This window comes from Tympanuchus pallidicinctus, unplaced genomic scaffold (assembly GCF_026119805.1).
Source record: "Tympanuchus pallidicinctus isolate F22 unplaced genomic scaffold, pur_lepc_1.0 scaffold12, whole genome shotgun sequence".
NCBI classification, from domain to species: domain Eukaryota; kingdom Metazoa; phylum Chordata; class Aves; order Galliformes; family Phasianidae; genus Tympanuchus; species Tympanuchus pallidicinctus.
The window spans coordinates 2,224,580-2,354,707 of NW_026294637.1; the positions used below are offsets into that span (position 1 = coordinate 2,224,580).

The 130,128-nt window shown below is 42.7% G+C and overlaps 5 protein-coding genes and 1 long non-coding RNA gene across 11 annotated transcripts; 4 read left to right on the forward strand and 2 right to left on the reverse strand.

Annotated features, from left to right (window-relative positions):
- The first annotated feature begins 749 nt into the window (after positions 1-749).
- Positions 750-55,253, forward strand: DENND4A (DENN domain containing 4A). Of its 4 annotated transcripts, XM_052672464.1 has the most exons (33): positions 750-1,413; positions 2,241-2,413; positions 21,655-21,984; positions 22,602-22,851; positions 23,835-23,904; positions 24,656-24,825; positions 25,447-25,688; positions 27,206-27,272; positions 29,983-30,041; positions 30,638-30,782; positions 31,373-31,548; positions 32,801-32,898; positions 34,423-34,641; positions 34,865-35,010; positions 38,004-38,137; positions 38,996-39,131; positions 39,862-40,068; positions 40,172-40,300; positions 40,552-40,696; positions 41,419-41,538; positions 42,070-42,210; positions 43,151-44,235; positions 44,967-45,177; positions 46,171-46,265; positions 47,112-47,287; positions 47,394-47,540; positions 47,881-48,091; positions 48,319-48,573; positions 49,104-49,221; positions 49,400-49,426; positions 49,918-50,080; positions 51,229-51,293; positions 51,509-55,253. In XM_052672464.1, exons 3-33 carry the CDS (start codon positions 21,677-21,679, stop codon positions 51,643-51,645), a joined length of 5,652 nt encoding a protein of 1,883 aa, XP_052528424.1. In that variant the 5' UTR covers positions 750-1,413; positions 2,241-2,413; positions 21,655-21,676; the 3' UTR covers positions 51,646-55,253. The 4 variants fall into 4 exon arrangements, with proteins under 4 accessions (XP_052528424.1, XP_052528423.1, XP_052528426.1 ...); XM_052672463.1 differs by lacking the exons at positions 750-1,413; positions 2,241-2,413 and adding an exon at positions 9,207-9,449; XM_052672466.1 differs by lacking the exons at positions 750-1,413; positions 2,241-2,413 and adding an exon at positions 9,880-9,906.
- A 1,208-nt stretch (positions 55,254-56,461) lies between these two features.
- SLC24A1 (solute carrier family 24 member 1) lies at positions 56,462-70,931 on the reverse strand. The gene is given in 9 exon segments (XM_052672481.1): positions 56,462-56,732; positions 57,458-57,624; positions 58,470-58,559; positions 58,918-59,118; positions 59,715-59,815; positions 61,364-61,456; positions 67,101-67,209; positions 68,217-68,276; positions 70,011-70,931. Coding segments are annotated over 9 exon segments (1,992 nt in total). The 3' UTR covers positions 56,462-56,482.
- Positions 66,128-73,305, forward strand: LOC128075590 (uncharacterized). Its single transcript, XR_008203909.1, has 4 exons — positions 66,128-66,291; positions 66,830-66,875; positions 67,740-67,899; positions 72,467-73,305. It is a non-coding gene; the product is annotated as an uncharacterized LOC128075590 (long non-coding RNA).
- Positions 73,306-74,589: 1,284 nt separating this feature from the next.
- Positions 74,590-85,411, forward strand: INTS14 (integrator complex subunit 14). Of its 2 annotated transcripts, none has more exons than XM_052672477.1 (12): positions 74,590-74,714; positions 75,101-75,367; positions 76,749-76,856; positions 78,700-78,855; positions 79,977-80,095; positions 80,199-80,341; positions 80,749-80,841; positions 82,464-82,608; positions 82,835-82,968; positions 83,066-83,184; positions 83,536-83,601; positions 84,598-85,411. In XM_052672477.1, the coding sequence occupies exons 2-12, from the start codon at positions 75,146-75,148 to the stop codon at positions 84,847-84,849; spliced, it is 1,557 nt and encodes a 518-aa protein (XP_052528437.1). In that variant the 5' UTR covers positions 74,590-74,714; positions 75,101-75,145; the 3' UTR covers positions 84,850-85,411. The 2 variants fall into 2 exon arrangements, with proteins under 2 accessions (XP_052528437.1, XP_052528438.1); XM_052672478.1 differs by lacking the exon at positions 74,590-74,714 and adding an exon at positions 74,778-74,967.
- A 175-nt stretch (positions 85,412-85,586) lies between these two features.
- On the reverse strand, positions 85,587-95,144 carry HACD3 (3-hydroxyacyl-CoA dehydratase 3). Its single transcript, XM_052672479.1, has 11 exons — positions 95,004-95,144; positions 94,830-94,872; positions 94,080-94,153; positions 92,655-92,819; positions 91,787-91,838; positions 91,308-91,418; positions 90,778-90,905; positions 90,175-90,287; positions 89,513-89,619; positions 88,424-88,555; positions 85,587-87,565 (listed from the first exon to the last, which is right to left on the reverse strand). Exons 1-11 carry the CDS (start codon positions 95,088-95,090, stop codon positions 87,489-87,491), a joined length of 1,089 nt encoding a protein of 362 aa, XP_052528439.1. The 5' UTR covers positions 95,091-95,144; the 3' UTR covers positions 85,587-87,488.
- A 538-nt stretch (positions 95,145-95,682) lies between these two features.
- DPP8 (dipeptidyl peptidase 8) lies at positions 95,683-115,802 on the forward strand. Of its 2 annotated transcripts, XM_052672474.1 has the most exons (20): positions 95,683-95,823; positions 97,657-97,926; positions 98,471-98,583; positions 99,490-99,663; positions 100,557-100,725; positions 101,967-102,077; positions 102,429-102,557; positions 104,276-104,337; positions 105,350-105,450; positions 106,534-106,711; positions 106,813-106,972; positions 108,354-108,433; positions 108,656-108,808; positions 109,420-109,555; positions 110,223-110,368; positions 110,615-110,761; positions 111,293-111,445; positions 113,370-113,512; positions 114,178-114,289; positions 114,869-115,802. In XM_052672474.1, exons 2-20 carry the CDS (start codon positions 97,668-97,670, stop codon positions 114,989-114,991), a joined length of 2,649 nt encoding a protein of 882 aa, XP_052528434.1. In that variant the 5' UTR covers positions 95,683-95,823; positions 97,657-97,667; the 3' UTR covers positions 114,992-115,802. The 2 variants fall into 2 exon arrangements, with proteins under 2 accessions (XP_052528434.1, XP_052528435.1); XM_052672475.1 differs by lacking the exons at positions 114,178-114,289; positions 114,869-115,802 and having other exon boundaries at positions 111,293-111,429; positions 113,370-113,506.
- The last annotated feature ends 14,326 nt before the right edge of the window (positions 115,803-130,128 follow it).

The window sequence follows — 130,128 nt, forward strand, 5'->3', positions numbered from 1 at the left end:
CAACTGTTGTAATTTCCTAGGGAAACGTACAATTTCTGAGGAAGTACCAAAGATGATCTGCAGTACATGGGCGTAGGTGCTCTAAGAGATGAGATGCTGTCAGTCGTTCTGTTGGTAGTTTTCCACGCAAACAAAACTATGATGTAGGTGGAACTGCTGAACTATCTGGAGCACAAGTGGGGATTCTGCAGTGTATGGCTGAGCCCATTTTTAGAAATTACTGTTCAGCAGCTCTTTCTTTAAACAAAGGAATAGCTGGCTGTCAGTTGTTTGATATTTATTTTTGTGTAACTCTGTTCCTGGTCTGCTCGTGCTATAGAAATGCTGTTCTTCCACAAGAAGACAGATTGCCTGGGCTGGGAACTCCACTTCTGATTCAGGGAAGCACATGGTTTTCTTACAGTGCTGGTGATGATTACAATTACTATTTAGTATATGGTGCAATTGTTTTTGGTGTTTAAAACAGAGCAAAACAAAGCAATTTTGCAAAGGAAAACACAGCATTAGGAAAAAAAAAAAAAAGGCAAATTAGGAAGTGGTTGACTGTAGGGAGGAAACTTCATCTGCAGTTTTGCTATCCAGCGCTCCCTGTGATCACAACGTGCAAAGAGAAACATCCCTTAAGTATCCCAGTAACCCTTTGGAAAATAATGTCCTTCCCGTTCTGTAGGTATTGCAATTTATATCTTCTGTTCAGCAGCTGCTGGTGTCAAAGGCCAAGGGAGAAGGACATGGAATGCAGAGCCTGAAGTTTTTCAGCAGTAGCTAAAGGCAAAACCATCGAAAGCTGTAGCAGATGTTCCCTTATTTCCTGTCTGCTTATCAGCCCTGCAAAGACACTTCTTCTTTGTGCTTGTTGTGCCAAGTGTAACTATGGAGAGCTAATACAAGCTGCGCAAGAGCGATAACGTGAATGGCTCTTTACGTATCTGGTTATGAATGATCAAGCAAAAAATTATGGTTTCTAAGAACTCCCTCAAAGTTTTCTGCACACACAGTCATCGTAGCCCTCTCATAAGAAAGCGGCAGTGCACAAAATAATTAAAGAAATAGTACATTATTGCTGCTCCGTAAGGAATTATTAAATATGATTACTGAATTGTTGCTCCTCATTCAGCCCTGCCCTTCCAGCTGGGAGGGTTGCACCAGCTGAACTGTAGTTGTGTGCCATGCTTGATGGTGTTTGTAGTCTTTACTTTAAAACAAAAGTAAATTAGTATCATAGAATCAAGGAATCCTTAGAGTTGGAAGGGACCTTCCAACTAGACCGTCTAGGATCTGCTGGGATACATTTCTGTGGTGCCTTGACAGCTGAGTGAAGACATTAGTTTGGCCTCAGCACGTTCATGTTTTGCTGGTTGTTCCCAGTACACAAGAAAGAAGAGCAGCATATCCTGTCAGTATCACTTGGAGGTGAGCACAGTTCTTCGGGTGAGTTCTGGGATTGGATGCAGTAAACATTCTCAAAAAGCTGGATATTGCTTCTGTGACTGGGTAAGGGAATTTTCAGGTGAAGCATTCAAAAATAAATGTTTAGAATTAGACTGTAAAGGATGACATAGTGGAAAAGTGGATAGATGAGATGGCTTAACAGGGCTTCATTGTGGTCAAATTAATTCAGTTTAAATAATTAATTCTCTTTTAAATTGACTCTAGCCTGCACGCTTGACATTTTGGAAGAGCTGCCATTCCCTGTCCTTCTGGTAAACGCTTTCGCATCTGTTTTCCATTGTCTCCTTCTTGAAATAATCCTTGTCACTAACAGGAACCATCAGCAGCATGGAACAAATTGACTTGCCAAGGACATTTCCTCCAACCCATTATTTATACTAGAAGTATTCTTTTTGATATTACAAAACAGACAATGATCTAAAGAATTTGCCATGTATCAAGATAGTTTAATGCTGCCACTGTGAGTCAAACTCAAACGTGGTTGAGTGAATTATTTACATTGCATCAACATTTGGCCATACTTTTTGGAGGGGGTGATTAAGCAGTCACTAATGAATCCTCAATTCCCTCTGCTGGCGCTGTCACACAGAGCTCCACGCAGAGCTCCCAGCAGTATGAAGGATATGGATCAGATGTGTCACTCGCACTCCTCGGCTGTTAGCAGATCGATTTGGAGATGTAAGCAGATGAGTTGGAGTAGTGTGGATTAAGCAAAGAAGTTCTGTTTGTTTGTTTGTTTGTTTTGTCAAGGTACTTTAATTTGTGGTCTCTCTCATCTCTTTTGTTAGCTCCAGGCTGTTCGTGCTGAAGGTGGCAGAGCTATTATGGCAGATGGATTCAAACAGAAGGACTCAAGAGTTCTGCATGCACGAGGGGTCTGCTGAGGATAAACTGGGTGTGCTGGACCAAACCCTGGGCGAGCTCAGAAAAGGGCAGAAGCACGATGTGACCTATATCCTCGGTGAGTCATCACTAAGATTCATTGTTTTTCTCTGTTTACCTCTGTTTCTGAGCAGTTGCTCACATTTTGAGCAAGTACACGCTTACCTAGTTGAATGGGTAGATGAGTATAATTAGAGCCCAACAGAACAGGGTCAGTAGTTGTGCTAATATATGGGAACATTCCAAAGCAGTTACAGAAGAAAAGAATTTCAGATAATTAGGAGAGGTGTTGGACAGTGATACAGATTTTAAAAGTACCCAAGGTGAAATAACAGACACTAAAAATATCTGTACTGAGATGAAACCCTCATGAGTCAGTACTTGAGCCAACTTCCACTCTGGGAATTTGTCATACAGTCATCCAGATAGAGTAGATTGTGGCGTAACTCCTTCAGCTGGTGGGCTTGCACTTAGCCTTCAAGGCATCTTCTGCTGAAAAAGAGACAGGTCTGAATGAATAGTGCAGTTGCAATATTATTTGGTATGTTCTGAACTAGCTGTAGCTTTTGAAAAATTGGTTTTATTTCTACCTAGAAAAAAGTCTAATAATGAAAGCTCTCTGTCTTGTATGACAAATTCACTGACAGCGCGGCCTAAGATGCATTCTTTCAATCAATCAGGACACATTTTTTAAATACTCATGACTCTCTAGCTAATAATTCAGCAATGATGGCTCTAGCTTGCAAATGAAATGCTGAAGTGCTACTTTTTCCTTCATTCTGCATAAGGTGTTTTCTGAGTAGGTGCACCATTTTGAAAGTATTGAAAGCACTGAAAGAATTTTAAGTGCTTTGATAGAAAGAAGCATTTTGAAGGGCTGCAGAGTTTCAGGAAAGCAGTAGAGCTGTGCTACGAGAACATCAGCCTTAATTTCAGCCAGATTTTCAGTTGCAGATGTATCTGATGCATTTTCCTGGAAACTCTGCATGGCAGTTAGTGAAAGAGTGACCTGATGTTTGCTCAGTGCACAAACGAACTGCTCTGTTTGCTGATGTTGTTTGAATGAAGCACTGCTCTTATTTCCAAAGTGGAGTACTGTTGAAGCTTGGTCAGGAGCAAAGCTTTTCTCATGGAACTGTGTCAGATAGAGGATATAAAATCTCTCCTGAGAGCATCTTGACAGATGTCAATCTGTCTTGTCAGCTTTGTGAATTTTAATGATCTGGATTAATTTCCAGATAATAAGTATTTATGTAATTGAGATGCCTTATAAATGAATATGGAAATGATTCCATAACATTAATTACAGGTCTTATGGCTTAAATACTTAACAAATTAAAGGCAAATGGTGATGTGGATTGCTTCTGAGTTTATTAACTTTGTAATTTTGGTGGTTTGATTTATTTTAACGTGACTTCCATATGTCAGACAGTGTTTCCTCAACCAAAGGAAACTACGTGCTTCAATGTATCAAAGGATATGAAAGAGTAATAAAATTCAACATGCATCATGCACAGGAAGTAGCAAATGGAATCTGAGATTTCAGAACATTTGTCTGTGAAGCAAATAAATCAGTAGTTCTTGCAGAATCTCATCTTACATGTTGTTAGCCCGTTACTCAAAGATGAAATGGTTTTAAGTTAATTATAATACTTTGCACTTCTGTAGCTGTTTCTCTCAAGAATCTCCACAAATATTAATTAAGGCTAATTGTACCCCTGAGAAGTGGCTAACTGGCAGATATACTTCACTTAAACCATCATGCTATGACTGATCCTTAGAACAGAATACTAAAAATTTGAACAGCTGGACTACATGAGGGCCTGAAGTAGGCAGTGGGGCCTCTTTGGGTGCATGGAATGCAATTGCTTGGTCTAGACTTGAAAGTAAACCTAAATGCAAAAAAAATAAGGAGCTGAGATGGGGAGTAATCAAAAGTGGTTTTAAATCCAGAGTAAGAGGAGGTACCCACAGCACCACAGCATCGTGTGGAATGACTCTGGGAGATGAATCGGACTGATTCAGGGAAAAGACTATTTGTAGAAATTGCCTCCAGCTGGGCCAAGGAGCACGAGTCCAAGGGAAACCTCCAAGGCTGATGCATGAACAGCAGTGATAACTGTCAGGTCTTTACTCTCACTCCTGAGGTACAGGAGCTGCTGAAAATAGCAACAAAACAGCAATATTAGTGTGTTTGTTTACAGCCTGAGACTGTTATTTTTGCTGGCAAATCTGCACGCATAATTTCCTTCCTGCTATTACTCCACAGAGAGAAGCTTTTGTTACCGTGCTTTAATGATGAGAGCGATACTTAGTGCTGCACTGGACAACAGGTTGTTGTTGTAGGGATGTGCGTTAGGACTCGGACCATCCTCAAGCAACATTTCTGCTGTTCTATTCTTTAAAAATCTGCTGCAAATATTTGTTTAAGAGCTTCTGTTGTCTACAGGAAGAGCCACTCCAAAAATACACTCCAGCTGTACATATTTATTTGCCTACTAATTACAGGAGAGGAGGTGTGGCATCACTTGCTTGATACCCAACACGCAGCAACACAGCAAAGCTTGATGTTAACTGCTTTATGATGCACAGTCCTACATCTTCAGATGCACGCTTTGAAATTCTGAGGAAGAAAAGCACCACTGAAAAGTGAGAAGATGATGAGTTTGCATCTTTTTTTTTTTTTTTTAATATATGGAAAGTATTTAGAAACATTTGGGTCTCCTCTTTGGGAAATTTTTCTTTCCTTTTTGCTTCCCAGCATTTCTGAGCTTTCGGGAATGCAAATTTTCACATAAATAGTGGGCAATAAACCCTTGCTGAGAAAATCTACCTCCTGGAGAAAAAATCTGCTCGTTTTATCCAAGTGGAATGCCTACACACTGCAGTTAGACTTTATCCTCGCTCATATATGACAAAATTCTCTGTTTGCATTTTGTGAATTGCAGTTCATGACACACACGATTCTGATTCCTAAGGAACCCCCCTGCAGTGCTTCTGCTGAGCTCAGTGGCCGCTGGATCAGGCCCTGTGTTTGCTTCATTTCCCCATATTTCTATCTGCTTCACTAAGTACTTTATCTAGAGAAGGGTCTGAGTCTTCTTTTTTGCATACATGCATGATATTCTATTGCCTCTTCTATAATTTATAACCATTAGTTTCCCTGGAGTACAAAAGCTTTTCGGAAGGACTATACTTGAAGCAGTAAAAGGAAGGATAACTGCACCATTGTAGTGCTGCATCATAACATTTAAATACATTATTATTTCATAATCTGTCCTAGAGCTTAATCATTGCAGGCAGGGACAGTCTCTCTATGTCAGAAGGGATAGAATCCAGATTTTCAAATAAGTATACATTAAAAAAAATAATAATAAATAAATTAAAAATGCTGCTTCCAGTGTGATTCCAGCTTGCCAAAGGCTCCATTTCATTGCATAAGCCTCTGGATGTAGATCTATTACTGTATCATAAAGTGGGTTACTGGACAGGGTAAGACAATCCATCCTCTGAAATGCAGACTGTTGCTTTGCCAGTTACATGGTTTATACTTACCCACTATCGTTACATTTATAGTTATTTTTGCCAATGCTACAGATGTGCCATGTCTTTTTGGAAGACATTCTCTTGGGTTCTTTTGGAGTCTCATTCTTCCTCCATGAAGATGTGAATGAACAGAGCACACAGCACAGCCAAATGAATTAAAAATGAATAAAATTGGTAAGAAAATGGGCAAATTAAGTCCTGGATTGCTTACTTAAGTAACTGAAATAGTTTTGCCTATGGAAGCCAGTTTCTGCCAGGAAATAGTGGAATAATAATAGCTTTTAATTATTTTTTTTTTTCTGAGCACTCTTGAAGCCTCATGAATTATAAGCAGTCAGATCTCACAGTCCCAAGACAAAGTCTGTTAAAACCATGTCCTAGGACAGAGAAATTCTCGATTCCATTCCTGGCACTGTCTCTGACCATCTGTCGCTTGTCCTCTGCCTTGCTTCAGTTTACCCATGTGTAAAAAGCACTTAAAATAAACAAAACCAGGCTTTGAAAATAACTTCATTACTACAAGCTAGAAATTTGGAGGTTGCAACATGGGAAAAAATGGTTCTGTGGTTGCCAGTCCACAGAAGCCCTGCAAGTCCCCCTGGGGAAGCTAAATCCGACGGACAGCTCTCCACCCCATACTTGAGAGGACACCACGTTGAGCATCACAGTGCTGCCCACCTGCAATACACATGGTGGTTGACTCATTCAGTTGACTTCCAGTGCATGCTAAGAATCTGATCCAACACTGACTGCAATTAATAGGAACGCTTCTATTGACTTAATGATCTCTGGGTCAGTCTCCATGTGTGTGCAGAGATCTCTGCCTTGAGATCCCCAGTGTTCCCATGAACAATATTTTAGAGAAAGGCTTTGTTTGACTAACATATAGACCCATTTCTGTGCAGCGAGCCTGCAGGAACTGCACATGCAATGAATGTCTCTGCCTGTACAGTAACACTATTCACTGATGTTGCTCTTTATTCAGAAGCAAATACAGCACTACAGTCATTATTGCCCACAGACCCTTTCACACGTGGCATTACTTGAGTCTTGATGTGGACAACTGATGACAAGCTATGGAGGAAAGCTTTGCAGTTAGATATAAGATAGGAGACGTGGCTTGATAGAGGTAGTGACAAGCCAGTAATGAAATGGAGCACTACAATTACATGTGCTGGTGGGGACCTGGGGATGAAAGTGTGCCACAGCCAACAGAGAGAGAGAGCAGGTAGAAAGCAAAAGAGGGTTGGTGGAACCCGGGGAGAAGGAGATGGAAGAACAAGAAGGACAGGAGGGAGATAAGCAGTGTGGGTAGCTGTGATGGTGGGACTGGGAGAAACTATTTTGTTTGGTGTTTGTATCAGGAGTTGCAAGGTAAGGTCTGCATCCCTGGCTCCAATTTGCTGACGTTGACACAAAATATAATTAAATATAGATAAGTCTTTAGAGTACATAATTGGTGGAAGGAAATAAACAGGTTGGGCCATAAATTAACTGGAAATCAAAGGTATATACATAAAAGTTACCTATTATGTGATCTGAAAAGTATAAAAACTGACATGGTAAGTTTAAGAATGGTATTTCTGTAAAATTAAAGTTTCCATTAGCAGCTGACAAGAGTATTCTCATGGAACCTAAACTCCAAAACTATTTGAACTATTCACGGTCAGTGCAGTGACTTTGTGTCAGTTTACAGGCAGCTGAAACAATACTTAAGAGCTGAAAAAATGCTCTGGTGAGTCTGTTCCTACCATAGAATGGAAGATAAAATCCATCCTTGAATCTAAACACCAGAGATCTAAACATTACACCTGATTGAAAAATGAACAATGGAAAAGAGCACAAAATATGCTAAATATCAAAGTTACTGACACAAGCTAAAAGACAGACTTTATTATTGCTAATTATTTGAAAGCACTTCCAGGATTAGAATCCATCCAAAATGATCATAGGATATAGAAATTTTTCTAACAGATGGCTGCAGAATTCGAGGATTCTTGTCAAGCCCAGCTTGCTGCAAATACCCAGGTACTACGTTCTTATTTTCTTTATTTACTCCACCGAATATCGTTGAGAGATAAAATGTCCATGAGTGTGGCAATAAATGCATTTTTTGCAGCAGTACAAGAAATGGGCAATGTTCTCGCAGTCCCAGCCTGGGAGAGAGGTTGCCACAATCCTCAGGCAGTGCACTGTTGATCAAACAAGAATCAGACTCAGCACACAAAAATCAAACCTGGCAGCACAAAAGCTGTGTCTGCGTGTGCAGGCTCGCACACGGGTGCCTCTGCCTGGGTCGTGTCAGCCACTCCATTTCCTACACGGCGCGTAGGAGGAGCAGCATTGCTGCTATAAAAGGTCATATGAATTAAAAAGTAGGGGGAAAAATTAATGTTTTGCACTTAATTTTCGTGTTCTCCTTTCCAGCCAGATTTGCAAGAGGGATGAGTTAGATCTGTACAGTAAGTTTGAACACACTTCAGCACTTGCAGCCCGAATTCAGAACCGTATCTGACTTTGTAACAAGCCACATCAAAACCCTCTGAGCCAAATATCCCTAACTGAGGGAAGCTTGAACTCCAAGCCAAAATTGCACGGTTGGAGCCTATCCCTAAACATCACTGCAAAAATAGCACATCGGTGCAACATTTGGAAACAAGAGCACAGCCCGTCTCGGATGCCAGGAAAGCAGCACCCCCGTGTTCCAGCGCAGGCAGAGGGCTTTTTGTTGTGCTCAGCAACATCTTGACGCGCTGCACTAATCTGAGCTGCGCCTTCTTCAAAGGTTATTTTTGTCTCAGGTTCTTTCATAGTCTTTGATGCAACAACGTGCTGTGGGTTACATCAGGCCTGCGGGGAATCCACAGAACCCGTCCTGTTTTTTCCAGGTACCCCCGCCCCGCCGGCGGGCACCACAGGTGAGCGAGGCTGGGATCTTTGGGCCACAGATGGGTTTCTGGTTAATTTAAAGGCGCCGGAGAGGGAGAAGCTGTGGGACCGAGTGGGGAGGAGAGCTCTGCGCAAACGGTGCGTCGTATTTCGGGCTGTGCTGGAAGGGTCCCGCCCATCCGCGGTTGCTGTGGACCCCCACAACTCAGGGAAGGAGCGGGGGTTGAAATTAGGGAAGCGCGGACAGCCGAGCCGAGGCGCCCGGCTGCGGGCCCGCTCCGTCACACGGAGCCGCCCGCCTCCGCGGCGGTCGCGAGGCGAGCCGAATCTCCCGGCTCGGCCCCGGCGCCGTGCCCGCCCGAGGGGCGGCGGGCGGTGCCGAGTGGGGGGAACCGACCTCCTCCCGCGATCACGAGCAGGCGCCCGCCTCCCCCCGCCCCCGTGACAGCCAAGATGGCGGCGCCAGGAGGCGGCGCGGAGGGGAGGGGGGATCCCGCCTGAGCCGCCCACACGGCGGGAGGCGGCGGAGGCGAGCCGGGCTCCGCTAGGATGAGATAAGGGCGCGGGGACCGAGCGATTTTCCCTTTCCCCGCGCCCCTTCGCCGCCCGCTGCTTGGCGCTGGGGGCCGGGAAGCGCCGGCGGCCGTTCCCCTGCCCCCAGGAGCGCGGCCCCGTGTGAGGTGAGGGCCGGGGGGAGCGCCGAGCTGTGGGCGCGGGGGGTGCGGGGACGGGGGTGGATTCTCCGAGCAGATGTTTGGGGCCGGGGCGGCGGGGAAGGAGTTCCGCAGGGTTCGGCGGGATGAGGGGCCCCGCGTGGGCCGCGCCGAGCAGCGCGAGCTCGGGGCCGCCCCTCGCGCTGGGCTGCGGCGGGAGGCGGGGGGCGGGGGGGCTGAGGGGCGGGCTGCTCTTCGCGCCCCCTCTCCTTCCGCGCCTCCGTAACTTTCCGTCGGGCTGCGGCGAGAGGGAGGAAAACTTTCTCCTCTCCCTCCCGACCCCCAAGGCGATCTGGGGCCCAGCGGAGCCCCCGGCCCGGCCTGCGGGCCTCGGGCCGCGCCGCTCGGCCGCGGTGAGGCGGGATCCCCTCGCGCTGCCACGTTACGGCCGGGAGCTGCCTTGTCCTGAGGCGCGCGGCTCCAGGTAGGGCTCCCGCGTGGCTCGGGCAGGTGCCGCTCGGTCGTGTTTTTGTTGTAAGTTTATCCTCGGCTTGTAGAACGCGGCTGATTTCCAACTGGATTAACGTGGCACGCTGGACATCAGCCCTGACATTTCAGTTCTGTCCCGTCATGATGTCTGCACGCAGCGGGGTTGTTGGCCGAGGAGCGGGAGTATTTAATAACTCCTCCGCAGCGGTTGTTATTCCGGAGTCGTTTCAAAGGGGTTTTTAACGTGGGCTGCCCTGAGAATGGGGATTTCTAGCAATGAGGTCCCGGCACCCCGTTCTGAGGTTGGGGTTTTCTGAATTAACTGAGCATCCTGGACGGCTTTTCAATCCATTGTGCAATTTTTCTCCGAAGCTGTTGCTCAACTGGAGATTTCTGTAAAGAACGTAACACTTCAGTACGTAATCTTTTTCACTTTCTGAGTGATTAAACGCAAGTATTTGATGTTGATCCGTGATGATTTAGGAAAAGGAATTGTAGCTGAGGAGTGAATGGGTTATTTCTGGTTTGTGGATCATGCAGACCATCTCACTTTGTGAGAGTCTCCCGTTTCTCTTTTCTTTTTAAAAATTCATATATTTAGTGAAACTCGATCCTGTCTTATGGAGCTGGGGGTCTGTGGGCACATGTGAAGGGAATGGCAGAGTGGGACTGCATTACTGGGGAATGGGGAAGTGCTTCTGGGGTCGTTGTGAGCTGGCATTGAAATGGTTTAATTATCAGGAACGTGGCATTTGTTTTTGTGGTTAACTTTTGGGGAAGGAGAAGACTGCATGGAGCCTTATAGATGAAATAGGAAAGAAAACCCAGCTTCTCTACAGCCTTAAGAGCTTGCATAATGTGCGTATTTTATTCTAAAAACATTAAGGTCCAGCTGGATGAAGGAACTTTGCTGAAGTTTATAAACAGTTCCTGCTGCTTTTGAACATGCTTTACCCAATGGGCTCTTCTAAATTGTGCACTTACCAAAAACTAGCACAGAAAAGATAAGATCTCATTCTCTGAATGCTGTGCCAAAAGGCACTATGGCTGTTTTTTGTGTTTATTTTAATACAAGCTTACTTAGAAATATTTTTTCCCATATGAAGAGCATTCATATGCTCAAGTCTTGGTACTTCTTGTAGCAGCGTGGTTGCAGGCCCACATTTCTCGTGAACAGCTTGCTCTCTATGCTCTAGCGTGCCCATATGGAGCTTAATGGAATCTCTATATGTGTTAATGGCAGTACCAACTATTTCGTATTTACATAGCCAGAGTTAATTATTATTTAGCAAAAGCATAAATATTGACAGAGCCTGGCTTATTCTGTAGGACTCATGTGAGTGCAGCTGATCGCTGCGTAAGCATTCAGAACAATGTAAATACATGGATCACTTTTAAAAGAGAAAGTAGCAAGAAAGAGAGCCAAGTTGGTGCCTGGTTTAACTGAGGAGAATGGAGTTGAATGAGAAACGTGTTTAACATCACCTCCTGTATGGCCTTGAGGAAGGAACTGGGAATGCTGCTGCTCAGAACTGAGTCTGATGTTTAATCTACAGGATATTGCATTGAAAGATTAATCTCTAGGTAAATTGCTGCTGGAGTGTGTGAAAGCTGGAGAGAAGAGTCTCATGACTCTTTGCTAGAGGAAGACAGTCTAGATTGAGCTGAATAGCGATAATGGGGTTTGTTAATCTTGAGGTTTTAAAATTGGAGAAAGAAATTTGCTGTGTCACTTAAATATTCAGCATCCCTTTTCAATTTCCACTGTATTTCTTAGCAACTGAATTGGAGTTAACTTTGCAAATCAGTAGAAAGAAATGCTTCCTACAAGAGTGAGTGGAGGAACATTTGCAGTTATGGTCAAAGGGACGTCAGCAAGTTGTGAAAAGTGAAGAGTACAGGAGTGTCTTAGTCAGAATCTTCCTGAATCTTAAGTAGCTGTTGAAATGAAGGCTTGCAGGAAGTCTTCTGATTCATTGTCCTTTCCTCAGAATTGACTTCAGTTTTTAAATCTGTTGTTGGTGTGACCTAACAGTTGGAGGCAGAAGTGTTGCACAACTTGTATTGGATTTAAAAGGAAAAGCTTGATGTAACCTTGTTCAAATGTTTTAGGCACTGGTGGTTTCCAAGTATCTTGCTGTCTGACAGAGTTCCAGTAGCTCAGGTCTCAGTGCATCTCCAGCTGTGAGTTGTGGCAGTATTTGTTCTGAAGTTTCCTGGAAAGAACACTATCTCTTCATAAATGGGGAGGGAAAAAAAAAGAAATAAAAGCAGTTTTGGTGTCTGTGTTGTGTTTTTTGTTTTTTTGGTTTTTTTTTTTAAGTACCTTAAATTGCATCATGCTTTATGTTTAAGATTTTGCACCTTTGAAGAAACAGAGATTGTGCTTGCTGAAAAAGTAAGGGGCGTGGTGTGTGGTTTAGAGGGCTGAGTTGCATTTGTTCCATGCTTCTGCTGCAGTCTCACAGGATGGTCATGGGAAGGAGCACAGAAAAGCCCCTCCATCTATTCCCTTATGTATCGATTCTACACACAAACATCACTCAGTACTGTGAGCACAAATCATGACACAAATTTTATGGCATACTGAGTGCAGCAAATCCTCTGCAAGCTTAAGCAAGTTGTGCCTTGCTTTATTTGGAGATAGCTAACAGGTATGAGGTGAATGTGTATAAACAGAGAAAGCGTCACCACTGTTGAACTACTTAAAATCAGTATTTTCTTGAAGGGAATGGGTCTCTTTGCCATACTGTGCGATTACCTTTAGGTGCTTTCTGTTACGTTTCGGTTCAGGCTTACTCTGTGCTGGATCTGGAAATCTGGTCTATGACTGATCTGGAAATGCTCTGCTAATGTATGTATGTGCATAAAGTCCACCACAACTAAAATGCACAGAGAAGGCTGTGTGTTCTAGCAGTCATTTCAGTCTGTGATGCAGAATTGGTGGTTCCCTATAGAGCTCAAATACAGAACCAGGAGGAGATTGTGGAGGTGAAGTGGAAACTCAAGTGTTGGTCCTACTCTTTCAAATGGCACATTTTTCTCTTTTCAAAGTATTATTTCAAGTCTTAGATACAGGGTTACTGCTGAAATGGAGTGATATGGTAGTGGACAGGAGCATGGGGAGGGGGATGAGAAAAGAAACATGATATAAGCATAGGATACAAGGAGTGAGGCAGAAGGTTAGAAGTTAGCCAATTATATTCTCCCTGTTTAATCTGTATTTGAAATTTTGCCTTTTTCCTTTGGGTGAGGGGGGAAAATGTCCTTTATGGATCGAGGTATTTTATTTAACCATCTGAAATGAAAGTAGACAAGCAGCAAGTGTCTTGTATAAATTATGTCCATATACACAAATGAGAAAGTCCCCAGAGAGCTGTGTGTGTGTGTGTGCAGGCCTTACACAAACAAACAGACGCAGGTGGTGGGCAGGACTCTGGGTTTGGTTTTATCTCGAGCTTCAGAAGAAACTTGTGAACTTGAAGATTTATTCTTAGTTGTACAACCAAGATGAAGATTGTGGTCAGCTCCAGGAGCTCCTGTATGTCAGCACGTTTGCTTGTGTAGTATTTTGACTATACAATTACAGGGGAAGAGCTAGGGCTTCTCAGGACCTGCGTGTGCAGAAGTAACCAGACTCTGCACAGTGCTGTCAGTTTAATCCCAGTACAGCAGCACTCATCTCACAACGTGTACAGCTTTACAGTTACCTTGTATGCTGAACTCCTATTCAGGACAGTGAAGAGCTCATTATGTAGAGCACCAAGGGGCAAACCCTTCTGTGAGTAATTTTCTCACACTATTTAGCACATGGGTGACTCTCTCTGACCCAATACATTTAAGCCTTTTTTTTTTCTTTTCTTTTTTTTTTTTTTTAAAAGGTTTATGTAATAGCTCTGTCCCAAAAGGTAGGTGAGGAGTTTTAAGATAAATCTGTTCTGTGTTCAGAGCTAGGTTTGGAATCCTAACGTAGCAGTTAGTTAGCATATAATGGCACTTCTACTACTATACTGTGATTACTGGGGGGAAATGCTGCCCTGGTGTTGTGCTGCTAGCTAACCTGGCTAGGAACCTGTCACAGCAACACGTGCTGCTTGATGGATGTGCTGTAGCTGGGCTGGTAGCAGTGCATTCGCATTTATTTTTCTGTGAGGTAGAGGATGACAGTTCTGCTAACCGGGTCTGGACATTTGCTGGACGCATAGGGTGTTGGTGGTACCTCACCATTAAACCTTTCCAGTCTGGTGTGGATCATCTGCAAGTGGCAGTTGCAATCTATGTCTGTTATCCACTGCGTGTCCCCTGTTGGAGCATGGCTGGGTCCAGTATCCCTACCTGCAGGATGTGTTTGCTGGTGACAGACACGCATGGGGAAAAACAAATGCTTTGTGCCTTCTCCCATTACCCCGTGCATTGAAGGTTTTAATTTGGGTGGAGAGAGATTTCATAGCTAAGCTGAAATTGGCTTAGACATCCAAATGAGGCTGGGTGAAAGCAGAAATCTTTGACAATACTGGTTGATGCGCTTTGACATTTTGGCATGTTGGAAGATCCACTGCTTTTCCGTGCCTTTATGGACTGTGCCAAGGAAAGGAGAACACTGTGTTTGGGGATCTCCCCTCCTTAGAAGTTGTTGTATAATAAGTAGCTGTACAAAAAGCAGACTGGTTGCCCTCCTGAACTGTTTTGATTGAAGTGATATTTGTGTATTATGGTGCTTATTTATATACTTCTTCATTTACTGTATATTGTTGTCTGCATCTGTCCTTTCAAATGCATTTGTACTGCAGAAATTGTTTCCATTCTTTGTTTGTGCTTTTTGGCGGTGGATACTATAATTTAGAAAGAGAAATGGAAGTTCTAAAACCAGCCCTGTTAAGACCTATCTCTCTCATGAATCTTGTGGAATGCCTGAACATCACATTACTGGTATTTTTTGTAGCCGTGGTTGGATGCCGTGGCATTTTGCTGTGGTACAGCTGTAATGAACACCTAAGCAGGCTGTGGTTTGTTGGGCCCTCTTAGTTATCCCTCTGATTTAGCTGAGAATAAAAACAGCAGTGAAGAACAAACAAGTGAAAGACTTGGTGAGCAGCAGTGGAGAGTGTAGAAGGTACAGAAAAGGCCTTGACATGAAGTCTGTTCCTTCTTGCCTTCTCTTTGCCTGTTGCTGAGCTTCCTCCTAAGCTTTGGTACTCTACATGGCTGGTTCTTGCTGGTAGACTGCAGCAATCCCACTGTATCTAGATTAGCCTCTCAGTTTCACGCTGGTTTCTCTTTTTCCATAAGCACTGCTGAACACATCTGTCTCAGTTTCTGGCCTGCATTGCAATGTCCTGCTCCCAAAAGCATGTCTGATGCTCTGTCCCTGCACTTTTATCCATGCTTTTCTGTCTCCAGGCACCTCTTAGAGAGGTGTTGTTGCCAAATTTTCAGCAGCTCTCTTGATTATCTCTAGTGTTGTTTGGATCAGAGTATGCTGATTTGGTATGGATGATTGGGAAAGCACCTGCAAGAAGACTGATAGTGATTCTGGTCAAGTGATGTAAAGGCAGAACAGCAGAACAACTTTATGGATTATTTGTTTATTTTTTTTCCCCATATGCCAATATTTCTCTTAACTCCTGTATATCTGTGGCAGCTGGGGGCTCGTGTTAATTACCTTGGTGTTTACTGCTGTTGAGTGTAGATATATGCCAGAATGTGTTACAAAGTAGGACAAGTGATTGCATCAACCGTATTTGTTGGCTGTTTTATCTGTTGCTGTTATTCATTTAACTGTGGTAGGAAGAAATGGGGCGAGGGGGAGAGATTTGTTTCCAAATCTCCTCTTTGGTTTTCCGGATAGCTGACAAGGAAAGTGTCCACAGGGAAATTGCTCGTGTTGATGCTGCTCTTTGCTTAGGCTTTTTGCAGCTGTGCTGGAGATCTGCAGGTGATCCCTAACATTGCTTTATGTTGTGATACTCCCAGAACTTTGCTACATAAATCATAGGGATGAGGGGAGTGCAGGTGCTGCGTGGGTTAGCAAGACTTGTTGCAGAGGCTGAATTTGTGCTCCAGGCTGCCACCTCCATTCCTTGCCCTAGAATTAATGACCTGAAAGTGTCGATTGAGTCTGTGTGGTTTGAAATACGTTGTGTTGAACTTTGTGCCCCCAGAAATACGATGTTGATAATTCAACATAGTGAGTTTTTTCTGCTTTTTTTTTTTTTAACTTCAGGAATGGAGATGACTCCCCTTCTTCCTTCTCATGGTTTGCATCAGCCCTCCTGAAATGCATTTCTTCCCAGCCTTGTTTATGTTGCACTTTGTTTTCTGAAGTCTTCTCACAGTAATCTTCTAAGAGTGTGCTTCATGTCTTGGCATGGAGAAATCTTCCTTTAGACAGCGTTTATTTTTGACTGCAGCCTTGCTGATGCTGATGAGTAGTTCTGGGAGGCTGAAGTCTGAGAGCCTCTCCAGGGAGGTACTCACTCTCTGTCCCACAGTAGAAAGGAGTCGCTCCAAAACACTCCACTATAGTACAAGCTGGCAGTTTGCACGTGCCTCAGTGTAAAACACAAGCTTAAATTATCCATGGTTGTAATTTAAAGTGGTTTGACTGGTGTTTGAAGTGTACAACACGCAAAGAGAAATGGATGTAACAGTAAATGACAAGGAGACTAACTAGCTGTGAGGAGGGGGAATGTACAGTAAGGTTGTTGGGTGGAGGAGTTGCACCTGTTGCTGATTGTGGAGTGAAAAGGATCTGCAAAGTATCAGCAAATAGGAACAACGTTTTAAAGTAGACTTGGAAAGAGCTGAAGGAGCATTTCCTAGGTGGCTGTTTTCTGAGCAGGCATGGGTGGCATTTATCAGAAAGGAGCACTAGAGCTGTAATCATACAAAGCAGTTAGCTCAACCATTTGATTTTACCCATTTCCTCAAAACATTAAATGTTGCTTGTATTCTTGAAGTATCATTGCAGAGTAGGACTTAATGTTTGTTGAAGACTTGGCTTCATATACATTTTTTAGTATCTGGGAAACACGTAACCTTGTCTTGACAGTTGAGTTCTGCAGCAGTTCCCAGCCTTCATTCAGTGTGGCTGGTGCAGTGGAGTGTGCAGTAAGTTTAAGTTTAAACAAATGTGCACATTGTTTAATTTTTATTTTCACTGTTTCTATAGGGAATGAAACTGTAACAAGAAGTCTGTGTTAAAGCCTGGCTAACAGCAAGATAGTAAGGTGTAGAAGAAATGCCTTGATGAAAAGGTAGGGAAGACGCTGAAAGATATTTTTAACAGGCTTCTGTTCTGGTTTGGCAGAGTTCCTGTGATATTTGAGGTGCTTCTGTTCTGTTTGCTCATAGGATTGTGTGCTTGCTACAAAGAAAATAGCGGTGATAGACGGCTTGTCTCACTTCTGCTGGGCGACTCCGGAATCGCAGGGAAGGGCTGAAGGGTTTTTCCCTGGGTGATTGCACGTTATTAGCAGGTTTTCTACTGTTGAACTCTAATGTGATTTTTGTAGTGTTGTGGCTGAGAAATGGTTCTGAGTAGCCATAGTGGGACTGAGTGATCCAGCTACATTCCTTTTGCTCTTGTGTGATTAATGCCCACGTTTCTGTGGGTTGGTAGTGTACTTCAGGTTAATGCTGCAGTGCATCCATAAGTCTGAAACGTGAAGAGCCATTAGGATTTTGCTGGCAATTGGCTGTCTGTCTAATCTTTGTGCGCTTTCAAAGTAAGGAAGGTCTTGGAATGTGAGTGTTTGATGAATGCCTTAAAAGACAGATTGTGTCATTGTGTAAAAAAGCTTTGAGCTGATTAAAGATGAGAGAGGAAAAAAAAAAAAAAAAGCTGTTGCAGTGCCTTGCATTGGTTTCCTGTACGAGGAGATGCTCTTTTCTTGTATACTAAGAGAATATTAGTCAGTCAGGCTAAGAAAGCAAAACATCACTTCTTTTTTAGACACCTAATAGACCTAATATAGTTCATTAACTCCAGTTCCTCAGAGTTCTTGAAGGAAAACACAGGAAGGAATAGGGAGGCAGGGACATTAGAAGATTACGAGGCAGCTGTGTTTATGTCTGGCAGAGGTAGGCAGGTAGAGCTTGTAGTAGAGTTGCACAGTCCTTACTGCTGTCTTTTACAGAGCTGTGCTCCTCTTGCACATGCAGCACACGTCCAGGAAGCTCCTTCTGCTCCCTGGGAAAGCTGGCTCCTGGAAAGAAGGAACAGCCAGAGAACTTCTAGGTGCTGCAGCCCATTTACAACCTATCTGTGTAGAAGTCTGCAGCTAGGAGCAGGCTGTATGAATTGTTGGTATTTTTTTCCTCCTTGTAAATAGTGTGCTGTATTCATAATAAACTTCATGTCTCATGAAGTATTGTGCCTGTTGCTGAACAGATGGAATAGACAACAGATCTGCGTTAGACACTGATTTATTGTTATATCTGAAAACGTAACCTGGTATAAAATCATGCCTCTGACCTTGTGCTTGCTTTTTGAACAAGGTTTGCAAATAGCTTATAGCAAACAGAAAAACCTTTCTGAAAATGAAGTGATTTATTATGTGTGCTTTTCCTTCAGAGTTCAGTGGTGAGATTGAAGTCCCAGTGATATTTTATTTGCATGAAAAGGTCAGCCTCCTCTCAACTTCCTGATCATCCCTTGTGCTAGTGGGCTCTTGTGCACTTTGCAGCAGACTTGTTCTTTTTAACACCAGCATTAGACCACAAAGTAAGCTTTTCAGATGAATCTCTTCCATGCAGGTGCTAAAATGCCAGAAGTTAGGAATTAAAGCAACTGCAGTTAAGCAACAGAAATTATTAGTAAGTATTTCCTGAGTGTTTATAGGGAAATACGGTATTATGAATTGAATTGAATACACGTTGAGATGGAGTTTACTGTTTGTCTGTCAGTAAGGTAATCAGCCCAGTTTGGTGGATCTGTGGCAAGATTATCTGGCTGCTTCTCCATTTCCCATCTCTTTAGGAACAGCGAGAAGTCCTTTTTTCCTCCCACTCTTAAATAGTCACAGTCTGCAAAGTTTGTCTGTTTTCTGATGTATTCTTACAGTTCAGTTTGCTATTTGCAAAGATACTTTTCTTACTGATGCTCCTGATGTTTAAGTTAGTGGTATAAATCGCATGCACTGCATTAAAGATGTTCATCACAAAATGATTCGAAGACAGTGTTGCTGGGGATGTACACATGGTAGGGACTTTTTCTAAGAGGCTGTTCATGACCCCTTGTTTGTGTACACTTTTTTAAGGCAGGCCTTTCTGCTGCCTTCCTGCTCCCCTCTGTCGCTGGCTGTCCCTGCTGAGTGCAGTGCAGAGAAGCTCTAGAGGCTGCTTCTCAGTGTGTCAGCCCACCTAGGAACTGCTGCTCCCAGAAACACACTCATGCAGTGTGACTGTGCCTGCAGGTGGCTTTTCCTTCTTTCGTGTTCTTTTTCCTGGAGGTTGACTTGCAGTATTATAGCTGTATAGTTGCAGCCTGTTTTGGAATACTTTTACAGTGAGTTTTTATTCAGATTTATCGATTCATGCGAGATTGCTTGTCACGTAATTGGTCTTTGAATTAGCTCATACACCCTCTTTTTGTGACCTGTTACCATTGAGATTGCATAAATCTCTGCACACAGTAAACAGATATTAAAAATTCAGGGATCACAGCAGTTCCAGTAGAGTCGAAGTTGGCTTTCAATGAAGTACCACCAAGTTGTTTGATCTGTTCTGCATTTCATCCCATTTCTTGCTGTGAAGCTTTGTATCAGAAAGCAGAGATCTGAAGGGACGTTGCATCACTAGCCAGGCATTTTTCTACCATTTCTTAGGAGTTGCATTAAATTGTGGAAGACTTGCTGACTTGGGCATTACTTGCTGTATAACCTTAGGAAGCAAATGTGTGTGATAGCAGGTGTTTGTATGGAGGAGATTCTAATTTTAACCAGTTATAAATGAGGAGAGCTTGTCCCAGTTTTTCTTGTGTGCTTTTGGGAATTAATGTTTGAAACTGAGGCATGTGCTATAAACTTAATGTGAAATAATTGATGATGAGGCTTAAAATTTGAGACAAGTGTTACTCCTGAGTTTTAAAATATAGACTTTGTTCACCGGTAATGCTGTCTTGGCTTTTGAATGTAAGAAATCGAGGTGGTGATGCACTGAAGATTTAAGGCTGGCTTGCAATTTTAGCGCTCATACTTTGCGATTTAAAAAAAAAAAAAGCTAAAATATTTTCTTTTTAACTTAAAGCTGTTGTGAAGCATTCTGTGGGTGGGGCTGTTTTGTGAAATAGTGCTGAGAAAAGGAACCAAAGAAAAACTTCTAGCTGAATTCTGTTTTTGCACTGAGCCTGTGCTTACTGAGGCCTTCTTCCATATGCAGCCATGGAGGGGACAGTCAGACATGACTGCATGTCATGTTAATGCTGTATTGAATTCTGCTGGTGGAGTTCCCAAGTGTTAGCAAGCTCTTGAAACTGCTGTGTTGCAACAGCTTCTCTTGCAGTGAAGTTTTTCACCCAAATAAAATATAGACAACAAAAGGACCCTTTAAATAGCTTGTCTGGTTTGCAGAGCTTTGGTCTTGATGAGAGTAAAGTTCCTGAAGTTGCCTTAGCAGGGTTCTATCACTTGTGAGTGATTTAGATGAAGATTTTTAGCCTGCTCCTCAGTGTTCTGCATCAGTGGGAAGCATTTCCTTTATTTACAAAATCATGCTAACAAATAGGGCATGGATTTAAGTGATTTGCAGAGCTATTCAGGAGTGTCTGGCAGAGGTAACAAATCTCCCAATACATCATATTCTATGTTTTCTGCAAGGCATTTTTTCACCATAGGAATATTACTTTGTCCTGTGCTGAAATTAATTTACAACCGCTATAGAAAACGCTGCCAAAAAAAAAAATAGAAAGCTATATGAGAAGAATTCATATGTAAAGAACTATTTTTATCAGTATGTTCCAGGAAGGAAGAATGTAATTTCACGTTACAATTTGGCTGGAACAGCAGGACCGTATTCCTTGTCATTATGAAAAGCTTCATGTGGTCTGGAATATTATTGTTTCACAGTGGTCTGTGTCGCATTCAAGTTGACTGAGTTTAAATGCTTTGTGTAAATATTTGGTGCATTGCTGCCTGTGGCTGGGTTGCATGTTGAGGATCTGAGCTTCAAAATTTTATGAAATAACCTGATATTGATTGTTAACATGCAAAAATATTCCAAGATCTGCCCTATAAAATCCTGTGTCTGAAATGTTTTCAAGTATTATAATTGCAGCTTTAGAATAACAAAGACAGTCTTTGCATGTATGTTTAGTATTCAGAAAGCAAACCAATTGTAGATCTTGCCTCCGAAGGTCCATTGCCCCTGTATGCAGGTGACATGCAAAACACTTTTTGGCATGGCTGTGAGCTTTAAGCAGTGAGCTGTTGGCAAAGCTTTGCGCTGCATTTTGCTGTTTGTTGGTTCCAGTGCTCTGTGGTACCAGTTAACAAAAGGAGACTGCTGTGTTCTCCATTCTGAGGTTAATGTTCAATGCTTGTATCTGAGACTCAGTTCCAAATTGTTGGAAGATGGTGATTGCAGATGGAAACTGTTACACGGCGTGATGACAGATGTCTAATTCTTTTGTGTTCTCCTACTGTGTTTTAATTTGTTATTGAAAATTTTTTCTATTTTAAATTAAATAATTCTGGTGTCTTAAAATTTCCATTAAAAATAATGGTTTGTATTTCTTTCCCACCAGTTTCAACATCTTGTAATGGAAGATGGAAGACAAAGGGGCTCGTGTTGCCGACTACTTCGTTGTCGCAGGATTAACAGATATTTCTAAGCCACTAGAGGAAGAAATCCACTTCAATGATGCCTGCCATAAAATTGCAAAACCAAAAGAACCTATTACAGATGTAACAGTGATCATTAAATCCCTAGGAGAGGAAGTTCCTCAGGGATACAAGTGCATAGATGTGACTCCCTCGGGACTGTCTGCGGATCTCAATAATGGCAGCCTCGTAGGACCGCAGATTTACCTTTGTTACCGCCGGGGGAGGGATAAGCCCCCTCTTACTGATTTGGGGTGAGTGATGGTTCTCTTACAGCAGGCCAGTTTGGCAATTCTGTGTGACTAATGAGCAAATACAGCGGATTTATGGAAATATCACAACTTTTTTGATAGAAGGTGAAACTCTCAACTGAAAGATAGTCATTGATTGAGGATGCTGTAACCTGCTTCTGTAGGAGCGATGCATGCTGAGTGGATTTTAGTGACACCCGTATTCTTTTGAAGTTTCCAAAGCAATTTATAGTTTCTAATGTGTACGTTTTTGGTGAAACTAAGCGATTAAGCTGTTTCATAAATGCAGAAAGTGTTACATGGCATTCATAGGGCTGTGCAACAAAGCTTTTTGAAGGCCTGAAAATAATGCTTGTGCAATAAGCATTGGAACTTTAAAAAGCAGTTATACTGGTGAAGAACTAATCTACTTAATCAGTTTTTTTTTCCTGTTAAAATGCAGTTTGTTATAATGTTGGCTGAGAGCTAAAATATACTTCACTAAAAATCTTATGATTGGGTGAGGTGAGCTGCTGCTCAACTTGTGCTATTCAGTTAGAATTATTATATATAGGATTTGAAACACAGAGAGGGGAAATAATTACATGCATTCTGACTCCTGTTCATTCTGTTTTAATTAGGGTTTTATATGATGGGAAAGAAAGAGTAAAGCAAGGTTGTGAAATAATTCAAGCTACTCCCTATGGCCGGCCTGCTAATATCAGTGGCAACGCCTCGTCACAGCGGGTGTTTGTCACTTACCGAAGAGCGACTGAGAGCATGACACCAAACGCGCTGGCTGTTACAGACATATGTATAATCATACCAAGTAAAGGAGAAACCCCTCCACATACGTTCTGCAAGGTTGACAAGAATCTTAATAACAGTATGGTAAGATAGAAAATTTCAGTTTTGAACACTTGATGTTCAACAGTGTGACTTGTATGGAGTATTTGTGATGGTTTCCAGAGTACCTGGATTTTGTAGGCACTCTCCAAAGATAAGTTATATCTTGGAAGAATTTGAGGATTATATTGCCTTGTTCCTGCTTGAAATAAAGTTGTGTTGAAGTCCTGGGGCAAACAGTCTTCTTATTAGTGCTGACATACAAATACTGACTTGGGATTAGTCCTTAAAACCTGTTGCATTGCCATATATGTAACTGGAAAGTGTGCAGCCTGATTTACTGTTGTGATGGGAATTCTGTATCTAAGAGCTGTATTTTCTTGTTTTTATGCTCTCCCATTACCTGCAGCACTACTCTGTGTCGTTCTCTTGTCATTTCCCAAGCATTTTCTAAGAAGAAAGTTTCTTATAAACAGTGTTGTGTACTGCTGACTGTAAGCTTGTTTAAAACCATTTTAATGGTTCCAAAGATGGAGTTATTGAAACACACAGATATCGCAGCCCTCTGTTTGCAGAACTTAATGTTTAAGTGTCTCCTAGTTGAATCTGCAGCCCTATTTTCAGATGATTGGTTTGATTAAAATGCAGGCAGAAATATTTATAAGCATGACAATTATACTTGCAGGACTATAGTTGTGTTAATGAACATTCTGGAGAAGAGTTGATAGCTTTCATGTTTCAGCCTATAAACTGCTTTTGCTTTAGAGCTCAAACTGAGCCCTGCTATGCACCATTTATTTCAAAGCTAGCGCAGTACTTTCAGTTAGATTTCTCTGGTAGTTGTTGGAGAGGATAATGTAACAGGCCGCAGATTTCTGTATCTTAATGTTCTACATTTATGTATAGATAATGATTTCTCTTAAAACAAGGAAAAGGAATTGCCCCATTATTTTGCTGCTGCATCCTTTTCTTTGGTGTTATGATTCCATATTTTACTATCTAACCCAAGAACTGCTTTTGTTTTACAGTGGGGCTCAGCTGTGTATCTGTGTTACAAGAAGTCCGTGGCAAAAACCAACACCATATCATACAAAGCTGGTATGTACCTACTGTTCAGCATTTTCTGATCCCCAGTTCAGGATGTACAAACTTATTTGTAATGTAATACATTTTTTTGCCTAGGAATTATTCCATGTAGGCACTGTCCTGATGTTATCCAAAAACAAGTCTTTCCCTGAAGAGTTCTTAAAATAGTGTTCTAAAAGAAGCTTTAGAATTATGTCTCATCACTCTCTTCATCAAAATATGCTTTTCATTGGAAGCTCAGTTGTGTTTTTTGTAGTTCTCTCTACAAACTTTATCTCCTGCCTCTATTTCTTATTGCTGATAAATGCTTTTCAACAATAAGTGTGTATATATTTACATTAGAAAATACCACAAAAAAAGATTTGATGTATTTTCATGATCACTCTCTTTAAAAAACATTCTGAAGAACAAAGCGGAATTCCAGTCTGCCCTGAACACCAGTGGCACTGAGCTCTTAGAAGTATTTTTGGATTGTGTGTCTCCTTATTTATATGACAGAATTAGATTTACTATGGCATTGTGTTTCTTAAAGCCTCCATTACTTTTAAGTGTGAGACACAAACATGATTCACACTTGAGCTTTAGTGCACACGTATCCCTTTGAGATGCTGCTCTCTGTGCACAGTGGTGGTTTGGGTGTTACTAAAAGATATGTGAATTCATAAATATGTCCAATGCTTGTGGGCATATTTTTATGGAATGAGCTGTATGTTTTTTCCCACTGCTATTTACATGATTGTCTCTCTATCAATTGTCTGTGAAGGTTTAATATGCAGATATCCTGAAGAGGATTATGAATCATTCCCATTACCAGAATCTGTGCCTCTTTTCTGCCTGCCTATGGGTGCAACAATTGAATGTTGGCCATCTGACAGTAAATACTCTCTCCCAATTTTTTCTACATTTGTATTAACTGGAGCTTCTGCAGAGAAGGTAACTTGTGTTAAAAATTTGGTTATGTGTCTGTTCAGGTTATCTACAAAAATATCCATTTATCAAAAGTGAACCTATTCTTCTGGACTTAAAAGTAAATCTTGCATTTGTTTCCCAGCTGAACTGCTGATTGTAGAAACCTGTCCTTTGGTTTTCCATCTGGTTAGCCTTTGAACCAACAGCTGTAAACATCCTGACTGCACAGCCATGCAAATATACTATGCTGCTTTATTGCAGGCATGTAAACAACCTTGAACGTATATGCTTGTCCTATAAAGTAAATTGGATGTCAGAGAAATGCAGCTTTGAACTGCTTATGAAGGAGTCCTAGAATAGCTTAAAAGGCAATTAGGAGGAGCAGTTTTCCTGTGGATGATCATTATTTATTTCCTCTCACTTAAGTCATACCTTAAATTAATCTTTCTCATGTGACATTGAGTTTAAATGAATAATAGGCAGTCTGGATTTTCACAGTCATAAGATAACTCCAGAATAAACTGCTGCAAAAGATGGTGCTTTCATGTAACTTCTGAAACAGTCACATAAACTTGACTCCCTTGCATGTTTGCTTTGAAGACTTAGGGAAATGCACTGACTTTGCATCGACTGTGTTGCTTACAGGTATATGGTGCTGCTATTCAGTTCTATGAACCGTATCCTGAAGAGAATCTTACAGAGAAACAGAAGTCTCAGTTGGGATTAGCAGCTGCTGTCGAGGGAAAGTCAGACTCGTGCAGAACAGTCCAAACAAACAAGTGCATTTGTCTGCTCTCTCACTGGCCTTTCTTTGATGCTTTCAAGAAGTTTCTTACCTTTCTGTATCGTTACTCCATTTCTGGTCCACACGTCCTGCCTATTGAGAAGTAAGTAACTTCAAAAGCCAGTAAGTCATTTCTGCCTATGAGCGCGCTTCTGTTGCTTAAAACTTTCCTGTAATCCCCTTTTGATCTTGGTCATCAAACGTTATTTGTGATGATTATAGCAGACAAAGTCTTTTTCTCCATTGATGAAATGCATCAGATTTTACATTGTGAAAAACTCTAGGTTTTTATGTCTGATTTAAATGCCTGCAATTGTGTATCTGAGAACTTTTCATCTTTCATCTCCTAAGCGTAGTAATTAGAAGTAAAATTGTGGTTTTTTTCTTAATGGTACAGACACAAAGGCAGAGAATTGCATAGTTCTGCATTTTTCACAAGCCTCCTTGTGGTCTGATGAGGCAGTAATGCAGATTGAATTGGTGTGCTTTTCTACTATTTGTAATTAATAAACTAACTTCCTTCTCACATGAAGGATTTCACATTTTAAAATGCAGAGGAAATCCTTCAATTCAGGGAAGAATTATCTGTAATTAATATATAATATTGCTGAGCACTTTTAGGCTAAAGGAACTGATTAATGCACTGGACATCAAATGCAGTATTTGTTTTTCATTATGTAATACATAAGGTTTTCTCTACTTAATCTCAACTTATATGAGACTGATTAAATATTTTTCATGCTTGTTCATCCATTTCATTTTTCTGTTTTGTATCTACTGTACTTGTTTTAAACTTCTGATGGTGTAAACTTATGTATAAATACAGAGTTCTGAATCAGAAAGGTCTAAAACAAATCTGCATAAATCAATGTGTTCCCCTGAATTTATATGGAAGTTGGTTGTGTGAATCCTAATAGTGGTAAGCATGGAGAAATAGCAGTAAACTATGTAGCATGCAGTTTGGTAGATTGCCCGTTTCTATCTCAGTTTCTCCTGATTGCTTATAGTTTCCTTTAATCTGAAAGCTTGTATTACATCCTCCTGTGCTTTTGGAGCTTTTTTTAAAACTTTAGTCAATGTATAACACAGAACTTATGCAACTTTTTAAAGCACTTCTTTGTTACACACAGAAAAAAATTAAACGCTTTTTAAATCACAAAACTCATGTATCCGTACTTGCAAGTACAGACCAAAGAAAATAAATGAAGTTAATGATTCTCCCAGTTACTCAGCTGTGCTGGCTGTTGTCAAACAACGGCAGTTCTTGTCACTGAGTTTAGTGCTACTCCAAACCTGTCTCTGACACAACTGTAAAATGGAATTGTCCTACTCAGACCTTGATATTTCTACTTTACAATATATTATAAAAATGGCTCCATGTGATATTTCAGCCACTAAACAAGTTTACAGTCAGAATCATACTCCAGCCTGCCATTTGGGTTGTCACTACTGGGCAGATAAGTTCTGAAGGTCACATTAACCCTGTGGAGTTTGGAGGCCCTTTGCTTTTGGTCTTGTGAACTAGCATGGGCCATTTTTATATTATTAGTAATTATTTTTGTCTTGAGGTAAAATGGTTTAAGCTTATTTCTACTAAATCAGATTATGTTTTTCTTTTAGGCATATTTCTCATTTCATGCATAAAGTTCCTTTTCCATCCCCTCAGAGGCCAAGAATTCTGGTGCAGGTAAGTGTGAAACTTATTGTGTCTGAGCTGTGTCTGAGTTAAGGCAAAATATCTGTTGATGGAATTATAGTGAATAGAAAATGTAATTTGTATTTGTGTTCACATGCTTTTTTAAATGCTCAGGATGTTTTTTCCTAAGTTCATAGACTTAATTTCTACAGGCTTGTCATGTGCTCTGTTTCCAGCTTAGTTCAGGGCTTAAGTGAGATGTTACAATATACCATCTAGTGATTTCAGGACTTAATTTAATTGTATTTTATTGAGTATGCACGGAAGTTAATGAGAAGCTACTCAAGGTTGGATCTGGTTTGTTTTTGTTTTTTTTCCAGTAGCTTTTGAAGTGTTTTTTTGATACAGTATGAAAACAGTGTGAAAATAAGTATAATTAACATTAAAACCTAGTATGAAAAATATACTCACAGTGACTCTGAGGTCTTTGAGAGAAATAGAATCCTGGATTATGTCTTCATGTGTTAAAAATCCCCCTTAATGCACTTGGATATTCTCAAGAACTGACATCTGTTACTGTTATGGAAAAAGGGGTTTGAGAACAATTGCACTGAACCTGTATCTGATGTTCTGTCAGTTGTAGCAGTTCAGTTCAAAACCCAGTGTTTACATCCTGTTTTGCTGTGTATATACCTTCAATAAAATATTTATGATAGGGAGCACTGAACACACATACACAGAGAACTGTGAATGAGCTTAGAGGGAAACATTGGATTATTTTTTTTGAGAGTGAAGTTTAGGGAACTGTATCAAAACCTGCATGGCTGTTTATCCTGCAATAAACTTGGGGACTTGTGTGAGCAGTGTGAGACTGTCTGACACCACGCTGTTTTCAAACCTGCCATGTATCAAGTTAAGTCAACTTCAGTAGCTGATAGTACAGATGCAGTATAGAAAGCTTTTAAAAATTAGCTGTAGTTGATGGAATATGTACTTCCTTTAAGCTTCTTTCAGGAACTTCTGAATTGTTGGATGGCTGCACTGAATAAAACAATGTCGTTATATATCAAAGATATTTTCCCCAAAAATGGTGTGGGAAATGCTTGGATTTTTGAGAAGTGCAAGTTGTAAGGATTCTATTTCATTGAAGAAATAGTAGTCTCTCTCTAATTTTTTTTTTAATTATTTAAAACACTTTTTTTTTGTTACAAGTATACAAGTATAGCAAATCCTTCTATGAATATGCACTGCTCTGTCCTGTCTGTATGCTTTCTGGAAAGGAGACTTGGTGTGTTTTAGTAACTGTGTGTGTACCGGTCTGAATGTCTGACTTGAACTCTGATTACTTTGAAAGGTAAACATTCAGAAATATTCCTGACTGCTGATTGCCAGCTGCCACTATTGTTAGTTGCTTCTGATCTGCTAGAATCCATTCTCCATGCCCCCCTTATCGCCCTGACTTTGCTCTTCCTTCTAGTGACTGTACTCGCAGCCTGGAAACTTGGAGTGCATCCAGTAATGCTTTTGTCCCTTTAAAGAATGGGGGTAGAAAATGTCTCTTCTGCCCGAGGGAAACACTTATCTGCTGGTGTGGAAGCACAAAAGCCATAGGACATCAGGCTGATGTTCCTTACTGGGAGCAGTTTACATAGGTTACCTCAGGCTGAAGAAATGAGTTCTTTGAATTCTTTCCCTGAACAAGGTTATGATGATGACAAATCTAGCACGGAAAGCAGTGTGGTCATCCTGACCTGTTGTTGAAGCTAAATGTAGCTTTGGCCTGTAAAAGTTGTGTTATATGAAGTATGGAAGTATGCAGTATCCCTTCTTTTAGTGTTGCATGTTTTGTGTGGCTTCCAGGCAGCGTTAGATAACTGTCAGCTTCAGAGCTTGTATTACAAATTCCTGTGATGTTTCTAATTTCTGTTCTCCGGTCACCTGCAGTGCAGTCTAAGCTGAAACATCGGAAATGAAATGCTACTAAAAGATGTCTGATCTCACAGTTTAACTGTACAGGTCACTGTGCTTTTACACAGAAACGGACAGTGCATGGCCACTTACTGCTGCAGAGAGGATTAAGCTAGCTGGTATCTTGTTAAGTTGGATTTACTATGGCTGAAAACATGTCAGTTGAGTTGTGATAAGTTGGTTGCATGTCTGTGTTCTTGTTCTCTTTTGAGTCCTTCAGTTCGTGCTGAGTATATAACTGGTTTCTCTTGATGTACTGCTAAGAAAGAAATGATAATTAGTAATATCTTCATCTTAAACCTTCAACCAATATGAATTTCTAACTCTATCAAAGCTGAGCAGTTTCTTCCAGCTAACAGCTTAATTCTCATATCTTCTGAAGGAAACTTTATGATACCTGCCATCTGTCCTCTTAATGTATTTTCTGTCTCCTTCCCCCTAAATCCAAGAAGAATCTTCTCTGAAAGCATTGTAAGAACTATGGGTTCTCACTTCCTTGAAGATTTATAAGGCTTCATTTTCAGTAGTTAATATGTTCACTTTTTTTACAGTATTAGCTAGCTTAAATTCCTATTTTAATGAATATGCAACGTGCTCAGTTCTGACTGAGAGAAGGGTGGACTTTGCCTGCTTAAAAGGTGCTGATGTGCAGCCACACTCTGCGTTTCATAGTACTGTACACAAGTGGCTTTTGTAAAGTTTGGTGTAGTTCACATTTTATGTGTCCTTTGCTGTTGTTGTGTAGCTTCTAATGTTCCGAATAAAAAGAAGGTATTTTATAATCTTTTTCCAGCTGTCTCCATATGACAACCTAATTCTTAGCCAACCTGTATCATCACCCCTTCCACTGAGGCAAGTAGCAGCATCTTCTGTTTAATTGAGACATGTTTTGACTCAAGGGTTGAAAAGTTTCTGTGCTTTCAGTTGCAGCTGTGCAAATCAAGTGTTCTTGACTGTTGCCTTTTGTAATTAGTGTATCTGAAGGTTTTTTGGGGGTTAGATCTGTGCCCTGACATGGAGACATACTTAATCAGCAATATCTGTGCTGTTTTGTTTTATTTTGAGGTAATTTTAGTGATTATTGATACAGAAGATAGATTGTTAAATCTGCTTTCTAGGAATTGGAACTTGAGCTCCTGAGATGGTACATCCTGTGTATTGTAGCGTAATTAGAGGAGTTCTGCAACTCTCTTAACTTCCATGTCATGAACAATCATCATGCACACATCCTGAGAAGTCTTAACTGACTGAAGAGTTGCAGGACCTCATGGTTAAAACATTCTGCACTGAACAATGAAATGTACTAAGTAGTCTCCTTTGAGGTTGTTTTTCAAGTAAAGACTGAAGTTTATAAGATCATATTCTAATGTCTTCTGTTTTATTATCTTTTGGTTGTTTTTTTTTTCTTGGTGCCTTGTAACTCAACATGTGCTTATGTTCTCTAACAGTGGGGGCAAATTTTCTACACTACTTCAGAATTTAGGACCTGAGAATGCAGTGACCTTGCTTGTGTTTGCTGTGACAGAACATAAAATTCTTATCCATTCGTTGCGGCCTTCTGTCCTTACCAGTGTGACAGAGGCATTAGTCTCTGTAAGTAACATGGTTTTAATTAGGTACTCATAAGTGGGAAGAAGAATATTTGTAAGATAAAACCTAAACTTACAGTAAAGCTGTTAGATTTCTGAGAGATTACATAAAAATTAGAATCATATTTGAGATCTGTAGCAACACAAATTTTTCTAATTGTATTTCTTGGAGGCAGTAGATGAAAGATAACTGTTGTAGTGTTCATGTGTAAATATTGTGGGTGAATGTGTCTGGTCATCACAAAGCTCAGCACTTTCCTGACTTTCCCCACACAGTACTGTATCCTGTCTTGTAGAAAAGTGTTAAAAGCACATTATTTTCCTTTCTCAGTTAACACTGTTTTACTGCTTCGGCTGTATCCAATCTGTTGTTGCACTGAAGAGTTTGTTTCTACTAATTAAAATGAAACTTTAGAAAGATGAGCATTCTCTATTTAATAAAGTGCTTCTATAATTACAGTCGTAATGCTCTATTACCTTCTACATCAAAAGTGTAGGAATTAGTGTTGAAGTGGGAATTAGTCAAGTTGTTTTATACTTCCACAGACTATTATACATGTTTAACCTACATTTTTCTCTCTGATCTCTTCAAAGATGATATTTCCTTTCCACTGGCCTTGCCCATATATTCCTCTCTGTCCGCTGGCACTGGCAGATGTATTAAGTGCACCATGCCCATTCATAGTGGGAATTGATTCCAGATACTTTGATCTCTATGACCCTCCACCAGATGTTAGCTGTGTTGACCTAGATACCAATACCATTTCTCAGTAAGTATTTATTAATCACTTTCACATTGACTTTCTTGTATTCCTTTTGAAAGGCAAAACTGGCTTTTTTTTTTTCTTTTTTTTTTCCAAAACTCATGTGGTTCTTTGTTTGCTTTAAACCTGTGAACTTTCTAATATATCATCTTTCTAGAGTGAGAGTGCTAGAAATGATGGCTATCCTGTGTTCAACGTGGAGGTAAAATCCTCATACAGTGTTATTGCCTCCTACTTGGTTATATTAAAATGTTACTGAACACGTTATTGCATCTCCTAAATTAACCATATTGAGCTTTGTTTTATTGGTTCCCTAAGGACAATAATCATCTTTGTTTTTCCTGAGCAGCTTTCTTAGTGTTCAGTTCTAACACCTTGGATTGGCATCTACTTGAAAATAATGACAAAATTATGCTCCATACGAGCATGAAACATGAGAACTTTATACTGAGAATTAGAAATGTAAAATTACATGAATGAGAGAGTCTTAAGACTTGAAAATCATTCCATCATTAACAAATGAAAATAAATGAATTATATTTCTCTTTCAGAACAGTGTAGAGCACAGTTATACACTGCTTTTTTGGGGAACAAATTCAAACTGGACTACAGTAACTTCATTTTTTTGTTTTATTAGTTTTTGGTTAAAAGGAACATTTTTGTGTTGTTTTTCCATTTACTTGTGTATTCATTAATGGAAAAAATAATTTCTTATTACAAATTTTTTATTTTGTTTTACTTTTAACTATTTTTCCTTGTTTTCATGGTATACAACAGAATTAACTTGTTTTACAGGAAAAAGTCAAACTTGCTTATAGTTTATGCAGCCTTGACTGAGAGAGGGTCTGGAGGCTTCTGGTGCCCTCTGTAGACAAAGAAATGTTATGTTATCCATAGTGGTAATGATACAGCTAAGTAGCTACAGCTTAGAACATAGCGTGTGTGGTGGCTGCTTGTGTGAACGCAGGTGCTTAATTCTATAAATCCATCTGCAATGAGCTCTGAGTGGAATGATTTCAGTGCTGAAAAGTGTGGCTCTGTAATGATGATGCTGAAATATGGGACGTTGGTTGGATTCTTGTCATTGTAAATCATGTTTGACTTTATTGGTTCATTCTCAGCCCTCCTCAGTACTATTTTAATTGAGTGAATTGTGTGTGCTCGCACATGCTCTGATGAGGTAGAAAAATCCTCTGGGTATAGCCCTATAGGCATGCATATTTCCAGTATGTACTCACACATCCTCCTATTTTTCCAGAACTGGAGATAAGAAAGCTATTGCATGGAAGATCTTGCCGAAGAAACCTTGCAAAAATCTGATGAACACTTTAAATAATTTGTATCAGCAACTGGCAGGTGGGAAAGTACAGAATAAGATGGATATTGGATAAAATGGACCATGTCAACAGATAAAGAGCTGGTTAAATGTGTTCTTAAGTCGTACCATTGTAATAAATGTAATCATAGAATAATATTTTTATGCAGATAGAGCTTTCGGTCCAGAGATTGGAACATCCATAGGAGCTCTTGAAATGCTGGTGCTCAATAGATGTGTCTTTGCATTGGTGTCACTCTTTGTTAAAGAGAAAGGAGAAAAAAAAAAAAAGCAAAATTGTTAGAAGGAGGGAATAGTAGAGCAAAGAGGGTCATTTTGACAGTTAAGGTAATTTTCATAGTACTTCTTGATGCTGTTTGGCTTTATTCTTGTAAATAATTTTACTGTCTTTACTGTGTTTTCCAGTCTTTAAGAAAACAACTGAAAACACTTTCTATGATTTTTTTTGTAGCTGCAAGTGTGGTTGTGAGGGTGTCTGATTATAACTGACTTAGGAGAGAAAGTACCTGAAATTTTAGGATAGAAATAAGATGTGCCAGAGCATCACAGCTAGAAGGCTTTGTGCAGTGAGAATGCATTCTGTCAGCACTGTGCCATATCTGTCGTCTTACAAGTTCTTTCCAGAGATGCTAGGAGAGCCTTCAGAACAATAATGCATGGCAATTGCAAAATCAAGTGTCTGTTGCAGTCGCTGCTCTTTCGTTGTGTCCTGCATAGACTGTGTTGGAACAGAAATGTACTTATCTGTGCTGGACCAAAAAAAGTGCGTTACTGATGGATTATGCCAATCTTCTGTTGCTTCAAAGCTTTGACATACCTTACTATTAAGTTCTTTTTAGAAAAAGAACATATAAAACTAAGTTCTCTGTAATCTAGAGAATTAAAGATCAATGCACTCTATTTCTAGCTACAGATTGCGTTACTTAAACACTATGGGATTGCCTGTGTGTAGAATTGAAGCCTTAGCTAGAGTTCTGGTAGCTTTAAAAATGGTGACAAGTATCTCTTAAAGAATGGAGATTTTGCTGGATATACTATAGAAAGAAATGCCTGCTTTCTGTTTATGTGCATGTTATAGCATTGTGTTGTGGTTTTGATGGCTGCAGTTCTCACCTGAGTGGCAGTTTTGTTTGTAGAAGTATCTAACACATGCAGCCTGCATTTCAGGAATGCTTTGAGATGAAAGGCTGTGTAAAACAATGTGCACGCCCTGTATGGTTTTGTCCTTAAAATATGTTTATTTAAGCATCTCTTGCCTAATTTTTTATGTTTGTTTAAGCAGATTTGAGGCTTTTTTAAGCTCTGTCTATACTGGTTTCCTCTGTTGCTGTAGTAACTAATGTACTGAGAAGGGAAATTTATCTTCCTTTTAGTATTATCCAGAGATCCTTAGTTTGTGTGAGGTCAAGCTGAATCCATTGCTGCATACTGACTTTAATAGCCTTAATAGTAGAAAGGGAATCTAGTAAAACAAAGAGATTTTTCTTTTTGTCAACACTGCAAAAAATGGGTACAAAATGTTGTAATGTTTCTGTTGTTCACAGCGCAACAAAGACCAAGAGAAGATGCATTAATGGAGTTAGCAATGAATGACTATGATTTTAATTCTGGGAAGAAATTACACCTGTTAGATTTGGAGATCCAAGAAGCATTTCTTTGTTTCATGGCCTCAATACTAAAGGGTTATAGGTCTTATCTGAGGCCAATAACAGAGGCACCCTCTGAAACAGCCACAGATGCAAGTTCTCTCTTTGAACTACAAGGTAAAGAATCATAGGCCTGTTTTATGTATATTACTTACTCAAAGAATAAGAACACTTTCAATGTTAGTATTTTGAATGATGGTAGAATGATGATGTGGAACAAACTGTGTGGTAGTGGCAGAGAATACAAGAAGGTTGTTGCACCTTGGTAGAATATATACTGATCTGTGGTGAAGGCTGCTTTGTTTTAGGCACTCTTACATCTTCAGATTTTGTTCTGCAGGCTTCCTCAAAAGCAGAGATCGCTCACATCAGAAGTTTTATACGTTGATGACCAAAACTCAAATGTTTATTCGTTTCATTGAAGAGTGTTCTTTTGTCAGTGATAAGGATGCAAGCCTTGCATTTTTTGATGACTGCGTCGATAAAGTAAGCACATCTTCATATGCATTTAGCTGTGTGGGATTTTTAAGTTCTGCTTTTGTTTATGTTGTCTGACATATTTCATGGTAGAAGGTATCTGAAGTACAAACTTATTTCTGCCTACTTCCTTTTACTTCCTTTCTTTACCCTAGTTACTGGAACCTTCCATTTTCCTTTTGTTGGGCTTCGTTTAAAATTCTTTGAAGTCTAAATGTGATATTAGAACAAATCAGCTCTGCTAAATTTCACATTTGTTAGCTTTGAAATACAGACCCGTCCTAAGAAGAGCAGTATTCTCACTGCTGAGTAGCAACTTCAAGGTTCTTAATTGGAGAATTATATTCTGTAGATAAGACTATGAACATCTATTTTTTTAGAATGTATAATATTTATGCAACAGTTTGGGATTGGCATTAATGAATATGACAGTAGCTGCTACCAGACAGTCTTATATTTTAATTGTTATGAATAGAAGTGCTTATAGGTCTACATTAGTATAGAGTTGAGTACTGTGAGGTAATAATGTTCTACAAAGTATGTTAACTTTTGAAAATTCACCATATTTCCAAAGAGGATCTGCAAAACTGTTTTGATTCCACTTAACGTTCTTAAAAACAATAACATCTGTTTTCAGAAGAACTGAAACCTATGATTTCATTTCTGTTTGTTTCTATTGTTACATGAAATAAATCGTTATGACTACAATAAGAAATTCCACACCTACTTGTTTCCTTACTGGCTGTGTGTACAAAGCATTCTATTCTGGGACACTGATGTTTAGGTAATGCAAATGTTGTCTAGGATTTCCTGCAAGTAGGTCACCTGCTGTTTGTTCCACAGAATTAATACCAAAGGTGGTTATCTCTCAGGAAATAAAGTGCAAAAGAGCTAAAATGAGTTCACATTTGAAAAACAAACCTGAATGTGGTTAAGCTTAAGTTTGAGTTGAATATAAAAGAATGGTATAATACTATCTAGTACTCTTGATATACTTTAGTTTCAGTATTTTATTAGTAATAGCTCCCCAAAGTGTTCTTCAGCTCTAAAGCATGACGTTATAAATCGAAATGCTAATGCTTACATAATAGTCACTCTGATTAACCTGAGGTTTGGTTAAAAACCTTTCAGTATGCAATGCTTGCTACGTTAGCTTAGTTTTCATTGTGTTACTGGTTGTCTCTGACTGACGTTACATAGGACTTTTTTTCGAAATGAATAAAGTGTTGGATTGTTGTTTCATTTTGTGGAATAGTTGTGAGGTTGTTGTTATTGGTGTCCTAGCCCAAGTTATCTTGCCTTGAAATTCCAATAGGTTGTCTGAAAGAGTAGTGCTTAGGTTGATGATGCCACTGTCAAACTAGCAACTAATATGTTGGAGCTTTCACCCTTTTAGAAGAAGGTGAAGTAGGTGTTTGCACAGCTGAAGCAGAGACTCATCTGTTCTAATACCAGTCGTTTTGCTAGTTGATGCTGTGGACAGCTTCTTTCCAGTATGAGAAATGCTCATGACAGTGCTGTGAGAATAAATCTTACATAACACACTTCTCCAATTTCTATTTCTGTTAGTGAGGAGTTCTCTGATTTATTAAGGGGACACCAAGTTCTACACCAGTGCTGTGTTTGATGCGGTGAAAATACTATATGTGGGATTTCCAATGGTTTTAGAATTTGCTTGTGAAACCAGCTCTTCTTTAACATGAGGAAAGGGGCTTCCATGTGAGAGCTGGTAGAACAACAATACATTAGTTTCATTTTTCCTGATTCTTTTGTCTTTCATTTCTGATACTGTGCTTACAGTAGAGAAAAAGCCCTTAAGAGTTACACATTTAGCAGTGATGCTCCATCTTGATGGTCAGATGGGATGATTACGTTCAAGTGAATATTTACTTACATGTTAATGCCTTTCTCTATGTGAACCATTATGTGAGAAGTTATTCTTGAGAATGATGTCATGGATTGAATTATGGTAGGATACTTCATGGGTAGTTATAAACCACTGAGTTGAGACAAATGTTATGTACCATGAAATTAGTTACCTGTAAAATATTATCTAAGCCTTGTGTAAGTTCTCTTGTAAGAATATTTTAAGCTGAAGAGTCATCTGTTACACGTGTTAGTTTATCCTATAGAAAGTAACAGGAGGTTCCTAATTACTCGTTGTCTGCTGAGAGGCGTGGACTTACAAATTTTTATTTTTCTATGAACTCAAATGATTTCAATTCAGTATATACTTAAGCTACTGACTTCATTGTATTTCACTGCTGGAACTTTCAATTTTTATATCTTTAGAAGGATTGCCAAGTGAGATTTCATTTATTCCTACTTTTCATGAGCCATATGTTCTTGTTACTTGGCTGATTAGATTTGCTAATACTTTCCATCTGTCCCATGCAGTAAAATGCGTAATTAAGAGGCACCTCTTTGTATGTTTATCAAAATTTAAATATTTAAAATTGTACTGAAACTGTCTGATATATTTCTACCTCTGCAGAGAAGGTGGAGAGAGAACTGTAGGTTTTTTTTGTTTTGTTTTGTTTTTTCCTTAACCATGAATCTTCTGTTGCTAAACTGCTAAGGGATGAAGAATGTTCATCTTTGAGTTCCACTGGCTGCTTATCCATTTCCTTTAAATATCACTTGGTTGTAATTTGACTTTCATTTAGCCATTTGAATAATAACTGTAAGCATAAATTGGGATGATATTCGGGGTGAACACTGGGGCTGTCAACACTGCAATAAAAAAGCATGTTAAGTACACCAGGAAGTAAATAGTTCTTGTGTCAACTCTTTGGTGGGGGGATACTTCTCGTCCCACTAGCAGAAACAGCAGCACCTAAAAGATGTTGGAGTTGACAGATGTAATACTTACTATTCTTAGATTAATTTCACAAGGCATCCTTACTACTTGAGTGCAGTCCTTTGATGCTGACTTTGCATTGCACTGCTGTAATGGCAGAAGATAGCCTAATGCTCACAAATCCTCCTTATAACTTTTCCAGGTAGATATGGACAAAACTGGGGAAACACGGCTTATAGAGCTGGATGACTCATACAAGAGCGAGCATACCGTTTTCATAACACCTCCTGAGATCCCTCATCTGCCAAACGGCGAAGAGCACCCTCTGCAATACAGGTGACAGAGACACAATGGGATGCTAGCTTATAACGTCTCGTAACTTCCTTTTTATTGTTAGCTTCTACCTTATAGCTGTGAAGTACAGAATTTGCTTGTTCATTCTTACTTTGCTTAAAGACATGTGTGTGAAATGCCTTATGTGCCAGCTCTTTTCAAGTTTCAGTGACTGTGTGTGTTCATATGGGATGCACAGAAACAGTAATGGCTGATGAAGCTCTATGTTCATATTATGTTGTCCTAGCTATTGACAACTGTAAAAATTAGAGTGGAAATTAATAAACTCAGTCTGTCCACCTACTGCTACTGCTGATAATGATAGTCTACAGGTATTGTTTTGAAAGAGTGCATCTCAGAGAATCGCTGAAAATTGGTATTAGTAACTTAGTAATTACTTCAGATGAGTTTGTGTATTGGTTTCTTCATTTATTCAGAAAAACATTTCTAATCTAATTTAATCTCCCAGATAGTTCTATAAAAACCAATATAAACAATATCAGTCTGTCATATGATGCTCACTAGGGACAGAGCCACAGATTTTTGCAGTAACTGGAATCCATACTAATACGTTTGGCATTAATTAAAGAAAATGCTATTAAAACAAATATAGCTAACAATTTTAGTTGCTTACACTGATATAACATGTTGAGACTGTTATTTTTTTCTTATGCTCATGAAATCACGTGGATGGTTTAATAAACCACTTTGTCAAGAGTGTCTTTTGAAGTTTTACTTCTGTATTTTCTTTTTCCTATGTAGCTTCTAGTGCAACCGTGTAATTCATTTCTTTTGCTGTCACATAGTGTGTGTTTACTTTGGAACTGCCTTGCATGAGTTAAATGATGTTTCTTTTTACAGCTATAATGGGTTTCCAGTATTAAAACTAGATTTGTTTGAACGACCAGAAGGACTTCTCACAATACCAAATAACAAACTGTCCTCAAAAGCCAGTAGTCCCAACAGCCCATCGCCGATGTTCAGAAGAACTAAACAGGTACTTGCAGGTATTTGTACAGTGTGAGCTACTTTGGAAGGTGTCAGGTGACAGCCTTTGGTTTTTTTACTTGGCTGTGAAGACTGACTGGAAAAATCTGCAGCCTAACTGGCTATTCAGCAAGAGTAGTGAGGTTGGCACAGGCTGCCCAGGAGGTGGGGAAGTCACCATCCTTGGAGATGTTCAAGAAAAGGTGGTGTGGCACTGAGGGCCGCAGTCTGCAGTGGTCACAGGCATGGGTTGATGGTTGGACTAGATGATCTTAGTGGTCTTTCCAACCTTAATGATTCTATGATTCTTTGCTGATAGGGCAGCTATGCTAGCAGGGACTTTTTGGGTATGCTTACTTATGGTTATTGTTCTGGCATACACCATATTGTATAGGGCTCCTGGGCACAGATCATCACTTGCTGTGCTGTTTCTATACTTTCAGTGTTCCTTATACTGCTCTTCACAACCATGAACTGATGATATTCCACATCCACTTCTTGTTTGTTTCTCAGTGTCCAGAACTTCATGACAGTCTCTAACCTTCTCGTATCTGATAAGAAACTTATGACTTAGGAGGGGAGTATTGCACAGCAAGTGTGTTTGGGGTCCCTCAGTATACTCTCCTTTTCTGCATTATTGAAGATGTTGTTCGTGCTAGCATTGTAGTGACCAGTGTTTGGTTTTAGCATGTAGATTTGTGTATTTTAATTACAGAAATAATTGTTTTGATTCTTTACAGGAAATTAAATCTGCGCATAAAATTGCCAAGAAGTACTCATCCATACCACAGATGTGGTCCAGGTGTTTGTTACGTCACTGCTATGGTCTTTGGTTTATCTGCCTTCCTGCCTATGTGAAAGTGTGCCATTCAAAAGTCAGGGCCCTGAGAACTGCGTATGACGTTCTGCAAAAAATGCATACCAAAAAAATAGATCCACCTGATGAGGTAAAATAAGTCAACCTCACAATTTTAGAAATAGCCCCTAGTTTTAATGAATGGAGTATGGTTTTGACTACAGAAGTATAACACTAAATATGTGTATTTTCAGGTTTGCTACCGAGTTCTCATGCAGCTGTGTGGACAGTATGGTCAGCCAGTGCTAGCAGTGAGAGTGCTTTTTGAAATGCAGAAAGCTGGTGTTGACCCTAATGCCATTACTTATGGCTATTACAATAAGGTAAGCATTTTTGAGGGAGGGAGGAATGCTTTTTTATCCAGACAAATAGAAGCAAACAAAATAAACTTCAGTTGAGATGTATTTCTCATTACTAGAAGAAGTTAAAGGCAGAATAATTGTTAATTTTGCCTGTGTGGGTTTGGAAGTCTACTTCATAACTGCCGATGTAACCCAGTTTGAAATTAAGGCAATGATTCACAATCGACTGTTCCTTAAGATGACTTTATTTGACTTGGTTATTCCCAAAATAGGCAGTTTTAGAGAGCACGTGGCCTTCAAGCAATCGGGGTGGCTATTTCCTATGGATGAAGATAAGAAACGTTGTTTTAGGAATAGCACAGTTCAAAAGAGCATTGAAAAAACTGCCAGCAAGCTCATCACATACTGCTCTTCCTGGTACAGTATTCTCATGCTTTTTTTAATATATCCTCACTGGTAGGAAAAACATTTCAGAAACATTCTTCCCATCTTGGTTCATTTGCTTTGTTTTGGTGCTTGTGCTATAGGACAACCTGGAACAGGAATTGCTATATTAGTCTGAAATGCATTTAATTGTTGAAGACATTCAGTTGGATTATTAATGCTTGGGTCAGTGTTGTCTAGGAACTATCAGTTAGTTGCTTGAATATTTGTAGAGGATTATTTTTATTTTGACCTTATTTTGTGACTGCAGTTGTGGTTGCTTCTGCAATCTTTATTTTTCTTCACTTGCTAGAATAAAACTATGAGAACTACGTGCATTAACTTTGAAAAAACACTGTACTCTAAAATGAAACCACGTTTAGATTTCTCCCAGTTCTTTGGAAGGATGTGACATTTTAAGCGAAGAAACAAGGCAATAGAATTAATGATGAGCTGCTGCAATAGAATTAATGCGGAACTTCAAAGAAATGTTGCAAATTACCCCTTTAATTTCATTGTGTTGAACATCGTTTCAGTGTTTATACAGTAAAAGTAATTCAATCAGTTTTCTTTTTTTGGTGGTAAAATGTTCACTGTTAATTGGAATGCACTTGATAAAAGGCTTTTGAATTACTTTGGATATTCAATTTATTCTGTTTAACAATGTCAAGCTTTTTAATAATATAATCATCTTTATTCTGGCATTGTTGTGGCAGGAGGACTTCCAGACTTGGGCAGCAACACGTCATTCAAAGATGAAATCAGGCAAGGGAAAACTTGTCTTCAAGATATTCAAGAACAAAAAGAGGACAAGAGAGAGAGTGATTCGAGTTCTTGTATGTATCTTATGAATACAGATAACGAGTTCATAGTAGATAAATGGGGATTTCTGCCAAGCTAAGTGGAGCAGTTGATTGTTTTACATTGAATGTATTTGAAAATGCTGATTTATGCCTACCCCAGAAGTTCTTTTATTTAAACGTAGTTTTCTGGGTGTCTGATGGTTTTACTTTTAAAGTTAGCATTTTTCCTTCCAGTTTCAATAAGTGATAATGGTAATAGAAGAGCCTAATGATAGTTACAGCGTAATGTTTTTGTTTCAAAAAATTAGAATTGCTTTATAGGCATAATCTGTAGGAAAGCATCTTTTACCAGTCTGTTTTCTTTCACTGAAGAAGTGAATGACAGGTCCGTGAGATCATGTCTACATTATGTCTCCACCCAAGGAGATGTCAGTGTATGTGCTATGGGACATATACAACAAGCTGCCATTTAATCTGCCATAAAGTGTCTAATAGGTATTGGAAACTTGAGTTTTAAATTAAGTTGCTTTGATTTGAAAGATCTCTGTTCTTTTCTGCACACAGTGTCTGAAGTGGAAAGCGCAAAAGGGAGTGGTGACTGCCTGCCTAAACTCAGTTATCTTCACTCTGATGATGACAAAGCCACTTCCAGCATAGTGCGGCTCAATGGTACCATTGACAGCACAGTGCCAGAAGCTAGCACTGGTAAGTGGGAAAGAAATTTGGATTCTTCTATAGGCTTGTTTCTACTTATTCATTTTTAACGAGACTGGTATACAGCATCTCTGAGGTTTTTTGTCCACATAACTTTCAGTTCTTCATTGGTGTAAAGGCTGGTGCGGCTCATGGAAGTGAGTTTAGGTTAGAGCTTGCGTATGCTTTTTCAGGGAGATGTCCGAGTAGTTTGCATTCCCAGATTTCTTGTTTGCCCGTTTTGCTTTGACTAACGTCTGCTTACGAAAACAGGAGTCTGCTGTTTGTTTTTACTGCTATTTTTTCTTACAACCTGTAGCAACTACTGAATTGGTTCAGAATGTGAAAGATGTTCCTGTGCAGTATAGTTGAAATAAACTTTTCAAGTCTCTAGTGATGTCAAATATGATTACTGTAATACTGTCATTTGAACTTGAAATACTGCAGCTGTTGTATAAACAGAGGCTTTTTGTCCTGCCAAAACAACAGATTTCTTTGACAATAATTCCTGTTGTTGGTTCTGTCTGTAATACATCAGGTTAGAAAGTGTTTCATTTTTGCCATTTACTAGATACCTTTGCTGTTAGTAGCTTTCAGACCTCTTAATAACAGTGTACTTCTCCAGAAATGAGCTTAAATATATCTGAGACTTTTCTTGATGGTGCCTCTCTAAGTATGCTTGAGCTATATTGTCTCCCTTTAAATGTGTTTTGTCATCTTTCCCTTTGATGGAAAAGCAATACTGAGATGATTTTTTTCTTTTTTAACTTAATGCATTTTAAAAGTCATAACCCTGGTGAACTCTGCTTTTCAATCACCACCACAGTACACGGTGAATCCCATCTCTTAGTATTGTAACCTGCTTGAAAAATGAAGCAAATTTGCATTCTTTAGTAACGTTTAGTTTTCTTGTATAGGAGGAAATAAAGTGCTTTGTTCATCTGTTTTCCAGAGAGCTCTGTAGGATTGCTGTTTACATCACCTTTTGAAGATGCCAATGAAGCAGAAGTTATAAAAAGTAAATCCCTAAGAAAGAGACATAAAAGTGCAGCAGAACCTGACGTAAGGGAGATTCCCTGGGAGAGCAGGAACCGTAACCTGAGCGGAGATGGCTTAGTGGGACTCATCAATAGAATAAATCAGGAAGCAAACCCTGGGGAAATGGTTGAAAAACTAGGAGCTGATGCCAAAATCCTATCCAGTGCGTTACAGAAAAGCATAAGGCCAAAAACTCTTAATATCAGAACTTCTTCTTTAGGATCTAAGAGAGAAAGTCTGGAGAAAGAATCTAGTGATGAAGATGCAGCTTTTGACTGCAGTTTTACAGATAAAACAGAGTCTCCAGTTATCTTTGATCTGGAAGACTTGGATGCTGAGCCTGAAACGTCTACAACAGTGAAGACTTCCAATGAAAAATCTAGAAGACTGCAAAGAAAGAGCAGCTTTCCAGTGAAGCCAGTTGAAAAGACGGATGTTGAAACAGGATTTGATCCACTGTCCTTGCTGGTTGCCGAGACAGAACAGCAGAAAGAAGATGAAGAAGATGATGATGATAGAAGTGCTTCAACTCCATCTGCACGGCGAGATTTAGCTGAAGAAATAGTCATGTATATGAACAACATGAGCAGCCCCTTGTCAAGTCGTGCCCCAAGCATTGAGTTGCAGAAACCCTTTGATGACAGAAACGCTAATAAAAAGAGCCCAACAATAATCCAAGCTTGTAGGAGGTCCAGCCTTCCCCCAAACTCACCAAGGCCAACAAGTCTTATCAAATCCAAGAGTTATCACTCAAAAGCTGAAGAAAGGTCAAGAGACAGGCTTTGGTCCTCACCAGCTTATTCCCCACACAGTCCAGCAAAGGAGCAGGAGGCAACTGGTGCGCTTCCGCTTGTGTCTTCCCCATCGTTCAACTTGGACACGCTGTTAACACCGAAGTTTGATGTTCTAAAAAGCAGCATGTTTTCTGCTGGAAAGGGGGTTGCAGAGAAGGCTAGCAAGTGGTACTCGAAATTTGCAATGTATGCTGCATCCTCAAAGGTAAATTTTTTGTCATTGCTCCTTGTTTTCGGTTTTGGGCAGAATAGAAAATGAATTTCATTTAAAGAAATGAAAAACTTTTGTGAATCTTTAGTCCCGGAATCCTATGTGGTGAATCGGCAGTTCAGATGACATACACCCTGGTAAATGCATTAAGTTGTTTTAATTATGTTTAAATTGCCAGTGCCCTAATATTATTGTACTGATTCAAACAGTTATTCTACAGAAAGCATCAATGGATTTTAATTTTTTTTTATTCCTTAAGTAATTACTGAAGTGGTTGAAGGCTAGTTTTGCACTTATGTCATTTGGTTAGAATAATCCTTGCTGCTACCAACTCAAACCAAAAGTCACTTCATTCCCTTATTTTGGGAATGAAAACAGATGCAGTTTGCTGTTCTCTTGATGGGATTAAACTAATCCGAGAATAATTAAATCGTATACATGACATCATAGACCTGTTCCTGCAACTGCTAGTAACTTTTTATGACACAAATAAGAAAATATTGTAGGATTAAAATGTTTAAGTTTTCAATTAGGTTTTTTTGTTACAAAAGACTTCTCATGTAGCACCTTGTTTCATGTTGGTTCTGAATACAGATCTGAATTGAATGACTTTCTGAAGAGGTAGATTCATGCCTTGACTTTGATGCAAATAAGTTGGCACTTATTTTCAGAAATACTTTTGTTTTCCTTTCCTCTTCTCAATGGAATTTGTGTTCTTGTCTCAGGACCAAAATTCAGACCGCGCAAGTGTTTCATCGCTTGGAGCTCTGGACTCAGAATCTACTTCATTAACTGATGAGGATGTCTGCAATGACTTCGAAAGCGCTTCTCCTCAGGAGAATGCTACATCAGAAATTAAGGGAATTGGCCTCAGCAGGACAAGCCTGGAAAGCTCAGCTTCTCACGATGGTTCATCAAAGCAATTTGACCAGTGTGGTAAGAGACAGCTCTTTGCATTGCATTTATTCATCTGAACATATTCCAGTTGTAGAAGCTCTTTCGTAATTTTTAGTTAGGGATCATCTTAGATATTAATCCTTTCTGTGGGAAAAAGTGTACTTTTCTCTTTCAACTTGGGAGCTCTTACTCATGTATGCATATCCATAGCTGTAGACGTTTTTACTGTGGAACCTTGTCTGGGGTGTTTCCTTTAGAATAACTTGCAGAGTGACATCCTGGCCCTGAGTAAGTATCTTGGTGCTGCAGCTGTGCAAACTAGATCTTTCAGCCCCTTCACTGTTCTTGTAATCATCACGTTTTCTAGAAGTCATCGAGGCTGATCATCAGAAAGACTTCAAATGTATTTTTTCTGCAATGTAGAATTGGTAAACTTACATCCATTTCTGTAGTAATGTCTCTGTGAAGTAGTTTTAAGCATAATCAAGATGAAAAGACGGGCTGCTTAAATTCCTCTACTTATCTTCTACAAAGTCATGTCCAGATTTAGCTCCCTACTCTCTGTCATGTGAGGAAACTGGAGAGGTGCAGCAGAGGTTGCCATGATAGACAGGATTCTGGAATGTCCTGAGGCAGAGGGGAGCCTGTCTCACTTAGTGAGGCAAAAAGGAGACTCAGGGAGATGTGCAATCACAAGAAGCACCTCTTGCTCTTCTTCATTTTTTATCCAAACAGAAAGGGTGGATATGAATTACTTAATCTGTAAACCTTGTTGCCAAGCTACCAACTGTAAGAAAATTGAGCGTATGGAAATCCTCTGTTGGTAGTTTGCATTTTCACTGGTGTTGGTGCTGGGCAGATGGCAGCCTTATGCTCCGGCTTTGCATTTTTCTCTCTGAGCATATCTGACTTGCTGCTTCCATCACATGTTTTGCAACTGCAGTATTGTTTGACCTGAAAAACAGTTCACTAAAATTGCATATTCTGGAAAAATTAATACTTTGTATGTTTTTATTTTTATTTTTTTACTAGGTTCTCTTTCCAAGTTTCCTTTACCTGACAAATCTGAGTTGATATCTTCTTGTAGTACCAGTAGTACCAGTGTGTTTCAGAACTACGCTATGGAGGTATGGGAGGATTTATCATTACAGTAAAGGCACATGTCTTTAAATATAAATGCTGTCTAAATCTCCATTAAAGTTCAAATCTTAAAACTAACCCTCACTGAAAGATAAGTATTTCTGTGACAGAGTAGATTTCAACTCTCAAGAGTTTGAGAACTGGATACCATTGAGGCCTAGGCATGTAAATCCCTTGCCCAGCTATATATAAAAAGTGGAAAATAACAAGCCTTAAATAGCTCCGTGCATTTAGAAATGCAGAGTAGATAACTGGCTATTTCTTACCGGAGATTTGAGAAAGATAATTTTACTCTTTACTATTATAAATTTGTTTGCTTTTCATTTCAGTGGATGTGGGTTAATGACCAGTCACTTTCACTTTTCTTTTTTCTATTGTACTGGCAGTCACTCCAGGTAACGCATTGTTAATAAAAATATTGACTAAGTTAGTTACCCAGTCTGACTTATTCTCAGAAGCCATAAAAGAGCCAACTAACCCACTTAGACTGGGATTCGGAACTACATCCATTAAATAAATACACCTTAGCTATTTGTTATAGTTGAACCAATCCATCCAAATTTCTTTCTGCACATCATACTTCTTTCAGCTTTAGTTCCAGTCTTTTACCATATCAACTTCCAGCTGTTACAGCTTGGATTTTAGCTAATAATTGTTCTGAAATACATACACTTAAACCCAACTATTCCAACCTGAAGCAAGGGAGTCTGTGGCTTGTATGCAAGTAATGAGCAGTATTTACCCAAGAGCAAGGATTTGGGAAATAGTTCTGTTTTAAGTGCTTTGTAACAGAATTCCACATTCTCCAAACTTACTTCATCTGCTGCATGCAGGTCCTTATCTCAAGCTGTTCACGATGCCGAACTTGTGACTGTTTGGTTCATGACGAGGAAATCATGGCGGGTTGGACAGCAGATGATTCAAATCTCAATACCACCTGTCCTTTCTGTGGCAATTTATTTCTGCCTTTTTTAAGCATAGAAATCAGAGATCTTCGACGGCCTGGACGGTAATAATGTTTGAATTTTCTCAGTTTTGAATGATCAGCATTTCTGTTTCTTGGGGTTTTTGTTTGTTTTTGGCTTTTTTAGGTAATGCTTTTTCTCTCCCTGCAGCTATTTTCTGAAGTCCAGTCCATCTACAGAAAACATACAGTTTCCATCACTTTATTCAAATCCAAATGGAAAGTCCTGTAACACTGCAGCTACTGCTGGTCTAACTACATCTCTAATGTCTGTTCAAGAGGACATACATTCAGATAGGTAAACCCATGTGTTCTTTGTCTTTTTACATGGAAATTACTTGGGTTCTTTTAGGTTCAGCATGGTGTTCAGTTTCATCTGTGATATGAAAATTCATGTAAGGTGTCTGTAATTCTGTGAATTTTATGAACTCTTTTAGGATATTTGTGTCTATTAGCAGTGCAAAAGGGAGTAAAACTTTCTCTGTAGCATGAGTGAGTACAGTGGCTGACAGGAGAATTTGCAGTGTGAGATTAATTATGTACTCAGCTGTGTTGTATGAGCTTTCTAGCTCTTCTGCTTTTTTCAGTATTTGTTTAAGCACTCAGAGGAAAACATAAATTATTTTTTTTTCCCCTAGCAATTCTAAGCAGAGTGACAATACTTGTGCCAGAAGTATCCAGATCCCCTCAGGAAGAAGACAAAATACTTCTGGGTCAGAATGTGCAAGTCACCCTGTAGCAAGGAGTATCAGTACTTTTGGTCCATTGGAGGAAGATGAGAAGGAAAACCAGATGATCAACCATATCATTCCTACTGGTAGCCTGCCTGCTACTTTGCAAGGACCAACGGTGTGTAGTTTTTCTACCTTAAATGTTGTTGTGTAGAGTGTGCAATAGATTCCAAAAATGTAGAAGTATTAAATAAGAAAACAGAACTTGCAGTCCAAAGTTACTAGAAATAGTAGGTTTTCTTATTTTAAACTAATGTTTGTAACTCTTAGAAAACAAAAGTATTTTTAAGACACTGTAAAGATAGTTACATTCCGATTAATGGCATTTTTCCTTTCTTACCTTAGGATCCCTTGGGCCTAGACTGGCGCTTACCTAGCCCTGATCCTATAACTGTTCCTTACCTCAGTCCACTAGTAGTATGGAAAGAGCTTGAGAGCTTACTTGAAAACGAAGGAGATCATGCAATAACAGTGGCAGACTTTGTAGATCATCATCCTATCGTCTTCTGGAATTTGGTATGGTACTTCAGGCGCTTGGACTTGCCTAGCAACTTACCAGGATTGATACTGTCTTCTGAGCACTGTAATAAAAATTCAAAGGTATGGAATCAAACTATTGATTTGTGAGGAATGTTTGTTTTCCCACACAGGAAGAAATCATTAGTTATCAAAGTACTTCTCAGGAACGTGCCTTGCAGTGTACTGGGCCCGATCCTGTGTTTGTGAAGTGTTTGTTGGCTGAGGGGAAGTATGCATAGCTACAGAACCTGCACTCAGCAGTACTCATGTGGGATGAAGTGTTCAGTTCTTACCAATCACACTGCAGTTTGTGATCTTCAGTTACAAAAAAGATACTTTTCTGATGGGTTTTATGGCAGTTTTGTGGCAAGTCACGCAGTAGGAGGAGAAGGGGGCTGTGATTTGAGGAGTGTGGGAGGATGCACAAAATACTTGCTGTATGTCACTGACATTCTGTTCGGTTCTGGCTTTTCCTGTTAACCTGATTTTTACAGCAGTTTTAATTAAAAATAAAAAGCTTGTAGATTTGAAAATATTTTAAATATGAAAGTCTTCTGTCATTGTTTTTGTTTTGTAATAAAATATCTTCATGTATATATTTTCCTGCTCAGATTCCCAGAAACTGTATGTCAGAGGACAGTAAATATGTTCTTATTCAGATGCTGTGGGATAACATGAAATTGCATCAAGATCCAAGACAGCCTCTGTATATTCTGTGGAATGCTCAGAGTAAGCTTTGTTTCTTGTGGGGGTCTTTCTTGTCTGCTTTTCTTTAGTGTGTATTTTTGTTGTCTTTTTAGATCGGTTTTCATTTTGTGCAACTTCAGAATGTCTTGAAAAAAAATTTCTGGATGGTTCATGCAAGATATGTGACTGATTTTTGATGATACTACTTCTTGTCTTGCAGGTCAAAATCGCACTCTTTTGTTTGAGAGTGAGTGTTAAGTTTGGTGTTTCTGTTCTGAGTTTGTGACACGTCTCGGGAGGGATGCTGGTTGTGTATTTAGCAGTGAACTGCTTGAACAAGTTCAGTTCTGCAGCGTATCTTTCAAATCATTGACCATTATCTCAAGTGGCTTTTTCTTCACCGGGAGGGGAAGAATAAAGGGAATGTATTTCAGTGATGCACTGAACTTACATTGACATCATTTTTTGGTTGTTTTTTTTTTTTTTTTGGAGTTGCTTACAATGAATTTTGTTGCCACTGTTGGATCACATGCCTGGAAATGTGCCTCACAGCCCATCGCAGCTACTGAGTTTTCTTTGATATGCTTTTTTGTTGTTGTTGTTGCTGTTTTGTGTGAATGTTTGTTGTTCTTGAGTACGTATACGCCAATGTTTTCACAGTTCTGTAGCATCCCACCATTTTTAAACACCTTTTTACACAAATATGTTTATTCTTACAGTGTTTCTGATGTTTTTCAGCCCAGAAGTATCCAATGGTCCATTTGTTGCAAAAAGATGATGACTCTTTTAATCAGGAACTCTTGAGAAGTATGGTGAAGAGTATTAAGATGAATGATGTGTATGGACCAATGAGCCAAATATTGGAAAGACTGAACAAATGGCCACATATTAAAAGACAGAGGTAAGAGTTGAAACATGCCATTCTGGAGCAAGTTAGGACAGCAGTGAGGCTAATGCAATATTAGCATTTTCAGTTTGTGTTTTTTTCCTTTTAAAGAAAGGCTTCAGTTTTCCAGTAGTATTCTGAAGTTTTTACTCAATCTGGTAAATACTTCTCAGTTTTTTTCTCTGCTCTACAGCCACTTCTCTTACATCTGAATGATGGTAGATGAAATTGGAAGTATGTGTATTTTGCCACTAAATGTTACATACTTACAGATTATATTAATTATAGTTAAAAAAGAAGCAACCAATGCCATCTCCACTTACTCCAACAGTGCATTTACTGGGGGCGGAGGGTGTTTAAGTTCTCAACTTCAAGAAGAAGGAGAACTGAGAGGATAGGTTAAGTCTTTTATTATTTAGGAAGCTTTTATCTGATAGCAGTGGAAATTATTTCTCTGTGAATTTGTATTTCTTGCCTGGATTTACTGATATATATTTTTTTTAATAGAAAGATATGGCAGTCTTTTCAATAGCTGGAGTTGTTCCAAGGTGTTTATTTGGTTGTATGCTTTCCTGCGTTTCTATGCTACCATGAAAAAGCAAACTCCTTACCTGTGACATATGGTAGAATTTGGCCAAGAATAAGCTACCTGTGGGCTGTGGGGAGAGAAGTGTGTGATGTAGTCACATAGCTTCATTCCTTTATGAATCCAGGGAAAAAGAAGTAAAGTAAAGGCTCACGATAACATTGCAGCGCTGTATTCCTCCCTTGAGAGGAAAGGCTAATGAGGATTGAGAAGCAGGGGCAGATGAATACTTGTTAAGCTGGTGCTCTTTTGGTTGAATCACTGGTATGTTGAGTGCCGAAGTGCGTCACTCTGGGGCCTGTCACAACACCCCCTCCTCTGGTGGGAGTTGTATCAAGGACCTACCCAAGCAATGCCCATATCTGGGGAGTACAGAGCATTCTCCAAAGGTCAACACTGACAACGTTTTGGAAGTGATAAAAGGGAGTGATGTTCAAGATTATTAAAGACTATTCTAATCTTTAGATTAGAATTAGAATTTAGATTATTCTAATCTTTAAATATTCAGTCTATTCTTAGTGTAGTTAATTTTTTTTAATTTTAACTAGCATATAAATAAACTTTTTCACAATTTCAGGAGCCTGTATAGAGAAATACTGTTTCTTTCTCTTGTTGCCCTGGGAAGAGATAACATTGATATAGGTAAGTCTTATTATTTACTGATATGAGCACTGACAGTGTATGAACCAGTATGTACATTTCAACTTCAAAAAACATAGTTTTAGATGCATGTCATTCTGCAGTAAATACTAGGTCCTTTTTGTTGTTGTTTACTGCTGATGAACATATTAATTGTCATTATATTTGCATTGTGGTTTCAAGCAAGATATGTAGGGATTGTTCTTCTGTTTCTGCAGATGCTTTTGACAGAGAGTATAAAATGGCCTATGATCGTCTGACAGCTAATCAAGTGAAGAATACACATAACTGTGATAGACCACCAAGTACTGGAGTGATGGAATGCAGAAAGATCTTTGGAGAACCATATCTTTAAATGTACCTAGATGAAAAGCAGTGACATACCTGTGTAAAATAACCACTTCGGTCAAAAGGAACATCTCAGTCTTCAGTGTTTGAGAATGTATGTACGAATGTACCACAGCAGCAGGCCTTGGAAAAATGGGGCTTGTCTACAACTGTGGCAATAGACAGAGTGAGAAACGGGCCAAATATTATTTCCTTGTCCCTAGCCTTTATGCAAATCAGTGTATAGAAAGGAAGAATCTAAAGAGAATTGTCTAACTTAGGACAACATATTACATTTCCCTTATTAAAATATATATATAAAACAGGTGGGCAGAAACAATGCACTGAAACTAACCCGAGCTAAGTAAATTCTTCAGAATTTATTGTTTACATAGAATATTCATGATGTTATGAAGAGCATACAAAGTTGTATTATACATATTTTAAATTGTTTATAGTAAGTTGATATTTTTTTATTTTTTTTAATTACTGGAGTGAATTTTAAATGGACTTTGCTGCATAAGCAATACATTGCTTATTTGTTTTGCAGGACACTGCTATTTATAGTAACTTGTGCAGTTACTTTTGAAGAGTGATTTGTTTTTTAAAGCAGAGTAGAAAACGTAAACCTTCACCTAGACAGTATGCTAGATACAGGATTTCTCTCATGCACACGTGGAAAACGTATTACCACAGCAATCAGCAGGAAGGTATGGTGAAAAGCTCTACTAACACTGATATATCTCTGTAAAACGCTCTGTAGGAATCTCTTCCTCTCCCATTTCCCTCACTCCCTGCTTCGTAGAGAGTCTGTAGCATATTGAAGAGTCCAACAGATGATTTTAAGGTGTCAGTGCATCTCAGCAGTTGACGTTTGCTACGTGACCTCATTACGGATGTTATACAAAACAAGTGACAGCATTCAAGTTCTTCATAAAAATGCAGTATCTTGGTGGATGTGTTTGAAACACATTAAATCTGGTGAGCGCATAATGCTAATCCAAAGCTTTTAACTTTTCTGAAGTAGGTAAAACAACCTTGCTACAGGGAAAATGCGGGGAGTGTAACTTAGTGAGGCATATTGTGAATAGTAAGATGTAATTTGAATGTCTCGTCTTTGTTTCACAGCAAAACAGCTTTTTTGTTTCTCAATGAAGAACAACACTATGTCAGTCCTTGTGGTGCAGTCATGGCTTTTGGAGTGCATTTTCTTGTTTGAGAATGTTCGAAAAACATTTCACTCTTAGTCACATAGCAGCTCCACACTAGAAAGCAGGCTACATTGATAATATCAGAAGTCCTATATGGGGGTGGGAAAAAAGCCATTGAATCCTATAAATGCCCTAACCAAATTAAGCAAGGCTTTAACAAACACCTTGTTTTCTTTAGTCTTCATGGTTCCCCGATTCTTATCGGTTGTTCCCTTTGTAATGCTTCTAAATATCCACTTGTTCCATTACATTATAGGCTTTATGTGTCTGCTTACCAGCAGAATCTTTTTTAGAAAAATCTTTTTAGTTTGCAAGCGTAGTAAAACAGCAATATTAGGTAGCTAGAAAGGAGATGAACTTTAAAGTTCACATTTACTAAATAAATAGTGAGCCTCTTAGAGGCTTAAATGAGAAGTAGTGCTACTGTACTGCTCTCTGTAACCTCTTCCCAGTCCGCTGTAAAACAGTAATACAATGCTGTCCTAAGGATAAAGGATTTAAAGTTTTTAGAGCTGCAGGTATATGCTGATGCTAATTGCAAGATGCATCTTCATGTAAACACGATCTTGCTGGATACAACTGTCACTGGGTAATTCCTCTTGTCTGTCCTGCTGCTAACTGTGTAGCTGAGGGTTTTGGGTTTTGAAGTTTCCCTCACTCTGATGTGGAGCTAGCAATGTTACACTTAGCAACATTTTTCATGTTTAATTTATTTTAACAGTTTGTGAAGCTCTCATTCATGCTGTCACACTTGTAAAATATTCCTCATGCATGAGCCATTGCTACTCTTTCACCCAAGTACACTGTAAATTCTATCAGTGTAGGGTGAACATGTACCCGCTTCGTTCTTCTTAACTATTGTGAAAAATAGCAGATTATTTTATAACATATTCATCATAAGTACCTGTTAGTGTGCATGTATGCTCTGCTCTGTACAGTATCTACACTGTATTTACCAAGTAAAAGTAGTGTATATAGATTCATACCTATTTGTGATGTGTACAGCGTAGTGCTCCAAGCTCTTTGCAGTTCTGTTTCCCACATCATTCACCACCTGGGGCGGCCACTGTTTTGTAGGACCTTCAAGCCATGAAGGAAGGCAAGTGCTTTTTCCAGAGCTGCTGTTTTGTGTTAGAGGTACTGAGCTATGAAGCAAGCTTCACACTTTCTATTTCAGTCTGGCAGGAGCAGCTGAGCCTTGTCTCTAACAGCCCCTCGTGTCACAGGATGTTACGCTGCGTGCGCCTGCGCAGGGATAGATGCAACACTTGTAATTTGGCCCACATCCTCCCTTTAGTCCCAGCTTAGTTTTAAGTATTTCCAACAGTCTTTAAGGTTTATAAAGCCAACCAGTTTGCCACTTCATTCAGATGTCAGCAGTCCTGTCAGTATTATCAGAAGAGTCTATACGTGAAGAGGACTTGTATGTGCGTCATTAGAACAATCTTGCATCTTCAGAGTGGCACTCCCAAAGCATTGCTTTATTTGGGTGTGCTTTTTAAATTAGCATATCATGTAGTGTTCCATCAAGTGAAATCATTATACTGAATGAATTGCTTTATACAGTCTGTTGCAAGTCAGTCCCATGTAGAAACATTATCAGAAGATGTAGCTGGAGTAGTATTACACCCTAAGGGGGAAGTTATCCTCGTTCATGTCATAATGATGTTCAAAATGCAGGCCATGAGTGGATAATTTTTAGGCCTCGTACAGTTCAACATTGAAACAGTTTACAAATCTCACTGTCCTTTATTAGAAAAGCAATTTGAGTATATTTTCCAATACAGCAAAGATGGATAAATATTTGAGACATATTTTCAATTTAAAATTTTGTATGAACTGAATTTTCTCCTTTTGTGTACAAAATAATGCTTCTGTCAGAACCTTAAACAAAGGTTTTACATTTGCAGTGCAATATATATTTTGCTTTACTTATGGTTCCACTGGAATAAGTATTGGAGATGAAATAGTGAAATGTGAATAGAAATGGTGCTGTTCCTCTGACACTGCTGGTTCCCATTTTGAGGCAGTTTGCTGTTGGCACACTTACAGCCTGATGGATTAGACTTCCACTGACCAGTTAAGCAATTTGTACCCCAAGGAAGAGGCAATTGCTGCATATGAAATCTTCATATGCAAAACGGGAGATGCAAGTAGTAATAATAGAGAAGGGGATTTCTGGATAGTATTTCACTGCAATTTGAAAATGGTACTTTGTTAGTCTGCAAGCAGCACTTTTAAATGAATGGTTGTAGATTTGTAAATATGTAATGTTTAATTTTTATTTACCAAAAATACAGTATGTTGTACGTTTGCTTCGGTTTGTAGTTCCTTTAAAATATGCAAGTCAGTGTTCACAACGTCAAAATTTTTTTGTCTCATCCAAAAGAGTTTTACAGTGAGTCAATAAAAATCTTAAAATCTTTCTGGTTATTTTCATTAACGTTTTATTAGCTGGATTAGAATGACAGAAGTGTCTGCAGCTCAGCTACATTCTTTGCTGGCAGGAGGCATTTTTAACAATAAACATTTCGGGTTTGTCGATTGTTGATGTGGCATTTTCCATAGTGACCATCTAGAAGACAGTGCTAACAGCAAGAGTTAGTGCTGGAAAGAGTGGTGTGCGAGCTTCAGAGATGAGCCAACTCTTCTTTACCTCCCTCTTGTAGCATGTCTGGTTTCTGGTTTAGCTTTTACAAGTGGCACCATTCTAAGGGAGATCCACTCGTTCTCTTTACATGTCAATCCAAGTAATATGCTAGCATTAGTTGTGCTTACTGATGATACTGCATGAGATCACAATTTGAACTCTATCTGTATGCCTTCTTTTAGGACTGCTGTGCAACTCTCAAATCCTGTTGTCATCTGCATGCTGAAATAGCTTTTACTGCTTTGCTTGTTCCTTGAAAGGCTCAGTGTTATGTCTCCAGTAGTCTTAAGAGGACCAGCAAGAAGGACCCCTTCAGGTGTGCATCACATGTTTTGTATTCACTGTCTCAGATGTACGTGTAGAGTCTCAGTTGTTTTATCAGATGCTTTATTGTGGCTTTCACTGAAAGGATGAAAATGACCTCTGCAGAAGGAAGTAATGACAAAGTAGCTACAAGCCTCAGGAACTGTTGTGCTCTGAAGCACTTACTGCTTTTATACAATTTGAGGGAATTCACTTCTGAGATGGAGAATGTGTCCATACAGGTCTTTGGAGCAGAACAGTTCTGTAAGGGCAAGCCATGAAGGTGTGATTCTGTTCCCACCAACTAAAGATCATTGATCTCAGTGAGTTTGAGCAGTTGATTGCATAAATCTGTGTGATCCTGAAAGTATTACTAAAATGTGTATAAAGGTTCTATGCTTAAAATCAGTTCCACTAACATAAGCTCAGCCACACTGAACACCTAATGTATCTGTATCATACCATTACAGGAATGCCTGAAGCTGCACAGTGTTTGGTACTGGCCCCTTCAGTGCCTGATCTTTTTCTTTTCCTAAGGAAAAACAGCAACAGTAGAAGCAGACAAACCACTCGAGATTATTTTATTTTAAGTATGTCAAAGATACTTTAATCTCAGGAAGTTGGTTATAACTTGGGTTGCTACCTTGAACTGCTTTTGATTTTTAGATGTATGCCTTAACACACATTGGAGCACCCAGATGTCACACAGATACGGGGCATGATATTATCCTGTCTTCTAACATCACACTGATGATCAAAAATACAAAGTAGAGAGCAAACATAGTGAGCCCTAGTATTTTGTTCATTTTCCATTTACATAAAGCAATTGAGATGATAACAAATAGAAGCATGAGAAAAAGCAGAACGATAGCACAAAACAAACCATTACTACTGACTGCAACAGGACTGAATCCGTTGAAGACTGAATATAGAAACCAAGGAACTGGCAAACTGCAAGAAAAGGAAAAGTAATTGAAATAAATGCTTGAAGGCAGTTCATTTTCTGCATTATAAATAAGCAATTTTTCTAAACTCTTACAGGAAAAAATGCATAGCTGCATTCAGTGTAACTCAGCATAAATCTAAAATTGATGTTGTTGGTGTGGAAAAATCGCATTTGGATAATGCTTGTACTATCATAATGTGATACAATAGTCTAGAAGGGTTTTCAAAATAATAACTGTGAATTAAGTGTCTCAGTACGCTCTCATAAAGGAGAAGGTTCTGATGCTTTATTGATGAAAGATACAGGTGCAGATACAGAGCCTTGGCTGCAGAGAATCTGAATGCCTCTGAGTGACCGGATGAGTATTCAGCCTGTAAATCTTCAGTGTTGGCCTAAGAGGAATAGTATTTTGTCCCAGAAAATCAGTTTCCTGTTGACTCAGAACTTAGGGAAGACGATAGTGCCGTTTCATACTGTGCACTGTTATTTTAAGCTGTAGAACAATGCCTTGAATGAGGTGCAACTTCATATTCATTCTGCACTGGGTTGCTAAAATCTATCTTTCCTGGTTTGGTTAAATTTTCTAAAAAGAAATATGTGTAACTGGTGGTCTGACTGTCCTTCAGTTAGGTGCAGATGAAATGAAATTAACTGAAACATTTCTTCAGTTTAAAAACCGTGTTTTGTCTTTTGGAAGAACTGCATCTTTCAGCATGGAACTAATACTCACCCAACAGTGATATCGAAGATATTGCTGCCTACAGAACTGGAGACAGCCATGTCACCTAAGCCTTTCCGTGCAACAATGACACTGGTGATAAGGTCAGGGATCGACGTTCCTGCTGCCAGTATGGTTAACCCCATAATTTCCTCTGATATCCCAATTGTTTCACCAACCTAATAGAACAGCAACAGAGTAAATTAGGGCTGTTCATTTTGGAGCACAGAATGCAGTCTCACTGCCTTCTAGGTTTTGTGCCATATTCAAATTGAAATATTTTTCATTCCCTTAGCCCTTTTCATTTGTGGTAGCATGTTGTGTACGATGAAAAACTACATTTAAGTTAGTTAAGTTAGATTGTTAACCTCAGATTTGTTCCATATGATACGTCACAGTGATCATCTGATCACAGTTTTACCAAGGCCAAGCAAGGTGAAGTCAGTTACAGCCTAACACGTTCTTGTGTCCTACATTTGCCTCTTCTGCATGTATTTCATTTTTCCTTTTGCAAATTTAACATCAGCTCTGCATGGAAAATCTTAGCAATTAACTATGTTGTGGATGTGCAATGAGCCACTTGATACGAAGTGTGGGTCTGAATCTACAAGGTACAAACTTCTATTGCCGGGGCTCCAAGTGCATATTAAGGCAGTTGGAGTTGAAATTACTTCACAGCTTCTAGAACCTGTGTTATCCTGGAACTGTAATTAGGTAAGGGGTAATTTTGTTCCACATAGATTCATTTATCAATTGAAAGTATTAAGGTAAATTTTGATGGCACTTTTCCTTTCACTGATGTGCAACTTCCCTTAGAAGTTTTTCGAAGAAAACCTTTTGTCAAATCAAAAAGAGTGAAACTGAGAATTCCCTTTTGGATTCTGACAAAAAGTTTCTACTGTTTTGATGGATGACTGCAGCTGCAATTCATCACGTAAAATGCCCCAGCGACAATCCGCTCCTTGTCTTAACATCTACTTGTTCTGAAATGATCTTGTTTGCAGACAGAAAAGAAATCCCTCACCTGATGAGCCCACCACACCATGAGGTAAGAGAATGCTGCAATCCAGATGATGGACCCGAAAAATGTGATGACAAAGAATTTTTTTGAATCCTGTTAAAATCAAGTTTGAAAACAAAAACATGAAGTTTCAGGAAGGTTAACAATCCTCGATGAAAACTGTTCACATGGAGTGCTGTAATCAACTGTTTGATATAGAACTTGGTCTTTGTGGGTTTTTTGACCACTTTATTAGATGACCAACTGTTGCTAGTTGTTAATTACTTTAATTAAGTCTCTGGAACTATGCTACAGCTGGGGCTTCTTTTCTACTCTCTGCAGCATTAACAGTAATTAATGTATGAGACTCTTGACGTGGAAAAACAGAATGGGGGATTCTTACTAAGTAGTCTTTAGCTCAAATATGAGCTAAAGATACAAATATGGTAGCAGAAGAAAAATGGATTCTTACTGGGTTTCTGACATCAGGTATCGTGCTCCACAGAGGGAAGACAATGGGAAAGAGGAAGAGGTAAATTGCTTGTTTTTTCCTGGTTTCTGGCCATTCAAGAGATAATGGTTCATCGTTTTCTTCATCATCTGTGCTGTCATCATCACTGTCATCCTCACTGTCAGAGCTGCTGTCTTCTGAGTTATCACTGTCTGAAGGGGGCTGTAGGTCAGGAAAAAAAAAAAAAAGCAATATGCTTCACTCTCACAAGGAGCTGTGCAGCACTTATTCCCCATGACCGTACTGTGGCTGAGGGCAGCCAGAGCCCGCATCTTGTTACTCTGGCACAAAATCCAGGTCTACCCTATTTTGGTGCAGGTGCCTGTCTTGTGATCCTGTTAACTATTTTGTATAAGTCAACTAGAATGAACTCTTAAAGTTTTAACACTAGTAGAAGATTGGCTGTCTTTGACAATCTTTCCTCATCAAAACAACCACATTACAGAATTGGAAGGGGGGATGAGGGAAATAAAGCACAAAAACATGCTGATGACCAGACTGACTCGCTTTCCCTTGTCCTGGAGTTGCCTTCTGACCTCATTGGAGTCAACTGAGGAGAAAATATTATACAGGAACAGCTGGTGTCATGTTTTAGGCCAAGGTTGTCTTCGGTCATAAGCCTGAACCTCTAAAACAACTCCTTATGTTACTTCATCACTACACACACAGTCTACTTAAAGTTGCTAATTATGAGAAACATGCTGGGTTTTACCCCAGAAGCCCTGAACTCTTATTGCCTATGATCCATTATTTAATACCTGCCCATCCTGTGGTGTGTTCTCCTTCTGTTTGTCTTTGCTGGGTTCAGAGTCACTGGCAGGAGTTACCTGGATGGGCTTCTGTGGTGCCTGCTTCTCTTCTGCAAAAAGGAGTAAGAAGGGGCAGTGATTTTAGTCATGTTAGCATGATCACCTTTATCTGCGGGTGAGTTAGTTTGCGCCAGAAACACGAAATACTTCATGTTAAGCCTAGGCCAATGGCTGATGCTTTCTGTGTGTCATCCTTGCCTATTGTGAATCACTGTTCTTAAAAGGAGGTAGAAGCTGGTCCACCTGCTGTCGGTGGTCTTAGGAGCATCGAGGTATTGGTCTGAAACTGCTCTAAGAGGCACATACGCAGTAACAGGGGAATGCTAATTATCTGATCTCTGCCTGGTTGTTATTGGCTTCGGTCTGGATTCTGAAGCCTTTAGTAGAGCTGTTCTCTAAAGCCAGAAGGATATAAAGCTTTACTCCCCTTTGTTTCTAGTAGAGCACAGCCCTCTCCAGGGAACACTTTGAGGCTTCTGAGAAACGACAGCTATGTGCTACCAGACGTTAATCCCCAGTCATCTGATACATACTCAAATGCAAATAGAGAAGTACTGATGCATACAGGAAAAAATCTGCAATGTTCTCTGGGCTGTTCTCATGTTAACCTGTGTTAGTCACATTATCCTCAGAATTCTACCTGGTTGGGGAATTACAGGGTATTTTATGCTGAGCTGGGTAAGTTGATCCAGTGTCTCTCACAACTCCAGTAAGGAGCAAGTTTAGAGGGAGTTTTTCAGAAACATTTTTTCATGTGTGTTTGGGATTTCTGGAGCAAGGTCTTACAAGAGTAGACATGGAATACTTTCAGCCAAAGTGGCAGCACCTATTGATGATGCACAGCCCTGTCCGTGCGCCAGATAGTTCTGTGGAAGGTGTCAAAGAATGGAAGTTCATGGTCAATGAAGTCAATGTGGTGTCAGTAGTCTGCATGAGAATTTGTTTCTTAATATTTCCTCAAGTTTGTTTTCACTCTCATGGGTGATGCTCAGTGTTGTTAGGTACACAGGTGACTCATTGCAGCAGTGTGCTTGTGGAGGTGGGACCTTCCACACAACTGTTATTGTTTGCTTTTTCTTTTTCCAAATCACCAACAGCACAGGTCTGTGGTGTAGCATAGGCCAGCTGCTGCCTCCAAACTACTCAAAGTCTGTCTATCAGCTGTGAAATAGTAAGAACTATTCAAAGGGAGGATGTACAGGCACTAAAGGTGGTTTTAGAGAATATCAGTGTGGCTTTTCTCTGAGGAGGAATCTTCTGTACTGTTCTGCAGCTGTGCCAAATTTCTAGGCTAAAAGGAAAGTACTTTGGTTTAAAGAACACATCTACCAAAGATGAGCAGCACAGCAACTTCCAAGTACTTTCTGTTTGAATTCTACCCCAAGAGCTACTTGTCCTGTAGGAATGGCTTTTACTGCCCACTGTTATTGTATATTGATTGATTTCTGCTGCATTATTACAGCAGCCACCTGTGACCAGCAATAACAGAAAAATCTGTGTCATACTGTAGTATTTCTTTGCCAGCCCCTGGGTGCTCAATGCTGTGAATGCGTGGGATTTCACTGCAAAACAAAGCAAATGATATTGACTTTTCTTGCACTCACCTTCTGGTTTTGTTCCTTGCCCAGCCTGAGAGTCAGTCTTGACCTTGGCTATATTACTCAGGATTTCAACCCTGTCTTTAAATTTTGCTGTGAATGAGAAAGATGCATTGTCAGCTATGGGAGAACAGGAGCAGTTTTGATGCAATATCATTTTGTTCCTAAAGGACAGCTGATTTTGTTCATGCTAGATTACGTGCAAACTAAAAATGGATACCTTCTTTGTGCCACATGGCTTTACTGTGCTGCTGCTGATGACCTGATTGTGAGGAAAATGGAAAACCTTCTATCTTCTTCATGATATTTCAAGGTATATGTGAATGTCATCCCTGCCAGTGAGACTCTCCAGAACTTAATCTGAGTTTATGGTATCCGGTTTCAAGGCAGTCCAGGCTATCCTGAAAAGGACCGACTGAATGGTCGTCTTCACCGGTGCTGTGTCCCACTCTGTATTTCTGGCCCTGATGAGGACTTTTCCTGCTGCAGCCAATGCTGCGCTCAGCTGAGCTGCTTTATTATAGTTTTACAAGGAACTCTGAAACTGTCTCTGTGTTTACCTGTGCAGCCTGCTGTAGGGAGCCTGCTTTGCAGAGGAGTTGGACTCGATGTTTTCTACAGGTTCCTTTCAACTCCTACAATTCTGTGAATCTGTGATTCTGTCTCTATAGTTTGATGTTGCACTCAAGTGTCTAAATTCCTACTCTTGCTGAAAATGAGCCAGTCCCCAGCTCAGAGGAAAGCTTTGCTTTGCTCTGAGCTTTATCCTCTTCTCAGCTGCCTGCCCAGTGACCGAGCAGATGGAAGCAGATGGTCACAGGTTTTGTGTGTGGATGTGGCCACCAGAAATCGGCTGTGTTCTGCCTCACTTGTGCATGGGGCTGTAAATTAATTTCCTTTGGAAGTTTTATTGCATTGACTTAATCTCCTGCACTGTTTACTGGGCAACCAGAATGTGCTGTTGTTGCTTGCCTCAAGGGCATGGCTCTGTCACTTTATTCACCACTGTGAGATGGAGCTCATAGAAATAGCAGCTCTAAGCCATGTGGGCAGGTCAAGTTCTGAGCTGAACCTTGTGGAAAAACAGTGGATTTCAGACATGTCCAATAATTGTTCCTGGCTCTGACATTAAGGTCTCTGGAGATGAGTCCTAGTCTGGTGCGATTCCCATTATCATCTGAGAAGCATTTTTCCGTAGGTGAGTGGCTGGAGAGGGGAAATAAGCTTTCCTCCTAGGAAAAGCTGCTGGGACTGAGGAGCCCAGCTCTCCCTTCCACTTGCTACTCTTGAAGCCTATAGAGGGGATGTGAAGCTTTGTTTTCCCCCTCCTACTGCTGCTAAGCACGAGCACTCTCACCTACACAAGGCAGTGAGGTGACTCTGCTTGCAGAGTCCTTGAACTGCTGGCCCCCACTCCTCTATTCAGCTTTTCCTAGGAGCTGCCACAAAAGCTCCTGTCAAGGTCAGAGTGGTCAGGCCCAGCCTGCAGATTACACAAACCCCAGCTGCTGGTTCCTGCCCTCACCTGGGCACAGGCTGTGAGCACCGACCCAAGCAGAGCCTGTGACCCTCCATGTTAGGGATAAACAGCTTAGGCCCAGGGCGCTATCCAGTTCTCATCAGATCAGCCTCATTTAAAAAGGTGTTAATGCCTCTGACACACATCTGTGCAGGATGTATTGAAACTGGAGGAAGAGATGGCTGTAAGCCGCCAGATCTGCAGGTCAGCTTGGCAGAGGGGTAGCTGTCAGCTCAGCTCCTGCCAGTGTTGGGGATTAGCTCAGCCGAGCAGGGCAGCATGCTACTGCAACAACCATGGGTCCTGTCGTGGCCAAGCACTTGTTTTTGAGGGCAGTGCCCGTGGTCCTGTGGGCTGTGTGTGTGTCAGTGCAGTCACTTGGCTTGACTTCAACACTGGGTATTGTCAGCTTCCAGGAACTTGCACAGGGGGATGTCTCTTTGAGTTCCATGAAGTTTGCACTGTGTGCTTCCCAGTCCACTCAGCTGCTGCACCAGTGGGTCTCCAGCTGTCTTTTTGTTGCTGTCTTTTTCTTACTGCTTTTTAAGCATTCATTCTGCTGGAAACTCTACCAGCTGGTCTGAGAGTGCCTTGCACAGGGCATGCCTACATCCAGAAACACTGAGATGGCCCTCAGGCAAGCTTACTCCAAGAAACAACTGCATCCAGGCTGTGCTTGGCGTTGCAGGTGAGCTTCTGCCTTGGGTCCAGCTCTGGTATTTAGCTCATTCTTTGGTTCTGGTATTTAGCCCATCAGGACTAACTTACACTATGAGCAATGGGGAGAATTTTTTAAAATATGACCTAAACCTGAGGGATACGAGAGATCTGCTATCCTGAAAGTGCAAGTAAAAAGGATCTCATGATTATTTTTGGTCCTTTTCTCCTTCTTAACACAAGTGATTGATTGCTAAAGATGCAACTGCGGCTGCCTGACTGCCTCCTGTCTTTGAGCTGAGCTCTGGCCTGCAGCACTGCTTGCTGCTTTATTCTGGTCTGATTTCCAAAATTAATAGCTCTTTAACTGGGACATAGTGATAGAGCAGCTGTGATAACCTTGCTGCTGGATCCTTTGCCTTCATATAAAAGTAAAATCAGATTTGTCCCCTGTCTGTATGACTAGAGCACAAAGAATAACCTCATGGTAAAACATGGGGTTCAGAAATGATTCCTTGGTCTTCCAAAAATCCTTGCTGCTTTTAACTCCTCAGCAGTTCCCTCTGGTGTCTAGCTTGGGAGATCTTGAAAAGGCCTCATACTGTGCTTCTACACAGCGTCTGAGAAAGTGAGGAAAAGTCTGAAGTTGCTAGAAGTTCCTCATTTTAAGAAAGGTAGTGTGAAAAGATGGGCTTCTGCCAAAAATACACTTCAGAATGCAGTGTAAGTGTTCAAACTTCTAAAGCACCTGGTCAGTTAAAATGCCTCGTCTCCTCCAGACACAGAAAAAGACTTAAATTATGATCCTTTCTTAATACTAAATAAATAAAAATCAAACATTAATTAATCCATTGTTCAAGTGAGAAATTTTGTTTCAGAAGGGGTGTTGAACCAGGAACAGCGAAACAAAGTTTATATTTCAGACTTTACTTCATCTCTAAGATCCTCGACTCTAAGTTGGTTTGGCAGGCCTGGTGCTGTCAGTCTGACACAAACTTTAGAGCTCTGGCTGCTTTGAAGCAGCTTCTGTGCAGCTGAAGTACAAGGCAACTGCAGCATAAGGAAGGAAGCTCCCCGGAGATCCTACCTGCACTAGGTTAAGTCAGGAACTGCTGAGAGATAGTTGGCAATCTTTTGTAGTGTTCTTTAGTGTAGCCTCTAAGTGCATGATGCTATAGGCTTTGGCAAGAAGCAACAAGGATCCTTGAGGATACAGACTTCTTTGGGGTTGTTTTTATGCTGCAACCTAATTACAGATAGTGCTATGTGCTGCAAAAAGAAGGACTTTATGGGTGGGAACCAGTTGTCCTGAGGATATTGAAGGGCAGCAGTGATATTAAATCCAAGGCTGGGTTTGCAGCTGTAAAACGCCTTGGTAGGCTCACATCCTTTTCAGTTACCTTGGGGAAATCTCTTCATCTTTTTGGCAGGGATCCTCAAAGCACTTCAGTGGCTCAGTCAGAACTGATTCTTTTTCTCCAGACTACCTTTTCTTTAGTTCTGAATCTACCAGGGCAAGGAGCGTCTCCTGCACAATACAAAGTACCTGGAACTCTGGGTCTTTGATTTCAAGTGCTGTGCTGTTGTAATATCAATAATTTTCTTCACAATTATCTTTTCCAAGGAGCTGTTTCTGCTCCAGCAGTGCTGAGTAGAGCAGGCACGCACCCAGAGCAGAGGTTAACTCTGTGTCATTATTATAGCAAAGAGTCTAAGGAATAACAACCTTCTGGAGAGACTGAAAGCCATCCTCACTGTTGCCCTTAGACTTGCCTAAGTGTATAAGATCACACTCCCATCTAGTGGCTGCGGCACACAGACAGGAACTCAAAGTCTGCCTGGATAAAAGCAAAGGCGAAGCTCTCCTTTAAAGACAGCATCCCAGCCGCCCCTCAGTCACAGTTATCCATTCTTACAGACTGTGGTAACGAAAAGCCCCCACCATGTGCTCTGTGCTGAGCTGCTTGGGGCAGCGCTGTGGTTCTCTCCTTGGCCTGGGCCCGAAGGATTCCTGCTGGGAGTCACACAAAACTGAGGACACCAGCCTGTACCAAGGCATGAAAGAAGGATGAGGAGTCAGAAGTTCTCTTGGTGGCAGCAGTCCCTCAGGTCTGGCACTGCATGATGCTGAATCAAGTGGCAAGTCTCTCATAGATTTCTGGTTTTATCCATGTGCTGATACAATATACAATGTGTTGATACAATATTCTGTGGGGAGCAGGAAGCACTACAGCAAACCCTGATGAATTTAGCTCTTGTTAGGCTATGGTTAGTAATTTGATGGGTGCTATTACTAAAAGTTTGTCGAAGGGAACACTTACTTGTCTTGTTGTCCTTATAAAACCTCTTTAGTTCCCTCAATCAGTTTGTGCTACTGGGATTTTGATCTGGAGAGTCCTTTTTGTAACCTCACTGATAGACATGAGAGGTGTTTATCTGCTTAGCTTCAATCTCCCTTTGAATGGACAAATGATAATCTCTTTAGAACAAGTAGGGCAGTGGAGGGGCAAGGCATGTGCTGAGCTAGGAAGGAAAAATCTAAAAAAAAAAAAGCTTCTCTTTTTCATTTTTAAACTTTCTTTAGAATTTCTTGGAAAGTGAAACAAGGCAGAGTATTAGAAAACTGTGTTCAAAGGCACACACATCTCTGGAGATGTGGCTTCCTGCAACCTGGACTGTTTAGAAGGTATGAAATAGTCCTGAGCTCCAGCCTTTAGGCCCTGTGGAGTTGGCCCACTGCCTTCAAAGTACTGTGAGTAACAACACAGGATGGTTTGGATTGGTTGGAAAGGACTTTAAAGATCACCCAGTTCCATTCTCTGTTCTGAGGGCAAGGATACCTTTCACTTACCTTTGGTCAAATACTGGAACAGGCTTCTTACAGAGGTGGGCAATGCCCCATGCCTGTCAGCATTCAAGAGATGTTTGGACAGTGCCCTCGTTGATATGCTTTGACTTCTGGCTAGCCCTGAAGAAATTATTCAGTTGGACCAGATGATCTTTAAAGGTTCCTTCCACCTGAACTACTCTATTCTATTCTACTTAATCACATTCTGAAACAGGGTACAGTTTGCTATGGCAGTGATAATGCAATGTGGTGTTGCAAGTGGGCATTTAGAAGTCCTCAGAAGTGGAGTCCTTCCAAAGTCCAGAAGTCCTCCAAGTCACACACAAGTTACTTTAACCATCATAATTGGAACCTGCTGTGTGTTTTAAATTTCACCTGGGATTTTAATCACCATCCGAAAGATAATTTTTCAAGGTTTTGACTACTTTTTCCTCTTCTTCAGGTTTATGCCTTGTGAGGGACTTGTGTACAGCTGAGGAAATGCACAGGTAAGGGGCTCCTCCCATGTGAATTTCCCAATTTTAAATGAGGCTGATATGTTGAGCCAACCCTTTCCTGAAGGGCTGTCAGATGGAAAGCCCTGATAGAAAGCCGATTCCACCTCTCTATGTTCAGTGATGCTGCCTTCCACCAGCGAAAGACATGCCTCCATTAAGCTGCTCTGTGATAGAGGCTCTAAGATGAAGCCCCTCACAGGTGGAGCATTCACTCACCTCCTGCCAGGGGGTCCAGTGTGTGGATCATGAGTTGGAAGATGGTGCTGCGCATTTGAGAGTTGTGCAGGGAGGCCGAGCTGCTGCCTCGCTGTAAGGCTGTTGTTGGCTATGGAAAGGTACAATGCAACAATCAGTAGCCATTTCCTCCTCCAAGCATCTTCACTGTTGGTTCCCTCTGCACAGGGGATGCATTCATGCAGAGGCTGATCTCCCCAGTGCACCTTGGATTTCAGATACCTGCATGCAGGTTCTCAGGATGGCTGTCGGTACCAGCTGCTCATAGCAAGATACATGCTCCTGAGATAATGGGCCAGGCTGTCCTTTGATGCAGTGAGTTTTCACTGACTCAGCATCAGTACAATGTTATGATTGTAATAAAGTATGCAGTGATTTTAGTCATAATTAATAGTAATAATTGATAATAATAGATTTGTATGCTGCTCCAAGGTACACTACAGTGGTTTCAAATGTCCTAACTTAAATTGAAGGCTCTCAAGCTCTATTTTTACTGTCAATACTACAGTCCTAATGGGCTTTTGACTGAACATTAATTAGTACAGGTAGGTTAAATGCACAGAGGAACAAATAGCATCCCCATGAGGAAGCTAACACCTGTTTTGTTATGTACATGTGCAGCCAATGGATCACTGAATGCAGTGACTGGCCAGCCAAGGAAGGACAAAGTGGCAGGAATTCAATCAGGAGCAGAGCAGAGCAATTGGCTCTCTTGCTATAGGGAAGAACAGACACTACCTCTGCCCTGAGAGCCTGGGAGGAAAATCAGCCATGAAAGCAGGTAAGAAAAGCTATGATCTGAATTCTCCTCTGTCTGTTTCACCCTGTTTAAAATGTAGTACTAACAGCACTCTGCTAGTCAATTACCACTTGGGCAGTCTGTCTCTTAGTTGTTTTAAAATTCCTTTGAGGACCCAACTCAGCCAGGTGTCTTCTTAATCAAACTGTGAGTACTGTGCCAAGAACTGCTGGTTCTCTGCATGAAATAGGATTTAGTCCAGGTTTCTTGACACAGAAGACAACACTGTTGTTCAAAGCCTGACACAGGGAGGGGTTCAAAATATGACTTATTATCCTGGCTAAGTTGCCTAGACCTACCTGCAGCTTCTTCCCATCTGCTGGCGTTGTTCCATCCTCTGCAGCTGCCACACTGCTTTTCTGTGTGTAAAAAAGAATGAAAGCCTTTGAATGCCATTACCACTTCACCTGCTCTTTTGGGATCTATGGGGCTCTTCAGACTAATGCCTGAATTGAAGGTGGCACAATCAAAAGAAACGACTATGCACGAACACTACTGAAAGTGCCAAAGCTGTGTGCTTTCCCTAAACCAACACAGCCTCTGAGGGAAGTGGGATTCTGCCTGCAACCACTCAGTGAGGATGTAGCTATCCAGAAACAGAAATGTTCCTCTACCTCCTGTTCCTTGTAGATGTACACAGCCACAGATTTCATCCCCAGACATCTGCATCCTGACTTATCTTCTCTCAAAGGCAGAGTGAAAACAGAAAGATGTGTTGTCTTCTAGTGATTAGCATCACTTTCCATAAAAGCACTTTATTTTCTCCAGGGGTTATTTCCAGCAGCAGTATGTCATGCCATTATATCCTAATGTGAATTCTTTGTAGGCTTAAAAGGCAAGAATTTTGTTTTTTCTTTGAGTCTAAAGGGATGGGCTTACGTCTTTAGGATTGGTGATAGACAGTGGTGCAGCACGGCTGTGGGCTTTAAGGACTCCAAGCCATGAACCCTGGCTGAAAGGCAGACTAACAGGAGGGGAAAAAAGACTCTTAATTTTGTGTGCCTTCAATTATCTTTACCACTTTTCCTTCCTCTCCTTAATTCGTTAAATTATATGAAGAGAGTGCCAAGACCAGAAGGGACAAAACATGTTTGAATGCCAGTGAGACACATCTGAACGGTAAAGCGTGCCAGTGCCAGAGAACAGCTTTACATCTAACAGTCTGCTCCACATCTGGCAGTAGTACAGCCAAGAGAATTAAGTGGCAGCAGGAGAAGGAGGAACGGCTGAGGGGGAGGAATTGAACAGGCAGATTCAGATTCCAAGTGCTCTGGCCCACATGTCCTGACCAGATCTACCAGATTGAAAGGGTAACTGGCTCTGGCAACAGCCTTCAGATGCTGTCCTTTTGTAGGCAATCGTGTCTTCCTTCAAAAGATGGTGAGCAAAGGGCCCTGGTCTCAAACTTTGAGAAAGTAATTACAGCCACAGACCTTCTTGTCTGTGCACCAGGAGCATAAAGAATTGTGTCTCTGACACAGCTGTGGTTAATACATAGAAACAGGACTTGGGCATTTCGATCCTGTGACTGAATGCTGACTGGGAGCAGTGGCAATGGCTGTGGAAGGCTGCCAGATCCCTTTCTCTGCTGCAGACTGGTAACAAGTGATACCACCAGCATCACAGTAACACACCTGAACTCAAAATGGGAAAAGAGTTTCTTCCACCATCCCTCATCCACAAGAGGCTTGGAGATTGCCCATTACAGAAGCCTTTTTTTTTTTTCTCCTGTTTGAGTATTGTCCAATCATGTTTTCAGACTGACTTGTTCCTGAAAGTGTGTATGTGTCCTTTTTAATTCCTTCATAACCACTAAGTGAGCAAAATCTCATGTCTGTGTTTGGAAGATGCTAAATGACCCGAACACATATGTTTAATAATTCCTAGGGCATTTAGTAGTGTTCTCTCTAATTGATTAGAATCTCTATTGTCTAGATTGTATTTCCTTCATTTTATATGATAATTATTAGCCAGTGTCTACATCCTGAGGACTTGAGTATGCACTTTGTGAAGAAGATGCAGTCTGTTTTTTTTGTGATTTATGATAGGATTAATTATTTCCAACTTGCCCTTTGAACAATAAGGACACCAACCTTTCGCATATGCTCTGCTGATGCTGCCTGCACAGCATTTAGCTTCTTGCTCAGCTCCTCCTTCACCCATTGCTCTAGAGACACGTTGTGTTTCATGGTGAACACATATGTGGCATAGGCAGTCAGTAAAAGGAGGCTTTCCCACCAATCAATGACACTGTCTAGGAAAAACAGGATGAGCATCAGTAAGTCTACAATGTAGAATGAGATGTCTCTAAATAAAGGCCACCATGTCAGGTGTAGTATCTCCCTTGAGAAGAGGGCACAGGTGCCAATGACAAAGAGGATATTAAACACCGCTGAGCCCACAATGGTACCGATGCCCACATTGCTGTGTGAGATGAAGACACCTATGAGGGAGGTGAAGAGTTCTGGTGCGGATCCACCTGCTGCCATGAAGGTGGCTCCAGCCACGTCTTCAGAGATCTGCAACTTCTCTGTGATCACTCCCAAAGCAGGGACAAAATACTCATCACACACTATGGCCAAGGCCACAAATACATACATCATGCCAAAGATGTGAAGTACAACCCACCCTTGCCTCCGTTCTTCCACACTGAATAGGTCCTGGGGATATTCTCCTTTGGATTCATACACGGGCTTTTCACCTGGGTAGCTTTCACTGACGTTTTCTCGCTGTGTTGTATCCTCTGCTGCGGCGATGGGCACAGTTGGCTCAGGATCAATATACACACAGTGCCTTATTTTGGGTGCTGCTGTGACATTGCTGGTTTTGGAAGTCTTGTTGCGGGAAGGCTCCCTGGAGGTCACTTTCACAGGGTCCTCGTGTTGGTGTGCAGTGAGAAGTGCTGGAATGGCAGAGGGGCTGAATTGGAGCTGATAGACAGAGAGGAGGGACACTGTGGCAAGGAAGAAAAAGATTCGGTTCCGTTGTAGCCGTCTTCTCCGTGGTAAATGCATTTCCTAAAGGTTCAAAAATCAGAAAGACTGAAGACTTCTCTTGATCAGCAGCTTGCCCTTATAGCCACCATTGGAGCTTCTAACTGATCTTAAGCATCAGGAGTGAAACTGGGTGATATGAAGTGTAGAATCCTGTAAAGGAAGATCTAGCATTTAAAAACAAACAAAAACTGCAACTTCCCATCATTATCTTGCAGAGTGATTTTCTATTTCTCCATAAATGGAAATGGGATTCAGTTCAAATAATCTCAACTCTAAGTTCAGGCTTTTGTTTTTTCATTTTTTTAATGATGGGAGGCTATAAGGCTGAGATGGTCCAATCTGAGCTGAATTCTGATTCCACCTAATGATCACATCCAGCAGCTATTAAGGTTAGTGTTTTCAGTGGAATCACTGGTAATTCTGTAATGCTGATAATCGGATGAACTTTATGCAGGAGGGAGGATAAGGCTTCTGTTAAGGAGCCTACTTGTACTCAAAATTGCCAGAAATGAAGAAGCTCTGAAGATGAGCCTATGCTGTAAAACTTCCTACCAAACAGACCAGTTATTCACCTCAGTAACCTCAACAGGTGGATGGAAACTGTTTGCTACTACCCAGTTATGCTGCTCTCTGGCTCTCCAGACTTGCACTCCCACAAACCAAGCAAATTGTGAGCTTTCCTCTTCCAGTTGGAAGAGAGCAAGAGGAAGGCTTGGTTCTAGTAATACTCAGAGTGCTGTGCATTCATGTTGTTTCTATGACTACATCTTTTCGAGCCCTTCTGTAGAAGCAGAACTGGCAAAGTGGAATTATAATCATACCTTTTATTAGGGGATAATTAGCATATCTTGCATAACTATTTGAACAGCATTTTGAAAGAGACAAATTATAAATGCTAGTGATAGAGCCTAGATCTGTGATAGTACAGAGGCAGTGGGGTGGACGGAATTTACCCTTCAGCACTGCTTTGATTTTTTACCTTAGAATTTCACTCTTCATGGATTATTTTTTTTTCCCTAGAGTGGTAATGTTGTTATCCTTCAGCTGGATGTGAATCGAAGTTTTGTAAGCCATTCTCAGGAAAGCTTTTCATGCAAATCAGTTCTCACTTACCCTCTTGCATAACACTCAGTGAAGTAATCAGCCTAAATTTCTTGCAAGACAGGCATTATTATCTTCTTTTAAATAGGGAGGATCACTAAGGCAATAGTAATTGAGGGTCATGGGAGTATCTAGATAAATAGATCACATAAGCTTTGCTTTTGATATGCAAAAAATACATTAACGTGCATATTGCAGAGTTGTGTAATACAGTATTCACCACAAATTGAGCATTGATACAGAGTAACCTTCCATAAATAAAATGGAAGAGTGAAAAGAAAGACGCACAGAGAACGGGAGACTTGTGAATGCATCCCCCTGTTTAAACCTTCTTCAAAGACTATAACCAAAGGTAGGATGAACTGTTAAGAGCTCCCCAGCCTTTCAGCGCTATCTGACCGTCAGCCTTGTGGATAAAGCACTTTGTTTTTGAACTATATTGTCTCCTACAGGTCAGCTCCCAGTCAGCTCTTTTCTCACTGGTTGGACTGTCTCAGTCAAAAAGATCTCAAGCAATCCTACAGACCTCCATGGCTTACCTTCCAGAGATGCTGTCCAAGAAGATGAGGAATACCAGCAGTTGAATGGAATTCTGGAAGCTTTCTTGTCACTTAACATTGGGAGATGTTGATGCAGAGAGAGGCAGATGAAAATGATCCCATTTTCGCTGTGCTTCTGCTAGCAGAGTGGTGAGGGGGGTCAGGTGTGAAGGACATATTAGTGGAGGAATAGCCAATCCACTTTAATACCTCCAGTCTCTAAGAAGATTAAGGAGTATTGTATAGATTTGGATCTATATCTGAAGCCAGTATCTTCGTCTACTACTACAGATTATTCTCAGTATGAGGGCAGGAGCTTATTTCCATTACAAACTATAATATAAAAGCATCAACTCTGAGATATGTACCATTAGCTATGGACAGGAGCAGGCCACTGCTTGGATAATTCACATTGCTCCTTCGTGTGCTGCAGTAGTTGCTTCAAGACAACTTGCACACAGCTTTGCTCTGACAGGCTGGACGAGCATTTCTGCTGAGGCCACTTTTGCTGGCACAGTCGTGCTCCTTGCCAAAGACTTCATGGTCATATAGCTCCAATCAGTACATTTATTGCAGGGGAACTGGAAAACGCAGAGAAGCAAGCTGTTTTCTGAACAGCAGCAGTACACTCAGACTTTGCAATAGATGTCACTGATACCTCATCCTTACTCTGTATTTTCTGGAATGGAAGAAGGAGGTCCCTGAGCCCCGGGGATGCTTTTTTCATAACCTATTCTCTATACACAGCTATCTTTTTTAATCGTTGCAGTACTCTTCCACAGTACTGGCATCAAATTATAGATGGTTCCTGATTTACTGATGAAGATACTATTATTCCAATTGTGCCAAATGCCTTGAGTTTCTGGTGCAGCTCAGGCACCATATGCTGCTTACAGGACTCCTAGTGGGCCATGTTCCTATGGCTGCTTCTTTCCCCTTGGTTATTTTCTCCTCCTATTGCACTTATTTATTCATGTTTATTGGGGAATTCTTCTTGGAGAGGACTACTGAAACCAGCACTTACAAATTATGTTGAGCTTCACAAGTCCTTATTGCAGGTTGCTTTCTGCAATCGATGTATTTGATGAAGGTTTGTTGTTTTGTTTTGTTTTTTTAGGGGGAAAAAAGCTTCTGGATGAGTGCATTTAAGGTTTTGGTCACTTCTTTGATCCATTTTGCCACCTGTAACATGTGCTGCAGCAGGGCTTTCTAATCTTCCCTGAAGTTCACTGTGAAGTCACCAGGAGGTGCTGGCTGTTCCTTGGGTACTTGTGGGAGACCTACACAAGCAGTTCTCATCCTCAATACTGGGAATGCTCCATTTCTGCGCTTAGTTCTGGTTTTAATTCCTTCTGACCGCGTTTGAATTCTGAAAGCACATTTCTGTTCAGTCTGCTTTAGTCCCACAGAAGTATCCACTTGCAGTTTCTCTCCATAAGGGCCCGACATGAGTGTCTGCAGTCCCTTTTGGACCTGAGCTATTAGCAGTACGGAACTCAGACAAGTGTTTCAAACAGCATTGGGATGAGTTGGGCCCAGTGTGATCCCATCGACCTTCTGACATCTGGCGAGGGAACAGCTCTTCCTCATGGTGCTTCCACCTCTGCAATCCCTCGGTATGAGGGGCCATGTCTCCTTGCCCTCCTTGTCTCACCAACATCTCTTTAGAGCACGCTTTTCCCTTCCTCACCTTCCCTGTCTCTGTTGGGCTTTGCGTGTGCTTGCAGATCTCCTCCAGGCAGCAGCATACGATTCTTCTGGGCTGTGTGTTTGGGTGCTGACCCTGCAGTTCTTCCTCAGAGCGAGCTGTGTTGAGGCCTTACTTGGGACACCGAACACCTCGCTTTGTCTGCCACGAGAGGAGTGGGGCTGGTAACGTTTCAAACACGGGGCTGCGGGATTTGTAGGAATTAACGGTGAGGTGTTTGTGGGATTGCTTTGCTGCTGGGTTCTACAAATGCGGGACTGGAACCCACTGACCACCGCCGGGTCCCGAAGGGGCTGCGGGCTGCGCCTGGCCTTCCTCTCCACCGCTTGAGGCGTGCGAGGAGCCGGCTGGGAGCCGTGAGGAGCGGCCGTGCAGCCCGGCCCCTTCCCGCCGCGCTCCGCCGTTCCGGGGGACGCTTATCGCGGCGGACTCATGGCGGCCCGGCGCGCTGCGGTGAGCGCCGCCGTGCCTCACGGTGCTGCGGGGACGGCGGCCGCGCTGCCCTCTCAGCCCCGCCAGATAGCCGGGTTGGGAGCGGGTGGGCTGTGTGGAGAGAGCCTGCCGGGGGCTGGGGTTGTCCCCGGCCGCGGGCTGCCCCTGCTGCCCCCCAGGCTTAGCACACCGCTTGCAGGGCCTCGCAGCCACCCGGACCGTGTGCTTCCCGTTCATCTGCTGGTTTAGTTTGTGCGAAACCCGCGTTTTGGGGGTAAAACTGCTGTAGCTTTCCTTTCTTCAGAGGAGAGGGCGGGTATGGGGCCATCCTGACAAGGCCAGGGCAACGTGTGCCATTGCGGCTGCGTTCCAGTAACCGTCTGTGGTCTTTTTCTCCCTTCTCTCAGTGAATCTCTGTTTTGTGCTGTGGTGGCTGAGCAGAACGGCTCATCATGCCGACGGTGGTGGTGATGGACGTGTCGCTCTCCATGACTCGGCCCGTGTCGGTGGAGGGCTCTGAGGAGTACCAGCGAAAGCACCTGGCAGTGCACGGCCTGACCATGCTGTTCGAGCACATGGCCACCAACTACAAGCTGGAGTTCACAGCCCTGGTGGTGTTCTCGTCGCTTTGGGAGCTGATGGTGCCCTTCACCAGAGATTACAACACGCTGCAGGTAGGGTTTGTGGAACCTGAGCAATCAGTTGTCGGTGTTGTTTCAGAATTACAGTGGAATGATGTGATTTCCTACTGTCCTGTCCATGGTGTCTTAATGGAGTGTTTTATCCTTGTTTGCTTTCACCTATCCTTAAAATGAAGATAAAATGCTTGTTATTTTACAAGTTATGCCTTTGCAGGTTTGATGTTTCAAGCGTGGTTAATTAAGTTAAAAGCGGGGATGGAGAAAACCTGGAGGAGAGGGCTGCCTTAGGAAGCTTGTGTATACAGCAGTGGTTCTGTGACATTCGTGCTTTCCTCTGTACTTGTTGATTTACTCTTGATATAGGAGGCAGCAGACAGGAACATCTGAAATGTTTTTGAGTCAGGTGATTTGGTAGAGTGAAGATGCTTTTAACAATATGTGAAATGAGTAAGTAACAGTAAGGTGAAATGAGTGAGAAAGAGGATAAAGTGATTTCAGGCTGGGAAGATGTGAGAGGCAGTAGGGGCACTGTGGAAGGAGCCTGAGAGGGACATTTTGTATGAATGCTGTGAGGCACCAGATGTCTCTGAGTCAGCTCAAAATGATACATACCTGGTTACTGTGTATACTGTCAACAAGTAATGGTAGATTGCTGGCACAAGGCAGCACGTTTTACAGCTGCACTCTTCTTACGCTGTTGTGTTCAATGTGAAGTTTTCATTTTAAGAAGAAAAGCCTATTTGTGGTTATAGAAACAGAACGGTGATAGGAGTTGTGATTTCTGTTTCTCTCCACTAGAGTGTTAGACAAGCTTTGTGGCCTGCTTTCTGGATCTCTTAGAAGTTAGAGTTGTTCTGACTCCTGGAAGGATTTATAGAGCTAGATTCCTTAGGGCTGTTTGGTGAGGCCAGTACACTCTGAAGTGTCGTGTCTTCATGGTCTCATTAATGAGGCCTTGTGCAGAAAAGAAATAAAGCTCGTTTTGTGAGATAACGTGGTGGTTTGCATTGTGTTTGGAGTTTTTTCATTGTAATGGTTTTCCAGAATGCAAGCAGTTACTGTTCCTTAAGTGTTGGAATAGAACTGGAAATAAATACTTTGTTAGACATCGCTTCAGTTTCCAACTGTCCTGTTTCTTTGAGGCTTTTTATTTTATCCCTAAGACGTGTGTTCACAATTATTAGTTCCTTCAAAGTCAGCCATCGTAGTTTTCTCAAGATACTGTCCACTGTTTGTTTTTTTTAACTGTGCAGGTCGTGTGTAAGAACACAGCACTTTGTATTGTTTTGCAGTGCAGCTGTGTTACAAACCAAGGCAAAAATACTGACTTAGCAGAGAGCTGGGAATAACTTTTTACGTTTCCCATTAGAGATATTTTACTCAGCAATGACCAATCACTTGTTTGTCTTTACAGGAAGCCCTAAGTAATATGGATGATTATGACAAAACCTGCTTAGAGTCAGCACTACTTGGGGTTTGCAATATTGTCCAGCAGGAATGGGGTGCAGCAATTCCTTGCCAGGTATGACTGATTTTTCACTGTTTTTATTATCTCAAGTATTCTTTGTGTTCCCTGGAAGTTGAAGAAAGAAAATGCAATTTGAAAATTTGGAATACTCACAGCACTCAGCTACTGATACCATAGGAAGACTAAGCATTGTTATTCTGGATATATCTGGGATATTGACAGAAGGTAGTATTTATTATAACATTAAGCAGCAAAAATCCAGATAGTTCTATGTCGAAATGTGTTGTAGCAGAGAGAGAGAGAGAAGTGTCTGGGGACACTGTGTGTCCATGGTGTTCTCTGTGTTATAAGATGTGGCCCCAGAGCCTTCTTTAGGAAGCTTGGCTTTTGATGGATGCAGTCTTCTGTCCCAGGAGCCCTGGTCAGCTTGGAAGGAGTACAGTCACACATAGAGCAACCTTTGTCTTTCTGTACCTGATGATTGCTAGGATTTGTAACAGTTCCAGATCTCAGGCAGCATTATGGAGTACTGCTGACTGTGTTTTGACCTGTTCTCTCTCCCTGATGAGTCATTTTGGTGTGCATCTGCTTGCACTGTCCATCCAATCTTAGCAGTGCCCAGCATTCTGAATTTGCTGCCTCTACTTTTAGCCCTCAATTTTCTGAATTTGCCATCTCTCATGGCAGAATCTAGTGTTAGCCTCTAATTTTCTGAGATGGTAAGAGCCTGTTGCTCTTTGGGTCAGGATTTAATTCAATTTAATTTTACAGCTCAGTAGGCTGAGAACATCTCTCAAGCAATAGTCCTTTAGGAGAAAGAGATGGAGGTTTATTGTCTAGGCGATACTTTGTAATATAACCAGGATAAAAGGCACCCTGGAGAAGCAGACATTCAACACAAAGAACTGGAATGATGTAACAGCCAAGCCTGGATTAGTTCCCAGCAATTTCATCTCCTGTTTGTGTCGTGTTTCACTGTACTGGAACTTCATGTTACTGGGTGATGAAAGGCAGGGGGGAATGTACTGTGCAGAATTCTGTAACAGTAAAAAGCATTTCTGCTGAGCAGCAGATCAGATGGTTAGTAAAAATCTGGCTGTAACAGATACACGCTTGTTTCAGTTGGATTTGATTTTCCTTATCTCTCAGCCAAAAAAAGAATGCCTGCTGTTGCTGTGCTGTTTTGAAAGAGGAGCTGTTTTCTCCTCTGGAAATGACTGGGTCTCAGCTGAGTGTATATGGTTTTGTTACTTGAGGTGACCTGCTAGGGCAGATTTCTGCAGGCAGTAATTGTAGACTTGCCATGGAAAGGAAGAAGGTGCATTTTTGCCTTCTGCTACAGAACACGAGCATACTGCAGCTATATTTGTTAGCAAAGAATTAAAGTAATACATACTATGTTTTGAATGGTTACTGAGGCCTGTGGTGGGACTTGGGCTGCCTTCCAGCTCCTGCAAACAATTGGTCATGGTTGGCTTTACCTTCTGTCTAAAGGTAAACCTGAAGCTCCTGAGTCTGCCAGCAGCAGACTGCTTTTTGACTGTTTGGTTACTGTGCTTTTAGCTTACGCTTACAAGTGGCTATGCTTGTGCAGACCACAGTGTGTTTCTAACTATAGAATTGGAATTTTAGTACAACTTTAGCCTTAGTACAGTGAAATGTATGCTTATAATGTGTGCAATTTAATTGCAGTGGTTACATCTATTATTTCTCATTTATGTACCTGGAAAGTTTACTCTCAATTCTTCAGCAGAGGAATCGCAGGGTAAGAAGGGGTTTGCAGTATAGAAGTGTGTGTTGCTGGGCAGGCTGCTGCCACGTGTCGGTGTTTAGTTGCCCTCTACAGATAGAAACACGTCCCTGCCTGGAAGTGCTAATCTGGTCTCTCTCTTTCAAGGTTGTCCTTGTCACTGATGGCTGCCTGGGGATCGGCAGAGGCTCCCTGAGGCACTCACTAGCTACTCACAACCAGCGGAGCGAAAGCAATCGATTTCCGTTGCCTTTCCCTTTCCCTTCCAAGCTGTATGTCATGTGCATGGCAAACCTTGAAGAGGTGATGTCTTCAGCATGTACCTTCTTGACTGTGCTGGTTAATTACTATTATCTGACCTAATAATTAGATTGGCACAAAGCACGCTTTGATATTCTTGTGCTTAAAGCTTAGTTGATGTTTAGTATTTAACGTAGCTACTTGGTAAAACTGAATGGTAGTATCTTTTTTGAAGGCTAGTATTGCACTCATAAAGTTGCCTGTCTTTATTAATCCTATCAGCGTCTTCCTGGAGAATATTATGTAGTTTCTATTCCTAAATAAATGACTTATGTTGCAGAGATGATCAACACTTAAAACAGCAGAATTGTTTGGAAATTGGAATGAGCAGAACTCTGAGTCTCCAAGAGAGAGTGCTCAAGCCAACTTCTGTTCATTTTGAGTGAATCTTTTGAACATCTCTGTACTAGCTTTAAAAATCTGCTATAGTTAGGATCCTGTTAAATACAAATGTTTAAAAGTAAGCTCATATAGATTAAAGTTTCTTAACTTATGTTTTATTAATAGCTTGCTTTTATCTTGACAGCTACGCTGCCATGGATAGAAGGATTTTCTACTTAGGGATTCAATAGATATTTCATCTTCAGGGTCTCTTGTCAAGATTGATCCTCTCTATTAAGCAATGGGTTGAAGTATTGTTTACACATCGGTTATTGGTACAGTGTTTGAAGTAAATCTATTACTGATAACTTGAGGTGCTTTCACAAGCATTCTCTAGAAACTCAAGGAGAAAGATATATCCTTCCTCTCATAAACTGTATTGTCCTGAAGGAGCTGGAGACTTAGAATTACCAATAAAATGATGTGGTATTTAAGGCATTCCTGTGCTCTTGAGGACTGAGAGCTTCTGTGATTGTTGGTTGCTTGAACCTTGCTTTTGAAGCAGAATGTAATGAGATAAAGCAATGTATTTTGTGTTTCTGGTCCAAATACTGTATCTGCATGTAAATGCAACATAAGGAGGGCATTTTCTAGGAGGCAGAGGATATTGGTTTATGCAGAAAGGAGTAAGGTAACAACATTTTGCTGTGTTTATATTCTCTGAAAACATGCTGGTTAAGAAAAGTCAGAGTAAAATGAATGAAAATAAAGCTTAACCAAAACATTTTGGTTTGTTTGTACAGCTTCAGAGCACGGATTCCTTAGACTGCTTGGAACGACTCATAGACCTAAACAATGGGGAAGGGCAAATTTTTACCATTGATGGCCCCCTTTGCCTGAAGAATGTACAGTCCATGTTTGGGTTAGTAGACAGTGTGCCTTCGTGAGATTTCCAGTAAAGAAAACAAACGTAACATAAAAAGAATGGGTGATACCTGATGATCTCATTTTTTTCCTTGTTCTAGAAAGCTGATAGACCTGGCTTATACACCATTCCATGCTGTTCTCAAGTGTGGCCACTTAACATCTGATGTGCAAGTATTTCCCAGGCCAGAACCTTTCATTATAGATGAGGAAATAGACCCCATTCCTAAAGCAATTAATACAGGTAACAAGTTTTTGTTTGCTTTTTAGTTAAATATATTTGAGTTCAACCTTTTCACTATTGTATCTTATCCTGTGTAGTTTCACCTGCTTTCTTTCTGCAAAGATCTATCACTGATGATATAGTTTCTTAGTATGTGTGGCACCAGACAATTCTGTGTTTGTCTGGCAGTGTGGTTCATGGATAACTGTGTGTTTGTGTTGGAAATTATGTATGTCATGATATTATATGTGGATACTTGTGCTTCACTATCCCAGTGAAGGTCAGGGTTCTGCTGTGCTCCCTTGGTCACTGCTTCAGACAGTTAGTGGTGTAAAAAGCAGTGGTGTTGAATAGGCTCTGACTTAACTCAGGCTTAATTCTTAATTCTGACTTAACTCAGCTGACTTAAACCTGTTGTCTCTCCACAGATCTAGAAATTGTTGGGTTTGTAGATATAGCTGACATTTCTAGCCCTCCTGTCTTATCCAGACACTTGGTGCTGCCTATTGCACTTAACAGAGGTAAGCAAATTCTTGTATTGATAACTGATTTAAGCTTCCCCTCTAATGGCTGTGGTGGTTTTGTTGAGAAGGAAATGTTATGCTTTATGCCAAATGTCTCTAAGGACACTTTACATGTTTGCATTAAGATCAAAACCTTGGACAGAAGATCTGTCCTTTTCTGAACAGCGTGTTCTTTGGAAAAACCATCTGTACACAAAGCAGTGAATTAGTAGAGAGAACAGTGTCATTGTACCATTGTTATGAGTAGAGAATATTAAACTTACAGCTACAGATACTTATGGGTCATGAAGTATGTGGTGCGAGATGAATAATTAATACTGGCTTCTAAATCGTTCTTGGAATGATTTCTTGCTGTGAAAAATCTGATCTGAGTAACGTCTAGATTGCTGAGTTGTTCTTCAGCACTAATTGCTGCTCGTTGAGTCTAAGTGTATATGAATCTCTACAAACAACTTGTGCAGGCTTCAAGAACGACTGAAGCCTGGGGTATGGAGCTGGATGTCTGCCTGAAAGATCTCCCTTACTTTGCTCATTTATGCTTCACCCTCTACAGAACTTGCATCACTAGACAAAGCCATGGATTTGTGGCTTGCAGTGACTTGTCTGCTTGGAAGGCCTTCCCAACTCCTTTTGTCAAGGTCTTGGGATGGAACTAAAAGAAACTGAGATTTCTTTTGATAAAGAACAGTGAAAGCCCCAGATGTGCTTCCGTCTCTGCATTAGCACTCTTATCCTGCTAGGCCTTTCATTTTAAAATATATTAACAGTTACATCATAGCTGTTTTCCAATTGCTGAAACACAGAAAGTTTCTCGTGATGACCACAAATTGCATAGGGAGAGGTGGGCTTGAGGTTCAGGATGCTTTGGTTCAGAAGCAGCCGTGTTATTAACTGCCACTCTTGGTGCCTTTGCACTTCTAGTTTCTTCAGAGGTTTATTTGAAGAGTTATTTGTTAAATGTGTGAGGTTTTGTGATCAGAATGTAGTAGAATAATCATAGAACATTATATTGTCAGTTTGTCCCAACACGTAACAGCCATTTGTTCTAGAAGAGTGTTTATTGAAAGTTATGTTGTTGAACAGAGCTGTTTTCATCCAGTCTCATTCAGCTGAAGCAGAAGGGTTTGCCATCACTGCCAGTTTCGGTTGCTCTTTTTTGCTCCCTTGTCTGGGATTACCTGCCCTCTCATGAAATGGGTTGGGTAACTTAAATAAACAAGCAAATAAAAACATGAATCTTGATTAATGCAGCTTATTTTGACTGGCACAGGCTGTGGAGTGACTGTACAAAGAGCTCTGTGAGGAGATCAGAGGGCAGCTGCAGCCAGGTGGCTGGAAGGTTAGGAGGCGCTAGGAGTGTCTTCAGTCTTTGCTGCTGTGATAAGCACTGGTGGTTGTGTTCAAAAAATCTGATATTACAGCACCATCAGTTCTCAGAATAGCTTGAGCATGGGAACAGCAGCCTTTCCTAAGAAGGGAAGCCACTTAAAAAGTATATTTGCAGAATGAAGCTTGGGTTAAAGGTTCTTCATGGCAGAGGATACGGAATGGTAGTGTTGTGGGAATAGAAGTACTGTGTTTGAATTAATGTTGTCCCTCTGTTTGCTTTTCTTCACCAGAAGGTGATGAGGTGGGACCCGGGATCACAGATGACACCGAAGATGAGAATTCAGCTAATCAAATTGCTGGGAAAATTCCCAACTTCTGTGTTTTGTTACATGGGAGCCTGAAAGTGGAAGGCATGGTGGCTGTCGTCCAGTTGGGGTATGGAGCTGGATGTCTGCCTGAAAGATCTCTCTTACTTTGCTCATTTATGCTTCACCCTCTACAGAACTTGCATCACTAGACAAAGCCATGGATTTTTAACTGTAGACATGTTTCTGCCAGTATTAATTACAAATAGTGACTCTCCACACGGTGGAAGAAAGGCAAATTCTGTGTTAAGACAGTTGGAAAGTGTTCAGACTTTGGGATTTGCTCTTTTCAATAGGCCAGAATGGTATGGGATGCTCTATTCACAAGCTGATAGCAAGAAGAAATCAAACCTCATGATGTCACTCTTTGAACCTGGTCCTGAGCCCCTTCCATGGCTAGGGAAGATGGCACAGCTTGGACCTATTTCAGGTACTGGTCACATTCATTGGAGTAACTTTGGAATTTGGCATTTTCTTGCATGAGTGACCTTGCCAGATCTTATTCATGAAGTCTTTTTATTCCCTAGATGCAAAGGAAAATCCTTATGGAGATGATGACAATAAGAGTCCTTTCCCCTTGCAGCCCAAGAACAAGCGCAGCTATGCACAGAACGTTACTGTGTGGATTAAACCAAGTGGCCTCCAGGTACAGATTTTGGACCTGATGCTTTACTCTAATCAGCACTAGCTTTCTCAGCTGCAAAATGGAGTCTGTGTGTGTCTCATCCACTTGATGTAATTGCTTTATTGCTTTCCTTTCATTTTTATAACAACTGCCTCAGTAAAATGCGATGATTAAATTGCAATCAGAAAGCATAGTTTGTTTAATGAAAGCTGCATCTGGCTTTCTTTATTGGATTTAGTATAATTACTGCTTGTTTCAGTCTTTGTGAGCTGAAGTCTCGTCTGTGGTCAGGATTATTTATCAGTAAGTAGTGTGGACATTTTTCTGCAGTTTACCCAACAGTTGACGAGATCTTTTCTTTCCTTTCTGCAGACTGATGTACAGAAGATCTTGAGAAATGCACGGAAACTCCCTGAAAAAACCCAGACTTTCTATAAAGTGAGTCTTGTTACAGGCCAGCCTGAATTTTTGATCCGTAGTGATAGTGGTGCATCTGACCTGTCCTGACCATCGTTCTGTGCAGGGCTTGAAGAGCTCTGCAGAAGCACACATTGTTCTGTGAAGAGACACCTTGGGTCCTTTTTATGGACTAGTTAAAGAGAGACAGGGAAGTCTGATTTCCTGCCGTTACATTTTTTGCCAGGCTGACAGACGTGTCACGTTTACAGGTGACCCTCATGATCCCTGCTACTTTGATGGTGAACTTCAGTGCAGTTTTTATGCTTTTGTCCAGAGTCACCCTGTTACTTTGATAGTGAACTTACGTGCAGATCTTACTCTTTTGTCTGGGCAGAAACAAACTGAGGGATCAAAGAGGAACAAGAACATGAGTGTCTATCTGAACCTGAAAGTATATCCTATGTTTTTTCTACAAGGGAAGCAAAGAAACAAAATTCCAGGCACTTCTGGCCATGTCATAAAAACCCATAATCTGGGCTGTAGCCAGAGGTAACTGTTGTTCCTCTTGTAAGCAAAGTACTGAAGCAGTTGATTATTGTAGTCTCCAGAGACCTGAAGAACAAATACACTTCTTAAATGCACACAAGCACCTATCATAGTTTACAATGAAGAAAAATAGATCTTATGTTTTTCTGGGCACTGTGGTTAGAGGCTGCAATTGGTCAGGTCCAACTTGGAAGTCACTCCCAGCAGGGACACAAAACAAGCACACACAATAGCTGAATGCACAGAAAGGAGAAGTGAGGGATTTCTAAGAAGGGATGAAGGGAAAACTAGCTCTTTGCCTGTGCTGCTGTAATCCTCAGTTCTGAAGCGTTTTCTTGTCATGAGCAGCTAGGCGTCTTGCAGCAGCTCCACTTCACACCGGTCATTTTCCTTTAACTGAGTAAGCTTGCATTTAACAGTAAGAAATGTAATATATCTTTTTAAAGCCACCATGAGACTTTGTATAAAAGGAGTTGTTGTTCTTTGCAGGAACTTAACCGTCTGAGAAAGGCAGCTCTGGCCTTTGGCTTTTTGGACCTCTTGAAAGGTGTGGCAGACATGCTGGAGCGGGAGTGCACCCTGCTTCCTGACACGGCTCACCCCGACGCGGCGTTTCAGCTCACGCACGCCGCTCAGCAGCTGAAAGTGGCAAGTACTGGGGCATCAGAGTACACTGCCTATGATCACAACATTGCTCCTCTGCAGACAGACTTTCCCACTACTGGCACTGAAAGAATGTAAAGTCTCCAATTTGGGAACTTCTCTACACTGAGACTCGTGTCACTCAAATTTTCTTGTTTACTTTCTACGGCTTCTTTAATTACTGGAACTTCCTATTATAACAGGGAACTTCACTTGCATAAGTGCTCTCCAAATACATGTAGCTTGTCTGTGGTAGCTTCAGTCAGGCCTACAAACTCTAGAAAGTGTCCCATAGCGATTGGTGTGTTGGAGGTTGCATGTGAGGAGACAGAGAACATAGCATCACAGGCCTCAGACTCTCTGTGGCTTTTAGCCTTTCCCAAATGTGGTTGATATATAAATGAAATCAGTAGTAAAAGCATCCTAAAAGGCAGCTACTGTTGTTTTACAGATGGATTTGAGTAGTCCAGAGAAAGTGTGTGAGAATCACTGCACAAGATCAGACATGCAGCTAATTTCAAGGTGTTATCACTGATTACTAATCTGTATGGCAATAATGTACATCACTGGCAGTGCAGTGCTTATGCTTTTGAAAATAACTTAATCTTTTGAGACAAATTTTTTATTTGTGTAATTTTAATAAAAAGGAATTCTTCAGGAAGTTTATTTTGTTCCATTCTCGTAGCAACTTTGCAGTGTGCAACCTTAGGCATGCACAAGCCTAAAACATCGACTTGGTGAAGGTCAGACTCCATCTGCTTATCATGAGAGTTAAGTAATAAATTATACAGCTTACTGCATTCAGGGAAAAAGCAAACAACAGAACTGATGCAAAATCTGGCTGTAAATCTTTATTAATAGAAACACATTCTTTCTGAAGGACAAAAACTCAGTCATTTAAGATCCATTACAGTTCGTACGAGGTACCACAATTTCACTGAGAAACATCATGTATGAGTACATACAGATTTTATAACAGAAGTTTAAATGCCCAGTAAAGAAATTAAAAGTGTGAAAGGGATCCTTGCTGTTCCAAGCCAGCTAACTCAGTCCTTCGATGTACATCAAACATCTGTACAGTGTGTACTGTAGTGAAATAGTGTGTAAATTATGCTCAGCTCTTGAGAAAGTTACCTGCACTCTCCTCTGCAAGTGAGCCTCACGTATCTCTAAAGAGAAGTTGCATCATGCCTCTTGTTGACAAAACAATTGTGAAATGCAGTGTGGAGCTTGTATCAGTTTTTTGGTACAGTCTTTATAGCACTGTTTTCCTTCCTTTCCAGTAATAATCACTGGGTCCATGTCATAAATAGTAAGCTGTTTGTTAACTTTAAGTATAGAAAATAACTTCCAGGAGGATTCATATCATTTCACAGTAGAAAAAGATAACACAAGTAGTAAGATGACACTTCAGCTAATCTCAGTTTTGGTGCCTTATCTGGATTGCTGGTATTGCTTGCAGTACCCTGGGGCCAGCAGCAGCTGTGAAGCAGCTTGTTTATAACCATAATTTTTCTAAACTAGATTAAAGGGACCAGAGGAGTTGAGAATCAACTACAAGAGGCTAGGTGTGAGGAAGGGCACATGGAAATGAAGTCAACTGAAACAGTTTTCAGGTAAGAGAGTACGTGACCTGGGATGTGAAGGAAACAGCTCTTGTTTAAAGCTAATACAGAGGAAAGGGTCCCTTCACACCCTAGGTAGGATCTCCCTTACTGAGATGTATGGCATGAAAATTATAGATTATTTGTCAACCCATCACTCCATCCCATCAGGGAACAGCCAAGAAAGCATATACACAAATTTAAATGTGCAGCTGATAAAATGAAGTAGAAAGACATTCTTGATTGCTTTTCCAAGGCTATAAGGGAGCCACAGCCCTGGTAGGAACTATCAGAGGAGTTCAGTCTCCCAGGGCAGCTCCAGATTTTTACTCTGTGTGAATGGGATGGAGTTCTTCTGGGGTTCACATGCTAGGAGAAAGCTGGTACCTGTATTTTCTTGTCTCCTTGTATTTCAGTGCTGACATTATCAATCAGAAAAGCATTTCTGTCCACGGGACACAGCGGCAGCTTCCTTTCCCTACTGATGCTACAGGTACATGGGTGTTGGTACGGCCCACAAGATGCTTCTACTCTGTTAAGACTAACCTAGAAACAGACTAAACTGGTATGGCAGTACTTTGCTTGACGTCAGCTACGTACAGTTGCAGCATTAAAACATCAGTATGCTGCCTAAGAAAAGGGGGTGTGGGTGCTGAGGAAGTTTATCCCAACTGCTAATAACACCCAAACACTGACATCAGGCTGTGCTTCTCTTACTGTCAGGATGCACCCCAGGAACAGCACGGGCCAGCTACTGGTACGTCCCTACATCAGAAGTCCTCTCTGCATGCAATACCGAAAGAGCAAAATCCAATTAAAATATAAACACTATTTCTATTTAGTGCTGCTCCACCGTTTATAAGCATATTATATGCAGATAGTAGGATTTCTCCCTTACACAGTAGTCGATATGATACAAGTTTAGATGCAGCTGTTCAGTGGTAAATGTCATGCATGCATTTGATTGAAAGGGAACAAAAGAGATACGGGAATGTTACCTGAATTCACTATGAAATCATGAATCTAGGATGATCATGTAATTTTACAAAATTCTTTACACTGGATAAAACCACAAGAATGGGAGGCTTATCTTGTCATTGAGATCAGTTAGATAAGAAAGCACTTAATCCTCCTTTACTTCATCTTTCTCTTCTTTGGTCCGAGGTGCTGTTTCCTTTGCTTGTAGAGATATCGGAAGTTTACAAATAACCCTGAAAAAGAATGAAGTGTTTCCATAGGACATCTCTGCATCACTTTGAAGCTGGATGGCTGCACCAAATTCAACAAAAAAACCCACAGCAGTTTAATAGTTTAATGAAAGCTAGTGCTAGTGTTTTTTTGTGGGGTTAGGTGGGTTTGTCACTGAAAAAGCTGTGCAGAACTGGGAAAGGATCAAACAGGTGTTTCAGTCAGTCTTAGCTGAAGGTGTTCTTTAAGCAAGGTCTGCAAGGGGGGGACCTAATGAAAGTTCAGTTTAACGTTACAGATGAGAGTCAACCTCCCTGACTTCAGTGATTTCTGGATTCGTAGACATACTGGCTGCATGTACTACAAAGTTATCTCATGTTTAGGAAATATAACAAATAAACCAGGTATGTGAAACAGCATTCTTTTTAAATACACTACTACTTAGACAGCCTTCTATAATTGTTTCCTGCAAAAACATGTCATGTTATAACACAGTTTAGTTAAATATTTTCTTAAATTTGGTATTATGTTTAGAGTTCCACTAAATCATTCTGAAGCTCAAATAATGTAAAAGGGTGAAATTAAGCATACTGAGATTACAAATACATTTAAAAGTTACACTTTTAACTCAAATGAACTGTGGATAATGCAGCTAACTTGTTAATAAGGACTTCTCCTTAGGGGCAAGCCAGTGCTAATTGTAGCTGTGTTCCTTTCTCTGACAAGTATGTGAGCAATGAGGATGGTACTTAGCCTTGAGCAAATTAGTGTTGTCAAGATCTCTAAGACACAGGAATTTATCTTTCTTAGGAAGAATATACTTAATCAGAGGAAACTGCCCTTTCATTTTCAACAGTGAGAAATAGAGTTAAATATCTTACCCAAAAACAAGGCTATAAGATACATCTGAAGCAAGAATGAAAACTGGATTGTGACATTCAGTGGATTTGGCAGTCCCAGGCTAAATTTTCCTGTTTCACTGAAGATGGGAATGGATTGAATGAGACAGACAGCTGAAAGCAGAAAACCATGGTTATCAGACACAGGTAAAGTGTTCATTATTTTACTTGTTAACATTTGAATCAAACCTATTTAAGGAATGTAGTATAATGGTAAGCAGCTACACCAGGCAGTAGAGCAGTTTAGTTACAGAGGTCTAAGCATGGTAAACTTGCCTGGCAAGACATTGCTCTTGTACACAACCATGTAGCCTGCGGGGGCTGTGCCAGCAGTGGTTACCATGTTGAAATAGCCCCAGAAAGGAAAGAGGCATGGTTTCTCCTCTATTAGGAATTAAGCAATGCACAGCCTACTCCTGGCTCACAGAAGCAAGCTCTGACAGGTATGGTTACAACACGTTTGTTGAATCTAGATGCCGAGCAGTGACAGGCATTTTAAAAATTCAGATGTTAAGACACAAGAGTTCACCATCAAGTCCTCTCCCTGGGCTTCAAAGCTGAAGGGGAGCACAGCCCCATTGGGAAAGCACTATGCTTATCTCAGAAGAGGTTAGGATGCTTTTATAGGAAGAGCTGGTTCCTGCCTGTTCTGTGCCAGTGATTTACAAGATAACTGCAAGGTCTCTTGTGCTGGTGCAAGCCCCAGCACAACTGACCATGCAGATGTAGCAGACAAAAGCAAGAACAGCATTTTAGAGCAGCAAAGGGAAGTGAATGTTGTCTTCCTGTAATGCCTGCATGGTCTGCAGTGCACAGTTGGTCACTTTGTTCCAGTAGCCTTTTGTTGCCTTTATTTTCCTCTCCAGTGCCCAAAACAATGACTTCTGTTCACATCAAATTCAAGAAGTGTTTGTTTCAGTAAGGAAGATAGAAATACTTATATCTGGTTCAGCTCAAAGCACACATCTACTTATCTGCTGCTGTTCCATTAGTCTTTAGTCCAGCAGCCAAGCCAAAAATTGAGTTATTTGCCCAGAATTATCTTCATTTATTAAACTTTTTTGGGCATACCTTCTGCCAAGCCGCCTAGAGGGTACAGAGGGATCCAGCTGGTGTAACGGAGCCAAGTTAGAGGTTTCCATTCTATACCCATGCATGAAAGCATGTAATAGGGATACCTGAAGCCAATTAAGTGTGAGAAGAAACAGATATTGTTTAAAATAGAAGCTGCTGCCAGAATTAAGTTTGCATATATCTGCAGTATAGGAAAGTCAACATAACTCCCAAGTGACACAAAAATAATCAAAAACCATTCCTCTGGCTCTTGATGCACTCACCCTTACTTGGCAATTTACATAATTAATGCTCTTATTCTGATCATTCGGATGAATTGAACTGCCTGACTTGTTGAATAGACATTTCAAAATATTTTCTTTGGAAAGAGAAACAGAGCACAGTGCACCCCACTTAATCACAGTCTAAGCATACTTCAACTAGAGGCCAAATTTTCCAAAAGAAAGCAACATGTGTTTTGAGGGCAGCACTACCTTTTAGACTCCCATATTGTCCCAGCTTTTGGCTGTGACACCCAGTGTCTAAAGGGAATTTTACTCTCTGGAGCCAATTTCTGTGCCAGTCTTCCAAAAGGTACAAAGATCAAAATCTTTGCTAAAGGTTCTTGGAAACAACCCCACTGTTTTGCACACACCCATTTAAAGAAAAATCCCACAGACCTGAACAGTTCAATGATGCTCCAGAAATAAAACAAGAAGAACACCACAGCTCTGCTCTGCATTTCCTCCAGGCTTCCAAGGACAACAAACAAAATAAAGTTTCTTCCAAATACCTGTTTAAGGAAAACAAACTGTGGACCACTCACACTCTTTAACAAAAGAGCAAGTCCTTGCTGTCAAAACCATGCAGATTATCTACTTTTCCAGTGCAAAACCGTTCTGTGCTCAGCTTTTAATTGTGCAGCTGAGCAGTCATCTCTGATTTTTAAGCACACCTTTCTCTTCTGGGTCCAATGCGAGGGACCTCGTCTTAAATCATTTAACCTCACTTTTGTTCACAACAACCACAACCAGGATACAAAAGGGGAATCAAATCAAAATCATTTACTTTCTGCTCGGTGATTCTCTTCTGTTGTTCCAAATTATCATACTTAATTGACAGAAGAAGACAGCCTCCCACATCAGAGTATGGGAAGCCTGGATATCTGCCACTTGAATAACAGATTCTCTAGTTCAGTGACAGCAAGATTACATTGCTTAGAAGAAGTAAAATACACATCTACTTCAAACGTGGGAGGAGCAAGAAGAACCTTAAAATACTACCTGTATTACAGCAGGAATCAGTGGTGATCTGACCAGTCCTATCAGTGAATTCAGGATTTCCATCAAGGCCAGGGTCTGACAAAAGTACATCATGTCAGCAATGGTGTGAAACGTGTCATAGAAAGAATCTGTAAGACACAGGACACTGCCCTAAGGACAAACAGCTCTTCAGATGCAGGAAGCATAACTTTTGATACCTCAGCAGAATGAATTATTTTCACTTCAAAACCAAAAGAATTCTGCCCAGCTTATTTTCAAAAATACCAATACGGCAGTAAGCAAGAAGTTTTCTTCCATCTGATTTCTTTAGATGAAATCTTGGTGGAGTACAAGCATGGCTCATTAGGATACACGCCTGTCACTTCAAGAAAACAGTATTTTCCTATCCTTGAAAATGTGATGGCTTTCGTTGTGCACTTTGGTGATAGATTTACTACTTTATTTCCTAGATATGTCTTCCTTTAGACTTTGATATTTAAAAAGTATTAAAAACAACACCCTGAAATGATAAAGTAGTGCTTATTACTTGCCTTTTCCTAAGATGAACAGTCGTACTGTCATGTTCACAAAAATCCAAGAGAATCCCAAAAACTGTACAAGATTATACATTATTAAGTATCCTTTCTTCAGGTGTTTGAAAGCTGAAATCAATAATAAATGCATCAGATGAGCAGACTACAATGCAAACGCACTCCTGCAAACCAAGCTTTCTGTGAAAATGCAGCTTACAAAAAGGGAAACTATTGATTGTGGCAAAAGAGTAGCTGTGTGCTTTGTGAGTTCTGCCTGCTTTTATTATCTGCTAGAACAGAATTCTTGTTAGTCAGATTTTTGAACTCCTTAGGAACTGCAGGCAATTTTTATTGAATTTCTAAATTGCTCATAATACAAGGATCCTCCTCCAGCATACACCAAGCCACTGAAAATTGCTCCATGAGATCACGGATGTGAGCTACAGAAGCTTTCTGATTCTCCCCATCTCCCACACCAGAAAGGTACAGTTACTTACGGTCTTTTGGGACTCTGGATTCTATTTTCATTTTGTTAATCTTTTCTTCCTCCTTAAGATGAAGGATAAGGTTTTAGCGAGCATTACTGTAATTAGCAACTGATTTGTTAACTACCCTACTGCAAAGCTAGTAGGTTTAAAACTCAGTTAAGCAGCCAATTGCTAGAAGGCTTAAATGTTCACCTGCATAAAACAGAGCTCGTTTCTCATCCACAATTAACGGTAATGTAAAAGGCAGAGGGTGTTAACCAGCTATACAGCCTTCACTGCAGTATGTGGTGCTCTAACAGTTAGGTGCTTTTGCTGAAAAAGCCAGCTGATTTTTGTGTTCACAATTATTACTGTTTCTTAGAACTGTTCCCACAGCCAAGAGAACTGAAGGGAACTGAGTACATCCAGTCCAGGCTCCTCCTGCCCTTCACAGCTGCTTCTGTTGTTGCAGCAGCTCTTTCGCCTCTGCACTAACCTCAGTGGCAGAGAATAGGGCAGCATTTGTTTTACACCAGTTAAGTAGAAACATAGTCTGTTCCGTTCAAGTGCTTTCCAAGATGGGCTTTCACCTCCCTGCTGTATTAAGCTGCTTGAATTTACCATATGGTGGGAATGCAAAGTCAGAGCCAGCCCTGCAGCTCAGGAAACAGTACTGTGGCAGTACATGTGGAAACAAGTTCCTGCTTCCTAGACAAGCAGTGTCAGGACTGATGTCTCTGACATTAATCTGACCCTCATATGGATCACACAGGACTGCTACGGTGTAAGGCAAGAAGTGCAAGCCTTCAGCTGCAGGCATCAGCCAGCACAGAGCTAATACACAGCAATCCTTGCTTTGTGACTGGCAGCACAAACCCTCCGAGCCCGCAGGACCAACCTTCTCCTTCAGTTCCATTTCAGCATCCGATTCGTCTAACCAGCGATCGAAGTCCGGAGCGAGGAAGAGCGGGCGTTTCTCCTGCTTGGTGAGCCTCTCCCACCAGTTACTCTCCTTTTTCTGCACAGTGATGTTGAGCTGCCTTTGAGTCACCCTGCACACGGGCTGGAGGCAGACAAGAGTACACATCAACAAGAGCCCTAAGCATCGAGCTCTGAGGCTGATACCTGAGCTCCCCACCAGCAACGCAGAGGTGACATAGACTGCTGCAGGACAGGCATCTCCCTGCTGCCCAAGACATGCCATAGAAACCAAGCGCAAGGTGAAGATGGCAACTAAGATGGTTATGGAACTTGTGATTTGATGACCAACTGGAAGGCCTGCCTGCACGGCATAGCACTGTCCTACCAGTCAGTTATCACAGCCCCTGGTGCTAGCAATCCCACACAAAACCTACAGACCGTGGCTTTAGGCATTCTCGTGTTTCGTACTGTGAGCCACTTTTAGCCAGTGGTAAAAATAATGCTATCGTCAGTCACAGGTACATCTCCAAAACAGGGAATCCCACACGAAACCTGCTCTGGTGAGAGGAAGAGCCATGACCTGCATTTGTAACTGATGTTCCCCCAGCACTCCTTCTGTCAAGGCTGGCTCTGTGCTCCTAGGACATCTGAAGGCTGCAGCTGTAATTTACAGCTGCTACTGGCACAGGCTTTGTCCCTCACTGATGGCCACCCTCCGGCCTCCTCCTTGCCAAAGCAGCAGAGCCAAACCATGGATCCCAGAGTGACTGCAGGAGTAAGCAGCACAAATCCTCTGCTGGGAGCAGAGCCTGGAGGGTTTTGAGAAATGAAGCCAGATTTCACAGCCACCTACAGGAGTTTGCTCTTCCAGCCAAGCTCTCTCCTACTGAACTACAACAGCAATTAAAACAATGTTTTGCAATACGACCTGCAATGTGTCAGTACTGGCAACCCAAGGAATTCGTACAAGCCAGAAACACCAGTTCTCATGAATTTATTTTGCTGGGCTGTAATAGCAGCCACGCTGACACTTTGTACTGTGGTGTTCCCCCTCCTCTCCAAGGCATAGCTGCATCAGACAAACTATTGCAGGCATTTCCCACTATCTTGCTGCTTTAAATTCCTGTATAGATTGTAACTACTGTGTAGCAGCTATGGTAAATTTAAGGCCCCCTTCCTATCAAGGTTCCCCAGTGAGATGAGCTGCATTAAGGCAGGATGGTGGCTGAGCACAGCAACACAGGACTGCTATGGGTAGCATTTAGCAGTCAGTCACCAGGAAGACCTAACAGCACATCTATTCTCTTCTCATGTTTCTCAAACAAACAAGCAAACAACAACAACAACAAAAAAATAACAAAACTTTTTCTCTGCAGAAGTTAGAAGAAAAAGAAATACCTACTTTAGGCTCAACCGGCTCTAGGAACTCGATCTGAAACTCGTAGATGTTGTCCCCTTTGGCACCATGACCCTGAGCTAAGAAACAAGAGCAGACGATCAGCAAAAAGTACTTAACGAGTCCCACACACCTTTAAAGTACACCTGACACACAGGAATATTCAGCGTTGGTTTTACAGTGCCTTCCCCTGCCCCGCTAGGAGGGACGATCACGGAATCAGAGAGCATCCCATGCTGGAAGAGATCCCAAAGATGAAACCCCCCGAGGCGTGGAGCTGCAGGAACCAACGGAGCCACAGCTCTGCTGGGTGTCCGCACTGCCTGCTCGTGCCCGATGGAACCCGGCTGGGAAGCCGCCGCAGGGAGCAGCGCTGCGAGCAGTGCCGTTTCTTTTCCGTCCGCACGCCGATCCCAGGCAGGCACGTGTGGCCGTGCCCAACCGGGTGCCTGCCGCCGGCTCGCCAAGGAGGTGGCATCCACCGGGATAGAGGGAAAACGACCACAGAAGTGACCGACCCGCACTGACGGCGGCATCCCGACGTGCTGAGCAGCGAACCGAGCGTGCTGCCGGGCCGGGCCTTTTACCGAAGGAGCTGCTTTACCTTCCAAATAGGGCTGCGATAACGCACACAGACGGGGCTTTGTGGGCTCGGCAGACGGACAGAAGGACACGGAAACGTCCCCCACATGTAAATGCGGGGCGCAACGCTTTGCCTACGAGATAAGACACGGTCCGCACCGGCCACAGCCCTACCTCGGAACCGCAGCACGTTGTCGGCGATGCTGACGTCCGGGTTCTGCAAAGGGACGAGTTCTGTTAGAGACCGCATTACCGGCACTTCCGCGACAGCCCTCGGTGGGCCCTAACACGGCGCAGCGGAACCCCCTGACCGCCCCATCCCCGCCCCCCCGGTACCGACACCGGCACCTTCACGTCGCTCAGCTCCACGCGCAGGTACAGCTCGTGGTGCCGCTGCGCCCAGTGCACGTGCGGTCGGAGGCTGCAGCCCGCCATCGCGCAGCCCCACCGCGCCGCTCCGTTCCCGAGCCGGCGGGGGCTGCCGTTGCGCCTGCGCGGTGCGAGCGGAGGTGAGCGGGGAGAGGAGTGGGAGGGCGGGGTTCTGGGTGCGCCTGCGCAGTGCGCGCGTCACCTCGGAGAGGTGCTGAGCTGAGGGAGGTGCGATGGTGGGAGCTGAGGGTGCCGGGTCAGACTCGCAAGGCTGTGCGTTCGTCCTTCTCAGAGCTCTAAGGCGGCCCTGAGGCAATACGTGTTACCCCCTGCCTCGCTCTGTGCTCAGCTGTGCGCTTCAGCCCTGAGCTGGTGACAGCGATGGCGGTCCTGGTGAAGAAGCCGAGGGCTGTCGGGGAGCCGTACCGCCGGCCTCGGCCGCTTCAGACAGCGCTGTGCTGAGCATGAGGGCTGCGCGCACCGCGCCGTCCGCCCTTTTCCTCACCCGCACAGCCTGGTCCTCCCGGCCAGCAGGTGGCGCCCTCCCGACCCATCCCTCTATGCGCGGCGCTGCCGGGCTGGAAGCCGTGTCGTTTCCTCCGCGCCGACAGGGGGCGCGCGGCGTAGCCGAGCAGCCCGGCGGCCCATCTGGCGGAAGCGGAAGCGCCCGGCGGGGCGGCTGGGCAGCATCGCAGCCGCGGAGCGCCGTGAGCAGCGGGGCCGGACGGCAGCCGGCGTTCTCGGGGACGCCCTGCGGGGAACCGCCGGTAGCACTGGAGGGGCGCCGAGCCTGGAGAAGGTGGGGGATTTGTCCCCGGGCTGCTCGGCTCGCTGCTCTCGGCCGGGCCTGCCCGCCGCACCGTGGCTGGCGGCTCCTCCCGGGCTCTGCCCGTTTCCTCCGGCCGCTCGGGCAGCCCCGCGGCTGCTCGCCCCGCTCCGGGCCCGTCTGCCACTACGGCACGGCCCTGCGCTGCGGTAGTGCTGGAGCTCGCCCGTAAGGACGGTGCGTTCCGTGGCAGAACGAGGCGGTAGCGATCTCGGGCAGATCCTCGCGCTAAGCCCGGGCTGCCGTGCCTTTGCCGTCCGTGCCAGGTTGCTTCTTAAGGCCGCCGCTCTTCGTTTCCTGCTTTTCTTGGGAGGGGTGTCTGAGAAGTAGGTCGGGTTGAGGCATACTGGCATCTGGGTGTAGGTGGGGAGAGGAGATTTTTCTTTGTTGGAATTCTGTGAAGTAGCTGAAAGTTTTTGGTTTTTTTTTTTTTTTATTCAGATTTGAAGCCTTATGCCCTGTTTTTAGCTCAGTTTGAGCAGAGTGCTGTGCTGTGTGGGGCTGGGATGGCCTTTCAGTCTTCCAAGGTTTACATTTTGATTTGCTTTTGTGTTGTAAATGTGTTAAGACAGAAGAAGTGCCTCCCTTTGTTGTGTTTGGATGTGCAAAATTGCAAACATGCTTTTGATTGAGACTTGCCCTGCTCTGCTGTTGGTGTTCTGTGTTAAAACGTGCTAGATCCAAGTTGCATGCAATCTCTTCCTCTCATCTGTGAAGAGCAGCAGGAGCAGCCGGTCCATCAGGGAGCTTTATCTCGGGTAGCTGTGCTGGCCAAGCCCATGCCTTGAAATTCTTTGGCCCTTTAGTGCCTGTTTGCTGAATGCAGGTGCTCGGTTTGTTTTTCATTATTGTCTTTGGCAAGCTCAGACCAGCAAGCTCTGCCTGTTCTATAGCAGCGTGTCAAACAGTTGTGCAGCCTTTCCATTTTATATATAGAAAAAACAAGCTGTCTTTGAGGATTGACAATCGTCACGCCTTGCTGTCTTTGTTAATGAATTATGTGTAGGAGTTCATAGCTGGGATCCTTTTGGAGCTGCACTCAGATCTTGGATTTATGGTTTCCTACTGCCAGATCTCTGGGCTGTTTTGTCTAGCTTAGATATGCTTTGTAAAGCACGGCTAACTTGAGGGAGAAATATCTGCTAACTGAACAACCTGTTCAGGAGGGTAAGATCAGGTCAGTCAGTTTGGAAAACACTCATTTCACTGGGTCACCTTCCTGTATGGCCTCATGCTTTTGGAAGAATCTGTTCAGAAATTGTAATTACGTGCTTGTAGATGGTATCATTGTGATGGTATTGCTAGACCCTTCACAGCTTTGTTTGAAAGGAGAAATTACAGGAGAATGATGGTTGCCCAGCCCTGTTGTGTATGGCCAGTAGGTTCAGAATCAACTTCAAATACTGTATCTGCTAAGCAGTTGGCTGTCCCAGCTCTTGATACAGTCCTAATCAGCCTTTATTCTGATATCAATGTATCAAGCTAGTTTTGCCGTTCACAGGGTGGAAGAATGAAGTTTGAGCTTAACAGGGAAGGATTTATTGAACTGAGCAATTGAGAGGTGTTAAGATAAAGAGGCAAACACTAATAAGTCTATGTGGATCTATGAAATTATTAGCTTTGTTCTGAAAAGCTGAGCAATGACAGCCTGTTTTCCATAGCAGAAATGCATCTCCTTTTCCTTTCAGATTTTCCATGTGAAATAGCAGGTTTCTCGTAGCATTTTTGCTGTGTTGTGTCTTTGGAGTCTGATGTGAACTTTGGCTGGAAAGGAGTGCTGACCCTCTGGTGTTTTTTCTTTTCCAGAAACATGCAACATGGCAGCAGCCATGGAAACTGAACAGCCAGGCCTCGAAGTCTTTGAAACCACGGGCTGTGAGGAGCAGGTGCAGAGAGAGGAGCAGCCAAAACCTGAACCTTTCTATGTAGAGAGACATTCCTGGAGCCAGCTTCGGAAACTGCTCACAGATACACGAAAGTATCATGGATATATGATGGCAAAAGCCCCACATGACTTCACGTTTGTTAAGAAAAATGATCCCGAAGGACCTCATTCTGATAGGATTTACTATCTGGGTAAGTTTGCTGGCTCAGCCTGTGCCTTGACTAAACAGTCACTGCAGAGATGGTTTGGATTTGACCGTTCCTCTGTGCGCACCTGATTCCCTCTGCTTGGTCCCCAAATGCCTTGGCAAGAGCTGTCAGAAATCTGAGTAGCACTGAGAGAGATGAACAGGAAGGAGGCATTCAAACCTTCCTGAAGATGCATCATCTTTGAAACATAAGCTGCATTGTGCTGCACTCCAGCCAGGCGAAATAACAGAGCAGACCTTTCTGAACTTAAAAGCTTGTAAAATAAAAAGATCCCTGACCTTCAACAAGACAAGGTTATTCTTCAAGCAGCATGTAGTAAGCCTGACTGTAGTTCTTTGTTCTTCACCTTCCCTGTGACTTGCATTTCTGAGAAGTGGGGACTTCTCAGTGCAAGGCTGCATTGTAGAGACTGTCAGTGCTTCCTTTGGTAGGAATGCCTGTGAAGCTGTTTTTTAGCATCTTTTGAGAGTGTTGGAATTATTAATAGGAAACTAATGTACTTTGTTTCTTTCCTTTTTGACAACAGCAATGTCTGGGGAGAATAGAGAGAACACACTCTTCTACTCTGAAATTCCAAAAACTGTGAACAAAGCTGCTGTCCTGTTGCTTTCCTGGAAGCCTCTCTTGGATCTTTTTCCGGTGGGTCCTGATTTTTTTCTTACATCTTAGCAACACAGCAAGGCTTTGAGGTTACACCTATAAGCCGTTACTGTGGTCTTAAACACTTCAAGCTTCTCTTTGTAATTGGTTAACTCTGCAACCATCTCAAAAACAAGCATAATTTTCTCTTCAGTTTTTGGAGCTACAGCCTGTGTGCATCATGAAAGCTGAGTGTATGTGTTTGATTTGTCCTTTGCCAGCAGAGATTACAAGTGCTAATTTGCATCACATTCTCTGCTTTGAGATCCTGGGCATTGCTGAAGGAGCCTGTAGTCTCCAGTAATCACTGTCCTTCAGGGGGAAGCAATGAGTCTCCCCAGTGACCTGTCAGTGGCTCTGTGACTCAGGCTGAAGCAAGAAATCTCTTTTCCACTCTAGGTTGTGTGTCCTCTTCTCACCTCCGTGCACCATAGCAGGTTGAGGGAGGCAGGATATTTCCTGTGTGGAATTAGGTGTGTTGTTTCCCCATGTTGCTTCCTGAGGCTGTCAGCCAGACATAAAACTCATGCTGCACTCTCCTCCCACCAGTCCAGTCACCATGTATGTTTGCAAAAGTTGGTGGAGGCTGTCCTACTCCTTCTAGAAATAATAGACCTTCTGTCTGATCTTTCTCATACCAGCGTACACTGGAAATAATGCCAGCCTTACTAAGGGAGAAGTGGCTCTCAGGTTCCCACTTCTGTAGGATACGGTCGAGGAATGCACCTACAAGTTTTCGCAGCAGAAGCACAAGCAGGAGTGGCTCCTGGCTGTCAGCAGGATTCTGGAGGAGGAGGGTGTCTGCACAGCCATCTGGTCCTGGAAGCTTGGCGTGCAGAGATGCTCTGACAGTATTGTAGCAAATGCAGAGCAGAGGTGTTGATTGTGTTCTCTGCCCATGTTCAGGCCATCCTGGACTATGGTATGTACTCTCGGGAAGAGGAGTTGCTGCGGGAGAGGAAGCGGATTGGCACTGTTGGGATTGCCTGCTACGACTACCACCGCGAGAGCGGCACCTTCCTGTTTCAGGCTGGGAGTGGAATTTATCATGTAAAAGATGGAGGCCCTCATGGATTCACTGTGAGTTTATTCATCTCTCTGTCTTGCACAGTACTTCCTGCCTCTGGCTGGAAGCTCCTTTGCTTCCTAGTGAAGGCAGAATGTGAGGTTCAGCTATTGCTGCACTGCCGTGGCAAGTTGCACTGGAGGGGCAAGCGGCCTTAACCAACCTCGAAACGTGGAGAAGTGCTCCTTAGGGATGCATTGCCATGGTTACAGAAACTTGGATGGAGAATTAAAAAGAAATGGTAGAATCTCTGGTGGCAAGGCAAGTCACTAGACTTTCTGAATTTTATTTTACTATATTTTACCAATAAAAAGGGACATGAAGCCTGTGGTGCTCTGCTCTTCCATGTACTCCGAAGTCATATCAGAGGCAGCTTTTGTTCCCAAGCTGTGATTTAGTGGTCACTGTTCAGCAGTCAGTACTGTATGTGTTACAGGATTTGGCTGTAGAACTTTGTGAACAAGCAGCCTTTACTCTTTTCTTGTGCTAATGCTGGATTTGAAAGCTGAAACCATTTCTTGTTGATACAGGCGATGCTTGATGTTTGCCTAACCCAGCTGTTACTGTATCTCGAGTTGGTTTTGGAGAACAAGATTTCTGTCTGTTCTGCCTGTCAATTTTTAGGTGTGCCAGGCTTCTGTAGGCAAGCTGTCTTCTGATTTGCAGTTAATTCTCAGCACTGGTGAAAGAGGCCTTGGTGGAACTGTTCAAGATGGTGGAAGCACAACTTTCCCTATAAAATATCTGCTGATATTTTTCTGTATTTTGGAAATTGTAGAGATTGCTCTCTTTTAAACCTGTGTGTTTGAAGTCAGCAAGCACATTGCTGTGGTCATAGAGACCTTCTGGTAATCTGGGTCAGTGACTGTTTCACTACTTACTATTCTTTTTTTCTTCTTTTAATCAGCAACAGCCTTTAAGACCCGTTCTGGTAGAGACCGGTTGTCCAAATATCCGGATGGATCCTAAGCTTTGTCCAGCTGATCCAAATTGGATTGCCTTTATCCATAGCAATGACATCTGGATATCTAATATAGAAACCAGAGAAGAAAGGAGGCTAACATTTGTGCACAATGGTAATTCGTCCTGAATTAAAATCTCTGCACCTCCTCTGCACTTGTTCTTGCTGTACTGAATTAAGTAATGGCACTAAGTTATCTCCTGAGATCTGAGGGAATGGCAACTGTTTACTTCATCTGGGATTTGGTTGTCATGTTCTGTATGTTTTCTCCAATGCAAATGCTGCAGGAAAATTCTTTTCCTGAGTCCACTGGGAAAACCAGAATCTGGCAGGATTTGTTGAATACATATGGAAAGACTTCTCCTGAATCACATATTCTTTTTATGTACTAGAACAGTCGTTTTTGTGTGGAGTAGCTGTGGGTGGAATAAAGCTGGGGGAAAGTTTCTGCCAGCAAAGTCAGGCTGCAGGGCTTTTTAGAGACAATATAGAGTTTCTGAATAGCACTGTGGCTTCTGCTGGTGCCCTCATCCTCAGTCTTGTAGGTTTGTGCTTCTACCCCTCTCCAGGTCTGATTTAGACTTGTATCCCAGGGAAGGGAAATGGAAAACTGTGGGTAAACAGCTTCTTAAAATCCATTGCATTTTGCAATTGAAGCATGCTGCTTGTACTGAAACTGCATCATTAGATTTGTAACCAAATAAAAAATGTTGACACTTTACAATAATACTTGAGCTTATTTGAAAGTTAGTTATTAAAATATTATGTAAGTACATTAAAAATAAACTATAGCAATGACTCCTTCTCAGATGATAATTATTTATGGAGCGCTGCTAAGTTACCTCCAGGGTAACAGGAAAAATATTGAAGCCCTATGGATAGGGTTGAGATGTTATGTAAGTCTGTTACTTTCAGCCTGTAAACTGAATGAAATGCTGGTAATTTTTTCTGAATGTTGGTACTTTCGGTGTCAGTTCTCAGGATTTTTTTGCTTTAATTTCCTTAAAACTTGTGGTTCCAATTTGCTGAGCTCAGGTAGAGAGAACATTTTCTTTCTTGGATGAATGCATGGAAAACTGAGAGACTAATTGGGTAGGAGTAAGAAAGGAAGATGAGGCTTTTCTTTCCTAAAAGAGGCTGCTGTGTCAGAGAGGATTAGGTCTTCCCCAGATAAATCAACAGAGTGGGGTGAAAGCAGTTCTGCTGAGAAGCCAGATTTGCTATCATGTCATTGTTCTCCAGAGACTGAACATAGGCTGTGTTTGGGATAATGCAGAGCTGATTCGATTCTGCAGTACATCATGAACTAATTCTTTTGTGTCTTTTTTTTTTTTCTTTTTTTTTTTTCTTCTTGAGAACTTGCCAGTGTTGAGGAAGATCCAAAGTCTGCTGGCGTGGCTACTTTTGTGCTGCAGGAGGAGTTTGACAGATACACTGGCTATTGGTGGAGTCCAAAGGCAGAGCCAAGTAAGTGCGTTGGATGCAGTGTGTCTGACAGGCACAAGTAGTTGCCCCCGTGCTGTGAAAGTTATTTCTTGTCTTTGGATAGGAACCTTATAGTTCAAGAAGAGCTATAAGTGTCTGCAGTGGTGGACGTGATAAGGTGCCCTCGTTAGCCTGAGCTACTGGGGGAAGAAACTTTCCTTCTCACAACAGTGATAGGAATTGCATGAGACTTGGTGCATTTTGTGTAATGAAACGAGAGTCACAGACATTCCTTCATTCTTTCAGCCTCCATGTTCTCCTAGGGAAGCACTGGTGTCTGCAATAACCAATTTTGAGAGCTGCTCTGATCAGAAAATGCTAATTCCTTTACAGCACTGAATGGGGGTAAAGTTCTTCGAATTCTTTATGAAGAAAATGATGAGTCAGAAGTGGAAATCATTCATGTCACATCACCCATGTTGGAGACAAGAAGAACAGATTCCTTCCGGTACCCCAAAACTGGTGAGACCCAGATGACCTTGCATCTCCATTTCTGGGAGATGCTTATTTTATTCCGTGTGCCTTACGCTGGTGATAGAGCAGGGCGTTGTTGTAGGCATGACGTGTGGTCCTGGAATTAGTGCTCAGGTAGCAGAGATGTATGTGGAAAAACTTCTGCCCTGGAGGTTTGATTAGTCACTGTGCCTGTGTTGATTTTCCAGCCATGAGGTTACTAAGAACTCAGTCTGGGTCCCTCAGAAGTTGGCAGAAACCCTACCTGATTGTCGCTATTTTGGAGCTGCTGTCTCAGATCCTGGCACAGAGAAGCTGGTTCCTGTTACAGCCCAGCGTCTCTGAGGGAATAGCTGCAGAATGACAGCATTTTGATTTTCCCAGGGGGAGGCATCCTGCTAGCTGCTGGCAGTGCCCTGGTAGCTCTAAAGGGCTCTGATCTCCACGAATGCTTTTGGACTTGGAAAATTGTGCTTGTTTACAGACTACGAGGGAAAGCCTCTGCTGCCATTTTCAAACAGTGAGTGATGTGAAGGCTTCAGCAGTAAGGGAACGAGGGCAGGCTGGAGCCAATGAGACTTCTGCAGTCCTACTGTGCTGTGCCAGGTGTATAGGGCAAGTTTGAGCAAGCTGACCCTTGCTCTTCTGAGATTTCGCTGCTGTTTTTGCAGGACGTGTTGATCACATTATGAAAGTAGTTTGTTTCTTTCTTACTCCTGAAATCTTTTTATCTGTTTTTATTATCAGGTCTTGTAATTGCCCTAATCCTTTGGCAAGAGTTTCCTGCTTATGATTCTGATTTACTGCTCCTTTTAAGGAGCAGGAGGGGCCATGTTAGCCTGCAAAGCAAGAGGTGACTTCATGTTTTCCAGTGCTAGGGGACACTTAGATTTTGTGAGGGTGTTTTATTATACTTTTATTAAGTGCTGAATCTAAGCAGCGTAGGAAAACCTACAGGCAGCCAAAGCCTTAAATGCCTTGAAAACAAACAAATGTGTTTTAATCTCTGTCCTCAGTTTCCAGTCAGAACCACGTAGGCAGTAGGCTTTTTTGGGTTGCTATAAGGGCAAAACTTGAGATGGTTTGTTACCAGGGTGAAGACGAGTACTTCAGTAAGCCAGAACTGTGGCTTAAAGCAAGTCATTCCACCTCAATGCGTCAGTTTTTGTGAGTTGATAAAGTGAAAGCAGCATTGAGAATATTAAAACTATGTGGAAGCTGCTAGATGGAGCTGCCTAGACTGACACAACAGCTTTACTCTTTATCCTTCACCTCTGCTGTGCAGCAGGCCCTCAGCACTGCAGCTGCTGTACATTTGTGTTGTTCAGGCTTTGTATGGAGAGCTAGGTGGATTTTCACTGTCCAGCACAGAAAAGTATTGCTCTGCTTTTTATTCAATATCAGCCAAACAGTAAACCAAAGCTTGCTTTGCTGTCCAGGTGGTGCATGCATGCTTTGTCTGTGGGAGAGCAAACTGACTGACAGTAGCACAGCTCCTTGATCAGAGCTGTTTGTGGCATTACATCCACCAATTCTGCTGTGTGTCTGTAGTCTCTTTTTTCTGTGCCTGGTTCTCTAATATGTGCAAGCAGGCTATTTGACCAAAGAGGGTTCTGCTTTTTTCCTGTTCCAGTTCTGTACAAATAACAACACAGTAATCCACAGTTCAAGCCTGCCCTCTTGGAAGCAAACAGTTTGTGCCTGACTGCTAACATTTGTTTTTGTAGGTACAGCAAATCCAAAGGTCACTTTCAAGATTTCTGAAGTGGTGATCAATGAAGAAGGAAGAGTAAGTTCCATGTTCCCCTTGTTCCCAAGTTAAATTTGATTTCTGTGACTCTTCTTGGTAAAAACCACTTTCCTTTTCAGCATAACTGAACTTTCTTTGTTGTGTTAGCTCAGTGGCTTACCTGGAGGCAATGCACTTGGCTCCTTCCTTGTGTTCAGCAGTGTTTCTCAAGGACTGTTTGATGAACTCAGCTGCAGAGCAGAGCATTTTAGGTGTGAATGGTTAGGCTTTGCTATGTGACAGATGTCTTGATTGCTTGGCTGCAGACGATGGAAAAAAACTGATTGCAAAGAGAAAGTATCACCTTATAAAAGCATGAACTGTGGGAAAAGATGAGCTTTGCTTTCACTCCAGGAATTTTGAACAAATGCAGAAATTTCCATAGGCCAATCCAAGGTCTTTGGACAATTGGGGAATTAATCTTACCAAACAGATACATTAACCTCCATACATTGTTGGATCCTCTCTGCTCCTGAGCTGCTTCAGCTCATCAACACCCACCTGCTGGGACAGCAGTGCTGATGTGAACCAGCATTGAGGGAAAGCTGCCAGGATCCTTGGGGTACCACTGTGATTTGTCCCAGCAGGAGCAAGATGCAGAGCTGTGTATCAATTAGAACCGTATTGATAACTGGATGCCATGCAGAATGTTCAACATACAGCAACAAAAACTCTCTACAAATAAGCTTGGTACAAATCACCTTCCCTTTGTATTTAACATGGGGAAACTGATCCTTTAAGTGTCTTAGGCAAGGCACGTGATGGATTTGTGAGCAGAATCTGTATTCCTCAAGTCCCAGCCCTTGCTGTGCTGATAGTGAACAGCTCTACTAATATTCTGGTGTCTGGCTACAGGTGGGGTGAATACCCTGCACTGAAAGGACAAAACAATCTAAATTGCTTAAGCTGCGCAGAAGAAGTCTGCTGTGTCCAGCTCTCATCGTGCAGGAAAACTGATTGTGTGGGTTCATCTCAGTCAATGTCAGTCACTGAATTACTCCTTTGTCAACAGATTGCAGGTGTTGTGGATAAAGAGCTGGTTCAGCCGTTCGAGATCCTCTTTGAAGGAGTGGAGTACATTGCTAGAGCTGGGTGGACGCCAGAAGGAAAATAGTGCGTATGTTAATCCTGTCTCTGCTTAGAGGGTTTGGGCAGTGCAGCTAGAAGCAGAACGTAGCGGTCTTTGTCTTCCTCGAGCTGAAGCCTTCTTTCATTTTCCCTTTGCTACAAATACATTTACATAAAGAAGGCAGCTTCTCCAAAACCAAACAGTCCTTACCTCCTCTGACGCCTGGCCCTACTGCTTGGGGATGGGCACTCACAGCCTTTGATGTCTGTGTCCTCCCAGCATCCCTGTGAGACAGAGTGCATTGCTGTTATCCCCATTTTGCAGATGGGGAACTGAGGCCCAGAGAGGCTAAGTGACTTGCCATAGTCACACAGCAAGTCTATGGCTGAGGACAGAAATGAGCCCAGGTCCCCCAGGCTACCACCCTCACCTCTGGAGTGTCCTTACTGACCAGAGTTACTGATCAGAAAACCTGCTATAAGTGCTACTTACATTTGCATGTCATTTTTAACCTTGTAGATGATGTAGTGCAGTGTTTCTAATTCACCAGAAGCATCTCCAGAGTTGCACTTCTCCAGTTCTTGAATCTAAAGATTTCACTTTATTTATTTTTTTCAAATGTGGAAGAAATGCAGGGACACGTTTGTTCCATTGTCTTGCTTTTTTTCAGGATTATTATTAGAGCTACATGTAAAGTCATCAGAAGTATGGCAGGGTCTGCTGGCAGTTCATTTAGGTGCCAGTATTACTCTCTGCCAGGTACAGATTTAAAGCATTAATATTTTGACGAGTATCCTGAAACAGTGGTTATTCCTCTTCTTCATTATTCCCTCTGATTTTTCTCTTCTCTTTCTCCTTTAAAGCACAATCCAAATCTGGGGGAATAGAATTAATTAAACTTTTCAACCACCAGTGCTTATGCAATATTGAAATGAAGAGAAATAGTTATGGAAGAGGTTTGTTTTTGTGGGTGAGATTTTACATGTGGCTTTTTTGCTTAATCTGAAGCCGAACATTCTTGACTCCCCTGAAATGCCTCATGGTAATGTGCTGCTTTTGAGGTTTTTCAGATCTCTCTACTGTTCATTGTTGTATGCTGTTTTCTCTAATATCTGTCTTCTCAACAGCGTTTGGTCCATCTTACTGGATCGTTCCCAGACTCGACTGCAGATCGTCTTGATTCCCCCTGCATTATTCATCCCGGTAGAATATGATGCAATGGAAAGGCAGAAACTTATCGACGCCGTACCAGATTCTGTTACACCTTTAATTATTTATGAGGAAACAACAGACATATGGATAAATGTAAGAATTTGAATTTCAGCCTTGTCAGTTAGAGGTGTTTATGTGTGACTTCAGTGCCAAAGTCCTGCTGATAACAGCAACGTGCTGTTCTGTCTCCACAGATCCATGATATCTTCTATGTCTTCCCTCAAACCCATGAAGATGAGATAGAGTTCATTTTTGCCTCCGAGTGTAAAACAGGATTCAGACACCTGTACAAAATTGTCTCAATTTTGAAGGAGAGCAAATATAAGCGGTCATCTGGAGGACTCCCTGCTCCAAGTGAGTGAGTTTATTCTCTTGCTTTAATTGGGCATTTGCTGCTGACTGGTGAGGAAATGAATGTCCTTCCGGGTGGCAGGAATCACTAGAAACTCCTGTTGTTTCCTGAGAAGCCCTTCACTGCACAGTCATTCCTCTTGAAATTGTAAGGGGGTGATTCTGTGTGCAGCACACCTTCATTTTAACCCTGATTCTTCCTTGCTGACTGGAGGTAAAAGTTTCAAAAAATCAGATGCCAGATGGGCTTCCCTGTGGTGCTGTGACATGCACTGAGTTGACAGTGATGGGGTTGTTTACTTCCTGACTGCAGTGGGTTAATCATTACAGGAATAACGTGGCTATCTCTGATCTGAAGGTCCAGTGTATCTAATAGGTGTTCAAGACTTGGTTTTGGAAGTGAAACCAGCGTAGTTCCTGTCAGCCTTTACAAGCAGATCGTAGCAGAGGCTGATAAAGAGCACAGTTTGAACATGCTGTAAAAAGGACTGCAGAGGGCCTCCCTGTCTAAGGGGCCCACTTGTTAGTCCCTTTAAAATGAACATATGTGCTTGGCAGCAAAACCTATGATATGGCAACTATTCAGAGAATTCCTATCTGCTCTTAGAAACAGTCATGGTATTGCTGTATAGACAGAGATGTTAGTAGGAGAAAATTACTGACAGCTGTTGCAAGTGGAAATGCGGAAAGAGTAATTCCAAGGAAAAAAAAAAAAAGAAATCAATGCAAGGACCACGTGCTTCCAAGCTGCAGTCAGAGTTTGCATGGTGGAGCTGTGCACAAAGCCCCTGGAATGTTTTTTCCACAGTATGTGTTCTTTCATTTACAGTTTCATGCTGTGATATTTAATTTACTTGTTGTGTGTTGAAGGCACTCGCTGAGTTCTGCGTGCACAAGAAGTGCACCTAATTTTACTGTAGGTCCCAGCTTAGTGCAATTGTTGGTGTGGGTTTTTTCCAAAAAGCATTAGATTGGGTTCATTAGACTTCTATGATTGTATCCAATTACTTCTCCTTGCTAGATCTCCCTCCTTCCAAGGCAAATGAAGCCATTTTATAAAAGCAGAGCTGCTTCCCAGCCCAAAGCAAAATTCCCCTTTTTTGACACTGGAGATTCTCTTTGCACCCTTTTCAATATTAAAAAAAGCAAGAAGCAAAGCTATCCAGGTGTCAGTTGGAGAGTACCTGTGAATCCTTCAATGCACAGCTCTCAGAATGTGTAGTACCAGCTCTGACATTTGTCTGCGGAGTTGCCAGAGATACGGGTCCTCTGCAGAGCCACGTTGTTCTTGGCTTGTGTCTAGCAGAAAGGCTTGGAAAGAAGAAATGTCATGGTGTCTGTGTGTTCTGTAAAATGTGCGAGTGTAAAATCTCTGTGTTTGCAGGTGACTTCAAGTGCCCCATCAAAGAGGAGATTGCCATTACCAGTGGGGAATGGGAAGTGCTTGGCAGACATGGGTCCAATGTAAGTCTCTGCTCGTGCTGCATGGGTATCTTGCAAGCAATGCAGGCATGCTGGAAGACAGCTGGCATTTGGCTTCTTCCTTGCAGATTGCTGGACAGTAACTCCAAATTATAGAAGCGGTGAAGGGGAGGGGGGAAGACTTGGTGGGGAAAGAAGACCTGGGCTTTGTTTCAGCCATAACTGGATATTGTTTTTGTTTTGTGTTGTTTTTGTTTGTGACAGATCTATGTAGACGAAGCCAAAAAACTGGTGTATTTTCAAGGCACAAAAGACTCTCCTTTAGAACATCACTTGTATGTTGTTAACTACAAGAATCCCGGAGAAGTAAAACGACTGACAGAACGTGGTTACTCTCATGCCTGCTGTGTCAGCCAGGTATCCATCTGCACGAGGCCTGGATAGGCAGGGCTGCCTGGGTGTGTTGTGTTTTATTGCCAAACGTGTCCTTCACCAGTCAGCAGGCAGGGTTGTATTTCAGTGTAACAGAAGTCAATGTTACGCTGTGCTGTGTGCTTAATGTTGTACAGTGAGCGTGCGGCCGCCTCTGGAAACTGGATCTGACCTCCTGGTCCAGGTTGCTCTTCAGCTCTGACAGGAGCTCAGGCAGGTTGAATTGCTTGAAACCAAGCCTGGCTTTTCTTGCCTGAAGTGGGCTGTTGAGAAGTCCCCTGAGGAGGTGAACCTGTGGGGAGGCATTTGGGGCAGTAACCTGCTCTGCTGTAACTGCTCTGCCTGGAGAGGAATGTATGACAAAGTCCTCATGCCACTGCTGGTTTTGCAGGTGTATTTTTAGTTTTCAAACATCAGTGCCTGAATCTTGCTGAGGACTGTGGCTTCTCAGAGTCTATCACTCTTATTGCAGAAGAGACTTCCTGGTTTCATTTGGTTCCTAAATGTCTTCCAAAAGATATGAATACAGGAAAAAAATGATCCTTTTGCTTGTACCTCTGTACTGAGGAGTTCAAGATAACACTTTTTCTCTCTAGGATTGTGACATGTTTATTAGCAAGTACAGCAATCAGAAGAACCCACACTGTGTGTCCCTTTACCGGCTGACAGGACATGAAGATGATGCAGCTCAAAGGACAAAGGAATTCTGGGCTACGATTTTAGATTCAGCAGGTAAAACAGAATTGTTAAGAAACTGCAAAAAGACAATCAGGAAGATGGGTGAGACTTCCCAGAGTCTAATCTGAGATTTGCTGTTGTGGGTAATTAGGCTTCCCTGTGAAACTCGCTCTTGTGTGAAAAGTTCGTGGAAGTGGAGGAGTGGCATTTTCAGCTCGATGGCAAATGAGTATAAGCTGGCCAAGAAGGAATTTAGAGTGCTAAGTTTCTAAGTTTTTAAATTGCTAAGTTTCTACTGCCAGTAGAAAGCATGTTTTACCATCAGTAGGGGGGAGTTGAGTGAGCTTGTGAACTTTTTAGCTAAATCATGCTAACAAGCTTGCTTCTGAGCCTCTGGGGAGGGCCACACGCTTCTGAGGCAGTTCTGTTTTGCTGTCTGCTGGTGTCTTTGGGAGGCAGCTCTTAGGTTTTTATTTTTCCACTGTGATTCTGTTACTTTTCATCTTGTTGCTGCATTCAGGGGAGAAGAGGAATGGGTATGTGACAGGACAGAGAAAGCTCCCATATGTCTGGGGCATTCGCAGCCTCTGCCTGGTCCCAACCACATCCACGGGCAGTGTGGGGAAGGTGTGTTGTTGAGGATGCAGCAGCACGGTGATGGGACAGGGCTGGAGCAGAGCTGTCCATTCCCTGTTAATCCGGGCTCTTTGTGCCTTCCCAGGCCCTCTTCCTGATTACATTCCCCCAGAAGTGTTCTCCTTTGAGAGCTCCACGGGGTTTACGCTCTATGGGATGATGTACAAACCTCACAATCTGCAGCCTGGGAAGAAGTACCCTACTGTGATCTTCATCTATGGAGGCCCGCAGGTGAGTGCAGTGTTTCTGAGTGGTGGGGTGGAGCCTTTGGACCCTTCATTTCCATGACACAGAATGACTTCTTACTGAGGGAACAGAGCTTAATTCGTAGAGACCTACAGCTGGGAGGAGAGATTTTGAAAAATCTACATTATAAAGCTGTATAAAACACTGAAAGGGAAGTAAATAAAAATAGCCTGAAATGGGATTAATAGTTTTGATTACATAGGGGACTGTGTCGTCGTCCTTCTGTTCCAGGTGCAGCTAGTGAACAATCGATTCAAAGGACTCAAATATTTCCGACTGAACACCTTGGCCTCTTTAGGCTACGTTGTTGTGGTTATTGACAACAGGGGGTCCTGCCACCGAGGGCTGAAGTTTGAAGGAGCCTTCAAATACAAAATGGTAAGTGTAGACCAACTGGGTCTGGTTCTTCATTTTCAGCCAGAGCCAGGTTGGAATCCTGGTGTTACCTGAGCTGAAGTCCCAGTCTGGCACAGATATCCCACATAGTTTGTGCAGTGCTGCTTAGTTTGGGGAGGGAAACGGTGTGTAGTTGAGCAGTACGAATGTGAGAGAGGAAAGGTGCTCAGCGTGGGATGGATACAATGTCAGGATTTGAGTTTGCAAGCTTATCACGTGCAAGGGGAATCTTGTTAGTAAAGGAGCTAGATCATAAAGGTCCAATCCAACTCAAGCTATTCTAGGATCTCTGACTCTCACCAGAAATACAGGTTTTATCTGGTGGCTTAGCATGTGTCTAAAGAAGGAAAGGAGTCATCTCTCTGTAACGTGCCTAGTACAGTGGAGTGCTGGTGTGTGGATGGCTGCTGCACAAACAGAAGCAGCAAAGGTATGAATGCTGGTTACCTTCAGAAATCATGAGATGTGCCTTTTGTCTGCGTCTGACAACTTCCCTTTTCTCTCTCTTCCCAGGGGCAAATAGAAATTGATGACCAAGTGGAAGGGCTGCACTACTTGGCATCACAGTATGACTTCATCGATTTGGATCGTGTTGGCATTCATGGCTGGTCATATGGAGGCTACCTCTCTCTTATGGCTTTAATGCAGAGGTCAGATATCTTCAGGGTATGTTTGTACATTGAGTACTTATTCTGGTGGTGCAAACAGAATGTTTCCTCTAATGGTGTAACCTCCCTCAGGTGGTCACAGCACAAAGACCAGTGAGACGCAGTGCTCTGCCTGTTTCCATCGAGATTTTTTCTAGTTAGGCAAGTTCTGATTTTTTAGAATACCTTCCTTGTACAGGATTTCTAATTAGGCTTTTTTTTATTAGACACTGGCTCGCCTTCTGATGCTTCCAGAAAATAGATCTTAAAATTTATTCACACTTTAAATCTAGTGCTTTCCAACAAGTCACTGTGCAGTTTTAAACCAGCATTCAGTGGATACTGCAAGAGCAGTTTTCTGCACTTGTTTCCATCTGTAGCATGGGGACGAGATGCTCTTCCTCTGTTAGCCTGTTGTCACTGTTGGGTTTTCAGGGGTGTCTGGGACTGGTATTCACCCTGAGTCTGTACTGGAACAGACAGGTGATTCAGCTTTTCAAACAGAGACAGTGAGACCTGTGCAGCCCCAGTAAGTCATGCTAATAGAGATGCCTCATAACACTGGATTGCATTTGTAAGATTAAGTGCTGCTCTTTCCCACCTCCCTGTGCAAGTTTGCAGCCTTCATCCTCAGGGCGATTTGGTGTGACTGCACCATCGCTGTGCTTCCTTCCTTTAGCTCCACGTGAGCTTGACATAATCCTGACCTGATGTGAAGGTGCTGTGCTGTCTGTGAGGCTTCCTGCACTGATGTGGGCAGGGTGCTTTTAGGTATCCAAGAAATGTAACGTGAGAGGAGTGTGAGGCAGTTCAGGTAGGCCAGTTTTCTTGAAACATCTGAGAGTTCTTGTGAGCCGAGGTGAGGAGGATCAACTGTTCACCCCATTCAGCTGAACACAGAAGGTGCTGCCTCTCTGGAGCTGTGTAGAACAGCTTTAAGCTGATTGACTTTTGAGCTTGCAGAAGTGTAACAGTGCTGCTGTAGCTTTACCAGTCTGAGGTCACGTGTGCTGAAGGTCCCTCATGTAGTGTCACTCTTGCCTGCTTTGTGCCAGCTTAGCTCTTTGTGCTGTGAATCAACCAAGGGAAATTACCCCGCTGAGAAACAGCACCACCATCTCTTCCTCCTCCCCTCTTTACTCTCCTTCTGTCCTAAGAGGATGGTTTCTTTGTAGTCTTGATCTATTCCCAGATCGGTTTGTAACAGTGTGTTCTGTAACAGCCAGGGGGGCAATCTGGCCGTGGGGAGAGGTGCTGGAAGGAGGTGCTTCTGCTTACCTGGCTTGAGAACGCTGCAGTAAATGACAAAACTGTTGTTGGGCAAGTGTCAGAGGCAGAGATGTGGTGAGAGCTGAATATTGCTCTCAGCACGGTTTGCTCTTTGTGGTTCTCCTTGCTTTGTCTAAATCCAACCTCAGTATTCTTGGGAGGTTCAATCATTACTTTTCACAACTCCTTAAGGATTATCATATAAAAATACTTGACTGGAAACGAGTTGTATTTTGTTTAGTTTTTTACTGGTCTTTTCTCACAAGCATCTCTGCATGCTGTCGGTGGGTATGCAGGAGGGATTACTGAGTCCTAGGGAGTCTTAAGTCCAGTTTCTGTTAAACGCTCTAATAAAAAGTTCTGTGACCCCAAAGGAGAGCGCTCCACGTTTTGAATTAAGTCTGCTTACCTCCAGCAGGACCTGCAGGTGGTGTGCTCAGTGCTGCTCCCGATTTGCCCATAGGATCTTCCTGCTTTTAGCAGCTGCCTGAACATAGGCTGTACTGAAGCCTGCAGACACACGAGCTGTGGAAAGGACTGCTGTGGACTCTAAGGGGAGCTCGCTAGCGTGTATCCTGAGCGCTGGGTAGCAATGAGGGAGGGAGGGACGTCCCCAGGTCGAGGTGTCAGGGTTGTCATCCCTTCCCTGTGCTGAGAGCCGTGCTGACTTGCAGGTTGCCATCGCCGGAGCGCCCGTGACGCTGTGGGTTTTCTATGACACGGGTTACACAGAGCGCTACATGGGCCACCCGGAGCACAACGAGCAGGGCTACTACCTGGGTTCCGTGGCCATGCAAGCTGACAAGTTTCCTTCTGAGTAAGTTTGGTTCTGCAGACTATTTATTTCCTGTTCTCGGCAATTAAATCTCGGAATCATAAATGCTGGTATTAAAACAAAAACAACACTAATGAGCGTAATAGACTTGAATGAACATTTGCATAATTACGGACCATTCCAAGTAACCCCTTTTATCCTAGCTGTAATTAAGACTATTTTTATGTCTAAAGAAATGACAAACACATCTCCAGTTATATGATTAGCAGTTTAGAGTCGCAGTAAGCTAGACAAAAGTTAGTTTATCAGCATGCTTTCTGCGTGCTTTCAGTCTGCATCAGCACAGAGTTGTCTGCAGAGCAGGCTGAGGCTGCAGGCTTTCTTGCCAAAGAGCAGAAAACCAGCAGTGATTCTGAGCAAGTGTTAAGCTGTTGAATTATCCAAGGTAGGAATTGTTTCTGAAAATAGTGATAATGTGCAGATAAAAGATGTGACTGTTATGTGCGTGTGCAGGAAGAGCTTGTAGAGGAGGAGAGGGTTTGTGATGAGCTGCAGGTCCATCCAGGGCAGCTCACAATAGCAAAGTTACTCTCTTCAGTGCAGCCATTTTTACTGTTTGTTCTTTTGGAAGGAGTGTTTGTGGACTGTGCAGTGACTGGCAGCTTCTGGGATGCTATCTAGAAATGTTTGTCTCTTGCTTTCCTCAGACCAAACCGTTTGCTGCTGCTACATGGGTTCTTGGATGAGAACGTTCACTTTGCACACACTAGTATTTTGCTCAGCTTTTTAGTGAGAGCTGGGAAGCCATACGACTTGCAGGTAAGGCAAGAATGAGGATGTGAAAATGAAGTGTTGTCTTTGAGGAGTACAAACAGAAGCTTGTGTTGTGTCTGTTCTGGGCAGCTTGGGATTCTGGAGTAAAACTCCAGTATTTGAGCCTACTGTGTTTTTTTTAAAGGAAGATTTATGAGTAAACCAAACAACTTCTAGGTAAATGAGCAGTGAAGGCTGCTCCCAAGGAGATCTACAGTTTGGAAGCAGTACTACAGTGTCTGTGCAGCACAGAGCAGGCTTATGTAATTAATGAAACCCTTCTGGTTGGGTGCAGATGTAGCCCAGGTACCCTGCATTGTGCTGCAGAACTGAAGCATGCTGATGTTCGTGATGGCTCCAAGCAGGATCTGCTTCTGTTCAGCGAGGAGTCGCATCCAGCTAAGCACAAGCTGGATCAGAGGATGCAGGTTGTTGTCTCCAGGCTCAGGAAGCATAGGAGGGGATGCTGAAGTGCAGACAGAGCTGCTGCACGGGGATGGCACGCATGTTTTGAACTCCAGGACCAGTTTAAATGTTGGCACTCAAAAGTTTTGTGGGTACTCATGACTTTATTTTATATTTTAGATCTACCCTCAGGAGAGGCACAGTATAAGGGTGCCTGAGTCGGGAGAGCACTATGAACTCCATCTACTGTATTACCTGCAAGAGAATCTGGGCTCTCGCATTGCTGCCCTGAAGGCAATGTAACTCACCTCTGCAGGACTCTGCTCAGCTGGCTGCTGTTCCGAATGAGGAGAGAGGAAACTAGAGAAAACCACAGAACTTTGCATTTTGGTGCCTGCCACGTGTACACACACATTCATACATAGAGAGACACTTTTTTAAAGTAAATTTGGTGCCATATAGGGAATTAAAGGACGATGGCCTAATAACCTTAAAGCTTAGGGTGTAAATAAAATCCAGTGTCTGTAGTGCAATGCAGTACCATGGGTGTTCTCTCGGGGGAGGAGCTCAACTGAAGATAAAGTACTTCCACAGCACCAGATCTTCACGTTTTAAAAAGACTCTGATCTAATCAGTGTTTTTACAGTGTGCTCCTTGACACTAGAAAGTTTACTCACTACACAGCAGGAGTTTACCTGGATGCTTACAGTGTGTACATTACGTTTTGAATGTCATTGTATAGCTTTTATGCTTCCTAAGCGGGATGTGTCTCACTCCAGAAAAGTTGGTCCCAAGTTAGACACGTCCCCTATCCAGCTTCTGATTGTTTTCTAAGGAGAAACACTTTTAAGCTGCCCTAAGAAGATTTTAAATTTTGGATTCAGTTCAGCTGATGCCAGATTCTTTTCAAAAATGGCTTTTCTTCTCAGGATAAGTCGTACTGGTTTTCCTTCCAGCAGATTGCTATCCTATCCTGATTGTACTCGATTTCAGCTGGGGAAGTGAAATGATGTTTTACTGTGATGTGAGCATAACAATCTTTTATTTGGGATGCAAACTAATTTAAGGCAAATTGCTGAGACTTTGTAAATTCTAAAAGAAGCTTAAAAGTGCAGCCCGTTCCTCACTGACATTTTTCCCTGACGTTCATTCTGGAGCTGTTTTTGCAGTACTGTTTTCTTACTGTCACATCAGCATGATGTAGATATATGCATCCTGTTACAGTTCTGAGATTCAACGCTCTGATTCAAGGGTCTGCAGAGGATTTGGAGAGGAGAGACCGTACGAAAACTACGCATCAGGCAGTGTGAGCTGCTCCATTGGATTTCCTGATTATATTCAAGGCACTGATTCCCAGGCTCTGCTCAGTCCTCTGGTCCCAGGTCATTTCCAGCACTGCTGCATAGCATGACTGTGATGCTGTGTTTGAGAGCTCCCTTCTGCATAGCTTAAGGTAACCCCTCTAAGCCTAAAGGATGAAATCCCAGTTGTGTTTTTGTTAGTGAGGTTTTAACTAAGCAGCAGGCTTGGCTAAAAAGTGTCTTATGTGAAGTTACTTTAAACTTGCAACAAGTTGTTTGAGATAGAAATCCATGGCAAAATGATTCTCTTTAATCCAGGAAATTCTCCCCTTGGGACCTGCCTCTGAGACTCTTGTACGTTTTAATGGTTTTCTTAGAAACCTAAGAACTTCCTTTCCTTTCCTTTTTGGTGCTAGAGAGAAGCTGAGCATGGTTTTTCTTTTCATCTTTTCAAAACATGGAATCCCTCTCAGTATTTATGCTCTTTGTGCTCCACACGTGCCCTTGTCTTTTCCTCGCTGTGGTGCTGTTCAGCTTGGCCATGAGACTCTGGGATGTAGCACCTTCTGATTGTATTGTATCACACTGCACATTTTGCAGTCGGGCTGCTGAGCGCTGACACTGGCAGAGCCACTGCAGTTACACAGGTGTGAAATGTTATGTGAGAACAGGATTTGGCTTGGGGATTATGCAAAAGATAGCCAAAGCAAACAGGTATGCAGTAGGTGTACGTTTCCCTGACGTGGGAGCGTTTAGTTTGGGGATTGGGGTTTCAGATCACTGTTTTTTCAGTGGATGAGTTGAAATCCCCTTAGCAGCTCGGTAGCAGCTTTGCTGCTGGGATCTGGCATGGCAGAGAGCTCCTTCTGACATCTCCTCTTTGAGAAAGGAACTGTGGTTGAACCTGGGCTGTAGTCAGTGCAGAGAGATGAGTAATTGTGCTGAAGCTTTTGGTCTGGAGCAGCGTGGCAGGGAGTACAGAAAAGTAAAAGCTGTCACGATGGAGTTCTTTTCAGTTCCTCACATGTTTATGCTGTATGATATATACATATATCTATATCTGTTCATATATACATATATGTATAAAATTACACGTGGATAGCATCACCTTTTCCAAGGTTGTTTATATTTTGTTCAATATTTAACTTGCTTTTGGGGTGTTTCTGCTCTTTTTCTAGAGGTGAGTACCCTTGAATGTAAATGTTTATGATTTTTAAGGCAAAATTGATCCTTTTGTGTAAAAAAGAAAAAAAAAAAAAAAAAAAGAAAAAAAGCCTTCATCAAGCAGTGCTTCTTTGGCAACTGAAGAACTAAATGTTATGCAAGTAAACCAGGCTGGATTTTGATTTAGCACAGGATTGTAAGTGCTGACATATAACTTTTTAAAACAACGAAAAGATGTGTTATTTAATATACCTATTGAAAAGCTATTAAGGTGCAAAGCACTGTAAGTACTCTATTTTGCAACATATTCTTTTTTTCCTACAAAAGTTTTTTCTTTTTACAGCAGCCAAGCACTTTAAGACCCCCTGCTCTCTTATCCTGCAGAAGTGCTGGGAGGATTTATCAGCAGAGCTTTGCAGTTCTGGTCAGAGATGCCTCGTGTGAGCTTTGAGACTGAGGTAGGGAGGTGCCGAGGGCTCTCAGAGCACAGATGGGTGCCTGGGGGTCGGATGCAGCAGTTGCTCTGTGCCCAGCAGGCACCTGCGCTGAGCAGGAGGGAGACGCAGCCTTCGTTGCACAGTGGGCATTGGCTCCTTCCCAGCAGTTGCACTGATGTCTTTGGAGATGAATGTTTTAACGTCTCGTACCTCAAAGAATACATGAAACCTGGGGATCCGAGCCGTGGTGATGCCAGCAGTGGCGGTGGCTGGGATTTGTTGAGGTTGTTTCTGTGGGAGCCCAATCTCTGTCCCTTCTTATGGCAGCCTTCAGGAATTTTTCCAAATGGGGTTTCACCCTTCACACAGGAATTGCACTCCCTGCCCCGTCCCTTGGTTTCCAGTGGTCTTCTATTCAGAACAAAATATAATTGGTAATTAACCAGAGCTGCTGAGTTTTTGTAAGCTCTCTTAACTTCAAAATGTTCGTTAATGAAATAATGAATTCAAGCCTCATGTAAAGCTTTGAAAATCAATTAGCTTCATTATATGGCAGTGGAAAATGCGTTCTCTGGTTATTGCTAGTTCTGTTTGGGGAATGAGAGAAATACTTTGAGCAGAGATATGGGTGCTGCTTCCTCCCCAAGCACAGCGTGTGCCACACACTGCAGAGATTTCCCAGCTTCACCATGGGGTCTCAGCACCACTCCATTGGGGGAGCACCAGGTTGTGCTTCTGCTGTGTCCGAACAGAAGGCTGTTGCTGCTGGCCTGACGTTTGGCTTCTGATGAGGCAATAATAGAGTACAAGTGAATGAAATAACGTCCCGGATTAGGATACTGCTTTGAACTGCTTGTTTACTGGAGTACCAGAGCCCTGCAAAGACTTCCCTGCACCCCTCGCGGGTCTTCGGGCAGTCCTTTCGCAGAGAGCCCTTGGTGTGGTTTTTACGTAGATGTTCTGCACAGAGTTCAGGTTTTTAATGTTAGGAGAAGTGCCTGCTGTTTGCATTAACAGAACTGCATGTCTCACTCCAGTGGGTTTATGGTCTCCCTCCCCCACCTTTCTAGCGACTTAGCTTTTAATCGTGTAAAGTGGAGACATTTGTTTTGCTGCTTTTTATTACAAAACCTTTGTGGCAATAAAGATGCTGCTAAATAAATTGAATTAAATGGTTCCCCTTCCCCCCCCACCCCCGCTCATTTTCAACTGTCTCTCTTCTTGATTTAGTAGAGTTTGTGCATAATTAGATCTCCTTGCTTTGTGCTGCGGAGAGCAGCAGTGATGGAAAATGTGCGTGTGCATTTCATGCACTTGTTGGGCATTTAGTGAAAGCATCTGATTTTTCCTGTCCGTGGTGATTAATTGATACAAACAGGAAGTTCAGGCACTTGCTTGGTATAACCACACTCCTGCTTCTTCCCATTCCTGTGTGCTGGGAGCAGCCCTTGGCTGTGGATCTGGGCACGTTCCTTCCTTGCTGCCCAGAGTGGGCACAGCCCAGTGCGGGACGTGGCTCTGGTGCCCTGTGTGGTGAGGTGGGAGAGAGGAGGGGATGCGTGCCACCTCCTGCTGGGCCTCACGGGCCTTGAGGTGATTGGTCTTTATGGGTGCCCCAGTTCTGCTTAGTGCTGACGCAGAACGGATGGTGGAGGGCACGGGGTGCTCATGTTCAACAAGTTGTGTCACTCGTTTATTGCTGACTTTTCACTCTTAGAGCAGGGCCGCCTGTTCTTGGCATGGCTTGGCTTGGAATGGACCTTAGAAAGACCTGGTCCCAACCTCTGGTCGTGTGTAGGGTTGCCACCCACATGATTAGGTTTCCCAGGGCACTCATTCTGATGGCTCTCAGAAGTGAGCTGGTAACCAGCAGTGTGATGATGCACTGCATCTCCCTCTGGGGTTTTAGACCCTACCATAACATAGCAAAGCTTTCCCTGTAGCGTTCAGGAGCCATCATACAGCACAAGCTGGGCCACGAGCATCATGCCAGCCCAGGGCCAATTCTGGAGCAGCCACAGGGCTGCTGCCCCTCAGCTGGATGTGCAGGCATCCTCACCACCAGGTAGCAGAGGGGAAGGTTTCCTCACGTGCTCCTGTGTGCTGCTGAATGAACTGCTGCAAACCTTCTGGGTGGTGGTGATTTTCATCTGTATGATGAATAAATTATGAAGTTGCTTCCTTAACTAATTGCTGTCACTTGAGCTGACTGTACCTTTGGGTATGCAGTGGAAGCAAATATTTCTCTTTAAAATAGACTTTCTGCAGATATTTGAGCTGAATTGAGGCTAAACGTGCTCCTAGAGATGAGAAGTTTGCAGGGCAGATTGAGCTTCTCATCCCAGATGGGTCGCATCCCAGATGAGATTTTTCAGAAATCACTGTGCTGGCCATGGTGTGAGTGCTGCGTGCTGGAGGCTGCCTGGGTTTTTGCTCAGTGCTCAGAGCTTTGCAAACATGAGAGCTCATTTATCTGCGTTTGTGCATTGGGTTTGCTTCTGAGTGAGCAAAGCCTGTATCCGATGTGTTTCAGGATCTTTGCCCTGAGTAGGACTGATGGAAAGCAGCCAGTACTGTTGTGTTCTGAGCAGGGAGGGGATGCTGCTGTGGAAAAGAGTGAAGCTGGAGGTGTCGGCTGTGCAGCAGACTGGCTGTGTGACTCAGAGCAAGCTGAGCTCACTGCTCTTGGCTTCCTGCTCACTGAACTGCGGATCTGAGAGGGCTGGGCAGGACCTGGGCCTTTGGGTTTTGGTGCAGTTGTAAATATAAGAAGAACTCCTGCGGTGATTGCAGTTCTGTGCCTGGATCTAATAGGTGAGGCAGCAGAGCCCACAGAGCTGTGATTCTCAGGGAATGATGGATTGGTGGCTCCCGTGTTTCCGCATCGTGCTGTCAGATGAGCACCTGCCCCACTGGGCAGGCAGACTGCTGCTGCTGAGCATCCCATCTTGGGTGGTGCTTATTTCTAGGCCAGGTTGGTGGCTGTGGGGTTGCAGGCTCCTACCCTTCCTTGTGCACCTCCATTGGCTGGCATCAACAGAGGCTGCAAACCCTTCGGGCTTTTGAGACCTCATTTCTCCCATTTCTGGCCCATTCTGAGTCTGCTCCTTTGGCTGCTGGGGAGGAATGGTACCATGGTTCCCATGGAGACTCATTCGTTCCCCTGCATGGCATTGCTGCAGCACTTCTCAGCCTTTTCAGGCTGCAGTAAAAAGTGTTTTCCTGCACAGTTTAGAAGCAGGTTTCATTTGCAGTGGGACAAACTGGTGGGCATAGATGTGCTTCCTGCTGCTTGTTGCTGGAAGGAGCTCAAAAATGCCCTCCATACCAGCAGAACACTGCTTCATCCACACTGCTGCTGGGCTCCACGCACCCAACAAACCCCCTACAACTGTGCTGCTGGCATGTCCCGGATGTGGACTATGCTCCAAATTTGTCCTTGGTGTCCTGGCTGCAACAAGGGGAATCCTGTTGCATGAGAGCATTGAAGGGTCCTGGTGTGGGGTTTGTGACGATGAGAGCTGTTCATCCCTCCAGTTTTCAGCATTGCCCTGTGCTGGTCCTGGCCCAGTCCCATCCTACACCAGCAATTTGTCCTCTGTTACAATCTATTTTCAATGTTTGGAGTTCATAATTCTGGTCTGGAGCAGCAAAACGGAAATATCTTTCCTGGAAGAACTAATGCACTAAATAAATCCTCTGCATACCTTACGAGAGAAAGGACGGATCTGCAAATGGTACAGGAGAGCAAATAGCTGCATCTCCCTCCCCACAGGCTTTTTTCAGGCTGAGCCGGCAGACAGAGCTGTGCTCGGGTCCCTGCAGATGGGGGCTCGCGCTCCTCCCACGCTGCGCAGCCCTGCTGGCCGGGAGCCAGGCTGTGCACTTTGCAGGGAATTCACAGTTTCAGTGTTGTTTTTTTTTTCTGCTCTGAAACGGATCAAAAGCAAACAGCAGATTTGCTCTGCCAAGCGAAATTCTGGAGAGGCAGAATCTGAGCGTTATCACTTTGAATTAAAGCCTTTCACGTTTGCGTTTGACAACGTTACGGTCGGGAAGTTTAAACCTGCTTGAAATGGAAAGCGGTTGGGAACTTCTGGAAACTGTCCTGTTGTCTTCCAGGCAATCCTTGTCCACGCAGTCCCGGTGTCATTCGGCTCAGCCCCGCTTTGTGCTGGCTGTGTCCGTGCTGATGGAACGTTCCCGGCATAGGCAGCAGCAGGCCTGGCGTTGGCAGGGCACAGGCCCTTTTTCTTTCCCATTGTGTTTGGAATTTCACTATTTATTTTTTTTTCCCCAGCTGCCATTCCCCTCCACACGGTGCAGCGGTGGTGGAGTGGCTGGACGCGCACCTTCACCTTTCTGTTTCTTAAAGGAGAATCACAGCGGTCGCCAGCTGAACACCTGAAGTGATGGCATTGGTTTCCTGCCAGCGCCACTCAAAAAATCCACAACTTTGGCTTCATCGGCCCCCATTGGCAGCTTGGAGGTCAGGTTTTGCCCGGGGAATAGCAGTTGTCCCAGTGATTCGGGAGCCCTTTTCCCACCGAGCAATAGGCCCTTTCTTTGGGGCACAATGAACCCTCTTGCTGCCTTTCTTGCCTTTTCTTCCCCGGCTTTCCCACATTCTGTTCGCACCTTCATGAATATTCAGAGGCCATTGGCCATATGAAGCTATTGAGAGCCCTTGTTAACACTTCTCCTAATGACATGCACCTTCAATAGAAAACAAAAACACAGATAAGAGCTTGTTAGTGGAGACCCTTGTTCCCCACCTAACAAGGTTTCCATTGACTCGGACACTTGTGGTGACACATTGCTTGCTCTCGCTGTTGCCTCTTTTGATTTGCGACTGGCTTTTACCGAGGGTTTTTTTTTCCTATTTTTTCCCTTTTTCTTTAATTGCGCGGTTTTAAGCTAATTAAGAAGGAGGTCAGGGCTCCCTCCCAGTGCCGTGCTGTGCGTGCGGGTGGGAGACACTCAGCTGCGGCGCGTGGGAACGTGGCATTGAGAGCAGCCCTGGGACACGAGTCCCACTGCCCAGTGTCCCCATGGGCCAAAGCGCTGTCCCCAAGGCGATGGGGGGACACTGAAACATCTCTCAGCTCCTTTGCCATGCCCTCCAGCTGCTCCGGGGAGAGTTGTTCCTGACACAAGGGCTCTTCTCCTCCATCCTCTGGTCACGCTCTGCTCCCACCGCTGCCCGTGAGGCTTTCATTAGGCTGGGCCGACCCATTCCATCCCGTGAGATGCCTGCTTGGATTTTTCTTTTTTTTCTGGCCACACCTCATTATTTCTGCCATTACTGGGCTCTTGCGACGTTGTTTGTTGGCTCGTGGAGGCCCCTTAGTTTCTATGGATACTGCTTCCCCAAGTGGCCAGGCTATCGATTAAGACAGCATCGCGTCTGAGTTCTTCCTGGGGACCTTGTGAGGGGGCAGAGGCGACTCCCTCGAAATGCTGTGCTCATTGCAGCACTGCTGCTCATTTGTGTTTTCTTAGCGTTGCCACGCAGGATTTCTACAACTGTAGGTAGTCAAGGATTTTTCAGAAATTTCCAGCCCCTCCAGTGGCCCAAGAGCCCAGGCTCTGGTCGCTACCCAGTGGGAATTGATGTCCTGGGGCAGGGACAGCAGAGAAATGGGCTTGGGTCGCGGTGCCAGTTCTGGATGGTGATTACAGTTCTTTATATGCTCTAAACTGGTTTATCTATCCCCAGGTAGATGTGTGCTGCCAACAGTGCTGTAATATCCATCGAGGGCCGCCCAGAGGTACGAGGAATAAACTCGCATGTTATTAGCTAATAGAGGGAAGTGATTCGATATGGCTCTCAGAAGCTGGAGCAGATAAATAGGATGATAAATGTTGGCATTAGCAGACGTGACCGACTCCTCTGTCTCCGTGATTTGGTAGTGCCCAGTAATTAAATAGTTGGAGCCTAATGTATTTTAAACTAGAGCCGCAGCCCGTAAATCAAGCAGATTATGCTCTTCCCTGCTGTGTGCGCTCTGCTTCAGGAAGAATTCCCATTCCTGTGGCACAGCTGCTGCTGGCCACCGCGTGGTGGCCATCGATCCCATCTCGGAGCCCAGCAGGCAGCCTGGGAGGGCACCCTGCGGCCTTTCCAGCTTGGGTTGTCTCCTTGTGGTTGGACCAGCTTCATATAAACATGCAAACACACGCAAGGTGGCCGGCAGCCCTAAAGCCCTGCTGCAAAATGTGCCAGTTGCAGCTGAAATCTGTACTGCCTCTTTGCAAGAGCATCCCCAGCTCATTTGTACTTGCACCATGGTTTGGTTTTCTTTGCAGCCAGACTTGTACCAAATATGCATTTCTGTCATATTTTTACATAGGTTGTCCAAGAAGGAAACACAGCTATTTCCAACTGAGCTCGGAGTCACATCAAAGTAGGAGCTATTTTTTATCTTCCTACAAAACTCTTCTCCATCTCTCATCCTCCTTCTGGCCAGAGCTGATTTTTCTGTGGGAGGCTGGATGTATGATGTAGAATTTATCCATTAACATTTAGCAAAGGCCAGATTTAAACATTTCGGTGCCATCCGGCCATTTTACACCTTTTAACAGTGTTCCTGGATGAGCTCTGGCTTTCATTTGAAAATGTCTCGGTGATATCTGGCATTCAGCAGAGCTGTCACCATGCCCCTGCCCACACGCAGCAACGCCGCAGTGATAAAACCTCTGCTGGCTCTTCCTGGATTTAATTATTTCTAATAGAATCTATTTGTGCTTCAAATTCTCAACTCAAATTCTCTTCCAGCTCATGCATTTTTAAATAAAGCAGGTAATGCTGCTCTGTTATTACAAATTACGACCGCTGAGGTCTTGCTGCACGCAACAGCCGTGAGGGGGCTAACGGTGTGGGCTCTTGCATTTTAGCTGAAATAAACATTCCTTGTACTTCTGTAACAATGTAAGCTGGTGGTCTTCAACCCATGGGGAAACCTTTTCACGAGCAAAAATTTCTGGAGGGCATTAATTCCCAGCTCTGGCTGACATAGGGTCCTAGGGCAGGGCGGTTGGGACTGGATGATGTTTGAGGTCCATCCCAACCCAAACCATTCTATGACTCTGTGATTCCACAGTCCTGGGGTCCTAATGCTGTTCTGTTAGTGCTTACAGCTGTAAGCTGTCAACCCCATGCCATTTGTGCACACCAACACCTTAGGGACCTCTTAGCTTGGCTGCAGGTCTGATAACTGAGCGTGCTTCATTTCTCCCTTACCCATAGGACGTACTTGTTAAATACAGCAATTAGGAAGGGGAGAAAAGAAGACCTTTTCCCAGTGAGGATATAAAACTTCCTTCAAATTGGCTGTGGCACTGGAGACCCAAAACTAATAAGTCGATCCTACATCTGTATAATAAACTCATTTATTAGGTTTTTATTTTAAGATTTGGTAGCATTAATTAGATTGATATGGCCCATAAATCACTTGATTTGGCTGAGCCCTCAGATACTTGTAATTTAAATTAATACAAGTGCTGTTTAATTAATCTGATTAAATCCTGGGCCCAGAAAAGCACTATTTGCAGCATCCAGGAGCACAGTAATGGGGAGGATGAGTGTTTTAGAGTAACACATCTTCCTCTGTGGAGGGCCAGGTGGCTTGGCTGCTGAACTGAGGCACAGCAGCAGAGCTGCAGAAGAGGCAGCCCATGAGAACTATGAGAGCTTAAAGCCCTTGAACCCCACCTCTGCTGTGGGCTGTTTGTCCCTGCCAGCTCAGGCTGCCCTGGGCCCCATCCATGGCCTCGGGCACCTCGAGGGATGGAGCACCCGCAGCTTCAATGGGCAGCAATGCCAGAACCTCACCACTTTCTGAGCAGATCCTGAGTTTAGGAGGTGAGCTCCCCATAGATAAGAGTGGCATGCAGCTCCCGTTGTGCTCCCTCCCCTTGGTTTCTCTGTGGTGGCGCAACTCTGAAATTCACACATCACAAACCCCCTCGGAAGCCCACTGAGGACCCGGTGCATCCCGTGGCACAGCACCAGCCTGGCCCTGCACAGCCACAGGTTGTTTCCATCAGGGTACATACGACATGAAATACGTTTTCTTTACAAGTGGGAGATAATGCTATTACAGCAGTTGGATTAATCTAATATTCTCCTTCATTGGCAAAAGAGAATTGCCTAAATAGCCAGAGAGAGACACGTTTTACGAGTCATTCTTAAGGGCTGTCAGACTTTCTAGGAAAGCTATTTGCTCACGAGAAGGAAATCAGATTCCCCACAGCTTTGCTTGCAGCCTCGCAGCACAAAAGCTGCCCTGCAAATAGTGTGGCCAAGCTTTCCTTCACCCGGTCTGGAGGAAAAAATCACAGGGAGGGAACCTGTCAGAAAAGAGGGAAAACAGCCCAATTAGAGGCAGCAATCTCGTCGCTCTCTGCCCTCTCTCCCCTGTGGATGAAGCAGATGTAAAACAATAGCTTTATTTGTGCAGAATTTAATTGGGAAGTTCAAAGGAAGCGTCGCAGGCTCTTCTGATCTCTGAGTGTTTGAACGCCACGTTGCATCGGTGCCTGCTGGCCACGGCGGTGACCTCTCGTGTTAATTAGTGTTTATCTGAAATCGAATTAGCTCACAACTGGGAGAAAGCAGAGTGATAATCACAGATTCGTGTGATTCTCACGTAGAGGTAAAGCAGGTCTCTGGCTGCAGGAGTTGACATTAAAATAACTCTGAGAACGTTACATTTGGGCTTTGCTTTTGTAATGCTCTCCATCTGATGGTGCTGTTTCTCATAGCCTGCGCTGCCTTCATCTTTGCTGAGTCTGCTGCTCCACGCTGCCCACTGAACTTAAACCATAAACCAACACTTGAACAATGATGCGTTATTTATAGCAGACCGATTGCTGTAAGGTTGACAATGGTGCAAAGCTTCTCTTTCTTGTGGTCAGTAATCCATAAATAAATACATCATCTATTGAGGGTCGCAGGACTGTCAGATGGATGGGAATAGCCTGTGTTACACAAGGAGGGCATGGAGGGTGCTGTGAGAGCCAGCACCCAGTCCTGGTGCAGAATGGCCGTTTCTGAGTAATGGTGTTAGAAGTCTTCACCTGAAGGGAGGTGTGAGTGTTATTGGTGCCCGGCGTGGGGCTGGGTGGAAGGTGGAAGGTAGCAGAGGTTCTCTGTGCAGGGGAGAAATGTGTAAAGCTGTCAGATTCTGTGCCTCTGTGTGAAATACTATACAGGGCTTTGTAGCTGAAGCTATCTTAAGAGGAAGGTATATGGCCCCAGTTTCTGAGCAGAGAATAGCCAGAGATGTAGAAGTCTAAGGCCTGTCCTCCATGAACATCTGCAGAGCTTCAGCGTGTCAGGCTGGGATGAAAGCCTCAGCTCAGGTCCCAGCATCTCCCAAGTGCAGGTATGTTTTCATTCAAGCCTTCCCCTTAGCTTGGAAGCCAGATCTGAGCGATGCTGGCTGAAGGTGGCCGCTGCCAGATCCGTGGGTGCCAAAAACGCCCTGATGGCATACAGGTATCATGTATCCTTGGGTGCTCGCTGCTCCATTTTCAGGGCTCAGCCACCAGAGGGTGGCATGATGATGCTCAGCACGCAGCCTGCCTGCTGCTTGCTCGGAGTGTGGCGTTTTACAGCAGCGCTGGAGATCTAATAAAACTTCAGAGCAGATCCTTCTTTTTGGCACACGGACACATTTCCCACTACAAAGGAGCCTGGCAGGTGTTTCTATCAGCAGCCCTTATGCGCAGCAGTTCCTGATGTTACATATGTTCTTTATGCCTAAAACCAACCTTATTAGGTTATTAGGTAGCGTGGCAACAGATAGAATTTAGACTATTTAAGGATCACACCTTTTAGTGATGCTTGGCAACTGCTGTAGGGAGAGGTACACAGATGTTGTTTATGAGCAAATATTTTTTTCACAGATGTGTGTTTATAGGACAGTGATGTTCTGTGCAACTGCTTGTAGCACACGGGGGTGTTTCTGCTGGAATTTTATTTGGTTATAACTGGCAGTGAACAAGGTGGTTAACTAATACATAGGCACAAAAAAGACTCTTGGCTGGAGGCAAGGGACTAACTTTAACAAAACATTCATCTCATCTCAGATCTGCCAATCTGGGCTGTCTCAGCGTGTTTTCCTGAAGCAGGCTTTCAGTAACCCAACCCCAGCCACTGTCTTGAATGACGAAGCAGTGGTGGGGTTCTGTGCAAGGCAGGTAGGTTAGCATTTGATCATTCAAATCCTCACTTGGGTGACAAGTCCCAATGAGCAGCTGGGAGCAGGGCACGGAGGATGTCCAGGCAGTGACATGAGATGAAGAGACAAAAAAAACCAAACCCCAAGCTTTATGTATACAGGTTGCTTTAGCATGATGGTTCCCATGTGCAGGCAGGTGATGTTGCTATTCAGACCAAGTCTTGGTCTCGCTGTGAGCCATTTCACAGCCCAGCACTCATCTGAATTCAGCCTCCCCCATCCTGGGTGCACGGAGATTTCTGCACTCGTGGTTCTGGCTGTAGGACCAGCCCCTTGTCTGCAGTGTGCGTGTTTTAAATACGAGCTTCCAAATCTCATTACCTGCTGGCTTTTCCTCTTCTATTTGTTTTTCTCCTAACAATGCACCTGCCAATATCTGCCCCAGAGCCCCATTTTAAGTGGCATTTTCCATTGTTAATGTCATGCTTCTGTTCCCTATCTATCTTTGGCAAGTGCCGACTGCCTGCAGCAGAACCAGGGAAGGGGGAAAGCCCTCTCTGGGCACAGCAGTAACGCAGCACCCATTGCTGGAAGAATGATGAGATAGCCAGCATAATAAATATTTATAAGAGCAAGCGTAATGAAATGAATGTGTAGTAGACTGAGGATCCCTTAGGGTTTGGCCATCACATGTTTTTTTCCCCTTTTCTTTATTCTCTGTTGTACAGAACTGTCCTGATGTCCCCAGGTTGTCGAGCAAATTGCTTATTGTGTTGCTCACTTACACAATGCATGTTATTATGTGCAACCAGCTGCTCCTGTTTGGCTTTGCTTGCACATACAGAGCAGGAGGCTACCGTCGCTTCTCTCATCTGGAAGTCAATGCATCCTCTTGCAGGAGTTGCTGCCAGACCAAAAGTCTGGCAAAGAAGTGATCCTCGTAGGAAAGGTCCCTGAGAGATTCCTGCTCTGGGATGAGTGAGGCTGCAGCTTTGCAATGAGTTTGAGCACTGGCTTTGTGTTGCCACTGAAAGCTTCTTCATGCCTCTGCCTACTTGTTCCCACTGCTTTCGTTCTGCTGGCACCAGCTCATGGGTGACTGAACAGGCAGCTGGAGCAGAGGGTTGATTTTGCTGCTATTGCTGTTGCCAGTCAAGTTTTCAGCTCCGTCCCTTCCTCTGTCCATCTCCAGGCTCTAATGCTGGCTCAAAGGAGAAAGCAGCCACCTCTTCTGGTAATGAGAGCAGTTCACATCTATCATAGAGCCCCATGTTGGAGACCTGTCTGCAGCTAAAGGCAGGTGGCAACCAGGGCAGGGGCTGTGTAAGAATGGGCCACTCACTCCTGTTTGGAAGAGCAGCAACGTGAGCATCTCCAGCACTGACCCCTGTGTGATGGCTGTGGGCAGAAGGGATTATCTGTGGAACTGGAGGGCACTAAGCCCGGGGAGGGGATGGTTTCATGTCTACAAAGGCTTCAGTGTGCTCTGAGTTCAGGGTGTTGGGGTTTGGCAGCACAGGATTTGAGGTGGAGCTGCTTCTGATAGGGGGTTTGCAGGGCATGCAGTCTGGAAAGCAAGTGCATATTCCAAATGGAAATTGTCCTCTTTAGCGTGCAGGGTTAAAATAAGGGAATACAAAACAAGCTCATCCCAGAATAAGAACACACACATGCTGATTTTTAAAATAGTCATCCTGCTTTAATTTTGTATCCTCCTGAATTTGCAAGTAACTTCTGACTCTTTCATTTCCTTTAAGGTCTCCGTCTGGACCACACCTCCAGGCTCTGAACCCCACTGCACGAGAAGCAGCCAAAGAGCAGTTTTCATTTCTTATATCGTGCTGGGCTAGCCTGGAATTTAGGTGAAGGTTTCCTTGCTTACAGGGAAGGAGAAATGTGCAGGATACGAGGAAAAAAAGAGCAGGGGTGTGTCTGCAAGCAAACCAGAGCAGGCACAATGAGGAGGCATTCCTCCAGCCTCGTTAAAACCATCTGACAGCACCTTTAAAGCCACCTCTCACAGAAGGGAGCAGGTGGGAAAAAGCCGGAGAGAAAGGAGGGCTGTCAATCGTCAGCTCTGCACGCGAGAGCTGCGGGACGGAGCTGCGCTGTCAGCCTGCTGTCACACCCCGAGCTCTGCCTCGGGTCCGTTCCCGCGAGCCGTGCGTTCCGAGCGTGGAGCGGAGCTCGCTCAGCACGCGGCCGCCTCCGGCTTCGCGCCAACCGCGCGGCGGAGCAGCGCCGGCGGGCAGCCGCGTGCGCGATGTGCGGCACGGCTCCGCTGCCGTGGCGCGCGCCGATAAGTGACTAAATACCCTTAACGAGAAGGAATCTTAACACCGTGAGCAAAA

Bases quoted from the DNA above. Each gene is read 5' to 3' on its own strand.
- INTS14 (XM_052672477.1), top strand. From the start codon at position 75,146: ATGCCGACGGTGGTGGTGATGGACGTGTCGCTCTCCATGACTCGGCCC. The intron at 75,368-76,748 runs GTAGGGTTTGTG...TTGTCTTTACAG, and splicing joins GAGATTACAACACGCTGCAG to GAAGCCCTAAGTAATATGGA. The intron at 82,609-82,834 runs GTATGGAGCTGG...TCTTTTCAATAG, and splicing joins GTGGCTGTCGTCCAGTTGGG to GCCAGAATGGTATGGGATGC.
- DENND4A (XM_052672464.1), top strand. From the start codon at position 21,677: ATGGAAGACAAAGGGGCTCGTGTTGCCGACTACTTCGTTGTCGCAGGA. The intron at 30,783-31,372 runs GTAAGTAACATG...ATCTCTTCAAAG, and splicing joins TGACAGAGGCATTAGTCTCT to ATGATATTTCCTTTCCACTG. The intron at 39,132-39,861 runs GTACTTGCAGGT...GATTCTTTACAG, and splicing joins TGTTCAGAAGAACTAAACAG to GAAATTAAATCTGCGCATAA.
- HACD3 (XM_052672479.1), bottom strand. From the start codon at position 95,090: ATGGCGGGCTGCAGCCTCCGACCGCACGTGCACTGGGCGCAGCGGCAC. The intron at 91,839-92,654 runs GTTGGTCCTGCG...CTTCATCTTAAG, and splicing joins AAATGGAACTGAAGGAGAAG to GAGGAAGAAAAGATTAACAA. The intron at 88,556-89,512 runs GTATGCCCAAAA...TTCTGCTTTCAG, and splicing joins TCTAGGCGGCTTGGCAGAAG to CTGTCTGTCTCATTCAATCC.
- DPP8 (XM_052672474.1), top strand. From the start codon at position 97,668: ATGGCAGCAGCCATGGAAACTGAACAGCCAGGCCTCGAAGTCTTTGAA. The intron at 105,451-106,533 runs GTGCGTATGTTA...TCTTCTCAACAG, and splicing joins TGGACGCCAGAAGGAAAATA to CGTTTGGTCCATCTTACTGG. The intron at 108,809-109,419 runs GTATCCATCTGC...TTTTCTCTCTAG, and splicing joins ATGCCTGCTGTGTCAGCCAG to GATTGTGACATGTTTATTAG.